Source organism: Crocodylus siamensis, chromosome 6, assembly GCF_052110815.1.
Source record: "Crocodylus siamensis isolate JL-2025a chromosome 6, ASM5211081v1, whole genome shotgun sequence".
In the NCBI taxonomy this organism is placed as follows: domain Eukaryota; kingdom Metazoa; phylum Chordata; order Crocodylia; family Crocodylidae; genus Crocodylus; species Crocodylus siamensis.
This window is the reverse complement of record NC_143400.1, coordinates 67849583-67993761: the sequence shown is the minus strand read 5'-3', so window position 1 is coordinate 67993761 and position 144179 is coordinate 67849583. Positions and strand designations below refer to the sequence as shown.

General features: G+C 41.7%; 1 protein-coding gene across 2 annotated transcripts; it reads left to right on the top strand.

The window, feature by feature from the left end:
* The first annotated feature begins 27038 nt into the window (after positions 1 to 27038).
* Positions 27039 to 124176, top strand: PLOD2 (procollagen-lysine,2-oxoglutarate 5-dioxygenase 2). 2 transcript variants are annotated; one of them, XM_090051192.1, is made up of 20 exons: positions 27042 to 27537; positions 53453 to 53544; positions 56104 to 56240; positions 65111 to 65274; positions 68638 to 68750; positions 72050 to 72113; positions 72941 to 73038; positions 76060 to 76161; positions 87301 to 87426; positions 89703 to 89824; positions 106762 to 106866; positions 108732 to 108857; positions 110222 to 110363; positions 111979 to 112041; positions 114329 to 114442; positions 114875 to 114940; positions 117353 to 117457; positions 117924 to 118070; positions 118536 to 118661; positions 122131 to 124176. In XM_090051192.1, the coding sequence occupies exons 1-20, from the start codon at positions 27069 to 27071 to the stop codon at positions 122284 to 122286; spliced, it is 2637 nt and encodes an 878-aa protein (XP_089907318.1). In that variant the 5' UTR covers positions 27042 to 27068; the 3' UTR covers positions 122287 to 124176. The 2 variants fall into 2 exon arrangements, with proteins under 2 accessions (XP_089907320.1, XP_089907318.1); XM_090051194.1 differs by lacking the exon at positions 111979 to 112041 and having other exon boundaries at positions 27039 to 27537.
* Positions 124177 to 144179: the final 20003 nt, after the last annotated feature.

Below are 144179 nucleotides of genomic sequence, written 5' to 3'. Positions count from 1 at the left end.
TGCAGCTCTAGTGGATGTTAGTAATTAGAAAAACTGAAAAAGTCTCCCAAAACCTAACATACGCTCAAGTCCAAACAAATGTGAAGAGCACAAGCCAGGGTAGTAAACTCAAAGCTAGTTTAGAGGTTGCGTTTTTTGCCCATACTCTGGTATGTGTGTAGTACTCTGCTACCTGGCATCTGCTGTACATAATGCGAAAAGCAGGAGAAAACCAAAGATGCAAATCCATTGGTAGAGGAGCACCTTGGCTTTGCCCCTCTTTCATTGGAGACATACTTTTCCTGCTACATCATCTACTAAGAAGATAAGTGTAAAGGTACGCAGCATTGCTGTGTGCCTCCTGGGTCCACGAGAGATGGGGCATACTGCAAGAAGCAGCAACAAAGACATAGACCAAAGTAAATGGGCAAATGCTTCTGAGCTGCAATTGCGTTGTGAGAGTGATGTCGGAGTGTTAAGCATGAAGTATAAGATCCATATAAATGTTTGTTACTGTACTAGGGCAAGCAAAGTCTGACAAATGCCGGATACAGCAAACCGTAGAAGCTGAACATCCAAAGCTGCACATAGCAAATCAGAGCAGCTGAGGTTCACAGTGAAAGCTGCAACTAAAAGTATTCACAGGAAGTACCGTGTGTGTGTGTGTGTGTGTGTACATACATGTTTATATCAACAGATGGATAAATAGAGGCGTGTGCACAGTTTACTGATTTAAATGACCTAATGTCGTCATACAGTGCTCTTGGCAGCCATAGCTGCTTTGGGGTTAGTGTTGCTATCAGCATGTGGCCTTACATTAATATTTAGCTGGCATCATGAGGGTCAATCTGCAGTTACATGGCAGATTGCAGTTCTATGTATGTACTGCTTCACAGAAGTGCATCTCTTGTAGAGGTTTAAACTTTTTGAATGTCACTGCCTATTTAAGGTATATTGAAGTGATGGAGTAACTGTGATGGTCCAGAAAATATGCAAAAGACAAGGCCTTTTGTGGGTGATATCTTTTATTGGACAAAACTGCATGGTCACAATAGACGTTAGACGAGCTTCTGAATTCAGCCAGGTCAATGAAAGATATCACCCACAAAAGTCACTTGCCTCAGTAATTATTTATGCTGGTTGAATGGCACACTTTCTTGTACTATGCATGCATCACTACTTACAAATCTGGTCGATTTTCTGCCCTCCTATACTCAAATATGTAATTAACACATTGTATGCATCACTGCTGCAATTATTTTTGGCCCTATATGACAAACTTTAGATCTGATATTTATTGACTTCAACAGAAAAGGTTTCAGCTGAGAATCTGTGCTGGGCTTTCACTCTATTTTAGGCCAGTTTCTAGTATTGTTTACATTAGTGTGAACCTGGTATAGCTATTGATGTTGAGATAGAGTACCCCTTATTGAAATCAATGTAACTGAAACCAACAGTTGGATTACAAAGCTCAAAGAAAGTGAATTCTATATAGTGTAAATGTCATGAAAATTCACACTAAGCCTGCAAGCTGTTACATTTTATTCCCCTATTTCTCATGTAACCAGCATCGCTTCCAAAAACTGATAGAAATGGGGTTATACAAGAAAGAAATTTTGGTTCATTGCCTTTTTCTAAGCCAAGTAAGCACATTACCTATGTACGATATGAGCTAGATGCAATATTTTTGTGCTTCAGCAAAAAAGTAATTTCATCCTCTTTAGTAACCAGAATCAGTGGATGCTTGGAAATGCAGTCTCTACAGTAGACAGAGACTCAGTCCACAGACTCTGCATTTATGTTCATATTTTGCTGGTTGCCAGACTTGGGTAATAGCAAAATTGCTGAACTCAGACAAGGGCTCACTGTGTCCTATTCCTCTTTTATTCCACGGAACAAACTTTGGAAAAACCAAGAATAGCAATGAGCTAACATAAAAATTCATGAAGGACTGGAAACTAGCTGTTGAAATATACAGAAATACACCTTTAGCTTTCTGATGATAATTTATCATGCAAAAAGTGGAACAAGTAGATGAACATTTTTGTGGGAGAAGGGAGAATGCTCTTCTGAATAAAGCCACTAATCTTGTTTGACCTATGTATGTACATCTTTAGCATGCAGTTTCCAAAGATATTCTAACCAGAAAGTTTATTAATAGGGATGCTTGCACAGAAAGCAAATGTCAGAGAAAAATAATGAAAAATAAGTTTTAATACTGTAAATCTACCTAAAATAAAATGTGGATAGTTTGTGTCCAAGTGGCTCACAAACAGTGTCATTTGCAGTAGGCTGCTATGGTAAAGATACCCTCTTCAGTTGTCTGCTGTGGCATCCCCTTCAAAAGTATCTGCACATGGTGCAAGGGGTCCCCCTAACCCTACTACACTCTGAAGCAGTTGGATAAGGAGTTTGAACAGAGTTGCTAAAGAAAAGGAAAAAAAGTCTTTCAATTCCCAGTTGAGTTATTAGCAAGGATTGTCTAGGGGCTTTTGTATACTAGTTATTTCTCCCCTACCAGCAGAGGTAGGGTGGAGGCAGCGCTCAAGCATAGCACAGACAGTTCTTTCAGATTTTCTAGAACCGTCCTGAGGTTTAGGTGCATGCTGACATCCTCCAAGATCCCTTAAAACAGGGTTTCATTCTGATTTTTTTAAAAATTGGTCCTAAATTAGTGCCAGGGAGCATCCTGCCATGTCTTCTTGGTGCTGTAGGCCATAGGCTACCTCATGAACTATAGGTAATTGTTTCATTTTCACACATTGCCTCATCTAGACCACTTAATTAACTCTGTTTCTTACCACTGTATGAATGTGACTATGTTAAATAGCTCTGATAATTAGCTCTTTTCTCTGTAATTCCATCCCTCCAGTTGGTTTTTGCAGCTATTCTCATCAGGTGTCTTTCTCTTGTAATAGTGATTTGGTACTTCCAGCTGCAGAGAGATCCGCTGAGGTTTTGTACTTCCAGTGGTGGTAGAGAATTTTTTTTCTTTTCTTTTCCCCATATCTCCCCTTGACTCTTGTCTTCTTTTGTTGGGATCTGCTGTGTTATTAGCAGGATCCAGGGAATCTTACATATTTCTAGTATTTCACAAGATGGTCACTTTTTTTCTTCATAGCCAAGAACATCTGTAGCAGTTACTAACTTGCACTTCATGCAGTAACTTCCCTTTGTAGCTAAAAAGCCAAACATTGGCCATAAAGTACAAATCACATGAGATGATGCCTTTCTCCTTCCTTGTGACTGAGGTGAAACATCACCTATAAAGAATTGCCACACTTGCACAGAAATTCCGTTTTTAGCTGCTTGCTGTTAAAATGCTGACAGTCTGACATCAGCAGTTTAGACTCCTAAGAACTGAAGTACTTTTAGTTTTACTCAAGCTGTTGGTCTTAATATAGAGCTTCGTGGGTGTAGACACATAATATATAAATGTTTAGCATATACTATCTAAAGGCCGGTCTGGCCTTAAATTCTGACATGGAGTTTTGCTAAAACAAGGGAACGAATAAAAAAAAATAGAATTGTGAAGACTAAATGGCTATCAAGCTAGTGACCTCTGCACAAAGACTTCTTGTATGTCTTTATTTATCATGCAATTTTCTAAACAAAATTCTACCTGAATTAAATATTTTATTACGTTCATATAGACATTTGATTCTTCATTGAAGAATCCTGTGCACATAAAGCTGTATAATCTGTTTATTGCCTAGAATGTGGTATTGCTTCCTACATATTTGGTATAGGAAAAAAGGGTCTTAATGCCTTACATTAGCAAAGCCAGCAGAAGAACAAAGTAATTCAAATGCTTCATTGGAATCATCAGAAGTATTTGATTCCCTTTCACCCTTGAAGAGGAAATTGTTCTGCTCTGTGGAAGTCCCGCCATCAATCATGTGTAAGGATGATGGTGCAGAAACTTGCTTTCACAATACTTCCTGAGTCCTCTTCTTCCATGACAGCATGAAAAGACCATGACCAATATGCCTAATCATTAACAATCACCTCAGTCAGCATGTATATGGACAAGCAACTAATAAAAATTAACATTAGAAATCAGTGCTGACCCTTGAAAAGGATTTTCCTGTGAGTTAGGAAGGAATGATGTTATAAAAAGTATCAAAAATAGGCCCACTGCCTCCCTGCTATCCATGATATAATTTATTTGTTTCAAAAGATGATGCTTATGCTTATCATCTGCTACCAAAGCCGTATTTATTTATTAGATGTATATTCTGCACAGTTATATTGCAGCTATGCAGAGTCCCAAATCCAGGCTGTGCATGTTGTAGAGACAAAGGGAAGGAGACTGACTTAAACTCAGTCTCCTTTCATTACCAACATACTGATGATTCTCACACATTTTCCCCATCAGAGTGGAGTGACAGACTGTTTTTATCTCTAGCTATGCCTGCATTTTCCTCTGACTTGAAGAATGCTCTGAATTCAAAATCCTGTCTAAATCTATCCCAACCATGTAGTTCATTCAATAAAAGATATCACCCACAAAAATCTTTGCTTCTTGCATATTTCTTTGACCAGCACAGCTACAGCATAGCTTGAACACTACCACATAGTCCTATCGGACATTCTCATAAGTAAATTGGAGAAATATAACCCAGATAGAATTACTATCTGGTAAATACATTGTAAGCAAGGAATAACTGTATGCAAAGAATAGCTATAAGTGGAATGATGTCAGAACGGCTAGAGGTCCCAGGAGAGAGAATTTGTGGAGGTCTGTCCTCAGCTGAGACTGTTACGTTTCTAGTAATGATTTGTATGCAGGAACGGAGAGGTTATTGAACAAATTTGTAGATGACATAAAACTAGGAGGAGCTGCAAACACTGAAGGCTACAGGATTAAAATTCAAAAGTATCATGATAAATGAGCCATAGACAACAACAGAAAGCTGGGTAGCAATATGTCTGAGAGGAGTTAGGTCCTGCATATGCCAAGGGGGTTGAAGTAGATGACCCTGGACGTCCCTTCTAACCCTCTCATTCTCAGAAGATTCTACTATTCTGGTTTTGTTGTCCAGATATATGGTATGATAAGAAGAGTTTTGCTAGTAAGATATATAAAATAGAATAGGTCTTTCCTGAAAGTGACTGGCCAACAGCAGATTTTTATGACTTATCTCTAAAGAAATTCTTGTAAGAATTTCTGAAAAGAAAGAGTAACTGATATAAAAGATGATTCTAAGACAAATCCCTACTGATCCTGTGCCTGTTATACGTCATGAGCAATCAGCCAGATAGAACCAGTCAAATTACCAGGACAACAAGTAGTTCACTATCTTCAATAGAGAAAAAGAATGCATGTTCTCATTAACAGAAGTCCTCCTTAGAAGAGAGAGCTGCAACTACTGATTCCTTTAAAAAAGAAAAGTGAATGAGCTCATCTGAGGTCATTAGAGTGCTGGCTGAAAATCATGGGCTTCTAACCAGCAGTTTTTTCCTCACTGATCAGACTGAAAAATTAAATAATCTGAAGTTGAATCAGGTTCATAATGACAACCTGAACTGGCTGCAGAGAAAAGCAGCTGAAGTGGAAAAAGTGTGTGGCTGGCCTACGTGCAGTTCAGTACACATGCGTGGCATTTGTTTATGGGAGTTTATATTCAGCTCCATAGACAAATGTCTAAATTACATCTCTACAGAACAGGAGTAACATAACGTTGAAACTGTACTCATTACATTTTTAAGTAACTTTCTCATTGCCTTTCCCCTACCTGCTCCTAACGCACACATACATATATACCAATTTGCCAAAAAATCTCTCACTCTATGCTTCCCAAGGAAGGATTGAGTTACTACATCTTTCATCCTTTGTGCCAAAGACTAGAGGAACACCTCCTCTAGTTCAGCAGAACAGAACTTGGTTTGATACATGGCAGAGCTGGTTTTCCTTTGCATGATTAAAAGACAATCTAAAGAATATGGTGGATGATAAGTGAATGGTAGTGAAAGACAAAAAACATATAATGGTTTCCTTTTGATCACTTTAATCAGGACGATCACCTACCAATATGTTGGGGTTTGCTAATTGTGTCATGACTGCAAAGTGTTAAGATTTGTGGTAGTTCCTAGTTGTTCCTATATGATATAATTTTAAAATGATTGTAGTAGCCATTGTTTCCAGAATTGTTTAGTGTTTATGGAGTGTTTGGTTTGGATGGTCACAAGAGAGGGAGGTAACACAGGTCCCTGTGATGCAGGAAAAACAAGGGGTTACAATTTGTTGTGTTCCAATTTTGTCCATCTGTGTTTTGTATGGCTTAGCCCAACTTCAGGTTTGGATTGGGAAAATAAAGAAGGTAGAGTCGAGAATCTGACATCACTAGTAGGGAGCTAATTGTAGTGGGCACAGGTGTGAAGTTGCATGTCTTCCTAGAAGAGAAGATTAGAATACTTGTAGTTCAGCATGCTCCAGTTCAGACTACAGAACTTGGAAATAGGGGTAGATATGATGTGACCCTGTTGGACAATATATTTAAAAGATTTTTTTCAATGATCTTAAACTTGGATATACCAGGAAAGCGTTATACCTCTGCATTCTGAGATGCCTGATTCTGCTAATGATATATTACACATGAAAATTTGATCATTCAGATGATCAGTTTACTCCTTTCTAGGAGGGGTTCTTTCATTTGTTACACCGCAATGATGTCTGTGATCTATCTGAGGGCCTTCTGGAGGTTAAAACAGACTAGTTAGTCTGGCTTTCATCTTTTTTTTTTCTTTTAATAAATATCCATTATTGCTATGTTACATGCTATTTTAAAAGGCAAGGTCAAAGAATTGTGCTTCACTTTTGGACCAAAAAGTTGTAAGATCTGTGGTAGTTCCTAGTCATTCCTGCATGATATCATTCTAAAATGATTTGGAATTGGAAACTACGGCTTTTATATATTATGTCAAGTCTTGGAATCTTTCAATAGACATTAATCTCTGGAACTCTGATCCAACAAGCATTTAAGCATATGTTTATCATTAAGCATGTGACTAGTCCAGTTGTGTCATATGGTAATAGTTATATTTCTCAAGTTAAATATAACTTGGCAGGATTGGACTTCATAAAGCAAACCTAACTCTAGTAGTCCTTCAAAGAAATCCTGTCAAGATTAACTTGAAGCTGAAGTAGAGGGGGGAAGAAAATAGCAAAATTAGGATCAGAAGGATGTAATGTTTTTTCTTTGTTATTTCGCTTTCTCTGATACGTCTAGGTTAGAAACACTTTAGTAGATCATTACAAGCATTTTAAGAATCAGACTTCTAAGTTTTCCAAGAACTGTGACAAAAAACCAGAAATAAAATTATATAAAATTTGCCTTGCTCCACACAAAACCTGCCAGCCACATCCACAGCTTACGCCAGCACCCACCTGGCATGGTGGAAGCAGTCCTGAGCAGGCTCTGATATCAACTGTAGACATGGCCAGCAGGTTTTGGGTGGCATCCCACCCCGAGATGCAGCATGCCCTGATCCCCACTCCATCCCATCCCACCGCACCCCACCCAGTACCTGCTGACTCCATCTGCAGCACCTGCTTAGTGTGGCAGAAGCAGCCCCAGGTGTGCACTGGCATCAGTTGTAGACACAGTCAGCAGCTTCTGGGTGGGGATCAGAGGGTGCCTCTACATGCCCTTTAATAATCATTAGTCTATTTTAAGATGCATTCAAATATCACAAGAAAACCATGCTCTTTCACTAATGCACCTTAAAATAGGCTAATGTGCATTTTTCTAGTATTTTACAATGGAGGTACTAGATTTAATGTGCATTACCTAAAGTGCATTAATGAACATGGAGACGCACCCAGGGTGTCCATCCCATTGCACAGTTGACACTACTGCATCAGTGCAGAGCAGAAGCAGTCTTGCCTGCCTGGCACCACGCAGTTGCTGGAGCTGCCGGTTCCCATGAGCTCATGGCCACCTGCCCACGGGCCAGTACAATTAAGTTGGGGGGGCAGGTCCCATCTGTGGGCCAGATTTTGTTCATCCCTGGGTTAGTTTCATCTCCAGTAGGACCACCTCTCTGTTCCAGCGTGCTGGCAAAGATAAAATATACTGCAGTTCTTTGTTATATGCTTAGGGATGGGGGAACACAAAGAAAAAAAATCAAGTCCTCTGAGGACTCTGAGAATAGCCCTTCAGAAGGCCTATTGGCAGAGAGCTATTCCTGCCTCAGCCACTACTTGCAGCAGCAGGCATGTTCAGTCACTTTTGGGGAGGAAATGTAATGCCATTTTAAGGTATGTAGTGGATATCAGAAGAACTGTAGTCTGTTCAAACCTTATATCATTTGCAGCCCCTCATAAATAAGGTGAGATCATTCCTCTTGGGCCCAAGAAAAGGAACTACATGCATACTTTCATTCACTGAGCTTAGAAGTGCAACGGAACAGAAACATTCAGAAGGTTTGGATAAACTTCATTTTCACAGTCCCTAGATGCACTGACCTACTGCCCTGACTGAAATGTAAAACTAATTCATTTGTTGAGAACTGTTCCTTCTCAGCTATATTATATGGTTGTTATCAAAGATGTAAAAGTCCTAAAACTTGATTCTGATCTTGCACCACTTTCCAGCTGATTTATCTCCACTATTTGAGTTGCTCCTGTACTGTTGGTTTACAATATCATAGATGTACTTAGAATTTGAGTCCATGGTTTGCAATGGAAACTTCCTATTGAAATGGATCAGAGTATAGCTCTTCTCAGCTATTGTCCTATACACTGATGAAAACTGATACCCTTACGTTTTCCTGTAAATGTGTTCTCTACCAATGAAACCATTTTAGTGGGATTTTCTAAGTGTATTTTTAACTGTGGCAGTGAAACTAGCAGTGCAACTCCTAACATACTTAAGAGTGGAAAATGCTTTCTTACTGATTCAGCTAGAAAATCCCTTCTGACTGTATGTATTTATCAGTCTTATTCCACTTTGATCAAAATATGGGGGCCGCGTCCAGCTTGTGCCACTGCTACTTGTCCCCGAGGAACGCCCGTGCCATGCACACACTGGTGCATAGCAGATTACCCTGGGTAGGGGAGGGGAGACTGGGGCCAGAAACTGTGCTGGCTCCAGCAGCCTTATCTGGGTTCCTGATAGCCTCCCAGGGCTACAGCCATGGCAGAAAGCCTGATTGGCTAGCCAGGCTCCAGTTTTTGCCCGTGCACACTGCCACCACGTGTACTGACACATTTTTCAGTGAGGGGTTTTTGACCCTGGCATCTCCTGGAGTCAATCCCCTTTCCCCCTCCCACCCCTCTATGCTGCAAGATAGCAGCAGGGGGAACACCTGCATGTGTGTTGTGTGGCGCTGCAGAAAGGTCTGCAGTGCCAAATACAGCACATCTGCGCTCGTCTGGATGCATCCTAGGAGTCTTTGTAAATATTGGTAAGAATCCATTTTAACAACCTTTGTCTCCTCAGTTCAGGTTTTGTTTGATTCTCATTAGATGCAACACACCTTATTCTAAAGATTTCCTTTCAAACCTAGTGAAAAATAACTAGATTCTGTATGTTTCAATGTTACTGAGAGGCATTAAAGAAAACTCTTGTAGCTATTGTCACCCTTCTCTTTTCCCATTTTCACAGAATCATAGAAAATTAGGGTTGGAAAGGACCACAGGAGGTCATCTAGTCCAACCCCCTGCTCAAAGCAGGACCATCCCCAACTAGATCATTCTAGCCAGGGCTTTGTCAAGCTGGGCCTTAAAAACCTCCAAGGATGGAGATTATACCACTTCTTTAGGTAATCAGTTCCAGTGCTTTACCACGCTCCTAGTGAGAGATTTCTCCCAATATCCAATTTAAACCTCCCTTGCTGCAACTTGAGACCTTTGTTCTTTGTTCTGTCATCTGTCGCCACTGAGAACAGTCTGGCTCCATCCTCTTTGGAACCCCCCTTCAGGTAGTTAAAGGCTGCTATCAAATCCCCCCTCGGTCTTCTCCTCTGCCGACTAAACAAACCCCAGTTCCCTCAGCCTCTTCTCATAAGTCATGTCAACACACATTTTCGTTGCCTTGGCTAGACTCTCTCCAACTTGTCCACATCATTTCTGTACTGGGGGCCCAGAACTGGACACAGTACTCCAGATGTGGCCTCACCAGTGCAGAATTTAGTGGAATTACTTCCCTCAATCTGCTTCCAACATTTCTACTAATGAGGCCCAGTATGTTGTTAGCCTTCTTGGCAACAGCAGCACACTGTTGGCTTATATTCAGATTACTGTCCACTGTAATCCCCAGGTCCTTTTCTGCAGAGCTGCTGCTTAGCCAGTCAGTCCCCAGGCTGTATTAGTGCATGGGATTCTTCCATCCTAAGTGCAGAACTTTGCATTTGTCCTTGCTGAACTTCATGAAATTTCTTTTGGCCCAATCCTCCAATTTGTCTAGGTCATACTGGGTATACCTAAATGAGATGCTACCTTGCTTGTTGCTGTGGTGACATAGCATTGGTGGGCACGAACCATGATGTCACTGCTACTATGTAGTAGCAATGAGCTACTGAGCAGTAAGTCATTTCTACTGCTCAGTAGGGTCAGAAATTACCTGGGTGGCACCGGGACTGTACACTACCGACAGTTACTATGCAGACATTTTGTATTTGTTAAAGCAGGTTCTAAATGACTGGGAACACATGTAGACACACCCTGAATCCTAGCCCTACCCTCCAGCCTATTTACTACACTCCTCAGCTTGGTATCTTCTGCAGACTTGCTGAGGGTGCAATTCATCCCATCTTCCAGATCATTAATGAAGATACTGAACAAAACAGGCCTCAGGACCGAACCCTCAGGCAGTCCACTTGATGCCATCTGCCGGCTAGACATTGAGCCATTGATTACTACTCATTGAACCTGACAGTCCAGCCAGCTTTCTGTCCACCTTACAGTGCATTCATCTAATCCACACTTCCTCAGCTTGTTTGCAAGAATGCTATTGGAGACTGTATCAAAAACATTGCTGAAGTCAAGGTAGATTACATCCACTGTTCTCCCCACATTCAGAGAGCCAGTAATCTCGTACTAGAAGGCAATCAGGTTGGTCAGGCATGTCTTGCCCTTGGTGAATTCATGCTGACTGATCCTAATCACCTTCTTCTCCTCCAAGTGCTTAGAAATGTGTTCTTTGAGGATCTGCTCCATGATTTTTCTGGGGACTGAGGTGAGGCTGATTGGTCTGTAGTTCCTTGGCTCCTCCTTTTTCTCTTTCTTAAAGATAGGCACTATATTTTCCAATTGTCCGGGACCTCCTTTGATTGCTATGAGTTTTCAGAGATAATAGCCAGCAGATCTGCAATCACATCAGCCAACTTCCTCAGCACCCTTACTGGCCCCATGGACTTGTACATATCCAGCTTTTTTAAATAGTCCCTAACCTGTTCATTCACCACTGAGGGCTGCTTACCTTCTCCTCAAACTGCTGCTGAGCAATATTCTTATACTCCACCCTAGTCATCTGGCCAGGCTTCCACTTTTTGTACACTTCCCTTTTGGATTTAAGTTCACTAAAGAGTTCTCTGCTAAGCCAAACTGGTTGCCTACCATATTTGTTATTCTTCCTGAACATCAGGATTGTTTCCTCCTGCACCCTCAGTAAGGTTTCTTTAAAACATAACCAGCTCTCCTGGACTTCTTTCCTCCCCATACTGGCCTCCCAGAGGATCCTGCCCATCAGTTCCTTGAGGGAGTCAAAGTCTGCTTTTCTGAAGTCCAGGGTCCATACTGTGCTCTCCTTCCTTCCTTTCCTCAGGATCCTGAACTTGAGCTGCCCAACTTACCACTTCTATATCCCTCACCAATTCTTCCTTGTTTGTGAGCAGCAGGTCAAGAAGAGCATGGCTCCTCGTTGGTCTCTCCAACACTTGCACAAGGAAGTTGTCCCCAACACTCTTCAAAAATTTCCTGGATTTCCTGTGCACTGCTGTATTGCCCTCCCAGCAGATGCCAGGGTGATTGAAGTCCCCCATGAGAATCAGGGCTTGTGATCTGAAAACTGCTGTTGTTGTCTGAAGAAATCCTCATCTACTTCATCCTCCTGGTCATGTGGTCTACAACACACACCCACCACAATATCACCCTTGTTCCTTTCCCCTCTAACTTTAAGTCACAGACTTTCAACAAGCCTATCTTCAGTTTCATACTGGAGCTCTGAGCAATCATACAGCTCTTCTACATAAAGTGCAACTCCTCCTCTTCTCCCCTACCTGTCTTTCCTGAACAGTTTGCAACCATCTGTAGCAACGCTCCAGTCATGCAAACCATCCCACCAAGCTATCTCTTATTCCAGTCATATCATAGTGCCTTGACTGTGTGAGGACTTCCAAATCTACCTACTTGTTTCCCAGGATCTGTGTGTTTGTGTACAGACACCTGAGGTGACTAGCCAATTGCTCTACTTTCTCAGAAACAACGAGGCCTCCCTACTGCTCCCTTCTGCTGCTTCCTCCAGGTCCCCCACTTCTCCACTTACCTCATGGTTTTGTTCTCCGTTCCTCAGCAAACCTAGTTTAAAACCCTTCTCAGTAGGTTAGCAGGCCTGTCTGCAAAGATGCTCTTCCCTGTCTTTGTCAGGTGGATCCTATCTCTTCCTAGCAATCCTTCTTGGAACAACATCCCATGGTGAAAGAAGCTGAATCCCCCTGCAGGTGACACCACCTGCACAGCCATGCACTGATCTGCAGGATGCATCCACTCCTGCCAGAGCCCTTCTCTTTGACTGGAAGGATTAAGTAGAGCATGACCTGTGCCCCCATCCCCTTCACCCTTGCACCCACAGCCCTATAGTCACTCTTTATCTGTTCAGGGTCACCCCAGTAGTATCATCGGTGCCCACATGGATGAGCAGCACAGGGTAGTAGTCAGAGGGTTCAACAAGTCTCAATAATCCTTCCGTGACATCTCAGATCAGGGTTCCAGGCAAGCAGCAGACCTCCCAGGATGACAGGTCAGGCTGGCAGATGGATCCCTCCATTCCCTGCAGAAGGGACTCTCCAACCACCACCTCCCATCCCTCTCCCTTTGTGGCAGTGGTCTCAATCCTCCCCGCCTTAGGATTGAGGCCTCTTCCACCAATGGAATGTGCTCTTCCTCCTCTCTTGCTAGTGCTCCATATCTGTTCTCCATATCTGTTCTCTAGTACACTACTGCACATGGGGACTTCTTCTTACTGCCAGAAGATACAAACGTATACCTTCTTGGGAGTCCATGCCCTTTCCATTTTCTAGCACTATCTCTGGCAGTCCTAACTCCACAGTCCTAGAGGTTTCCTCCAGCATGGAACTGATGAAGTCCTTATGGAAGAGGATGCTTTGGACCCTAGCTACCTCCTTCTGTAGCTCTCTTGCCTTCTCCCTAAGGGATACCACCAGAAGGCATTGCTCACATTGCACTAGATGACACTGGAAGAAATCTGCAAGCTGCAGTTTGCACAGCACCAAACCAGGACCTTGGTGGAGGCCTCAGTGGTGTGTGGTCCTGCCTGGACAGGCACCTCACAGGTAGAAGCAGAGGAAGATCTGGAAGGGGCAGTAGCTCTGGGATTGCAATCCAGCCATATCTCTGGGTCTTCTAATCTGCCGCCTCTCACTTGTTGCCTCTCCTTCCAAGCAGACCTTCCCTAGCAAACTACTCTGTAGTGGGCCTGTTTGCCGTTCCTTGATTTGAAAGGTTTCCTTTTCTCTGCAACTTCTTCTCAGCAAGCTTAGGACTGTGAGAGAGTTTCCAAGAAAACTTCCTAGCAAACTCCCCTCATTCTGAACTCTACTTAAGCAGGGGGCTTAAGTCCAATGGTCTAGCTGCTCAGTTTTAGCTGCTAAAATACAACTATGTAGGCTAGGCAGTCCTAATTACATATACAGTATTTTAATATAAAAGCATCACATTTAATATAAAAACATTACATATAAAAATTACATTTTTACATATAAATTTTTTTACATTACATATAAAAATTACATATAAAAAATTACATAACTTCTGAGGGCTTGGAGAAAAAATGTATTGCCTTGTTGGGCTTCATCTTGTAAAGAAGAAACCTCTATCATTCCCTCAGTTTTCTTTTTTCCTAGCTCTTTTCGCTCTGGTAATTCTAGAAGTTGGTGTTTCAGATTTAGGCTGTTAATGGAGAGAACTAGGAAATGAGACTGGCCTGATGTCTTTGAACAAGATAGAGCTCCTGGGAAGCTGTCACATTCAGTAGCTGTCAGACACCAGCCCACATGTGTCTTATATAAGCAAGGGACAGGGAGTGTGGATGACCAGTCTAGCCATAAAAGAATCAGAGTTGGGTCAGGAGAAGAAATGTAGCCCAAGACATTCCAGGAATAGAGGAGGTGAAATCTGATGCCTTGTGCCAGTGGAGGGCTTGTGGAAGGAAACTTTCCTGGTCCCAGAAATTTTCCACAATTCTGTCATCAACGGGATCTCTGTCAATTTTCTGAAATGCGTATTGTCTCTTTCTCAAGGGTAAGTAGCTGTAAAATGAATTGAGACCCACTGCCCTCCATTGATCAAACATGGATGGCATCGCTCAGTCTGCTTAGAGACTCAAGTTAATTTCAGAACATTTTTTACATTGCGGTGGTTTATTGACAGACACACAGTCCTAACACTGACTCCTGGTCTCAGACAGCTTGGTAAACAACTTTGCTCACAAACTCCCATTAATCCTACAGCAAAAGTCAAGGAGATTTGGATGCTTATTTCCCTTCAGTCAGTTTTCTCAGAATGCCAGTACATATTCTGCTATACCTAAGCTATTACAAAGAAAAGCCTTTAAATCAATAATACTTATGAATTATTTTAACATCTCTGATCTGAACATCTCAAAGCATTTTACAGTGCAGTGGGAATTCACAGGATCAGGCCCTCTAGGGTTGTTTAATTATGAGCTCTTTGGTTCTCTGTTCATCCTGTTACAATGCAAGCGGCATATGGCATAAAACAATGCAAAACAGTGGGTCTGGAAGCCTTATACTAATCCAGATTTGATTTAAGAAAAGATCAGTGGCTTCTGGTCTGGGGCCAATTCAGCACTGTAGTCAATGGGATTTTGTCTCATTAGGGCTTAATTTTTCACTCATTAAAGTGAACAGAAAAGCTCCCTTTGATTTCTCTGGTGCAGGACTAGGTCTAGAGACAGGAGAAGCTATGTGATAGATACCAAGGAAAGAAGCAGCAGAAAAACCTAATATTACCTTTCACAGCCACCCACAACTTATTATGCAGGCTCCAGAATGGTGTCAAGGAAAATACTTCCCTTTGTCATGTCAAAGCCATTCATTTACTCCTGAATAATTATAGGACTATATCTGATTATACGTTGGAACAGCTTGTTCACACTGTTAATCTTTTAGTTCCCAAAGACTGGTTATAATGACCAGTTATAAATACAAATATAAATAAAGTTGAAAAACAAAGTATGATTATAAGTTGGTTTGGACAGATACTATAAATGTGGTACACTAAGACCCAAATATTGTCAGATATGAAGCATGTTCAAATTCTTTTGGTGCCTGCATAACTTGATTTCTATGACAGATCTCCAAGATGCTTGGCACCTGGCAGGATCATGTCCATAATAACAATACTAGGACAGCAATTGAGGGAGAGTTTCTCATTGAGGTTAAAGATCAAATTAAAGGGAGGCAACTAATGGAAAACTATTTTCAAGGGGGAAGTGTACAATTAAAGGAACTGTTAAAGAGACTGCTTTAAAAAGAGATGTCTAGCAGATGTTTTAATATTAGGGCTGAAATATGAGTTATTTAAGAAGTGTTTGTTAGAAGCTCAACAATTTATACATGCCCTGTTATAGATCCTTGCTATCTTACTCTGCTTTCTAATGCCAGTTTCCTGTCAGATATGTTTTTAAAATCACATTACACTACTTTTAGTTTTATTGCACAAAATATATTTTTATCTTTTTTAGCACAGGTCATATAATACATTTCATGGGCTTGTGGAGGAACAGGTTAAAAATAACTGCTCGTATGAAATCTTTTTGAAGAATATTCACTTTTCCCTGTGACCGAAACACAATGTTTTAACTTCCTGTTATTTCAGATTATTCACTGTTTGCTTAGTCTAACAGTTAAGATAGAAATTTTAGGCCTTAATGGGTGTGTCTACACAAGACACTAAGTCGCCAAAGCAACAAGCTATAGCGCTGTAGCACTGGCGGGCATGAACTGTGATGCCAGCACTATTGCACAGTAGCTCATTGTTACTGAGCAGTACTGTTGGAAACAATCCGTGCGGCGTCAGGACTGCGGAGTAACGGCAGTTACTGCACAGTCATTTAGGACTTGCTTAAGCATCCTGTCTGCAACTGCGTAGTCCAGCGCACATGTGGATGCGCCCATTGAAATTCTCCTGCCCCACGTAAATCTTAATATACAATAATTCGATTTATAATTTTAAAATACTGTATGTTTTATTATGAACAATCACAGAAGGGAAGTGATTTGTTAACTGGAAAGAAGTAGTTTTAATCATCTATCCAACAATAAGTACATACAGGAAACCCTTGTTACTTGTGGGCTTGGCATTTGTGGTTTCAAATATTCACGAATGCTGAACCCGGTTCTTAAATACATTTAAAGGAGCTCCTCGGGAGCTCTGCGCTTGCCGCTGCTGGGCTCCCGCTGCTGCCACTGGGCTCCTGCCACTACCAGAGCAGTCATGCCCCCCACCCCAGCTGCCGGGGCACTGCGTTCATGAATGCAGCACCTTATTCGCAGATTTCACCATTTGCGGGGGATAGAAGAACGTATCCCCTGCGAATGGCAAGGGTTACCGGTATTGAATGTTAACATTTTTAGAATAAGTGAGATCAGTCAAGTAGCTACTTTCAGATTGAATTTTAAGCTTTGAATGCACTGGAGACAGCCTGTAATATCATAAACTGGTGGCCTTTACTTTTTATTATATAAAGGGAAGAAAAACATTTTGGACATAACTGGAGAAAAAATGTAAGGGGTATAAGGGGAAAGGAACAGCAGAAAAATGAGTTTATTATCTTTAAAGATGCTAATGATTGCTACTGTCTGATGATGCATGAGGAATGACTCACCCTTTCCCAGACTAAACAGACCTATTGACTTCCTTTGTACATGTCAAATTTACCATCTGCTAGACAAATCTTCATAGTGCATTGTGATATATTGGCTTTAAAGTAGCTTGCCACTGAGCTATTTTTCTGTTCTTTGAACTCTGCAGTTGGTGAAGTGTTAACCCCACTTTGTGCTTTCTGCAGATTCATCCTATTATTTTCCTCCTCTTCTGCAGTCTGCTGCTGTTTAATGGACTGCTCTAGGCCTGCAAGGTTAGCAAGGGAATCTGCTGGCGACAGTACTATCCCATTCCAAGATCTTTGGGAAAACATGAACCTGTGGGATGCAATTTATTGAAACAAGAAGTTTTGAGGTAGTCATTTAATTTGAGCAGAGAGCCCAGGCTTCTGATTCTGTTTAAGAGTCAAACAGAACTGATCAGAGTCGAAAAAGTAGGAAGAGTTCCTTCAACAAGATGGGATTGGTAATAAAAGTATCTCCCTGGCAGCCAGTTGAACTCCTAGGTTAGGCAAGACATGCTGAGAGAGAACTTTATAAAAGTTTATCTCCTCTCCCAAAGATTGAGTGGTATAGCAATGGCTGCAGGGAACAGGAAGCCTCTCCTTCAAGAGAGGGAAGCAATAAACTATCTTTTTTATAAATGATTTTTTTCAACTGCTTTGTAGGAAAGGATTGTGAGGGTGACTTCAGGGGAAGAGGTATACTAATTGCTGAGAGGAGGTGCTTTCCTCATCCCAGAAACACTGGGAAAAAGAAAAGATTGAGAGAGAATTTTTTAAAGCTTTTTAAAAGATATGTTTTTCCCTTTGGCTTGTTCTGTAGCATATGGCTCCTTTTTTTTCTTTTAAGTAAAATATGGATAACAAGAAGGATAGTAAAATGAGTTGCTGTTCCTTTATTTAAGGTCCAAAAAATCAGTACCTTTGTCATCTTACTTCTAGCCCTTCACATTTCTTCTTTGACTTTAACACTCAGATGACATTACATAAATGTATCAAAAGCAACAAATTAAACCCGGCCACTTGCAGATTTACATGGCAAAGCGGATTCTTTCTGGAACTCCCTACTGCTTCCAGCACAGGCCACTGCTTAGAAAGCATGACTGAACACTTTGTAGTTTAAGAGGCCTCCTCATGCCAAGGCCTACTCCACCCTTTGCTTGGTTGTGATGACAGGCCTGTGATATATCTCTTCCAGCTCACAGAGTCATATTTGGTTATAATCTGTTGTATCCATGTTTCCATTCCAATGTGCACTTGTTATGCATATTTTAAACTACAAAAAACACTGATAGTTTTAGGAATCTTGACGCTTCCAACTTTGTTTATTTTAAAAAACATATGCCACATAAGGGAAATGAAGATGGGATGGATAAAAGTTGCTGTGATAGTAAGCAAAAGCTGTGGAAAAATCATAACAGGAAGAATGGAGACATTCTACCAGAGCAGAGCTTCTGTCTCCTGCAGTGATTCCACATTAAAGGGACCGGAACAGTGTTTTGTTTGCATGTCTGACAAAAGTTTCAAATACTACTATTGACAATCATGCACATCATTTTGCTCCCTTTCATCTGTACATTGCCCCTTCCCATTCTGATCCCCCTATGAAGCAGTGCTGTTGTGATTCTGATGCATAAAGGACCCTCAACAGTACAGAGAAAAGAGAGAGGGTGACTGAGAAGAGGGATGCTTTCCCTATAAGCTATGAATGTCTGATAAGAGTCAACAAAGTGTCAAAGCTACAAGCATGAAGTCAGCATAGAGAAGGGCTTGGTAGATGTCTTTCTTAGAGCCTTTCTTAAAATATTCCTGGTGCTAATACTTTTGGATTATACAGTGCAGTTACAGGATTAATTAAAACTGATAGTAGGTTTCTGGGCATTTCTTCAGTGGAACGAGCGCTAGTCATGGAATCCTTATACAAGTTTCCCTCGATTTATGCGGGTTCTTTATATGCAAATTTGCTTTTCTGCGATGAGCATATTTAAACCCATAATTCATTATATGCAATGTAAATTCACTCTTATGAGATCAGCATAGATGCCCCCCTGCCCAAGCAGGTAAGTCTGCAGGGGGAAAGGGAAAGGGCCCCACTAGCACTGGGAGTGGCTGCTGCCAGCTGCATGCAGCTGCTGCATCATGCTCCGCCTGTTCCCTCATGCCTGGGTTAACCCCAGCTCCTGGGCTGTGCTGTGCCATGGTGCAGGCAGCTGGTGTAGGCTGATCTCAGGAATGCACCAGCACGAGCTGGTATGAGTTCAGACAAGTGGAGCCCTGGGTGGTGTGGAGTGCAGCACTCATCCCAGCCCTGGCTGCAGCAGCCCCAGGAGCAGCCAACACCAGCTGCTTTCATTAGGGCACAGCGCAGCCCAGGAGCAGAGGTGAGTGGGGACAGGCAGAGCAAGGTGCATCCCAGAGGCTGCAGACAGTTGGCACCAGCTGCTCCCAGAGCCACTGCAGCCAGAGCTGGGGTGAGAGCTGCTTTGTTCCCTCTGCTTTGCTGCCTTGTGCAGCCCTGGGAATGGCACCCCTTCCCCTGCCCCTTCCCTAGTCGCAGCCTCACTCCCTCCCTCCCTCCCTCACCGCCATGGGAATCAGTCCCTATTTGTTACACTGTAAAGTGGGTTCGCTTTATGTGCAGTTGGTTTATGCACTGTTCTCCATGTACAGCATAAATCAAGGGAAACCTGTACTTATATTCCTAGAACAGGTGTGGGCAAAATGGCAGATACAGCTGGCGGCTGGACTCTATTTCTCAGCAGCCCCTGCCAACGTTGTTGCGGCCAGTTTCCATGGAGACCCCAGTAGCAGCAGCACCATGACAGTGCAGGGTTTCCATGGAAATCAGCCCAAGCAGTGCTGGCAGGGTGCACAGTTAGGTGGAGAGCTGCTCTGGGGCTGGGATCTTGCGTTGGTAACAGCATGGTCTGGAAGCAGCGCAGAGCCATGATCCACAGCCTGCACGCCCCTGCGTCAATGGGTCACAACTCTTCCCCAGTTCCAGACCACGCTGTCCTTGCTGCAAGATCCCAGCCCCAGAGCAGCTCCCTACCCAGATACTGCCCTGCCAGCACGGCTGGGGCCAGTCTCCAAGGAAACCCTGGCCCTACTGCTCCTGGGGTCTCCATGGAAACTCACTGCAGTGATGTGGGCTGGGGGTGCTCAGAAATGGAGTCCACCATGGGCCTGATTTGGCCTGTGGGATAGACTTGGCCTGCCTCTGCCCTAGAACTACAGGTCAAATCCCTCTGGGCCTGACCCAGGCAGTTATTTTTAACCTGTTCCTCCCAGTCTGCTGTGGACAAAAGTAACAATTGAAATACATCACATGGCTTTGAAACTTTTCAAATAACCAGCTGTACAAAAATACATGCCCTTTGGAATGTTCCTAAAGCCATCAAAGTTCTCCAAAATAGTACCTCTTAAAATTTAAGTATTATTTTGAAGCTTTTCAATTCTTGTTATGTGTGTTTACGGGGACAGAAATCCCAGAGGGCTCTGTTCTTTTCTCTTCTTCTGTCATAGAGAAAGGAGGTGGAGCATGGTAAACAGTCTGCCGACTGAGTGAAGAACCAGCGCCCTGGTCCCAGCTGCTCCAGCACTTGGGGACACACTGCCACCAGTGCTGACTCTTCAGCCCCAGTCCTCTCTACCTCTCCCTTCTGGAAGAGAGGAAAATAGAGGAGATTGAGGTTGGATAGTTAGAACCACTTCTCAGAGGCTTCGTTCACTCTCTCTAATGCCCCTGGCTGCAAAGCTATGGCTGCATGCAGCCTTCATAATTTGGGAATGTTCCAGCTAAGGAGTGCTTCAGGGGCCAAACTGATCCCCAGATGAAACAATTCCTTTTGAAATGTTTCCAGTTGTGTTTTCACTTGGTAACATTTCAAAAGTTACTTCTGTCCACACCCTTTATATCAGGGTGGGTAATTATTTCAGCTGGGAGGCCACTGAATGAGTTTGGTGAGCCATCAAGGGCTCCCCATGCCCTCACCACGATGCACAGCTCCTGCTGCCAGGGGCAGGGGCAGTAGCAGTAGCAAACAGCATGCCCTCAGGGCGCTCGTGGACCATGCAGGCAGAGCCCCTCAGTGTCACATGGTACTGGCCACTTCCAGGGGCTTGTAACAGAGAGCCTGCCCAGCAAGGGGGTACTGTAGGGCAGGCAGCTGCACGTCACCACGGCAATTGGGCATTGAGGCAATCAGCAGCCACTTGCAGGCAGCCCAGGCAGTCTGATGATTGGAAGTGGGGAGGGCCCTGGGAGCAGGCAAACTAGTCCAACCCTGCAAGCTGCAGGGGAAGGAGCTCCTGCCCAGGAGAGCTACCTGGGGATGCTAGACTGACTGCTGTGCTGCCTTTGGGAAGTGTGGATCTGGAAGCTCCCTCCACACCAGCAGGGAGGTATGCCAACACAAGGGGTGAGGGAAGGTTTTCCCTCGTAAAGGGACAGAGGACTGCTTACTCTTTATGTTTATGTAATAGCCCAGGGGATTATGATGTTGAAGTTATACCTGTGGTTTGGGTTGGGACTGTAGGGGCAGTATATGGAGGTCCCATTAGTGCCCAAGGGACATGCAATTACCTACAGGCACCCTAGGGGCAGGCTCAAGGCCCAAGTCAGGATTGAGCCTGGAGTGGAGGTTGAGCCTGGAACAAGGAATGTGAGGCTACACAGGGGCCAAGGGCCCGGTGCCCAAAAGGGCTAGACTAGCACTGGTGCCCAACCACCAGTTGGTGGGCAACCACCTGTGGACTGAATGAAATGGCCTGGCGGGCTAGATCCCGCCATGGGCCATGTTTTGCCTGGCTCTGCTCTATATCCTCAGGATACTATATTCCTTGCTCAGCAGTCTCATTTGTAGGGCCTTTACATCCTGATTCTCAGAGGTAAATTAATGTCCATTACCCATGGATTTCAGCAAGCATTAGTCCTTGAGCAGAGGACCAATGAGTGAATATCCCTTAGTTCTTAAAAGCAGTGGTAATGGAAGCAGATGTCTGTATCCATCTCCCTGTGAATACAGGCAGTCCTTGGACTTACGACACAACTGGTTCCTGAAAACCTGTGTCTTAAGTCAAGATGTTGTAACTCGGAACCAATTTTCTCATAAGAAACAATGTTATAAATGGAGGATTGATTCCTGAACCAAAGCCCGGTACCCTGTTTTCACCAAAAATACCCCAGAATTTTGTACTCGATCAATTATAGATGAGTAATATAGCTACATGAATGTATTTATATTGTAAATAGCAATCATATTGGTTTGGAAGGACTACTTTGAAGTGACTTTGCTGGACTTTTTGAAGGGTTCTTGGCTGGAGTCTTCTCGGGAGTCTTGGCTGCAGGTTTTTCTGGAGTCTTGTCTGCTTTCTTAAAGAAAGTGTCCAAGGACGTTTCGACAGATGTTCTCCAGGGAGATGGGCGATGCATCGAACTTGTTCGCTGGTGTGGCGCCACATCAGATCAAGTTGAAACAGGGTGTCAATTTATAAACATTGTAAGTGCGAAATGCTGTAACTCAAAATGTCGTAAGTCAAGGACTGCCTGTAATGAATTTGGCAGAGAGACCTTATCTTTGAAGTAATCAGCAAAGTTTTTTGGGGTCACAGTACTTTGTAGTTGTCGGTACTAAGCCCTATCTCCCCGCATAACATATTGCTCCTGACCCTGGAGTGGTCTATGTAGAAGTCAGGAACTTTGAAATGGAGATTCAAGGTTTTCCCCTCCTACCACTCATCAGAATTTTTCCTTAACTCTTCATATGTCTTAGCCAAGCATCTCAGGATGTCAATATTTGGCTTATTTCCTTTACCAAGTGTAACAGGTAAGTTCAAGTTTTGTTTCTCTTTGTCTCGAACTAGAAGTTCACTTTTTTTGGTAAATGATGAACAGGGGCAGATCCAAGATTTCCCAGAATGGGTGGAGATGCAGCAACCATACTGCAAGGATCTCTGCTTTCCCTTGCCCCTAGTCTAGCTTCTTTCCCTCCACCTGTTTCCCACTCCCTCTCAAGGCAGGTGCTCTGGGAACCTTTGGGAACTTTTTAAAGTCCCTAAAGCAAGTGAAAATGCTCCCTCCCCTCTCCTTCATGCTCAGAGGCATGTACCCTTTCCTTCCCTCCCCTTTTCCCCACACCACCTCATCTGCCATTGCTGCTTTCCCCTCTGTACCAGGTGCAAGAAGTGCTAGAGCCACTTGTACCCACTCCAGTTGCATGGGGATGGGCCCAAACAGCATCATCAGGGATGGGCAGGGGTCTCCATCCCCATGCCTGTTCCCAGGAAACAGGCAAGCAGGGGGAAAGTACTCTACCACCATACTGTTGCTACTGTCCTGTCTCCAGTTGAGCCCAGGTCCCATGCAACCTGGCTGGGTGCAAAGCAGTTCTGGAGCTTCCCTCTCTGTGGTAGAGTAAGAAAAGCAGCAGCAAGTATGAGAGAAGCAGAATGGGAGGGAGGGGTTGTGCCTCTGAGCACCAAGGGGAAGGAAGGAGGGATTTTTCAACTGTTTGAAGGACTTAAAAATGTTCCTAGAGGCTCCTGAAGCATGCTCCAAACCAAAAGGAGGGTGCAAGCTGTGCCACTGAACTCCCTCAGGAATCCACCCTGATGGTGAATTTTCCAAGGACAGCCTATAATCAAATTAGCTTAGATACAGAACTGAGGAAAAACTGTATTAAGTAAAAATAAATAAAAATAATGTAGGATTGTATCTGGCCTGACTCTGCCTAATAATGATTTTTATTATTGATATAAGCTAGTATTTACTTACATCATGGGGCTTAGATATTTCTTTCTCAACATGTTAACCCTGTAGCATGTCAGGGGCTCATGTCCATTAGCCATCAGTAACACCTTCCTACACAAACTCTTTTTACTTCCTGTATCATTTGCTTACATTTACATTTACCTGCTTGATAGTGTGATGACAGACTGCTCTGCCTACTAGCAGTTTTTAATATTTCCCAGGAGTGCCCTCTCTTCTTCATGCTAGTTTACCACCATCCAAGGACTTCATATGAGTAGGGACCTACTGAAATTGTGGAATTTGCAGAAATTGCAAAATCAGGCAATGCCGGTAAAATTTGGAGTGCAGGGGGAATTGCTGAAAATAAAATGCTGGCTCTCTAGAGGAAGCCAGCAGCCCTTATGGTGCTGCAGCCCACAGAGTGGCAGCAGGGAGGGGAGCTACTGGCACAAACGGGAGCCCAAGATGGCTGCTGTCCCTGCCGCTTGCTGCTGATTGGTTGAGAGAGCTGCCTGTCATGCAGCCCTGCCCCTCTTCACCAATTGGCAGTGAGAGTGGGGCCATATTGTGAGGGCTATTCATCGCCAATCAGTGGTGAAGAATGGGGCCAATAGGGGCTTTTGGCCAATAAAAGGAAGGCGGGGGGGGGGGGGGGGGGGGAAGGGTCCTGCTGTGATCAGCCCCTGAAAACAGTGGCTGACCCTGTAATCTTCCCATGAAATTGGCTGGCAACCTCGAGTTGGGCAGGCCCCTACATATGAGTGTCTGTATGTTGGCAGCCAGAGTTCATGCCCCAATCAGCGTACATGCATGCAGATGCCCACAGCACATGGTTTCTTCTGATTTCAGTGGAGATGAGCAGATTTCCTTCCAGGACTTATCATCTAGGCGCTTCTTTTTGAAGGCATCTAGATTCCTGTTTCCTTTTTTGGTAGATCTCCAGCTTTCATAGTTGTATGTTAGTACTGATGGTATGTTTTAGTTCAAAATTCTGCTTCACTTGGGTGCTGCACTTCTTTTTTTGATTTTCATATGCTGATCAGTTTAGTAAATACTATGATGTCATTTCCTTCTTGAGATCTCCATTGACTAGTATGGACCTGCTCAAGTTGGTAAATTGTTCAGTTATCTTAAATGTTTTGCCCTGTAGTTTGAAGTTGCTGCCTAATGTCTTGTTTTCAAGGGTATTGGATTTTGAGCACTCCTGACTTTTGTTTTTTGCCAGGTCATTTGTAACTTTCCAAGGGTCTGTCACATACCCAGGACATGCTGGTATTTGTGTTACATGACTGCTTTTTTATTATCATGCAGTCTATGACAATGCCAAGGAACAGTGGAGAGTGCAGCCTAATTACAGTAGCATCCGTGGAGAAGTACTATCATCTGGTTGGTGAGAGCCTCTACATCTTCGTCCATATTTCTATGGGTCAAGAGGGATTTTTCCCTCCAAACTTCACTGAACAGCCCTGACTGTTTTGTTAGGATGGTGGCATGAAGTGCTTTTTTCTTTTCTGCCATGATTTGATTGTCTCGTTTTCTTCCCTCTCTTCAGCTTCCGTACATGTGACATCTCTGTTGGACCACTGTTAATGCCAGGTTGTTCTGGTTCACGTTTCAGTGAAATCTAGAGTTGAGGTTGGGTTCAGTTGGTTGAAGACTTCTTTGAAATACTCTGTTGTTTTCCCATTTCAATTCTAAGCATTTTTCCATCTTGACTTACCCTTTCTGAAAAACTGTATCTAATTCCTACCCCAAGGCATGTTTACATGTTTCATTCAATGACTGTTAAATGTAAAATGCATAAAGTCTTTGAATCAGGGAGTGGAACCCAGATCTCCTCCTCCCTCTAAGCAAGCAGCCTGCAGTCATGCTAACTCTTGCCCACTCCTGAACTCTCTTCTGGGCAATGGCACAGCATCAGGAGGAGAGGTGGAGAGGAAGCTTAGAGAACTCTCTCAAGAGGCCCATTTGAATCCCCTGAGGTCTCCCACGTCCTAGGCAAGTGCTGTTACAGCTAGCCTCCTGGAGCCAGCACCTGTTCTGGCTATATTAAAAGAAAGTGGTGGCTTCCACCAGGTTTTGGGTAGAGATCAATCCTGTTGGTGTCTGCAAAATATAGCCATAATGCAGCCTACTAGATAAAGCTCCTTAGGGGACTTGCACCAAGGAAGCCTGGCTTCCGGATCCAAATGAGGTTGTGATGAGGGCCACACTACTCAGCCCTGTCAAGACTGAGATATGTCTGGGAATGCAGATGAGCAGAACCTATGGGTGACTCGGGAACTTTAAGGCCAAAAGTGTAAAGGTTAGGTGCCTTTGCTACTAGGAGACGCCTGAATACCAGCAGAAGGTATTCAGGGTCTCAGTTTTAGACCTAGATACCTAAATTCCACACTAAGTACTTCTGGGGATCTGGCCATTAGATCTTGTTTCTAGACCATTAAGAGGCCAAAGCATAAGACGCTTTCAGTAGCATGCCATCTGGTTATTAACACCTATATGCACAGCAAATACTATCTTGGCAGTATTTTTTTAATCCCCCCACCCCAACTATCGATAAAATGTACTGTAAACATTTCTAAAGCGGTGTATAAACGTCTCTTATTTTCACCTCTACCTCTCTTCACCAATTGTGTTAAAAATGTGACTTCACTTCTCGAACATTATTTAAATGAAAGCGCATTCATCATTTAAGTGCTTTAAGGTTAATGAGAGCAAGAATTAATGTTCAGAATTTCCTAACACATTCCTAAAATTAGAAAATGTAGTCCTCCCATTCTGCGCAGGGAAGCGTCAGACTGAGCAAACCGCAGAGTTTTTCTTCCTTGAACCAAGGACAGCTGTGCACTACTTTGCCGGGGCCAAAATCAGTACCTGAGGCAAACACACACAGTGCTGACATCGCTGGTGCTTCTTGATGACATCCTTAGCTCAGTGGATGCTGCGCAAATGAAAACCATCCCAGGGGCTCCCTTTTGTCTTCCCTCAATGAAAGAAGGGGGGGAGGGATGGGTGGGCACTTACACCAGTGCTTATGTTGTGGGGAAGACAGCGGGGCCAAGGGACGCTAATGCAGCCATTTGGTGTCCTTCTGCTCTTGGACGTGTCGAAGCACTAAGCCGTGGCAGGACGCCCCTGCAGCGAGGGGAGGGAGGGAGGGAGCGAGCGGCCCCTCCCCGCCATGTCCAAGGCAGCTGCAGCGGCCGCGGCTCCCAGGTGCCCGCACGGGCACTCGCCGCCCCGCCATGCGCCGCAGCCGGGCCGCCGCCCCGCTGTTGCCCCGGGTGGTGGCGGCAAGCGCGGGGAGGCGGAGGCCGGCGCCCGCCTCCACCCCGCAGCCAATAGCCGGGGTGCGGCGGTGCGAGCGTCCCCTCCCGGGGGCTGCACCGCCCCTGCCCGAGCGCATAAAGCCCCGGCGCGGCCCGGCGCTGCCCTTTGCCTCTTGCCCTTGGCAGCGCCCGGCAGCGCCTTCGCTTCCTCCCTTCTTTGGGCAGCGCGGCGCGGGCGGACACGCGGAGCTGGCCCGGGGCCCGCAGGGGAGAGCGCGGCGCGGCGGAGCCCGGGGCCGGGGCATGGCGGGGACGGGCAGCGGGAGCGAGGCGCAGCCCCCCGCGCTGCCGCTGCCGCTGCCGCTGCTGGTGCTGGTGCTGGCGTGCGCGTCGCAGCGCTGGGGCCCGCTCCCGGCCGAGGCGGGGCCGCCGCCCATCCCCACAGGTGAGGCGCGACTCCCGGCCCCGCTCCTCCGCGCGGCGCCGGGCCTCCCGGAACGGCCCGCCGGGGGCATGCACTCGGGGCCGGGCTGCAAAGTCCCTTTGTGCCGTCTCCCCCCGGTCTGCGCGGGTCCCCAGGGCGCCGGGAAAGAAGCCGGTTGTCCTCTTCGTCCTGCCCCCGCCGGGCCAGGGAGCCTGCTCCCTGCGGCATCGCCAGCTCCTGCTTAGCGCGCTCCGGCTTGCCCTTCCTCACCCTTCTGTTCTGGGAAACTTGCCCCCCCCCATTCAGATGTCTGTCAGTCTCCCAAAGGAGGCTTCTTTAAGGTGGGGAGAAAACAGAATAGCCCACGGTGCAGCTTCTAACTTCCTCTGAGCATTCATACTTGAACATTCACAGATGAAGTTGGTGGGCTAGGGTAGATGGGGGGCCATCATGTATTTAGCAAACAGCAACGTCAGCCTTGCAGAAATCTACACATGCCCTGACTAAACTACCGCACCTTCTCCCCCCCCCCCCCCCGGGGCAGAGAGTTGCTTTTTTTTCTATTAAGTGATCAGTTCTCCTTCCTTTGAGTCATGAATATCTTACCTGGCAGGGGAAATACCATGACAAAAAGCGGTGCAGTTAAAATGGCACTGTGTAGTGGAGGGTGCACCCTTGTCTGCTTGCAGACAGGACTCCCCTAGGAGAGCCTCATAGTTAGCTTGGGCACAGCTTCCAGTGGGAGGATCTTGGCTACACCCCAACTTTATGAAAATGGGAGATTTCTCCCTAGCTTGCTCCTGTGGCCATACAGCTGAGGGCAAGCAAAACTCAGGGGCATCTGAACCCCAGGTCTCTGGGCTTGGGTCTGCACGTCCGATACCTCCAAACCTTTTGGCAGGCATCTTAAGCCCCAGGCTGAAAAGTTTGGGGCGGAGGATACTTGCCAGTTGTAGGGCCATGTAAAGTTCTTGAGTGATTCAAAGGATTTGGACCTGATTTGGCTGACCTCAGACAAGAAAATTTTTCCTTAAATAAATAAATAATAATAATAATAAAAAGAACATCTTGAGAGCCATGCAAGGTGTTGATGAGCTTATCGCTCCCTCCCCTCCCCCCACAAGTTCCTGGAAAAGCACACTCTGCTTCCCTAAACTTAATTCCAATACTTTCTTGTTAGCCGTTTTCTCATAGCACAGTGAACTGGAGACATGACTACCCCTCCTTTTCCCTCCCAGGCTTGTTCGCTTTCTGCTGCTTGTATCCTGTAATATGCTAGTCCAAGGAGCTGGACGGCAGCAAGGAATTCAATCCTTAGTGTGTTAAACAACAGTAAAAGAATGTCTGCATCAGTCCAGTTCACAGAGAGGTGCCCAAACGTGTCAAAATGTGTCGGTGTATTTCAAACTGGCCATATATTTTGAGATTTAATGTAGTGACATGCAACTTGCTTTAGCTTTTGAACTAATCTGTGAATTGTGTTTGGAAAAGTCTCCTACCCTGCTAGATTAAAGTCTTGGCTCACTCAAGCAAAGTAATACATTTATTTTTAATATGTGGTTTAGGTGTCTCTGATTCTGCCAAAGGGAACTTTTCTTTGAGGAACAGAGCTTGTAAATCTCACCTCCTTTGACAAGATTGTACCTTTGGGACCCTGGCTAACAATATAAAATCTGCCCTGATGTATAGCAGATTCTCTAGACTGGTGAAACTTGCTCATCTTTAGCTACTTTGCACATAGTTGGTTCTTGCCCTTTAAGCAGTTGACTACTGCCTGGGTTTTGAAGTGTGGCAGAGGTGTATGCTTTTGTTACCATTCTAACTGTTCTGTGTGGAAACCTGGAAAATTGCAGTAGTTATTAAATAAACTCTTGAGTTTCTATTTCTGTTGTAGCCAGTGTCAATGAGGTTTTTATAGCAAACCCTTGGATTTAATTCTGTTTGAAAGACTAATTGCGTAAAGACTCCTTTTCAAACTGTTACAAATACCTTAATTATTTTAGCGGAGTGTTTTAAGTAAGAGTTTTGGGTTGGGTTTTTTAGTAGGCTATCAAGATTAGCCACTAGTACAACAGTTTAATAAATGATCTAGTATTACATTAGACTTTTCCCCACCCTTTGTTAACTAATCCTTTATGTGAAAAAAAATTAAAAACGTACATTTAAATTTATTAAATACATTTTAAAATGCACTAAAAATGTATTGAATCATAACTGCTTCTGCCAACTTGGAAACTGCTTTCTGTTTCTTGGCACTAGACACTGCTGGCTGTGTTAGCTAGAGCCTCTAGCTTTAACCCTTTAAGTGATTTCCCTGAGTTTGATTGAGCCATTTCATTGAGCTCTTTTAAGGATGTAGTACTGCTTATGGAAGAGTAGACCTTGCTTTGCCTCCACTTTATCAGTCTTGGGTTTAATTTCTAGACTGTTGGTACTTTGTAGAGTGTGTGTTTTTACAATATATAATGAATACAATTAACATATTAAATATTCAAACCATAGGTCACTGATGTTAAATATTACTTGTTGCAGGGATGTGGAAGAGTGGCTCCCAAACTATACTGTACTTTATTTTTTAATCTGCCTACATAGTTTTACTGGAAAAAGGTAATGGCGCTTAAATATAGCGTGCTAAAAGCTTGTGATGGGTTACAAAAAGAAGGACTGTTTCCTGATGAAACTGCACAGTAATTACAACCAAAATTACAACACTCTCATTAGGGTTGACTATAGTATGTTTGACCTTCCCTAACCTAAAACTAAAATAATTGAAAATACTACTTAATTGTTCAAATTGAAGGACCTAACAATATTTCATAAGATTCAAACTTGTATCTAACTTGTCCATCTTTGTGGATGACAATTTCTTTGTTGAAGAAATTGTAATTTTTGTAGTTTCACCATATTTGGTAAACGATACGTGTTTTGCTGACTAAACTGAGAATGTAATGGGTAAAATAAAGCTAGGTTGGCTCTAATCTTTGTAAACCATTTCCTTAGGAAGGGAGATCAGTTACCTTCCCACTTAAGGCACCATGGCAGCTGTTCATACAAGTAGTTCCTGGTATCACTTAATTGCTCTCCAAAATGAGTAAAGGCTCTATTATCTGGGCCTCTGACTTAATCCCATTATATTAAAACTGATAGAGGGTAAAAGTACTATTCTGTATGATTTAAAAAGGAGTAGAATTGGACCGGAGTATCAATTTTAGTTGTTTTTCTAGAATTGTGGTTGGAATTTCTTAGGGTATGTGTAGATGTTTACTGTATCCAGTCTATCACACAGCCTTGATCTGTGATTGTAGATCAGGAGCTGTGTGTGCAGATAACTGTTGTGCTGGGAGCTGCATGGGGACCTAGTGTAAGTAAGTAAGGGTGGGCAGGCAAGTTTGTGGGATGAGGTGGAGGCAGGGAGGATTGGTGGGTCTGTGGTGGTGGTGGGGTGATGGGGAGAGTAAATGCTGAGGGTGGTTAGGGGGCTACAAATAGCCTGATCAGGGTTGTAGGGGTAGGAGGATGACAGCCCCAGGGCTGGGGCTTCCAAGGTCTGGGACTGTGCTCTGAGTGTGTGCAAACATTCACTAGATTGGGTTAACGTGTTCTCAGTCTAAGTTAGTGTACCTTCTCAGGGAAACTAACATATAAGGCCAGCCTTATTTTTTTTGTGCAAGATTTAACCTTCCCAAATGTCTGCACGGATTGGCATTTAGAGGGAGGAATGTAGTTTACGCCTTAGCCCTCCCATATGAGGTGAATGGCTGCAAGGGTTTCTCTGCTAATTATTTACATTTAGTTTTAAATGTGCTTTGCTCATATCATCATTGAACAGATTGTTCACAGAGTTTAGATTAGCTCATATCTTTTACTAAATCATATTCCACTCTTACTGTTATTTTTATACCATATGGTGTTACTTTAGAGGCAAACTAGGGGCCTAATTTAGTATTGCCTCTGGCTGCTTTTCCTACATTGTTGCAAAGATGCCATTGAGTGTCATCTCCCTTCCCTCCTTGCTGGGAGTCATTGATAGGTGGTGGGCCTCAATATAGGAGGCTAACTGTGAGTAAACCAGGAGAATAAGGTGGGTGGGATATTGCTACAGTGTTCTTCTACCCCAGTGGTTTTTGAAATGTGAAATGCCCTGTAAGAGTCATTGCAGCAGATAAAATTAGGACAGTCCTTGGCCTACGCTGTGGTCTGAACTGACACGGGGAAATCACAAGTTGCATCTGCTTTTCCTTGCACCAAAACGGGGACAAACCCACCGATGCAAGGACTAACTGACAAATTTAGCACTCATTCCTGCAGATGCTTACTTCCAGACATATTACGTGCTACCCCAAGTTCTTCTACTGACTTTAATGAGACTAGCCCTACTAGGAAACTCTGTGTCTGGTAATAAGTAAATTCAGCATTAAAGTTGTCTTAGGTGCTTATATGGACCTATTTATTACAGTATTTGAGCACTTCAATATCTTGAGTGTATTTATTCTGCCAACACCCACACAAGGTATAGAGGTGCTATCATTCACATTACACAGACAAGAAACTGAGGCAGAAAAATGCTAAATGGTATTCCCAAGGTTGTGCTGGCAATTTGGCAGAGCATGAAATTGAATTTGGGTTTCATGCATCCCATTCTGACAGCTCAAGCACAGGGCTGCCCAGCAAGTATTTATTTACATACATAGTATAAATAAAATCAATATAGACACCTCTCCTATGTTATATTTACCCAAGTGTTTGCAGGCTTTGGCCTTTAAACAAGATACACCTGCAGAGTAACTGATTATAGTGGATTTTCAGTAGTGAAGTGTGCGCAAGGGTGGTAGGGAAATTAACAGTATATAAATTAATTTTTTTAGGGCTGTGCTTCATGAGCAACTAAATTCGTTTTGCTTTCTTTGTATTTCTTGTTACTTTCTTTCCCTGTAAATACTGAATTACCACTGAAAGGCTTTACATAATGTTTTTGACACTCTTGGAAAGTGTTCACAGCATACAGTTTACATAAAAACTGAGGGTGGAGGGTGGCTTATGCAGTTAGCTGAAAATTATAAACTATATAACAGGTTAGACCCCTTGTCACTTCATTGCATCACACAATTTAGGGTGAAACTAGTTTCATTATAATCAATATAGTTATTTGCAATCTAAAGCCATGTTCAGAATGAGATGATGCCAAAAATCTGGTCTAAAGACTTTAGTGTAAAGCACGTTAACTGAACTAGTCACAAAATAATGTTCTACTCTGTGAATGTGAAAGTGCCAGAATTGTGATATTTAGCACCCAGGTCTTGATCCAGTAAACTGCTATGTACATGTGCTTTGGTTTACATGCTGCTAATATGAAGCTGATGGAACTTCTCTGAGAAGGTTCAGGATCAGGGTTTAAACTGATTATACCTTATATCTGGTATGTTTTTGCATTAAGACAATCCATTTCCAAATATATTAATTAGTTTTTTCCCCTCCTAAATTTAATTACTTGCTTAAAAACAAAAAGTAACCGGATCCCTGAAACTGAGAAACAAATCTGTGCAGTGACTAGTGCTATAAAATGTATGTAATCATAGGTGGTACTACATTAGATTATATATCATATAAACCCCTTCTAGTAATTTTTTTTAAGTCTACCTTACCTGTGCTCAAATTGATTACTTTACATGAAGGATGAGTAATGACATTTCAAAGACAATTTACACTTTATTTGAATTTTTTTACATGTATATAAAAAATGAACTAGAATTGTTTCAAAGAGGTAAGGAATTTAACAGATTAAAAAGGAGCAGTTTTCTGTTTAACCCGTGACTTTAATTCTCTCCAGCACTAAATTGTCTTGTTTGATCAAGTTTCTGTAGCAGGAATGTCTTGAAACTATCTGCATAGGAGTATTTTTAGATATTCGCATAGTTTTATTCAGTGTTGGAATGTAATTTTAAAAGTACAGCTCTGATAGTCACAGATAGTGATTTTCAGGGATTGTCTGAAGTTTCGATATTATATGAAACCTGTATTCACTCTATAATTTGGTGAACTGATATGACAGATGCCCCTAAAATGGATTATTTATCCCAAAATGTGATTTTTTTTGTTTTTTTGTTTTTTGGTTTTTTTTTCACCTTTGACTTCTATGGTCTCTAGTACTTGAACACCCAAACCATGTTAGTGATAACCATATTATAGAAAGAACAAGTCTTGTACATTTGAATTGTCACAAAATAATCTGTCTTGTTTATACTCCAATAAGGATAGTGTGCTATGAATATCTATGCATTCCCTTCATATCATGGCTGTGTTGGTTCTAATTCAGTAATGTTTTGCATTACCATAACTACTCCCAAGGGCGGATCCAGAGGGGGTGAAGTGCTGTACCCCCCTTTCTGACCACATGGCAGGAGCAGCAGCTGGGGACTTTGTCCCTGAAGAAGTTAAGTATCTCGCTGCTTTCTCTGGGCTCTGAGAAACTACCTCCCTTTCCTCTCCTTCCTCTCTCCCCTACCTGTTCCTCTCTCCACTGTCCTGGGGGCAAGGGGAGCGCTTGCCCTTTTCCAGCTGGGCTGTACCAGGGCTGGGATCAGCCCAATGTGGTGGCAGGTAGGCAGGTTTCCTCTCCTTGTTCCCTGCCAACCCAAGAGCAGGCACATCTGAGGGGACTGGTAGGGAGGGGGAACCCTAATCTTGCTTGTCCCAGGCTGAACCAAGCCCCTGTGCAGCCCAGCTAGAGCAGGACAAGAGCTTCTCCTTAGGACATTGGCAGCAGCAGGTAGGAAAGGGGAAGAGTGGGAATGTGCTTCTGAGCAGGGAGGGGAAGGGTGGCGGGGAATCCTTACCTTAAAATCCCTGATGGCTGCTCCTGTATTGCCAGTTGCCCTCCTCAGTAAGAGGGGAGAAGAATTTGGGAGTGACCAATACAGCCACCTCTGCAGTGTTGGAGGCTGCTGCCTCCTGCAGCTTTCTTTGTAGAATCCTGGATCCACTTTTGGCTGCATCTACTCGTTGTTTAAATCTAACAAATGTTGGAAAAAAAGATGCATTGAAAATAATTGGTCATTCTGTCCCTTGTCCACCTAAACCATAAGGCATTTCTGTGCAATGTATCGTATACCTCTGGACATTTTTATGCTGAAGTACTAAGCAGTTGTTGACCGATTTCCTAAACTAAGACAATAAAATGCAACCCTGCTTTCGTTAGGACTCTTATATTGGAATTCATATAGTAACCATGAGCAAAACTGATTTAGTTCACTTCTTGGTTCACCAGCTGCTAGTGAATATCCCTTGCAGTAATTCAGATTTAAAACTTTGTTGTTATAAGAGCTCTAAATTAACACAAAGGCTAGTCACGTTTTTCTTTACCTAATGAAACAAAATATATCTGGGCGTATGTCACCTCCCACTGAAGTCAATGCTTTGAGCCTGCCCAAGAGAACCATTTTAAGCAGAATATTCCAGAAGTTTTGAGGGATAAGTTCCTCCCATTGATTTGAGATCTAGTGAGGGAATGAGTGGTATGGTAGAAGGGAAGGCTTATTATGGCAGCAGGCTTCCCAGGCTGTAAAAGAGATGGTTTGGGAATTTTAATGAAAGTTATGTCAAACACCAAGAATGTACTTTTTATTGAAAACAACAATTAAATTGAGGCTTCCTGACCGGTGATTTAAATTGTGATTTAGATCATGATTAGCTTGATTTGATTTAGATCCAATCCACCCTGCTGTGGGATGAATGAGGGTGAGCATTGGCAGGGCACTGCACAGCACCAAGGGCTGCCTGGGTGTCAGCTGCAGCAGCCCCGAGCTGCCTGGCAGGATGTGGCGCTGCATAGCGCCCTGCCAAGCAGGGCTGCACCTGTGCAATGCAGCAGTGCCAGCAGGGATGCCAGGCGGCCGGGGCCGATCTCCACTTTCTTGGAGGGCCGTGCCATGAGGCTCCAGCAGCCCCGATGGCTGCTGCTACAGCCAGTGAATGTAGGGATGCTGGGGCCAGGTGGGGCAATAATCGAAGGCTGGGACCAGGTGAGGGAATGATCAGGGGAGTGAGTGGGGGCTGGGGCTAGGCAGAGAGCACGTGGGCCCTGCCGGGGGGGGTGCAGTCTGTGAGCTGTGCGGGGGGGCAGGGGACCCACCCCTCCTGACCAACCCCTCCCCACAATCCACCCACAAATCCCACACCCCCAAGCCACCACCACAAACCCCTCACCCATGTACCTTGCCCTGTGGGTTGGGAGTGAGGGGACTGGGGTAGGGAGATGGCTGTGGGTTGAGAGTGAGGGGCAGGGCACTGGCATATCAGTGCTGCTCAGTGCTGCACATCCTGGTGAGCAAAGGGTGTAGGGGGAAGCTCCAGAGATGTAGGCTTTCTGGAAAATTTTGAATTTTCCAGAAAATTTTCCAGTGCCCTAAATACAGCACAATCTGATTTTGCTGTGTATTTGACTTCTGTTTAGTAAACAAAACTAAAAAAAGTACTCCCAGGTTAATTTTATGTCCCAATAGCCAGAAGGTATTTGAACTGAAATACTTGATTAGGAAAAAAATAAATACAGTACACTTAATGTAGTTTAAATGTTATAGTCGAACAAATTCAAAGCTTTATGTTGAAAGAAAATTTTATTGGACTACTTGTAAAAATATAAAGACAGTACACAATAGCATATACTTCCCTTACATTGTTTAAATTTAAGAAAAAAAATGAAGGCACTGAAAATGGTTGACACTAATTTTAGCACCCCCCAAAGAACAGTGCACGATATGCCATGATTGTCCACTCATCTATTTCAACAGAGTTTAACTCTCTTCCACTGAGGTCATTGCGGTTCCTCCAGTTTCGCTGTCACTATCTGTAGAATCATGTGCAATAATTATTAGCTCCATTTCAGAATCAGATTGAGGCAAATCTGATTCAGAATTACATGAACCAGAACAGTCTCTTTTGCTAAGGGTTGTTTTTACCAATGAGCCTATGGGCAAGGGCAACTTATCGTCACACTGCATCTTCTTCGCTAATTGTGCTTCTGACTGATTCTCCAAAATCAAGATATTATGAGAAATAGAAACAAGCTTAAGAGTGCGTTCATTTGTTGGTCTATTCTTCATTTTTGTCTTGATTGAGCTGAAAGCCTTCCAGTTCTGTTTACAAGAAGCTGCTGTTGGTGGACTGCTTAGGATCCTTAGACCAGTCGGGTGTTACGGTATCCCTGCCACCATGTGAGTGGAGACGCATTCTCTTGTGCCCGCCAAATGACGTCTTTGCTCCAACGTTTTTCTTTTGCGTGCTACTCAATAATGTCTGTCACCGTGGTTATTTCATCAGCATTTTTAGCTACTTTCATAATTGTATCAAGAGCAGTAGATAATTCATCTTCTGATAAATGTTGCTCTGTGTGTTGAGGATCCAAAAGGTTTGCTGCCAGATGAACTGGATGAGAGCAAAACTTGGATCTCTTAGTAAACATGTGTTTTACTACTTCTTTTCTGGGTAGAGGTAAAGAAGACAAAAGCTCAGTTAGATTTTCAATTAGTTGTCTGAATATCTCTGGAATATTTGAAAGGCTTGGTGTATCTCCTGCAAATTTCTTGATAGTCACTGAAACTGGTAGTAGCAAATTGAATGTTCCTTGAACTCGAATCCAGAACGCATCATTGTTGAGAATCTGCTTCCGAATGTTCACGAGAATAATCTGGGATACTGTGTCATCTATTGAAGGACACTGCAAACAGTTCTTTGTGCACAGCAAACTATGTAAACACTTTGTAGCCGAGTTCCATGTAGTTTCTCCTGGCAATAAAAGTGCACTTTCCTTCCCCTGCTTCTCTTTCTGTAATTTCTTCAAAATCTGATTAGCAGTATAATGATTGTTGAATACTTTTGCAATCACTTTGCAGTTTGCCAATATTGTCTTCATTGTGTTCACACTTACTATGTCCTTTGCCAGAATATTGAACCCATGAGCAAGACAGCCAAATACTATTAAATGAGGATACTTTTCCTTTAATATTTGCCATGCAGCTTTCATGTTACTTGCACTATCAGTTACAGGGGCTTGCGCCCTGGAGAGACCTGCACATTCAATCTCTTCACTCAGTAACCTGGCTACATATTCACCTGTATGATGAGAAGATTTGGTAGCAATTGCTTTCAGGAATATTGTTCAGGTGTTCCTAACATAATGTTCAATAAAGGATTTCCCTGTACAGTAAAAGTTGTGTTAACTGGCACCTTACAAGCCGGCATGTTCTATTAACTGGCGTGCTGGCTTGTAAGATAAAGTGAAATTGGAAGTGCCCACAGTGGCACTTCCGGTTTCTCTGAGCCCCCACGGCCTGGGGCAAAGCAGCCTGTGCTGCCAAGCCCCCATGGCTCGGGGGCGTAACAGGCTGTGTGGGGCCTGCCTCCCTGTCCCGTGGGGCTCGTGGGAGGGGTGGCAATGCCCCAGACACAGCGGGAGAAGCGGCGGCCTGAACAGGCAAGGATGCCTGTTTGGGCCACTCAGTTAACCGGCATATTTTGTTATATGGCATCCCCCATTCCTGGGATATGCCACATAACAGTTTTTACTGTGTATCAGTCCATCCACATGACATCAGAGTCAGTGATTCTGCTTGACCAACGCTTTGAATAACCATTGTTTGAACTGTCATACTCTCTATTTAAGAGAGAATGTAATAAGCGATAATGTGAAGGTAACTTATATGATGATGAATTAGCTTGTAATAGTCCTTCCAGTTTTGATTTTCACTTATGGAAAGAGGTGTACCACTTGCAAATATAGCTCTAGCTAATGTCTCATCTGCTTTTTCTTGATCTTTTTTTCGCATTTTGTCTACAAAGCTTGATAAAAAGCTTGACCGTCTTCAACAACTACTCAGTGGATTGCAGATCTTGAAAGCAAGGATCCTGCTGCTTCTTTCCCCCAGACCTGGCAAAAACTAACAGATCTTATGCAAACACTTCCAACTTCCCCAACTCAAGAAAAGGAAATGAGAGGCCATTCTGTGTGTTTGCTGAACTGAAAGGGAGACAAAAATTAATCACAGTTTTAGTTCTGGTTTTACTTTTGCTTGCAGTCTGAGATGAAATAAGCATTTTAAATTTGGTTGTGATTTAGCCTGCACAGCCAATTAGGTGAATTCATAACTTGATTTTTGGTTTGGATTATAATTTACCCTCCTGTTTACAAATCAGTAAAACATATATGTATTCTCCATGGAAAATTTTCTGCCCCATATCTCTGATCAGATCTGAACTTTTTTTTTAAATGTAATATTTTTAGACTTATAAATGACACTCCTTAAGGCAAAACACTGAAATAAACACCTGTATTAATGCAGCATATTTTAATTTATTTTCTTCCCTTTAGGCAGCTTTTGACTGTTTTGCAGTGAGGCATACTTTTATTTGTATATACAGGAGCGATTAATATGAAGATAGTTCCATAGATTAAAAACAAAGACATATGGGCCAGACTTTCAGAAGAAGTCAACACATGGTGGTATGCTCTTTTGAAAATGTAACCCTTAAGCTAAACTGAGCATTGACTGTGGCTGTATTTCTGGTAGAGAGGTACATATTTGCTTACGAAATACCTTTCAAAATATGTTCTAGTATTAACACAACCTGGGATTTTAGAATTGCCTATTAACAATTTAAGAATATAATTTAATCTATAACTTAAAAATTTAGATCTTCTATTATTTTAATGATTCTGCTTGAAGTCTTTTTGTTCTTCTGCTACTTCATTCTCAGTGTTTGTTTGTTATTTATTTTTACTTATTTTTAAAATATCCCACTCAGTTCTGATTAAATAGCTTAGGGCCCAATTTTGTAAGAGACTGTTTGCTGAAATTAGTGTGATTTACAAACTATCTGTGTCTCCTGGATACACTTGGGACATAATGGGGCTAGGGAAGGCTTCGGAACAACAAGGTCTTGAAAGTATAACAGAGAAAGCTTTAATGCTTTAAACATATTCCAGTTTGTATAAACAGTGATAGTCTGTGTTCGTACAAACATGTGCCTTTCAGGTTAAACATTTTGAAGACTATAATGTATGGCTCTTCATTGGGGCAAAAGAATATAAATATATATATAAACATAAATATATAAATGCATACTGTTTCGGCAAGTTAGGTTAATCAAGAGTCCTGGGAAAAATTTGAAGATGCTTCTGCTCTTCTACTTGAAATACGAGCTATGCCAAGCTCTTTGTTTAAGTAGAAATTTTCGTTGCCATTATTTTTTATTTTATAAAATTGGTTCATAGAATACCTCACTAACTGAGAGGGGTAGAAATATATATTCAGGATTTGGTTTATTATAGAGTGTACTTGTGATCTGTGTCTGTCACTGGATAACACTGAATAAATTGATCTGCACCGATCTAATGTATAGCTATGTTTATAAATGTGGTAAGCTGTCCCGTTTTCCAGATGCTTGACATCTTTTTAGAGAATCTGGTTTTTGTTTTAAACTTGTTTGAATTAAGTTTTGAGATTCAGATTAACAACTGTTACAAGTTACTCACTTGTCATTATATTGGCAATATTAAAATGAAAGCATTCCAGCTCTTGCATTAACAGATTTGGTTTTCCTTTCAAAAGGCCAAGGCTAAGTGCATGATTGATAAGCAATGTAAGATGATGTTATGCTAGAAAACTGGCTTTCAGATTGTTCTTAGGAGTTTTAAGTTCCCGGACAGATAACAATATAATGTGGATAAGGGTGGAAAGAAAGCAAGCAGAAGAGCCACTCTGACCTCCCCTTATGACATTGCAGTGGTCTGGTGGTGCAATATAAGGAGAAGGAATAGAATTGTCATTAGCACAGCCAAAATACGCCAATTCAGGCATGCTCCCTTTCTTATGCTGAGCTTTCTTTTCTTGAAACCATGGCAACTTATACAATATTGTTATGGGCCTTGGGGGATATTGGTTTTCTTAAATGTCTTTATATTATGATGGAAATATTGCTTGTTAGGTACTCCTTAAAATTTCTTCTGTAAATGTTTTAATTAATTGGGAGCTATACCCAAATGAGTAAGTAGTACTCTTCTGTGTGTAGTTTTATGCGGAGGAAACCCCTTCTCCCTCCAAAAGGTACTATTCAATAGGTTTTAATTACTTTGCCTGGTACAGAAAATGCTGTAGAGCATCTTATCCTGGAAAATGTATGTTCCAGAAAGATTGTTAATCTGTTATCCACATTACATAGGGTTAGTCATATGTACATAAAGGATCACCAAAGGCTATTAACTGTTCTTCTCCTCAAATCTTTATTATTCCTATCATAAAGCTTTGGGAAATCTGAGTTTTGAATTCCATTGAGTTGTTTCAAAATCTAAAAATCACTCCTCTCTGTGCCAAATGAATTGGATTTAAGGGTATGAATAGAACTTGCTATTATCATTTATACTTATTGCAATATGCCTGAGTCAGCATACTTACAAAAGCAACAACAATAAAACTGCATATTTTGTACATGTAAAGCTGGTGTTATTCTGGAAGGCATCTGTCAATAGAAGATGCTGGATGTGTGGATATCCGAGTTGAGAGCACTGCTTAGGTCTTATAAGCTAATTTTCTATGTACAAAAAGCATTGCCTCTTTTCAGTGGAAGAAATTTTGGAAAACTGCCTACTATTTTTTCCCCTCCTTTTCAGGTTCACAGTAGATCAGTTTCTGTGAGTGCAGGCTCTTAATTCTGGAAGTTACTTTATTGCCACTCGATACTGATGATCAACATTAAGAATTGCTTGGGAGATTCTTTTTTTCTTCTTCTTTTCATTGCTGGCTACTTGTTTATTCTGTTCCATCCTTTATGGATTTAGGAGACTGGACGTAGAAAGAATAATAGAGGAGTGAAGATTCGTATGAATTCAAATAATAGCTGATTTCTATCCATAGAAGTGCACATCCATTTGGGAAGTGAACAAGAGGAACAATTATCTGTTTTGAGAAACAACTGTTAACAGCTGTCTTCATTTTTATGCAGTTTGGTTTGGAAAAGTTTGTCAGGAATAGTAAAGGTCATTATGGGATGCTGGTGTCAGTGACATTTATTCAATCCAGATTTTCAAAACCACAGTAATTAAGAACTAAAGAAAGGGAAACTCACATTGAAAACATTTTTATGTCTGCACATTCCTCCAATGCAGGAGAAGCACAAGCAGTTACTGTGCCTGATATACAATGCTGATAGCTGGATAAACCTTGCTTCCCCATTGCGAGAATTTAAATTTTCACTTGGATGCTCTTTGACAGAATCACTGATTTAGGATGTGAGAATATTGTGTGCCTCCTGAGGCTGGGGGGACACGGCAACCACTTGCAGGCAGTGGCGGCAATGAGCAGGGAGCTTCTGCAGGCAGGCTGCAGTGGTGTCAATGATGGAGGCAGGCCGAGCAGGGAGCTCCCACGAGCGGCCATGCCAGTGAAGTGGGGAGGGTGGCAAGCACCGACTGGCAATCATTGATCTCCTGCAGATGCTGTCGGCAGTGTCGGTGGCAAGGCTGGGGGGGGCATTGCGAGCACCAATTGGCAACCATTTGCAGATGCCACCAGTGGCGAAGGGAGAGGGGGGTGGTGAGCGGCTACTCCCAGCAGCAGTGGCCAATCTCAGAGGCTGCACTGCCCATCTTAGGGGGTGCACCCTTTACACATCACCAATGAGTGATTCTTACCTTTGGTGCCATGAGATCCTTTTAAAAGTGCCTCAGGGTGCCACACAATACAATGGTAGGTGTGCAAACACTTTCACGTAATTCACAAGATAGGCCAGGAAATTTCAAGTAGGAATCCATCATATCAAAAACATTTCTGGTCTGTTGTGTTCTTTCTGAGTTATTTGCAATAAACTAATTCCTGTATTATTTTTCCATAGTCCAAAAACGCCACAACAGATGGCTAAAAACTGGTAGTTTCAGAGGGGTGCCTTGTGTCTAACAAGTAGTGCCCTGAGTCTAAGAAGTTTGAGCCATTTACTCTCCTCCACTGTACTATTTTACATGTTTACTGGATGTTCTTAAGAAATACTTTCCTACATACTTTTGTTCCCTCTGGCTGGTGATACAGACCAATAGTATTGTAATTCCTTTGAGAGGTTCTGGTAATGATGTAATCTACAAACAGAAACCTAAAATTGTTTTATGCAGTCACCAGAACTTTTTGGAAGGTATGTATTCCCATAATTGAACTTGTTTTTTGTTTCTTACCGTCTGAAGGGTATATGGATCATATATTTTTCTTTTCGTGCGGAGTATGCTATCACACTACCATGTCTCTGCCAATGTCTGCAAGGTCTGGATTTAAGAACTGATCCTTGGCTCCCACATGGACGTGAATAATATTTTGACCACTATAAAACTATTGTATAAATTCCCAGTAGCATCAATTGACTAGTAGTCTGTGTGTTTTCATTCAGGATAAATTTAAAAAAAAATGCGAGTTTGAGAGAGTACATAGCTCAAGACATTTGTTGTCACATTTGTTTGCCAAGACACTAAGGTGGAGGACATTGTTGCTGAAACATGAAGGAATTGTTTTATTTCCTGGCTTAGAACTTGTTGGTCATATTATTGAAAACAAAGGGTCTGAATTATAGTTTTTACCCTTGAAAGTAAATATTCTGTTATGGTGTTAGATCCTTAACTATAACAGCATGAAGGGCAATGATGGAGGGGAATTTATTTATTTACTAAACACTCATTTATAATCTTGTATATATTACAGATATCTAAGACAGAGCCATGGCTTTCACAGCCAAATATTTTCAAAGTGTTTACTTTTTTACAAATATGGAAGATAATTTTTATTTAAAAGTAACTATTTTTATCACTGGAGAGGTTGTCAGCCAAATGCTGACACTCTCTCAGCTGTTTCCTTAGTAAATTATTTTATTTTCTCAGGCAGGAGTAAATTATTTTATTGAAAGTAGGTCTACTTTGTGAGTGTAACTGTCAGAATGACCTTTTATAAGTTACATCCAAGTTTGGGTTGAAGTTTTATTTTTCACAGGCTCCATATTGCATGGGAATATAAAATTGGATATTTCCTGTTCACATAAATTCAGATGGTACTTAAGTCTGAGTAAATACTGGGCCTGATCCTTGTCAGTCTGACAAGTAAAGGTAGTGTCAGTGCACTATGTGTTGACAAAGGCATGTTCTCAAAGTACAGGATTGCCCAGTGGTAGTTTGCCCCCTGCGGCTAAGTACAGACATTGAAAAAGCCCAAGGCTAAATCAGTTAAATCTTTACAGGTTAGTCTTAACTGTGGAAACTGAACTGAGAAGCAAGTGCATAGATTTTTCTCTTTTGATTCCAGAAATACAGCTACATGGCTGCAGTGGCTCAGGCTAGAAGCGGGGGGGGGGGGGGGGGGCTAGAGCAAGGCCTCTTTTTCCCTTTGGTAGTGGCTGGAAGGTTGGAGGGAAGCTGGAAGAGAAGCCCTCCAGGCTTTCCCCCCTGCCTGCATGAGCTGGGGGGAGGGGGGTGGCCAGGCCGTGGCAGGCGGCTGAGTATGTTTGGGGAGGGGTTTAAACCCCCAGTCCTGTCCTGCATGGTCCCCAGCTGAGGTGTCCCTGGAGGGGGAGAGGGGAAAGCAGCCTCTGCCAGGCTTTTCCCCACTTGCTGCTCAAGTGGTGGGGGAGGGGGCCATGGCCAGACCCTGGCCCCTGGGTGGTGCACTGTGGTGAAGGCTGGGGAGGGAGGGGAGTTTCAACCCCCTCCTTCCCTTCTCCCACAGGTATGGGACCCCAGCTGATTGACAGCCTGAAGTGAAGTGGGGGAGGGAGAGGGTTTAATCCCTCCCTTCCCCCCACATTGCCTCAGGTTGCTAACCTGGGCCCAGCATCTGGCCACACCCCTGCCACTCAAGGGGGTGGGGGGGGAGGGGGAGGCCTGGCAGGGGCTGCTGCAGCCCTGCCAGGCAGACCCTGGATGCAGTCTCAAGCAGGTTTCCCCTTCTTCCCTTTTTCTCAGCCAGCCAGAGCACTGATAGTGATCCCGCTAGGGAGCAGAGTGCCAGGGCCAACCCTGTTCCTCTGGAGCAGACTGCACAGCTCACCTTCTTTGCAACTGCTCAGCTCCAAAAGGAGGATGAGTATTGGGCCCAAAGAGGTTTACGTTGGTATGTTGGCTGCAGAAGCATTATTTGCATGGTTTTGCTAGTCTATTCTACCCCTGAATTTGCATGGATTCTCACTAGGTATCAGATGCTAAACAGAGCACTTAGCCTTTGATTTGTTGGCTCAGAATAGTGAGATGTGGCTGATCTGAAGTGGTCTGCTAGGAATTAGGCAGAGATTGTTGTCTTGTGGCCCTTTCACTGTGCTTTTTGCTCTCCCGCCCCAATCCTTACATCCTGGAATTGAAAGGCAACTTTATTAAACTTACTGGACCTTGATCTGGTCTTACTTTATCCTCTCTCAACTTCAGCAAAATTGCTCCTAACATATATCTACATAACAAAAATTGGAACCAATCCTTTTAAGGACTTGCTGCCTCCTAAATTCTTTGGTTACAGTTAATTCAAGTTTCTTTTAAATGGTAAATTTCTCTTATCTATATCTTTATAAAATGTTTTGATCCAAGATATAGATAAGATGCTGGAAGCTAGCTGTGTGGCAGGGTGAATATATTTTTTTAAACCTGGTATGATATTTTAAACCCAAAGAAGTAAAGTATTTTTAAAATTGCCCAGAAATGTCCTTAACATTTTTCACTTTGAAACTTAGTTACAAGTCGGTAGGGAATGTAATGCTGCATGTATATAGTAATCTTTTTGGACCGAATGCTTGTTACTTGCATAAAAATAAATAATCACTTTACTGACATCAAGGAAAATAGGCTAATGTAATACTAATGTAAGTGAGATCAGAACAAAGCATATGATCTAGATGCAATACATTAGTATTTTTGTCTTATAGTTTTTTGATTTGGATGAAAAGGGAGCTGCTTTAGGTTCTTAATGTCCTGTGAGTATCTGCTAATGTAACTGCATAATTTTTGCAATGCCTCTCCAGATGCCTTGTAGACAGTATGATGTCATAGTCTGTCTGCTCTCTTAAAACAGATTCCTAAGTAACACAAAACAAATGAAATGAGGGATAACTATTCTATAAAGAGATTTAAATTCTAAGTATGGTAGCTATAATTGCTATTGCTCTGGTAAAGCATTGATTTATACTCATGTACATTTATAACCTACGACTGGTTACATGCAGTATTTAACAATTGCTTGACTATAATATTTTAAAAAGTGTTCAACAAGGGCAAATGTACTAAAATATAAAATATCTTTATTGTAAATAGTACCTTTTTCAATATAGCCCCTGCTTGGTGTGAAACTAAGTATGTTATAAATGCATTTTATAGGTCCATTTGTAGACCAGGGTCAGCATCAACTGTGTTGTATAGCTACTTGCATGTCTCCATTTTACATAGCCCTCGTTAAAATTATTCTTTTTTTGGCACATTTGCTTTCTTCCATTCTTCATGAGGTAAGAAAAGTGTGGGGTGGGGGAATGGGAAGGGAGTGTAGAATAGTATACATATTGGAATATTATGTAACTGTATAAAAATCTTGGATGAGGTAAATGGTGCAGACTGCTTGTGCCCCAAAATACTTACGGATTATCTTTAAGAGTTCCTAAACAAGAAGTAATAACCCTAACCAGCACTTCTAGCAACTTTTGCTTGTCAAAACATACATTTGTTCGAACTTTTTTTCCTGAGCCACTAGGTCAAATATAAATATAAATAGGAGGAGGAAGAGTAAAAGTTAATTTGATCCACCCAGGGTTTGGCACTTGCGTCAACTTGTCTAGTGCTGATTAGAAAATACTTGTGGCTGATGTTTCACAGGAACGGGTAGGTATAAAATATGTCTACCCCGAACCAAATTCTGCAATTTTAGCCAATTCTTTACAGTTCACATCGGAAACTTTCAATAAGGGATTATGTTGGCTTCGTAATACAGTCTCGTATGATCACACTTTCCAGTGTGCTCTAACTTAAAAATACAGCAGTTAAAAACAAGTAGTGCATAATTTATTCTTGTTCCACAAAGAAAATATTTCCTTTTTGTCTTCCATTCTGTTTAGCCATTATCCAGGATAAATTGAGTGTGTGTTCTTCCTACCTTGGTGAATCCTTTAGAAATATTCTAGACTGGATGGCCTTTAAGGCAATCTATTTTTAGTCACCCTGAACACTTACTACACAGTTAGCATCTGATTCTAAGTCTTTGCTTCTGGGAATGCATCCTACAGGAATCCTGCTGTGGGATTAACCAATACATTTGATAGCCATGTGTATTATTCTAATACTGTAAAAGTCTGTCTGTCTGGCCCATCCCATGAGCCAGGGGAAAAGCCGTCCTGCCACAGCGGGGGGCGGGGAGCAGGCCCGGCCCCACACAGCAGCTATAGGGGGAAGGGAGGAGCAAGTCTTCTCTCCCCATCGGGCTCGGGCCCACTCCTCCACCCCCAGCTCCACTCCCCCATGTTGGCCCTGAGCCTGTCCTTCTATTGCCCTACCCCCACTGGGTCAGCCTGGGACCACTGCTCCCCCCTGCCTCCCACTGCCACTGCAGCCTGGCTTCTCCCCACCTTTGAGTCTGGTCCTCCCTTGCATTGGGCCTGGGTCTGCTCCCTCGTTCTGGGCGGGAGCGGGCCCGGACCCCAAGCAGCAGGAAGGAAGGGGGGAGGGGAGAAAGGGGCCTCGGGTCTCTGTCCCCGCCAGCTGTCTTCCCTGCTGCCCCCCCCCCATTGTTCTTGGGCAATTGCTTAGTTTTATTAGATGCCTGGAAGTTCCACCTAAGGCTGCTCAAAGATGCTAGGGACAAAACTATGAGAGAATTCCATTCTAAAGCTTGGATATATATTTTTACATACCTTATGGGTATGAACAATTGGGATAAAAACGTTGAAATTCTTTCTTGTTACTTCAAGTGCTTCCCATTTGGCTGGGAATGTATCAGCTACCTTTCTTGTACTATTTTGATATTGTTATGGATCAGAACCAGAAAATACTGATGCACAAGGCCCATGGGAGGGAGGAATAAATGTCTTTTCTAACCTCCAGAAGTTTTGGTTTAGTCGGTTATTGTTTGTTTACGAATCTCAATGAAATGTTACCATTTGGAGTATAGTATATTTCTATAAATTCTTTTAGCCAAAACAAGTCCCAAATGTTTGAGTTTTAAGCCATTGATTTATTCCCATTGCTGACGTGTACCTGTGTGTGGGGTAGAAGGGAGTAGCTAGGTAAGCAACCAGAGCAAATACATTGTGCAGTAGCAGTAGCAGAAATTTTGACTAATGTTGGACCTAACACCCATTCCTGATTTAAAAAAAAAAAAATTGTAATTAGACCTTGAGCTGAATCTCTATAGTTTAAAACAGATTTAAATAAGCCTAAAGGAACAAGAATAAGTGGAACAAGAATATGTTCCATTTCTTGAGAAAGTGAAGCAACATGTGCAACAGTTTAGAGTGCCTATTAAAAGTAATTAATTTTAATTTCATTTCTCTCAAGAGCTTTGTTTTAGAAAGAGACTGTGCTTAAATACAGCCCAGGTTGGAGAACTGAGACATGCCCTGGAAGACATATTAGTGTGGATAGAAGGTTAATGTGCAGTGAGAATCCTGCATGATTAGCCAGGATCTGGAGTCTTCTATTTACTGCAGAAAAATGCGGATTTTTTCTTTTAAAAGAGAAAAACATGGGAAACGGTGGGTTTTCCTTTGCAGACTGGAACATTAATTCAGATAACTTGTTATGCAGAGAACAGAGTTCCAGCCTGCAAGGGACTGCTTGGGGCTGGGGGGAGCAGGATGTGGGGGGGCGTCACATACATGTGTGTGCACACATGGCTAGCAATACAGCCAGCCAGCATGGGGAGTAGGTCCTCCAGCTGCCTACAGGTAAGTCGGGGGTGTGGGGGGGGGGCATATATGATGTTGGAGGCAGGCTGAGGGCTGGGGGCACTGCTCGGCTGGGGTGGGAATGCACAGCCATGGGACCTCACTGGGGAGCAGGAGGTAGCCATGGGCAGCTTGCCTGGGGGTGGGGCGGAGGGCGGGGCTGGCTCCCTGCCACTGTGTGCATTTTCAGGGAGACGGATATGGGGAGCATGTGACCCCCTCAGTTTATGGGGTGGGAGTCAATGCAGGCTGGCTGTTTTGGGTTCAGGTTTCTCTGTCCTGCCACCCTCATCCCAGGGCCTCTGGCCCAGTGTGTGGGACCCGGCACCTATTAAATGGGTACTTTGTGTCGGTCTCTTATCAGTCCCATGGGACGCCCTTGCCCACCACGGGACAGGGAGGTCTGGATGAGGGAGATCCCCTGCCCTTCATTTATGCTGACCTCGTGAAGGAACACCTTGAGAGGCTAGATACCTTCAAGTCAGCTTGCCCTGACAATCTACACCCCAGGGTACTCAAGGAGCTGGATAGCATTATAGCCCAGCCTCTGGCACGGATCTTTGAAAACCCCTGGCGCTCTGGTGTAGTGCCTGAAGACTGGAAGTGGTGCCTATCTTCAAGAAAGGGAGGAAAGTGGATCCAGCTAACTATAGGTCCGTCAGCCTGACTTCTATCCCGGGGAAGGTCTTAGAAAAGTTTATTAAAGAGGTCATCCTTAATGGACTGGCAAAGCGCTGCTCGACCTGGTACTGGTTACAGGGGATGACTTAATCGGCGACCTGGTGATCGATGGGAAGTTCGGTGACAGCGACCATGAGCTGATCACCTTCACCATCGGCCGTAAAGCTGGCAAGTCAGTCAGCAACACGGAAGTTCTTGACTTCAGAAAAGCCAACTATGACAAGCTCAGGAGGCTTGTCAGTGAGGCCCTAAGGGACCATGACCTCAGGGAGAGGGGAGTTCAAGAAGAGTGGTTGCTTCTCAAGGGAGTGATCCTCAGTGTACAAGCTAAGTCTATTCGATCTCAGAGGAAAGGCAGCAAGAGGGCACAGCAGCCCCTCTGGCTCTCCGGGGACCTAGCAGACCTCCTAAGGCTACAAAGAAAAGCCTACAAAGGATGGGGGACAGGATTCACTTCCAACAAGGATTATTCTCCACTGGTCCAGTCCTGCAGGGAGCAAACCAGGAAAGCCAAGACTGAACTCCAACTAGCTTTGAACATGAAAGACAATAAAAAGTCCTTTTTTCAGATATGTGGGGAGCCAGAGAGAAAGCAAGGGCAACATTGGACCCCTGCTGAACCAGATGGGGCAACTGACAGCTGACACCCAGGAAAAAGCCAACCTATTAAGTGGGTACTTTGCGTTGGTCTTTCATCAGTCCCATGGGACGCCCGTGCCTGCTATGGGACAGGGAGGTCCGGGTGAGGGAGATCCCCTGGCCTCCATAAATGCTGACCTCATGAAGGAACACTTGAGAAGGTGGATACCTTCAAGTCAGCCGGCCCTGACAATCTACACCCCAGGGTCCTCAAGGAGCTGGTGAGCATCATAGCCCAGCCCCTGGCACGGATCTTTGAAAACTCCTGGCGCTCTGGTGTAGTGCCCGAAGACTGGAAGAAGGCCAGTGTGGTGCCTATCTTGAAGAAAGGAAGGAAAGTGGATCCGGCTAACTATAGGCTTATCAGCCTGACTTCTATCCTAGGGAAGACCTTAGAAAATTTTATTAAAGAGGCCATCCTTACTGGACTGGCCGAAGCCAACATCCTAAGGGATAGCCAGCACGGGTTTGTTGTGGGTAGGCCTTGCCTGACCAATCTCGTTACCTTCTATAACCAGATGACCTATCACCTGGACAAGGGAGAAGAGATTGATGTCATATATCTTGACTTCAAAAAAGCTTTCCATCTGGTATCTCATGATCACCTCTTGGCAAAACTGGTCAGTTGTGGCCTTGGGTTCACCATGATCTGCTGGCTGGAGAACTGGCTCCGTGGTCAGACCCAGAGGATGGTAATTGATGGAAGTCACTCATCATGGTGCCCTGTGACCAGTGGGGTCCTCCAGGGCTCTGTTGTTGAACCCATATTGTTCAACATCTTCATTAATGATGTGGATTGGAGTCAGAAGCAGACTGGCCAAGTTTGCTGATGACACCAAACTTTGGGGCAAAACATCCACGCCAGAAGACAGGCGGGTGATCCAGGCTGACCTGGACAGGCTCAGCAAATGGGCGGATGAGAACCTGATGGTGTTTAACACTGAAAAATGCAAGGTTCTCCACCTGGGGAGGAAGAACCTGCAGCATCCTTATAGGCTTAGCAGTGCTACGCTGGCTAGCACTACAGGAGAAAGAAACTTGGGGGTCATCATTGACCACAAGATGAACGTGAGCCTGCAATGCGATGCTGTGGTTACTAAAGTGACCAAAATGCTGGCTTGCATCCATAGATGCTTCTCAAGCAAATCCCGGGACGTCATTCTCCCCTTGTACTCGGCCTTGGTGAGGCTGCAGCTGGAGTACTGCGTCCAGTTTTGGGCTCCACAATTCAAAAAGGATGTGGAGAAGCTTGAGGGAGACCAGAGAAGAGCCACGTGCATGATCAGAGGTCAGGAAAACAGACCTTACGATGACAGGCTGAGGGGGAAACAGACCTTATGATGGGGCTCTGTAGCCTGGAAAAGTGCAGGCTCAGGGGTGATCTGATGGCCACCGATAAGTTTATCAGGGGTGACCACCAGGATCTGGGGAAACGTTTGTTCATCAGAGTGCCCCAAGGGATGATGAAGTCGAATAGTTATAAACTACTGCAAGACTGTTTCAGGCTGGACTTAAGGAAGAATTTCTTTACTGTCCGAGCCTCCAAGGTCTGGAACAGTCTGCCAGCGGAGGTGGTTCAAGCACCTACATTGAACACCTTCAAGCGCAAATTGGGTTCTTATCTTGCTGGGATCCTATGACCCCAGCTGACTTCCTGCCCTTTGGGCAGGGGGCTGGACTCGATCTTCCGAGGTCCCTTCCAGCCCTAATGTCTAGGAAATCTATGATAGGAAGGAGAGACTTGGTGCTGCAACCACTGCTGCCAAGAGCCCTGTGCTAGCTGCAGTGGTGAGGTGGAAGGCAGAACTCCATGCCTCTTGCTGCTGCTGGGTAGACAGGGGATGGCTCGCCATGGCGGTGCAGCTGGTATGGGGCTCCTGGCACCAGTGGTAGCACTAAGCCTCTCTATCCTCCTATGGGGGTCCTGCCTGCTGGGTCACAGAGGCTCCTGAGAGGAGGACAGCAGGGTAGGGAGCCCCACAGTGAGCAGCTTAAATTCTTCCCTAACCCTGGGGACTGTGCTCTGGCTCTGGGGAGGGCTTGGCTCTGTTTCAGCTTCAGAAGCTGATGTCTGATATGTGCAGCTGCCAGGGCTCTGGTGCTGCTAGGGTAGGCAGGGGCCTATGGGCCCTGGCCCTGGTCAGATAGCCCTGGCACCTGGGGTTCCCCTCCAGCGGGGTGAGGGTTGGGTGAGCTATGGGTTGGTGGTGACTGGCACTAGCAGGGCTAGGGGCCTGCAGGTTGGGAGTGAGGGGTGGGGATGGGGGGCTGTGGTTTGGGAGTGACGGGCACCAATAGGACATGGGATGCTGTGGCTTGGGAGTGAGGGGCATGGGCAGGGGTAGGGCACTGATATATCAGGGTTGCTCAGTACCATAAAGCAGCGGGGGGAGGGAATGATAACCACAGCCTGACCTTCATTCTGGTGAATCAAGGGAACAGGGGGAGCTCTTGTTTTCTATTATTTAAAAAAAACCCAAAAAACCCAAAATCAAACACCAAAATAGATAGGTATTTAGATTTTATTTTATTATAATGATCAAGGCACTGGTTGGCTTCCAAATTGCTTTAAAATTATAACTATATCCATAAAAGATTTTGTTCAGCTTATATATAATGGTGTTTCATTTTAATTGTGGAATGTGGATTTTGGGGGTTTTGAGGTAAATTTGAATTTTTATCAGAGAATATGTGAGTTTTAGACAGAAAACCAGGATCCCTGATGATTAGCTACTCTTAAAGCATCAGAATATAGATCTTATTTAACAGAAGGTAGAAAATACTAGTGGTTAAGAGCTGTCAGGTCAATTTTAAGCTGTTTTGCTTGTTTCTCAGGGTTCACAACCAAAGTAATGACTTCTCAGCCAAAAGGAAGTGTATGACAAAAGAACTGGTATGCTACAAACATGCAAACTATGCATTTCTTGTCTTACAATATCCAGTCACTGAGTGGACAGTTTTGCCGATTTGCTTTTTACCAAAGATAATAAAGCACAACAGCAAACAACTGGGCTTTAGTTCCTGCAGTTTATTTCTAGACCTGAAAGTATGTTAACTTAAAAGCTCTAAAGTGCCAGATCCTGTTCCATATTAAGTGTGATTTATATTTCACCCTGTTTATGTCCCTGGAAAACCATTAATGGATCAATTTTTTGTAAAATGCTATCTTAAACTTAAAATTAACTCTCAAAGGAAGGGTGAGAGAAGGAGGATGGCAACACACCCACATTTTCCACTAAGTTTTTTTAGGAACAGGAACAACACTTAAGGGACTGTTAAAATAGGGACAAAATTCTATGATGCCATGCTGTCATATGGTAACGGGTATAGGATTAGTTCAGACCAAAAATGTAATGTATTATTCTATTTAAGGATCCTTACCTGTCTCAGGATTCTCTTAGGTTGTTTCTTTTATCAGAGACTATTTGCTTTACATCAGATGTTTTTGGTTTTCATATTATTTGGTTGGGATTTTTGGAGGAATGCAGAATCTGTTTTCTGTCATTGGATTCCCTTAGTTCTTCATTTGAAGCCATAATCCTGAAATATGACATTACTATTTTTCTTTCTAAATCAGGCACATGCAGCACCCAAGACCTGTTAATGACTCCATTCATTGTGATTTATGACGTTATGAAGTCTATGTTTTTTGTCAAGCTATGGATTAAAAAAATTCTCTTTCTTCCCTCAGATAAACTGTTAGTTTTTACTGTAGCAACTAAAGAAACCGATGGATTTCACCGGTTCATGCAGACTGCACAGCACTTCAACTATACTGTGAAGGTAAGGGTATCTTCTATTCTTAATACCGACTATTGGAAATAGTTGTACTATATAAGCTTTAACATTGAAACCATGTGTGTTGACTGTCTTGCAATAAGGTAAAACAGTTATAGCTCTCAACCGTGGAAAAGACCCATTCAGTCATCTGGTGCATAACCTTGTCAGTGTGGAATTGTTTCCATTGTGTATTTACTAGCATTATGTTTAGTCTGCTTCTGGGTGTGCCAGATGATGACACTTCTTCCACTGCCCTTAGAAATTATTCTACAGGTTTACAGATTTCACTGTTGGGAAGACCTTTTTTTCCCCTTGATACTTGTAAATTTTTTTCTAGCTCAATTTCACTTCTGTTAGTTCTAGATTTATTATTTATCTTGGATCTTTGTTTCACTCTTTTATTGTAAACATTGTAGCTTCTCTCTTGGCATTTATACTCTTCAGACAGGTTATGTTATACCTTACTTGCTGCTTAGTAAAGTGGTGTTTGAGCCTCTTATCCCTCCCTCAACATTACCTAACATTACCTGGCAGGTCTCTTGTAGCTTAAGATGCTGGGAGGGGTGAAGATAAGGAGGGGGGAAGAAGATTCTTAATGTGGAGTCATAAAGCACAATAAAGCATCTAGCTACACCGGGAATTGTTGCAGGACTGGTGAGTGGACGATAAATGCCTTCTGCCCCATCCTTTTCATGTTTCTAGTGTTCTCTCTGATCCACTTTATTTTTATTCTTTTCACAAATCAGAGGTTGTCCTCTTCATGCAAACCTCAGGCAAAATAAGATTCTGCCACTTTTGATAATTTTTCTTACAAATCAGTCTTTTCAGGGCAAAACCAAGGGATTCAAAGCTTATAAGCTGCTGTAAAGCTTTGCATATGCTTAACTTATCACACGGTTGAAACTAAAGAAAAAAACCCTAACCAGTTATTGTTGGCCTGAAGGTTTCTTTTTTATATGGAAGTTTAAACAGCACAGCTTGTTTCCTTATACCAGCTCATTTTGAAATAGCAGGTGGAGAGGGAATCATCTTTCATAGCTTTCATAGATATTAGGGCTGGAAGGGACCTTGCGAGATCAATGGGTCCAGCCCCCTGCCCAAGGAGCAGGAAGTTAGCTGGGGTCAGATCACCCCAGCAAGATAAGCATCCAAGCATTTCTTAACAGTATCCAGAGTAGGTGCTTGCACCATTTCTGGGGGAAGTCTAATTCAGAGTCTGGAGACTCAGATGGTAAAGAAGTTTTTCCTTATGTTCAGTCTAAAACAGTCTTCTAGCAGTTTGTGACAGTTAGACGTCGTCTTCCCTTGTACTGCCCTGGTGAACAGATGTTCTCCAGATCCTGATGCGTACCCCTTATATACTTATAGGCTGCCAGCAAGTCACTCCTGAGCCTTTGCTTCTCCAGGCTGAAGAGTCCTGTGCCTCTCAGCGTCTCCTCATAAGGCCTGTTCTCTTGACCTCTAATCATGCGTGTACCTCTTTTCTGTACTCTGAAGCTTCTCCACATCTTTTCTAAAGCGTGGGGCCCAGAATTGGATGCAGTACTCCCGCTGCAGCCTCACCAAGGCTGAGTAAAGCAGGAAGATGACCTCTTAGGTCTTGCTTCAGACGCATTGGTAGATGCAAGCCAGAGTTTTATTTGCTTTGCCGGCTGCAGCATTGTATTGGTTGCTCATGTTCATCTTGTGGTCAATCATGACCCCCAAGTCTCTTTCGGTTGTGGTGCTAGTGAGTGTAGCGTTGCCAAGCCTATAAGTATGATGTCTGTTTTTTCTCCTGAGGTGGAGTACCCTGCATTTGTCCATGTTGAATGTCATCAGGTTTTGATACACTCACCTTGTGAGCCTGTCCCAACAGAAAAATAATATCCTTGGAAACTGACCTCTGCTGACAATACATTTTAGTTGATGGTGGTATTGTCATTATATAATTTATTATCCGTCTGGAACTGAGAAGTTAATGGAAAATAATGGCTTTGTAATAAACTTTATGCATTACAAAGATTTGGATGTTTTGTGGTTGTGATTTTCCACAGTACTTGACAATGGTGGGGTTTTATTTAACCAATTTAATAGCTAGTCACAGATCTCTGAGTCTATTCTCTCTAACTTGAGGAAGTAGTTTGAGACATCAAAAAAAATTCAACATTAGCTTCCCCGTGCACTTTTGTCCCTCTTTCCAAATTGCTGTACTGTTTAAAAGTTGCATTGTTATTTTTTTAATTAGAAGAATTTGATAAACAACATTTTTTCTTCCTTGTCTTTTTTCTTTTAAGGGTGAGAGGGGTGAATAACTAGCTATGGTAAAAAGTAATTGCTGGGTTCCTTTGAGCTTACAAAATGTTTTTTCTCATATTTATGAAATGATGTCATTGAGCTTAATATTGTTTAAGACATGGTAGATTTGGTGCTTGAAATGTTGGCTTTTACTTTGTTTCTTGCTTTGGTACCTTGCCTTGTACTTGTGTTTCTTGCCTTTGCTTTGACACATGTTTCTAATCTATTAAAAATACCCGTTAACTTTTATGTTCAGGTAAAAATGTTCTCTCTTCCTGTTTCTAGGTACTTGGTAAAGGTGAAGAGTGGAAAGGGGGAGGGTTAGCTTACTCAATTGGAGGAGGCCAGAAAGTAAGATTGCTGAAAGAAGGAATAGAAAGCTATGCTGATCAAGAAGACATGGTTATAATGTTTATTGAAAGGTAAGCAAGTTCTGCTTGTTGCTTTCATGCTTTACTCTGTAGAGGTAGCTAATAAAACATAGTTACTGTAACATGTTGATAGTTGCATGCTGATATTTTCCCCTTCTGTGTTTTCATTTGAGAAAGTTTGCTTGCTTGTTTTTCCATTCATAAAAATACTAGCCTGTCTCTGGAGCAGACATAAGTTTTTAATAGATTTACAGATGTAAAAATGGTCTCTGGGCCATAGATCTACTATGCTATAAAAACAATGTTATTGAGCACTGCCAGACTTCTAAACTTCTTTACTAACCTCAAGCCTTGTGTACTAGGAGTTGCCCTTGTAAGAGATTAGTATGATGCAAAGGGCACACGTAGCCAGAAATATGTGTGCAGAAGTGCATAAGCCATGCTCTTTTACTCCCCCTCATCCCCCCCCCAATCATTGCCAAGAACTCAAGTGAGTTTTCAAAATAAATGATTTAAGATTGGCATAAATGCTTCGGGGGAATGATCCAGTTTCCTTAAATAGATTTGACTATACCAATCTCTCAAGTTTGCAAATACCTTGATGTTTTTTTTAACATTGACGAGTGTTGCATTGGGTTGGAAATGCCAGATAATAATTGGTATAATTTTTCAAATATATGTTTTTTATAATCTCAATAAAAATAATTCTTAACTTTTCTGACAATTAGCTTGAAAAAAAGTGAGATCTAGTTTATATCCAGGGGGTCAAAAAAATCCGCGGAAAAAGAAAGCAGAGCAGCACACGCACAGATTATGCACACCACTCTAAAGCAGAGCCAGGCCACCTGGAGCCATGCTGCAGCTGCTGGCCAGGCTTCCAGCAACAGAACTGCTGCTGCTGCAGTCCCCAGGAGGCCCCTCTTGTTGTGTGCCCAGGGCGTACAGTGTGAATTAAAAACGAGCTAGAATCTTATCAGGAGATAAGGCACAACACTGCATTTATTGGAACATAAAACACGCAACATTAAAAGAATAAAGAACAGTAAGGTTATTTGCATCACTCAGTCCCCTGTATATTGATTAATTCATTGATTGATTAATGCATTCAAAAGAGACAAGCACACACACAGAGATAGCTAGACAGTCCTGCAAAGTTAAGGTGTTACCAAGTTCTAAAGTTGCTCAGTTCAGTCTGGTGGCCAGCCAAACTGTCCAGAGTTTTGGAGTCAGGTCTTGTTGGATGTACCCAAAACTCCTTCTTGCAGGTGGAAAAGACCCAAAGCCTTCTCTTTGTGTTCATTCTTTATAGTGATAGCTGTCCATACAGGCCTATGGATTCAGCTAAGTCAGACACGAAAGTCATCCTCTTGTCCTGTTCGCAGGTTGGGATCGGTAGGACACGATCTTCTGGCTTTGTGTTGTGTAATCTTCAGGGGGTTGTTGCTTGCAGTCTTCAGCCATTAGGATAAAGCATGATTTAGTATTTGGTAATCCTTAACTGCTGACTCTGTCGCTGCAGCCATTAAAACCATTAAACCACAGAAAGCTATTTTCACCTGCTGCAAGAGGACTATCTTCCTTCACGTTGTCACATACATACATCATTCATTCTTTCGTTACCTCTTTCCACATATGGCAGACATGCCACAAACCTTTCATGAGCATTTTCCGTATACTAAATTTAAGTTCTAAAATCACGAGACCAATAGGTCAAATGCATCTAAAATCATGAGACCAATATGTCCAATATATTTATGCTAAGCAATAAGAAATTTAAAATAGAGGGTTAATTCCAAAACACTAATAATGACTGATCAAATTATTATAATAAGTAAATCATAACAACATTAACTTTCTCTTAATGGTTAAATATTTTATTATATAAAAAGAAAAATAACAATATAAGCAATCAAAGCAATTATAGTTGCTGCAAATGCTTCAGGCTTCCCTTGGTTCTAGCCCAGAACTGGCAGAGAACACAGGGCAGGTCCCAGTGGGCATGGGGCCAGGAGAGCTGAGCAGAAGCAGCTGTCTCCTGGCCCTGTACACATTGGGAGAGGACCTGATGTTCAGGGGCAAGGATAGAGGTACTTCTGCAGCAGGCGGGGCTCTCCTGGCCCTGTGTCCATTAGGACACACAGCTGCCAGCAAGCTCCCTGCCAACGGGGTTGCTGAAAACTGTCCCAGGTGTAGGATAGCTGCTGGCAAGCCGCCTCCTGGGCCAGGCAGGCACAGGGCTCACTGGCAGCTGCCCTGTTTGGATGGAGCTAGCTGCTCTAGGGAGTGAGTGGTAGCTGGATTCTTAGCCCCTGCCTGCTCCATGGAGTAGCCAGCTTTGCACTGGGTGAAGTTGCTCTGGGGGACAGGCAATGGCTAAATTCCTAGCCCCTTGCCTGCTCCCTGGAGCTGGCCCAGGGGACAGGCAGGGGCTGGCAGCTCCATGCTGGGGCCCAGGGCAGAGAGCTCTCCAGTCTCAACAGTAATTGGCTCCCAGGTTCTGTGGGGAGCTGAGCAGCGCCAGGATTGGGGACAGAAAGCTCTCTGTCCCTTGTAGCCCCCTGCTGCCTAGGTTGACCAGGAGCAAATTTGCTCTTGGTCAGCATTTACACGAGTGTTACTGCACAGTAGACTAATTTAGTGTGTAGTAAATGTGCGCACGTGTACATTGTGACACTTTACTGTGCAGTGGGTAGTCTACTGCACTGTAAAGCATGTTGTGTAGACATACCCACTGTCTAGGTAGGACAGATGTAGGTGTCCAGAAAACTGGTGTAGTCGAAACTTATGCCAAAGACAGGGGTTCTCTTCTACCAGTTAAAAAAAAATATCTGTGGTATTATCTCTAAAAAAAAACAGGTCAGGAAGCTGGAGCAATGTGTGTTGCAGTCTTTGCTGGAGAACTACACTATCAAGCTTCCTAGTCAGGGGGCACTAGAGGGCTGCTCCCTGGGCCACCCTCTAGGGGAGGCTATTATTTGACACCTTGTCCTTTCTTCTTCTTTACCTGTGCTATCAATTGGCAGTTGGTAGCTGCTGAAAAGCAATGGCTGCCACAGACAACCCAGGGAGGGGGAGCTTTGTCTCTTAGCAGGATGAGGGGCCATGCCATCAGCTGTCTGGCAGGAGGAAGGGCCATATTCCCCTAGTGGAACCTCCTGGTTCCCTCTGCAGGACAAGCTTCCAGGTGGAACTTGAGTGTGAGGTGGTGGTGGACCATTCTCCCATGGTATCATGGCTCCTTGAGCCCAGGAAGCCTTGCTATCAAAGCCCAGCTGTCTTCCTCCTCTCTGCACTCATCTAGGTAGACCCAGAGGAGCATGATTGGAGTGCTTTCATCCACATTTGGCAGATCTTCTGAAGCCTTGAGAGGGTGGCTGCCTATGGTGCAGCTGCCCAATACCCGCTCCAGTTCCTCTGGGACAACTGATGAGTGGTTGAGCATTATTCTTCCTGGTCACAACTTTCCCCAGGCTCTGGGAAGGTTCCCCTGTAGGAGAATATTTCTCCCCCGCCACCCACCAACTGAGCCAATCCTAATTGGCAGGAGAGGGAGGCCATTCTCCGGCGGTAGGCACCCATTCTGGGATGGTTCCTGTCGGAGGAGAATGCTGCCCATCTCCCTCCTCAGCAAGCAGCTGATTGGCAGGAAGGGGGAAGGAACTTTCCTTTCCTTGCGGGGTCCCCACAGAGTTCCCTGACAACATTTCTTCTGGCACAAATGTAATGTCTGTTTCTGGTCTTACTTATGCCCTTTCTACATGTTGTACTTAAAGCATGATTGTTTAATCGTGCCTTAAGTTGTGACCCACCTACACATTCAACCAATAACAGGCATGACAAAACAAGCAATAAATTACAAAGTTATTTGACAAAAAGTATGTAATAACTTTGTAGCTTGTTCTAATCATGGCATTAATTCATCATGTGGCCAAGTGCTTCCCTGTGGCTGGGAGCCCCAGCAGCTGAGGGCCTCAAAGTCACAGGGCTGCACTACTTGCTGCCCACCCAGTGGCTGACAAGTCTTGCAGGGGTGGCAGTGTTCCTGGCACAGCCCCACACTGTGAGCCTTGTCAGCTGCAGGGGTTACATTGGGGTAAATGCTCCCCTTGCTCCACGAGGCTCATCATCAGTTTCAGGGCTCACAGCAGGTACAGTGCCAGGAATGCTGTGCTGCTGTGAACCTCATCAGCTGCAGGGCTTGCAATGGGAACAGCCATTGTGAGGTTTGAGAATACTGTCACTGCTGTGAGCCCCGTGTCTCCCAATGCTCACAGTGGTGACACTGTTCTCCCCATTGCCCCCACTGCAAGCCCCACAGCTGCTCAGGCTTGCAGAGGCAGCAGCATTCCCTGTACTCCCCCTGCTATGAGTCCTGCAGGCCCTGTCTGTTGCAAGGCTTGCAGCTGTGGGAGCTGGGTCAGAGGGTGCCCCAGGTCATGATTCTGGGCTCCCCCTGTATGGCATGGCAGGAGGCATGATTAGGTGGATAATACTTTGGATCCCACTGCTCATTAGATCCCTTTATCTGCATGTGTAGAAGGGCCCTTAGAAATTATGCAGTTGACTCAGGAGAGCTGAACCCACGGTTGTTGCTGGTTTACAAGTGCAAAGGGAAGGAAGCTTTTCTGTTTAGGAGCCCTAGGGAAGCAGAGCCTGTTAGGTAGTCTGTATAAGTTTATGATCACTCCCACTGTTTTGCCTTTGTTTGGTAGAAGGGATTATGAAAAGAAATAAGTGTAGATCTTGGAGCATCCCCAGCTTTGCAAAAGAGTCTTGTCTTTGGCTTTATTCATCTTTCTTTCCTCTGGCCATTCCAACTGGAAGTCTGATTCGGAGCCAGGATTCAGCAAAAGCCATGGTATACCCTGTAGGAAAGTTTCAGCCCTGTAGGATTGTCCTGGCTCCTGAGTTGTGCTGACCTGAACTATGGCTAAGTACCTACATGGAATCAGGAAGGAATTTTCCCTTAATGTGGAATTACTGGGCCGTTTTGCCTTCTCCAGAGTAGGAGGGAAGCATGGCCTGTGGTGAAAATAAACTTGAGATTGTCTGCTATATTGATTAATGCCCAGATGTTTGAACTGAAAAGTTTGGAGTTCAATAGAAAGGCAGATTTTGCAAGCTCCTTTGTTTATTTCAGCATGGAGCAGTGGTCCAGAAGCAAGTAAGTAAGACTGGCATTGGCAGTGAGGATATGGATATTGGGATATGGTATAAACAGTTTGAAGCATGAGCTGTGGTACCTAATTAGGGCGGTGCGAAGCTTTTGTAGCCGCTTCAATTCAGACGAGATTTGGCTTGATTCAGTGGCCAAATTTCTAAATCTGAATTGAATCAGGAGACCCATTAAAAGGTCCAAATCAATTTGGAGATTTGGCCATAGACTATACAGGCAGCAGTCCTCAATGACACTGGACACAGCTACCTCCAGCTGGTAACTGTTGTGGCAGGTGGAGGAGGGACAGTCAGTCCAGGAGCTGCTTTTCTGGTGGCTTCTCCAGTGGCACTTGCCACTAGTCCAGGAGGGCATGGAACAGGCATATGCCACTGGATCTGTGGAGGGCAGGCTGGGCTGGGCTGCACTCCAGGAGGCTAGCCCCAGCTGCCCGCCAGTGGACTGTGCTCATGGGGTGGGTCGAGCCAGGGCTGCGCTCTGGGTGGCTAGCCTCAGCTGCAGCTCAGAACGCAGCCCTGGCTCCACCTGCTCTGCAGAGGGCAGTGGAGCGGAAGCTGCGAGGGGGCAGCTGCCACCATAAAATTCCTCATAGCCCCTGCCGCCAGCCCCACCCTGATCTGGGTGCATGCATCTACCCCTATGCCCTGCGACTGCTCACCCAGCCGGGGTGGGGCATGGCCAAGCCGCAGCTTGTCCAGGAGGCATGGGGAGGCTGAAGCAGCTTCTGCTGCTGTGCAGCACTTGCCTGAGGCAGCGCAGCACCATCCCGTGCTTCCCTGCCCTGGCTGAGCAAGTGGCGGGAGGGCATAGCCCTCACTCCCAGTGCCTTCCGCTGCCCACCTGGAGCGCCGCCTGGCCCAGCCCACTCTGTGCAGATCCAGGGGCACATTCCCACTCCCATGCCCACCTGGAGAAGCCACCAGAAGAGCAGTTACTGGAATGGTGGCGTGTGGTGGGAGCCAGTGATGGCAGGGCATGGTGCATGGTTGTTTAGGGCAGGGGAGAGGTGGTTGTGAGCATGCAGTGCACTGGGGCAGAGTCACCAGTACATGATGGGGGGGACCATGGACATGCATTGCACCAGTTGGGGTGGGTATCTGTGGAGTGTGCAGTTTGTGGTATGGGTGTTGCTTGATCTCATGTGGTCTGTGGGATGTGTGACCCCTGGCCACTTGAAAGCTGGATAGTCCAAGCTTAGGTCAACAGTGTGAAGCTGCTGGTGAAATCCTTCATAAAATGAAAAGGTTGCATCAGTCCCTGGAGCTCCTGGATGGGATGGTGGTAGTGTTAGGTATGTTGTTTAAAGTGAACAGTTTATACCGTTTGTTACATGTAATAGACGTTGGCCTGCACCATTGTAAGCCATAAAGACTTGTGCAGTGTCTTCTTTTAACCGCTGTATTCTGGTGAATATATTTGCTCCACAAGGAGAGTCTATGGCTGGTGCAATACTGCCGTTCTGACCAAAGGTGCTGTTTGATCAAGTTGCTGCTGTGGCAGTAAATTTGTTTTGGGAAGTAGTGCTATAGGGAGCAGGTGTTTCAGCCCTTGAGCAAAGTGGAAAAGTACCGATGGCCCAACTTTAAAGCATTTTGAGCAGTCTCAGTTTTTCTCATTACCCCTCAGACTCTGTCTTGTTGCTGGCTGTGATTCAAGCTATCTGGCCAAAGGCAGGGCATAGGGGTAGATGTTTTTGCAGGGCAGGCTCCAAGACTGATTTATTTCCTTTTCATAAAGCCTTTGCCAAATTTACAGAGAGCAAAACAGTAAGAGTTTTCACAAACCCATTTGCTTTGAAATGGATTGCATGAGTCCCTTTCCTTGATGGTCCTGAAACCAGTTCTTCCTCTCCCTGCTCCAAGCCTCAAGCCCCACCCCCATACTTGGTTCCCCTCTGGGCTCTAGGAAATAAGAGAATAAATGTAAGTACATCTTTCTCTGTCATGCCTCACTTCTTCTCTTCTGTGCCCTAATGTGCATTCTTATTCCAGTTAGAATTAAGTGCAGTAAGGAACTATACCTATGTCAAGAGAAAGTTGTGTATCCAGGATATTACTTTCAGAGGAAATGAGTATTCCTTTAGTGATAGTAATTCGTCCTTAGAATAATTTATGATGCAACAATCAAATTTTTTTCTGACTGGGATTGCCCCAGTGCTGTGGCTTCTACCAGAGGGTGCTCTGCCCACAGGTGAATGCTTCAGGCACGATCCTGTGCAGCATGTCCATCTGCCACACTCCCCTGGGCTGGGAGAGCTGCCCTGGGTCCTTGCTGAGTAACAGCTGCCAAAGTTTGGGGGACAGGTGGGCAGGAGGGAGGTGCTGCCTGGGGCTCTGGGCACCCATGGGCTGAAGGCACTGCCTGACCATGGTGTGGCTGTCCCGGTGGGTGGGAGCCCCTGTAAGCGCTATGGGGAAGGAAGGGGGGGGCACTTGGCTCCATACAGCCTGCCCCTGCAGCACCTGATAGTAGCCCTGCTGCTGTGCTCAGTCCTATTTAAGCCTTGCCAGCTCTGCTGTGCAACTTTGCCTGGCTTTGCTCCCCAGGTAACCACTAGTTACCGCCTTGCTGCAGCAGCAATATGATGCTGCAGCTCAGATCCATACCACATCCTGGGCAGCCCCTGCTGGAGTTGCTTCCCTGACGGTAGGCAGCACTAAGACAAGGGGTAAATGGTAAACGTTAAATGTAATAAATATAATTGCCATTTAACCTTTTACATCCCTTAACTGAAACATAATCTTAAAAAATAGAAGTTTAATATATTTTTCTAACCAAAAATCCTGTGAAATTCACTGTTAAACATAGCAAGTTACAGTTTAGTATGGTTCTGACCAGCATTTGACATTTGCTTGGGCAATGAGAACATCCGCAGTCACAAGAAAGCCGTTTTCCATAGCTGTATACCAAATGACAGGGCTTCAGAAGATCAGGCTTACCACAGGTCATAACACTGTACTATTTAATGTTATTCATAGTGAATTCTATATGCAATTACTTCAAACCCAAACCTCTGTAATTTTCACTAAGGAACTCAAGCTCACCAACTTATTAGAGGGGAACTTTATGTGCACACCAAGGATGATGGTCATTAGCTATAGACAACACATCGTGTTAGTGTTAAAATACGTGAAATATAGTAGGGCATACAAGCACTCTTATATTCTTGATAAGAAACGCATTCGTTGTGTGACTTTTCAAATGCAGTTTGTATCATCAATCCAATCCAATTACTCTTTGAAGTGAAATGAATCTACTACTCTGGTTATTTCAAGCCAAAAGTCAACTTTCAACCGCAGTCTGTTTCAACTATTGTTAGCCTTTTTTAAAAGTAGATTGAGATTTGTTTTCTTTTCATAATGGGAAAAGTGGGAGTTTGTTGGTTTGTTTAATTTTGCTTGTGTTTAAAACATTTGGAATTACAAAAAACATTTTTAGATGGGGCGAAGTCTGAAAAATTATAGCAGGTAAAGAATGAAAAATTCAGAAAATTATGTGTAAACAAATAGGGTAAGTATGTGTTTATATGAAGTGCTGATTACGTAATATTGATAATAAATATTATATAGGCTTTATAAATGGCTTTAAATTGTGGAGTAATGTGCTTTCTTAATAAAAAGATTTGTGGCAGAACTAAGAATACTCTGGTTTCTTTGACTGTGCAGGACTTTAAATCTAGAATAAGTGAAAGGTTTAATCGTTTAAAAATAATCTACCTAATGGGTACTTTTCCATTATTTTTTAGCTATAATGTTATTTTTGCGGGTGGCCCCGATGAATTGCTCAAGAAATTCCAGCAAGCTAACCATAAAGTAGTATTTGCTGCAGATGGACTAATTTGGCCAGATAAAATGTTAGCAGACAAATATCCCTTTGTCCGGAGTGGAAAACGTTTCCTTAATTCAGGAGGTAAGTGGTGGCTGGTGGATAATACTGCTGGTTAACCAAAGTGACTGTTGTTCATAATATTCGGGGATATATGTGGTAGCCATGTTGGTCTGAGACTAAAAGAAATGTAAAAAAAAAAATCTTTTTCTGCAACTCTAGGGCTCATCTGTCGTTCTTCAGGCTCAAGGAAAGTTCAGGATGGTAAAAAGTAGGCCTGTGCCAAGTGGCTAGGATTCGCTTCAGATTTGGCCAATTCAGGAGACAGTGATTTGATTTGGTGATTTTTGAATCACTGTCCTAAATCGATTCGGCCAGATCTGATTTGGAGATTCAGCTGCTGCTGAATCTTCAAATGACTTAGGCCCATCTCCTGCCCGCTCTCCCAGCCCAGAAATGGCTGCCCTGCCTGACCCCAGGTCCCAGCACTTAGAGTGGGGGGGGAAAAAAAAAGCCTCAATTCACTAAGTGCTGCTGTGTGTGTGTGTGGGGGGGGGGGGATGATCCCTGCTGTCCCCCACTGCTGCGTGCTGACCACTCCTGCTCCCCCAGTTCCTCCCCCCCTCCCCCCCACAGCTGCCCCATCCAGCCCTTTAAGAAACCCCTCCTCAAACCCCTGGACCCATTGTCTTGCTGGGTAGGGGGTGATCCCCACTGCCCCATGCTGCATGGGAGGCTCTACACAAGCTCCCTGAAGCCCCAAGGCTGCTGCAGGAGTGGTGAGTTCTGGGGCTTTTCTCGTTTCTTTTTTCCTTAAGAGGCTGGGGCTGGGGGAGCAAGGCGGGGGTTGGACGGCTCATAGCAGAGCCCCTTATGTGGGGCAGTGGGGATCTCCCCTCTGCCTGGCAGCACCTGGTGAGTGGGGCTTTTTTTTTAAAGCACCAGAAGCTGAGACAGGCAGGGCAGCCATGAGGGCTGGGGGAGCAGATGGGGGATGGGGACTGGCAGGGGTCCCCCCATGGTCCCCTTCCTCTCCTTCCTCCAGTCCCCCCTTTCCCTGCCTTCTACTTACCAGCTCTGAGTCCAGCTGCAGCTCCCTGCTGCAGCCACTGGGGACTGCCCGGATCATTGAAGGTTTGGAGAGCTTCGAATTGGCTCAGACCTTTGAATCGGTCTCCTAATTCAATTCGGATTTGGAGATTTGGCCGCTGAATCTTCTCTGGATCGAACTGGCACCCAAAGCATCGCACAGCCCTAAAACAAAGTCCTCATGTGTAGAAAATAAACTTCATTTTTGCACAGAGCAAGCAGAAGCTGGAATACTGGCCCTCTGGGTCCATGAGAGTCTCTTTGTTGTGTAGATCAAGCAGGATTTCTTCCCTGTTGGTGTCAGATGGCAGGCAGGGAGGTGTAGAAATCTTTCTTTTTGTTCAGCAATGACATTTATAATCCAAAATTAGCTAAAATTCAGCATCTTCCATGTTTCAGGGATGTATGTGGTAGCTGTGTTGGTCTGAGACAAAAAAAATGCAAAATCTAGAACTCATATACCTCATGACAAAGAGACTCTCATGGACCAGAGGGACAGTTTTCCAGCTTGTTTCTTCTGTGCAAAAATGAAGTTTATTTTCTACATATATGGGGACTTTTTACTGTCTTGGACTTTTCTCTGAACCTGATAAAGGCCGTATGAGCCCGAAAGAGAGAGAGAGTTTTTTTTTTTTTGCAATTTCTCAGTTGGTCTAACAATAGGTATAATTTTTGGAAGCAAGAGTTCCATTTCTTGTTGTTCATATATATGCAGCCCAGCATCTCATGTACACATGATATAATTATTAATTGGGCAACTAACTTGATGTATTACTAGCCTAAATTCATGTTTTAGGGCCCTAATCTTCATTAGGGGAAACTTGTTCACAACCCTTTTTTGTAATAACACTCCTTGTATGCTCTCTTTTTAATGAATACATATGAAGAAATAGTGTGTTAAATTGGTTTAGGAAAGGAGTGTTTGTGAACTAAAATGTTTGTCTAGCTAAAGCTTTGCTTTCAGAAACGTGCAGACTGGATCTGATCCTTTCCTGCTATCTTTTCCATAACGGCTACCATTTTATGTTCCAGCATCTGATTTAAACACAGTGACAAAGTCTCTAGATCTTATGTTTGTGAAGATGATCTAATGCAAGTAAACTAGGATAACTTAAGGAGATAGGCCAGGTACAGACATTACACTTTTACCAGTACAAGTGATTGGAAACTGGTGAAGTTTGTCACACAAGACCGGTCTGTACCCCTAACAGAACAGAAGTTTGGTGTGCACAGACTGGTTTAAAAACGGTGGAACCCAGTCAAAGATTTCCACCTCTTCTCCCTCTATCACCACCAAAGGGTGAATTTGTGTTTTGTTCACTATCTATCTTAACTATGCCACTTACAGAAAACCTCATAACTTGCTTTTTTGATGTCTGTACCTAGCCATAATGTCCACTGGGTCTACAAACAGCCTGAGGAAATAGCTCTAGAAAAAAAGTGAGTTAAGCTTCAGTGAAGTCAATGACATGATCGTCATTCTAATTTCACTGCTGATTTAAAGCACTTGAGAGAAAATATGGCTTGTTATAGAAAACTACAGAATGAATTGTTTGGTATCTCGTACTTGGCTTGTTTTACATTCCAAATATTTGTTGGCTGGGACTGTGAAAAGCTTTTCCTGCCTAACCTATGTAGTTTCGCTGGCAAAGCTCCTTCATACTACAATTGTAACAGTAGAAGGGAGATAGCATAAGTGATAGTAGCAGGAAAAAAACCCTTTGGTGCCATATGCTGCATCTCAGTAAGGGCGAAGCCTCTTCCACAATATTTTTGCCAGAAAATCTATAGTGGCAGCAACCCTGCAATATAGTTAAGTTTCCTCCTGGAGATGTCAGTGGGTGGAGCTTCGTTGTGTGCAGAGCCAGGACTGCTGCTAATTTCCTTTCCCACGGCCTTTCTTTTTGTCTTTGGAGTAAACATACTATATACAAGGTTTCAGCTGAATTCCTTGTACTGTTATGCAGTGTTCGAATTCAGCAATTTAGCTTGTAAGGAGAATCTGCCGAAAGTTTTTTCCTTGAAGTTGGTTGTCTTTCTTAGATTCTGTAACAGCTGCAATCTCCCACCTTGGAACTATCTGGATGCTTCTAGCCATCTCGCACCAATTCCACAGTCCTTTATTTTCCTTAATGTCATTCTAAAGAAAATTAACTTTCAGGTAATAGCTATTTTGAATATATGTAGTATTTTATTTTCATCAAAAATTCTGGCTAGATGATGATGACTTTCTTGTGTTTTCCCTGGCTGGCAGAGAATTGTCATGTTGCAGTTCCAAATTAATGTGTTGGAATTGGCAGTTTTTTTATCAGTTTAACAAATTATAAACTTAACAAATTCTCTTGTGTGATATTGCAGGATTTATTGGTTATGCCTCGTATGTGAACCGCATTGTACAGAAATGGAATCTGCAGGATAATGATGATGACCAGCTTTTTTATACCAAAATCTATATTGACCCACAGCAAAGGGTATGTAGAGATTTGATTTTTCTTTATAACAGACTTAAAATAGGGTTACCATACATCTGGGTTTTCCCGTACATGTCTTCTTTTTGAGTCCTCCAATCTCAGTCTGGGCAGTTTTTTTGAAATTCGAACAACATTCTGGTTTTTTGCTCTGCTCCACTGCTGGGAGCTGTGGCTTGGGAGTGAAGGGCAACAGAATGGACAGGGGCATGGCACCGCCCTATCACTGTCCCCCCCACAGTCATATCATTCCCCCCGTTTCCCTGTGTGACAGGTGTCTGGTTTTTTGAAACTGGAAATATGGTAACTCTATTTAAACTAATATTTTGAAACTTAAATTCTTAGAGCAAGATACCTAAATCCATAATTAAATGCAAGTAGAGCTGGGTGAGGCAAGAATTTTTGTGGGTGATACCTTTTTATTGGACCAACTGCATTGTAGGGATGGATGTAGGCAAGTGTTCAGGTATCACAGTACCCTTCCTCAAGCCTGTCATAGTTGAAAGTTGGCCATGTCTATCTCAACCATGCAGCTGCTCCAATAAAAGATGTCACCCACAAGAATTCTTGCCTCTTGCATATTTCCTGGACCATTATGACAACAACATCAGTTTGCTGAAGAAAAGTTTTGGCCTCTAAAGCATTTTACCTAAAAGTGAATTGTTGGTAATGCCAAATATTTAACAAATTTGTCTGTTTCACCAGATTAAAAAAAAAGTTTGTAAAGAGAAGGTTGATATATTTCAGTTAAAATGAATCCATTCATTTAGAAGTTTTTCTTTAAATTATGTTTTCCTTCAGTATTAATAGAAAAAAGACTTGTACCTGAAATATTTTATTTAAGGGTGATAGAAATTATTTGTTTCATTTGAAGGCTCTCTTTCAACATTTAGGACCGAAAAATGTTACAAAAATAGGTGTTGTAGCCCAATATGGTTTTTTTAATTAATTAATGGGGGGCAGGGGGAAGTTGGGTTTTGTTTTCTTTCTGTTTTCACCCCAAATGTTAAGCCATTTTTCAAGTTTCAGAAGTAAATTGAAATTGTAGTTTATAAATATAATTTGATACCCCAGTAAGTGATTATTGCACTACAATGACATAAATTAAAGGTCATTTAATTTAGAGGTCATCTTATTAGTCTAGTATTGGTTCCCCCCTGCCCCCCGATCTGAAACTCCAGTGAAGTTTAAGAAGAATTTGGACTGGTTACTGAATATGTCAGCTTTAATTAGGTGCTCAGCCTCTACTCAGCCTCCAGCCTGCAATCTGGATCCAGCCCACAGAGATGTCATCCAGCCTGTAGGGCTCCCTACGTAGTCTGAAATTTGTCAGCTGGGGAATGAGTGTTAAATCATCATAGTAACTAACACTACCACCACTCCTCTGCCACCAAATTTTCAACCCTATGAGGAGTTTTGTGGTCTGGATGATATAGCTGTGCATACCAGGTATGTTGGCACAGGGTTGTGCCATGACCAGATCTGGTGCAAAAGGTGCTGGTATGCTGTATCTGGTATGCTATGTCTCTGGACCAACCCGATATGCTATCACTATGCTGGATCTAGCCTGTGAACCATTGTTGTACCAGTTATTCAGCCTACAGAACCATAGAGATTGAGCACTACTTTTTAAGGTTTAAAAAAAATAGACTACACTTATAATATAAAACAGTGACTTTAATGCATGCCATGTCATGATACTTAGTTTTAGCTTGTACATTTTAGACGCATTGAAATAATATTTTATTGTGCATGTGTGTAGCACATTGGGGTCCCAGGGGTAGCCATGATGCCCCTGGTGGTTCTGCGACCATACCCTGCTCGTCCCCCCACTCTGCTCTGTGCCCCCTTGCATTCCTTCCCTTCTCACCTGCCACATCTTGATGGAATACTAGTAATAATAATAATAATAGGGAGGCTGCTCACAAGCCTTTGCGTGGGCCCCGGTCTAACTGGCCCCTTGCTGGGCCTGCTCTTGTCCTGGGCAGCTCAGGCCAACTGTGCCTTAGCAGGGCACTCAAAGCTTTAGGAGCTAATTGTGTAGCTCTAAACCTCTCCTACAGCACACCCCAAGCATTGCAGGTGTTACCATAATGTTGTTCCCTCTGTTGGGGCTTTGGCCTCTTCTGCCTCCACCCGTTTAATGTAGCTAGGCTTTCTAGCCTGGGCCCACTATATCAGACCTGGCTTTGAGACACTAGCTCTGCTTCATCCCTTCCAGTCACTGGGGCCCTGGTCCCTGTCTGCCAGGCCCCTGGCCCCTGCCTGGCTGCGCCCTTCCTTAGGTGCCAGGCCCTTGGCCTGTGCCTGGCTCTGTGGCCTTGCGCTGTCTTCCTGTTCCGGGCTCAACAGTTGCTCGAGTCTTGAGTCTGCCTCTGGCAGGGCTCAAAGTGATTGTGTGCTGTATAGGCACCAGTGGGACCTCTATATACCACCCCTTACTATTCCAACCCCAATCACTGGTGTAAATGTAATATAATATAAGCCCTGGGCTGTAACATAAACAGCAACAGTGGAAGCAGCCCTCTGCCCCTTTAAGAGGGCAAACCTTCCCTCAGCCCTTGTGCTGGAATATCTTCCAGCCTGGGCTTCTTGTGAGTGCCCTGAGCCTCAGTGTTCCTGCAGGCAGCAAAGCAGACATCCCTGGGTAGCTCTCCTGGGCAGGAGCTCTTAACTGTGCAGCCAGCCCAAGCCCCAGGCTTATATCCTTCCAGGGCCCTGCCTACTTCCAGTCAACAGGCTGCTGTCAGGTGCCTGCTAATTTCCTCATTTGCCCTGTTGTCCCAGCAAGCGGCAGCTGTTGCTCCCTGCCTACTCTGCAGTGCTATTTGCTGGGCTGCTTCTGTGCCTTAAAGCAACAGGAAGCCCCAGGCTCTCTGTTAGTGTGCATATGTTCTTAAACTAACATGTTGTCTGACTAAGACTTTCTATTTTTTCTATCGAGAGAATACTGCCCGACATTTCTTTGATTTATACTGCCATTGCAATTCCTTTGGACAGTCATGACCTCCATTTGCTGAGTTTACATAATACAAGACAAGCCCATTGGTGTTATGCTAGATTAATCTGAACAATTTTTTGATGAATCGCATACTTGGGAGAGAAAATATATCCAAGAAGATGTCAACTTATAGCTGAAAGGAGTCACTGAGGGGAAAAAAGCTAAAATTTATATTTACATCTAAAAGTAGATTAAATATAAAAACATGTAGCCTCTAATCAGTTAATGTTGGACAGTACAGTGAAACACATACTGCACTAACTTTTAATATTACAGTGTCTTTTGGTATTTTTAATTTTAGGAACACATGAATATTACTTTGGATCACAAGTGCACAATTTTTCAGACCTTAAATGGAGCTGTTGGTATGTATGTTATAGTGTATGTTGATTGGAATGTGCTATGCATGGATCTTTCATAAGTTTCTTTTTGTCTGCTTTCTAGTGAATGTTGTAGTCCCCCCCCCATTACTTTAAAGAACTAATTAATGTATGTGTTCAGGGGGCTGCTCCATGAATAATAGGTTAAGTAAGATTACTGTACTACTTAGGTCTGACAGGTATCATGTCAGTGGATTTTTCTTTCATTGGCAGAATAAATTATTTAATTTCAGATGTAATGATGAATGTGAAGTTGTATCCTTCTTTCACATGTACCAATAAACTTAGTTATAGAAGTGTATAAGTAACTTGAATCATATGTTCATTTGAAATCATGCTAACAGCAAGGTGTAATGAAGTGGGCTACCTGTACTTTTTAATTAATTTTCATTTTCAAGTCATAATTTTAATTGAAAGTCTTCCTTGTTGTCTGTACATGTGAACTTCCTTACAACCTCCACCTTTGACCTTCAACTGTGGAACAACTGAGTTGCATTCCTCTGTAAATGGAAAATTAAAGTTAAGAAATAGCATATGTTCTAGGCTAAGCATTCTTTAACCTGTGAAGAAAGAAGAGCATAAACTCTGAAGTCAAGGGCCTTATTTTACTCATCTACTTGACCTACTGGCATGGAAGCCAAGATTATTTAAAAAAAAAAAAAAGTTAGGAAGTTAAAATATCATTAACAGTAGGACCAAGGTACTGGAAGGAATTAAAATATCTAATTGTGACATTGCTTTATAACTTGAGCATGATACAAATAACGGTTTTCATTCTGACTGCTAAAATACTACTGGATTTCTTTTTTTAGATGAGGTTCTTCTGAAATTTGACGAAGGAAGAGTAAGAGCCAGAAATTCCATGTATGAAACACTGCCAGTCACTATTCATGGAAATGGCCAATCTAAAGTAAGTGATAGTCACTTCTTCTGCTACGACCAATTTAAATAAGGTCAGAAGGCAAATGTGGATGCGGAGGCAGAAAGCCTGAAGCACGTCTTTGAGGAAATGGTGTTCTCGTCTCTGTTATAAGGCATAAGTCACATGGCAAACTCCTCATGTATTGTTGAGTCTTCAACATACTATTCTGATGTCACTGTGGGTGTTTATACATGTGCTCTGGGAGGGGGGAGCATGCTTTAATTAGTCTGGAACATCACATGTATCAGCATCCCCATGCTGAAAAATGGCAGTGGGACGCTTTGAACTAAAGCTTGTTGAACGAGCTGTAATTTAAAGTGCCCTGCCATCATTTTTCAGACCTGGATTGCTGATTGATGCATGTGATGCTGGAGTCTGCTGGAGTACGGTAATTTCCATGCTCCAGCAGACTCAATCAGTCGAGCAGCCTAGAGTCAGAGCAGCCTCCCTGCACATGTATAAGAACCCTGTATTGATAACAAGTTAGAGCAACTACTCACTTTACTTACTACAAACTCATTGCAGCTCAGGATTTTGAAAACTAACACTTTTATTGGACATTAGTGTCATTCTTGAACATTAAGTAGAAATATCCATTTTATTATTTCATCATAATCATGGTAAATGGAGACTTTGAGCAGGAAAAATTAATCCCCCAGTTCCATACAAGGGCACAGGACATGTGTGCTTCATCAAAATCACTCTGCAAAATAGTTTTTGCAGGGATACTTAGTGCTACTGCACCCTCATAATCACTGATGCTTGGGCCTTTCTCCAGAGCATTCCAGTGTTCCGTTTTTACCAGCCAATCTGTGGCTTCCTTTGTCCTTCAGGGAGTGCAGGATTTGCTCTGTAGGATGGTTCTTTTGACATCCTCATAAAGCAAAATGGAGTGAAATGTCTTCAGGTCCTTTGCATGTGGTTGAATTTCACTCACTTTAAATGACTGGACATTTCTTACACATTTTAAGTATGTGTAAACAACTTATCCCAATTCTTCTTGCTCTCACTTGCCATCCTAAAGCAAGCATATATCTCTTTGCTTAAAGGAAATGGCTAGAATTTTTATATGATGCAAGCTTAAAGAGTAGTTCCCAACACAAACTGAAACCCCTTTGAAAATCCCAGCCACTATTGATTTTGTTTTCCCCTATATTTCATATTTTTAAATTGCAAGAATCTAGAACTCTTGGTTCCAAATTGATACCTTTTATTAGACCAACTGAAAAATTGCAAAAAATCCATCTTTTAATATTTTAAATTGGCACTGGTTTTTTATTAATGCTTTAAGTTATGTTTAACATGTCAGTCTTTGGTAAGACAAACACAATTAATGATGATATTGCTTTCAATGCAAGATTTAATGCTATGTATCCTCTCCACCATCAAAATGGTGTTTATTGTAGTGTTCCATTTAGTGAATTTTAGTGTACAGTACCAAGAAATCAGTTGTAGGTGCTGTGTACTGCATTGCCCTCATTTGCTAATATTTTTTTGGTGTTAGGGAATCATTTCAGTGAATACTAGTGTACCTTAAATTAGCTATCAGTACTGTATTTTCCCTTGCCAAAGGAAAAGTAATATATTATATGATATGGTTGGGATTTTTTTGGGATATCTTGGGTTAATCTACATAGTTTTTTATATTAAACAAAACTTGATTCCTATTTATAGTCATAGATCAGCTTACCCTGTTTCTGTGACGGAACAAAAGCATCTGGGTTTTGTCTAAAAGCCAACTGAAGAAAATAAAATACAAAAAATCATAGAGATCATTTGTTATAAGCTATAGCGGTACCTTTTCTGTTGTAATGGAGTATACACAGACATGCATTGTTGTGAGGAGGTTAGAACTTTTAAATATTCACCAGTTGGACAACATTCTAGCACCAAAGATGTCCAATTGGAAAGAAACTTCTATTATGTGTGTACTTCTCTGCATTCAAATAGTTTAAGCGCTGGTAGATTATTTTTATTGAAAAGCTGCTGGCAAAATAATAGCGATACTGTAAACCATGTACTTTTTTCCTCATAGTAATTACCTTCTTTTTGCTCAAGTTTCGTTTGTTTATGCATTTCTGTAGATTTTTTTTTATGCATCTGAAAGTCAATTAAGGCATTTTATTTTAGCATATCTACAATAAATATTTTTACCATGTAAGGTGAAGAGAGACGGTGATCATACTAGGACAAATTGACAGCAAGCTAGTGTATTGCAATTGCACTGGAATGATTTTTTTACCTGAGAAATTACATGCTGTATTTCCTGACTTTGATTAGAGTGGCACCAAGATAATTTGGATGAGATCCTATGCAGTATTGTAGAAGTACAGATTTGGCATCCAGCAGGACATGGCAGCCCAGGCAGACCTTCGGCAGAATAACTCCATAATTAGTTCAGGGCCAGTTCCAAAGCTGCCTCAAGAATCTGTCAAGGAGCCAGATACTGCTGTGGAGTATATTCCACTGTTTCTCTTATGGGCCCTAGGACAGCTGTCCAAAATGTGAAAGCTTCAGTCCAGTCCATTTTTCAAATTGCACATCTGCATCTTCTCAGCTTTGTCCCTCTCATCCTTTCTTTCATATGTAGTTTAGCTGTATCTCTATATTTGTTTCCCCCCGAATGCCATGGTTTTCAGATTCAGGAGGGATATTCATTTGGTTCTGATTTTTTTTTGGGGGGGGGGGGAAGGGAAGTGGGGGATGGGAGGGAGAGATCAATCATAGCAGTTTCTCAGTGCAATTATAACTTCTATCTGTATTATTTAGTGTCCTGAATGAGAGATGCTAAAGGGATTTTCTCTGTATCATGTGTATGAGAGCATAACACTTTTACTAGTTGTCTCTGTGTTTTAAGTTAACAAAAGAAAAAGACAATAAATAAAAATATATACAATTCATTAAGATTATATGGGGATGAACTCTAAAGCTGTTAAAGGATACAGACACAGATTTTATATTCATATGGAATTAATCTAAATTACTTTGAATTGTTCATTTGTTTACTAGATTTACCTAAATTACTTGGGAAATTATATCCCTAATGTTTGGACACGTGAAACTGGATGCAGTGTTTGTGACTTAGATTTACTAGACCTATCAACCTTAAAAGTAAGTATCTTGCAAGTATATCCAAACACTTTACAATACGTGATTTTTTTTTTTGATGTCCATGTAATGTTATGTATTGACCAACCAGTGTGTTGGTTGATGTTTTCATGAAATAATGAAAACAGATTTGTGATTTCCTCCCTGTATCAGTAATCTAAAATCTAAATATTAATATTTTACTATTAGTTGAAATTTGTCATATACTTCCCAGTGCTATGAGTACCATACATCTGAGTTAAAAAACCCAAGAAAAATATTAATCAGTTAATAGAATTTAGACCTACATGGTCTGCATCTGTAGATGCATGTTTGGAAGAAAAAGGTATATATCCAATGAATGCAACTGCAGTTGAGCAGTTACGTGTGCAAGATATAGCTATAGCTATAGATTTCTTTGCTGGAAAAATGAAATGTAATTTGTTACCTGGGGAGTTCCACTATGGGAGAAATCTTGAGTTCTGGTAGCACTAGCAAATGTTTGCTGTGCCATCCTAAATTGGCCCCCTATATAGAAAATGTAATGTAGAAACTGATAGGTCTTTATTTTGGGGTACTTTCTGCAGCTGTCTTGGTCCTGAAAAGAACCATTATTGGTCTGTACTATTTAGAGTACCCCTGAGGCTCAAACAAAAACAGTCTGCTGAAATGGGTAGAAAATAGGGGTGTGTGAAGCGGGCCCTATTTGATTTGGATTCAGATTCTGCCTGAATCAGGTACAGTGATTTGATTTGTTGATTTGGATCACTGTCTCAGATTTGATTCGGCTGAATCCAAATCTGAAGATTCAATGCTGATTCAGAGAATCGGCGATTCGGACAGACACAGTTTTAAAATGTTTTTCCTACATACCTTGAGGTACCAGTGCCGCTTCTAAACGCTATGATGCTCGGGCTCATGGAGTGTCCCACAGGAGTGTGAGGGGCCCTCCACATCCTCAGCAGTGAACATGGAAGTGGATCGGAAGTACTTCCAGTCCACTTATGGGTCTGATGAGGAACACGCTGGAGGGCTCCCCCATGCCCCCTGGCTCAGCAATTGGCTGCGGGCAGACCCCAGGTGGAACCAGTCCCAGATCCCTGGCACCAGTCACCAAACCAAGGGGTGTGCAGGAGGGCCCAAGTGAACCAGAAGGTCTGCTGCCAAGTGTGCTGGGGAGCCCCCTGTGCTTTTGTGGGACACTCCATGTGCCCCAGCATCACAGCATTCATGAGCCACCTGCTACCTAGAGGAATGTAGAAAAAACATTTAAAGTTGTGTCTATGTCCGAATCTTTCTGAATTGATTCGAAGGGTTCTGATTTAATTCAGAAAGATCAAAGGGTCCTCTGATTCAATTCGGATTCAGAGATTTGGCCACTGAATCGTGTTGAATCTCTGCAAAATCCAATCGGGTACTGAAGCTTCACACAATCCTAATAGATAGATAACTTGAATTATTCAAGTTTTATATTCTTAACTTCTTTAAGTTATGTGAAGAAGTTTATACACCTTCCATGAGAGGGCTTGTAGAGTAAAAGGAGGTACCATCTGATTAGCATTAGATTCCATGTGACAAATAGTGATTAGGATTGAAAGCATTTCTATCTTGTAATTCCTCAGAGAGATGGGAAGAGAAGTATTCACAATACTTAAAATCTGTTATAGTTCATTTTGATACAAATGTCTACTAACAGCTAGTTCACAGATAACCAGGTATTGTTCACAGCAGGACATACAGATGTAATAGTTTACAAATTTAATTTATTTGAACATAAATTGACGCACATGTACAGTGAGTACTCAGGATATGTCCACACATGCAAGGACATGCGCTTGCAGAAGCTCAAATAGCAGTGGCCTAAATTAGTGCTGGAGATTTGTGCCTCGGTACACATGCCTGAACATGCACTTCGGTGTGGGGCAAATTGCCACCTCATCCACCCTCCAGCTGGATACCTGGTGCCAGGCCTTCTCTGCCCATGACCCCCACTCTCCTCACCAGCAGGGATCCTGGCTTTCTCTGTTTAAAAGGTCCAAATTCTCTGATTTTAAAAGAATCCCAAATACTCTGATTTAAAAAAAACCCAAATCCACATTCTTTCACAATTAGAATGAAACATCTGTATATGTATATGTATGTATCAGTTAAGCACAATGTTTTATTGCTATATTTCCAATTTTAATGCAATTTGGACTCTACCTCTGCGTCAATCATTATAATAAAATACATTCCAAGTACTTATATATTTTGGCATTTGCTTTTGGTTTTTTTTATTCTAGGAAATCAGAAGCCCCCTGCCCCTTTGTGCACCAGGATGTGGGTTGAGCTGTAGCCATCCCCACAACTGCTTTATGTCACTGAGCATCATTGACATGCTGGTGCCCCACCCATGCTCTTGCCCCTCCAACCTGCAGTACCCCTGAGCCCTGCCAGTGGACCTCACTCCTTACCTTCAGCCTTTGTCTGCCCCCACCTGCTTCCTTCTGGCAGTAGCTTCCTCCCTGCATTAGGACATGGGTCCAGCTGCAGCTGTCCCACATGCAGTTTTGTGGCTCTGAGCAGTGCCAGACCTTGCTGTTCTGTTTCCTGAACCTGTGCCCGGGCCTCAGCGATTCCCATGCTTTTCCTGGGAAGCCCACAACTGGGGCTGAGGGACTGGGCTGGGCAAGTAACTTCCCTTCCAGGGTGGTCTCTTCCTGCTCTCGGGGGCAGAGGTGCTCTAAGCCTCACTGGAGGCTGCATCTACCCATGACTCCCTGTCCACGTGCCATTGGCCCAGGTGGGCTCATGGAGTGGAGTGCTGAAAGCCCCACATGGAGGCATGGAGTTGACCTGGCCTGATGGCATGCAGCTCCTGCCTGCAGCATCAGGAGCCCCATGTGCCTCCTGGCCAGACTGAGCTGGCTCCATGCCAGCATGTGCCAGTGGGCCAGGCCAGTTCTGTGCTGCCACATGAAGCCCCTGGGGACTTGGCCAGAGCCATGTATCATTAGGGGGGTGCTCTGCCTGCCGTGGGCTACAAGTGCCCTGAGGACCTGCTGCTGCTGCTGCTGCTGGCAGCGGGTGCTACGCATCGTGGGGTAGAGGGGTGTGTGGCAGCAAGCCACACACCCGTTCCTGCAAACCGCCCCCCCACACCCAAACCCTCGCACAAATCCCACACGTGTGAAACTCCTGGGACTCAGCTGGAGCTCCATGTTGCTGTGGGGGCTTTTCCTGCTGAGGGCCATGAGTGCCCTGAAGGCCCTCTTGGTGCTGCAGCTGCAGGCTTAAGCCCCACTTCTTTTTTCTGTAGCACACTGAGGCAGCATTCTGGAGCAGCGGGGGGATGCAACTGCTATAAAGAAGCTCTGGCCAGCTTCTAGAGTGTCATCTTGGAAGACCTGGACTCTAGCTGTTTTTGGTCATGCTCCGAAAGCATGCCCCATGTCACGTTTTTCTGGCATGGGTTTTTTTTTGGGGGGGGGGGGGGGGGGTTGATACTGGGATTTCCTGGTATCAAATTTAGAGTCCACACTGCAAATATGTGGTGCAGAGAACACTCCCATGTGCATGTGCCTTCTGTGACGTGTCTCGAGGCAACTCTTTTGAGACGCTGCAACACACATGTGCACGCTCATGTAGATGCAGCCTTAATGTGCATGATGGATCCTTTTACGAGGATCCGCATTGTGAACTAATATGAAAATAGTCGCTTCTGATATGTTACAGTCTGGAAACATTTATTTTACTTAAATCCAAAGAAAGTAATCTGATGCCAACCTGCATCTCTACACAAGCCAAATATTACCAAACTGTGAATCTTTCAGTACTATATGTCAGCAATGGGTCAGCAAGACATATGTTTCTAAATTTCAAATATTTCATGTCTTTTCTACAGTGGAGGTTCTGCTGGCAGTGTGATGAGAACAGAACATTTGTGAGATAACTGTGACTCTCCCATAAGTAATATCTTTTCAGGAGTTTTTTGGTCGCAGGATGACGTAACCCACATGCAGCTTTCCAACCTATACTGAATACATTTTAGACAGAGAATAATAGCACAGAGATGCAGCCTGTCACTTTAAGCATCTGATTTCTTGTCATCTAGTTATCATCATTAGTTGCTATAGTTTTAATTCTTAGTTTGTAATGGTGGAGTGGGGGTGAACTTGAATTTCTGACCTGTGTATGGTAGGTGACTTATTCAGTGGGTCAGGGGAGGAAGGAGGTATAATCATAGTCTGTCCCATAATGTAGATGCACAGGTGTAGAGCAGCAGGGTTATGTGGACCAGTTAGTGTAGCATGAACATGAATACAGAGTAAAAGCTATTTTTGTGGGGAATTTTAAATCTTCTATATGTTGTGTGGCTTTTGTTTAAAGTGTAACACTTTTAGTTAATATCCTTGCAAGTTACATATATATTTCTCATCAACATGTTGGTGACTAGTGAGGTGTTTAACCAAATACAGTCAGTAATTAGAAATAACCTGTTCTGATTCTGCTACTGGGTAGCTGCCTACCACTGAAGTGAGTGTGTTCTGAGCATGCCATACTTAATGAATATTTTGGACTTTACACCTTTTTTTTGCAGCTGGCAGGAATAGCAAGAAAGCTTGGAGCTTTATAGAAGTGTTTTACTTGTGCCTTCTCTTGAGAATGAAGTCGTATTTCATTCTTTTGAATAAACTTTTTATTTTCACCTGAACGGTTCCAAACTCAGCATGCAATCTTTAGAGCAAGACCTTTAAAAATTTTCGGCCTCGGTCAGGATTCTTTTTTCACTGTTTGGACACCCTGTCATTGTGCGAATGATTATGAATGCAGGGGACCAAACTCAGTGGCTCGTGAGGTCACTTTCAGTCACGTGTTTTTATTAGCTTTTCCTCTGGATTTTGATCTTGCATATTTCTCTTCAGCAAGTGAAGGTTGATGATAGGGTTTTAATTGCTTTTGATTCCAACCCAAGTGGTTTACTTCGACATAGATTTGGACAAGTAGGCATGTTTTGTTTAAAAAAACATGCCATGGGCTGGATGAAACTGTTGAACTTCAGTGAAGATGGTTAGCTTATGGAATAGGCATATCCAGGCAGAGGGGTTTTGATAGATATCTTTGTGAAGATGTGAGCTTGTTGAAGAGGTAAAAAGCACCAGAGGAGCAAGGCCAGAATAGCCAAGGATGCAGTGTAAGTGAATCTTGGGAATATGACAGTGAGGAAACCTAAGAGGCAAGGCTTTTGGGCTGAGTGGAAAGTGGCTTGGAACTGTGAACTAAGACCCATCTCTATTTGATTCTTGCTGTATTCAAGGAAACGGGACCCTTGGTATTTTTTGAGGGTATGTACAACTGTTACATTTAGATTGACCTAAGCAGAGTTAGGTCGATCTAAATGCCCACTTGGGTAGGCATTTGCAAGGTTTAATTCAACCAAAAAACGATGCACTTCAGGAGGTGCACTAACATAGATCAAAAAAGGGTTAACTTAAACTAGGAAGGGGTTAGCTTTATCTCCTGAAGCTGAGCTGCATGCCATTTGTCTCAGCCCCAGGACTCTTCTATTTCCATCCACCCTGATCTTGATTGGGCTATTTTATTCCCCCAGCCTTTTCCCCCCACCACCTCACGTTACTTGCCTTGTGCTCTCCATGCTGCTCCTAGCAGCAGTGTATGGCTACATATGCTGCTCTGAGCAGTGGAAAACAGTTCCACATGCTGTTCCTTGTCTAGGTTTAGGTGGCTTAATGTAAGCTGCCTAAACTTAGAATGGGTATGCTGAATGCTTGTTTGCACCCTGAATAAAGAGATGTAGCTATCCATGTCAGTCTGAAGTTGGGCAGCAGAAAGGGTAAATACATTATTTAGTTAGTTTATAAGGTGCATATGTAAAGGGAGAGAGTTCACAGAAACTTATGCTGTATCTGCATCATAGCCTGTAAGGTGCATTCTACCCTACATAATTTAAATAACCAAGACTAAATCAAAGAAATGTGCAACTCCACCATCAAATCTTCCCCCTAATAGAAACGGCCTGTATTACATGGAATTTAACGCTACACTCTTGTCAAAAATGGTAACAATAAAATAAGAAACCTTTGTGTTGTGGTTGACTTATGCCCATGTATTTTACTGTGAGTTTTGGCACTCTTGTCTTTTAAACTCTGAATTAAATAAGGCAACCAAGTTTAAGTAGTTCTAGTGCATGACCATAGTTTAGTCCTGACATTTCCATTAGAGTGGAAAGAAATCATCAGCTTCATCATGTTATTTTATTGGCAAATCCAATGGAGACATTGCCTGGTATTTTCCTCTACAATAAGTTTTTAACATACTTACTTCTAATGGAAAGGCAAACAAATGAGGTCAGTAGAAGAGACTTAAGTGTTTCTACCAACTAGAATTTATCACCCTAAGTTTGCCTTAATGTTTTTGTAAGGTTTTAGCTAATGGATTTACAGAAAAGAATCAACATTTCAGATCTGAAAAACCCAGAGTATCAAGGTGTTAAAGATATATCAAAGATGAATCAGCCCCACTCACCCACCTTGAAATTTAGGCTTGGAAACTTCTGTTTAAAGTGTAACTGAGGGCTAGATCCAAATTAGTCCTGTAGGTACTTAAATATGATTTTAAACTCCACTTCTGTGTTCCCCTATGGACCGGCTGATATGTATTGATGCATCCATTTTGGCCTGAAGACTGTTACCTGGGTGCCTATGCTGCTGCTTATGCTTCTGGTTAGTCAGATTTGATCACTCGGATATTTCACTTCTGTTTATGCTCTGTTGTGATACAGGTTGATGCTGGGTCAGTACCTGGTGCCACTTGAGGGTACATAGAAGTATTCAGGGCCGCTGGTCTAGGTTTAAACCAGCATCAGCCTGTATCACAGACAGGTGTTTGCCACTGCAAGGAGTTTCATAGGGAGCCCAAGGTAAGTAACTCAGGATGGGGGGAGGGGCTAGTGGGATTGGGGGAGGGTCAGTCATTCTGGGGAGGGGGGTCAATGGATCCATGGGTGAGGAGCCTGCCCATCTCGGAATGGTTGGAGGGCAAAAAAAACCCCAAAAAACCTGGTCAGATTTGACACGTGGTGGTGGAGGGGTAAGAACAGCACATTGCTGTGGTGAGGCAAGCGGCAGTGCTTCCCTAGCCCTGGGACCGCTATGAACAGATGCAGTGATTTGCAAAATTCATAGAATCATAGAAGTAGGGTTGGAAGGGACCTTATAGATCTTCAAGTCCGACCCCCTGCCAGGGCAGGAGAAAAAACTGGGCTCAAATGATCCCAGCTAGGTAGGCATGAAGCCTCCTCTTAAAGACCCCCAGGGTAGGAGCCAGCACCATTTCCCTTGGAAGTTGGTTCCAGATCCTAGCCACCCTAACTGTGAAGTAGTTTTTATGGATGTCTGATCTAAACCTACTCTCCAACAACTTGTGGCCATTATTCCTTGTTATGCCAGGTGGCGCTAGGGGAAACGAGGTCTCTCCCAAACCCTTCTGGTCCCCCCTAGTGAGTTTATAGACTGTCACCAGGTCCCCCCCCTCAGCCTTCTCTTGTGAAGGCTGAACAGGTTCAGGTCCCGCAGTCTGTCATTGTAGGGTCTGCCCTGTTGTCCTTGGATCATGGGTCCCCCTCCTCTGGACCGTCTCAATGTTGTCCAAATCCCTCCTGAAGCGCGGTGCCCAGAACTGAACACAGTACTCCGGCTGCAGCCTGAGCAGTGTTGCATAGAGGGGGAGGATCACCTCCTTGTCCCTGCTAGAGATGCACCTGTGGATGCACAACAAGGTCTGGTTAGCCCTGCCAACTGTGGCCTCACATTGTCGGCCCATGTTCATCTTGGAGTCATTAATGACTCCAAGATCCCTTTCTGCCTCCATGCTCTCAAGCAGGGAGTTTCCCATCTTATAAGTGTGCTGCTGGTTACTACTGCCCAAGTGCAGCACCCTGCACTTGTCAGTGTTGAAGCACATCCTGTTTTTGCTAGCCCACCCCTGTAACTTATCCAAGTCTTGCTGCAGTTTTTCCCCCCCTACTAGTGTGTTCACCTCATCCCAAATTTTGGTATCATCAGCGAATTTAAATATTTAAATTTTCACCCCATTGTCCAAATAGCTGATAAAGAGATTGAACAGTGCAGGTCCAAGGAGTGAGGCCTGGGGGGCTCCGCTGCCCACTTCTCTCCAGGTCGAATATGACCCGTCCACTACCCTCTGATTACAACCCTTCAGCCAATCTGCAATCCGTCTGACTGTGTAGCCCCCAGTCACCCAATTTCTTAATGAGGATGGGGTGGGAGACGGTGTCAAAGGCCTTGCTGAAGTCCAGAAAGACTACATCCACAGCAACACCTGCATCCAAGGCTTTTGTGACGTGATCATGAAAGGCAGTCGGGTTGGTCTGACATGACCTGCCCCTAATGAAACTGTGCTGGTTGCGCTTGAGCATCATCTCTGAGGCTGGCCCATCGCAGATGTGCTCCATGATGATCTTCTCAAAGAGTTTCCGTAGGATTGAGGTAAGACTGATGGGCCTGTAGTTGTCTGGGTCCTCCCTCCTCCCTTTTTTAAAGATGGGGACCTTGTTGGCTGCCTTCCAATCATCTGGCACCTGGCCCAAGCACCATGAGCACTCATAAAGCCGTGCCAAAGGCCCTGCAATAACCCCTGCCAGCTCCCTGCCAGTTAGTTCTTAGTAGATTGGGTTAACCCTTTATCACTTCAAAGTTGATTTAACTGAGGTGAACTAACTTAGATTTGGTGCACCATTTTTTGAGTGGATTTAAGTCTTTCAAACTCCTGCACAAATGAGCTTTTTGATTGATCCAGTCCTGGTTGGGTTGATCTAAATGTAATGCTTTTATGTACCCTGAGTCTCTGGAGGGACTTGGTCTGTTTGGAGTCTTCAGCATATTCCAAGCTCATACTAGTTCAGCATGGTACTCATGTTCACTGTCACTCAAGAACATGACAGTAGTGATAAGTGGTGTCATCCACCTTTTTCATGACAGCTTGTTAGAGCATTTGTTTGGAGATCTGAGTTTGAGACGCTCTTCAGACTGTAGACCAGTGGTCTCCTACCTTTTTATGGTGAATATCACTTCTTGTAAGTAAACGGCACCCCAGGATCTACTGCCCCTGCCTACCCCCCTCCCCGGACAAGCTGCCTGGACTTTGACCCCAGTCACCCAGACTGTCCTGGGTGGCAGGGGGCATGGCTCAGCCCAGCCACTTGTGTCCTGCCATTCCCTATCATGGAGCCTGTGATAGACTAGGATAGCTTGTCAGAGGCTCCCCAATTGACCAGTCAGTTGAGATTGACTGTTTGGTGACCACTGCTCTAGGCATTCAAACCAGGATAAAAACAGGGAAAGGGAAAGGGAAAATAAACAAAGAGAAAATAAAAGCTAACAATTTAGGCCCAAAACAGTTGTACTGTACCAGTATGTATATGTCTGCTGTTCTGTTGGTGTGATAACATATTTTGATGAATGTTTATTTTTGCCTGTGACTTGCACGAAACACTTGATTGTTTGTTGGGTAAATATTACCTGCAATGAAGGTTTGTTTTGAATTTGTTGCTTACTTCTTGGAGCACATTGGAAGCTGTTTTAAAGTTCAGTCCCCCTGGGAGAATTCATTGGAATTTGAAAAATATACAGAGTTCATATGCTTGCCTGTGCTTTTTATAAGTGCTTGGATTAATGATGCCTTTTTTTGCAGCATACACTATTTCCCCAGGAAATCTTCATTACTTGTAACCAACACTATGTGTTGCCACAACACACTTCTCAATAGAACATTTCCTGTTCGGAGATCCTATTTTTTAAAAATGTTATGACTATCATTCTTTGACTGTTTATATTTAGGATCCATGTTTGAATGCAAACTGAAATGAAACTGAATAGATTTGTAAATAAAGCCATGAATGGTAGGCAGGCCGTGTAAACACGGGCATGAAGAACATACTTAATGTTTCCTATCTGGAAAACATGCCAGTATGTTTCTGGAGTTCCTGTACAAAGAGTGACATTGTGAAATTTCAGCTTGTCCTGATCTCTTATCCAGACATGCTACAAGTGGGTGTAACCTGCTTGAAGAGAACTAAGTCAGAGCCTTTTATGTTCATATTTGGTTTCTGTCTAAAGTCTATTACAGTGAGTTTTAAAACTCTGTTTATTTTTACTGTCTGGTTTAGAGGTAAAAGAAATGGCTTGATAATCATTTTTTTGATATTGGTAAATTTCTTTGCATTTCTATATCTCAGCTGAAAACCTGTTATGGACAAAACAGTGATTTAGTTTTATTTTAGTGATGGTGATCTGTTTACATAAGTATACAAAGACCTGAAATGATATTATTTTTATAAAACATATGACTTCAAAAGAAGAAAAATTTAAAAATCTACTTGCTATGTGACTAGAATAAACCAGTTTTTAATGCTTCTCTTTACTTCTGTTTTTATTAATAAATTAGTATTTTTACACTAATAAAGGATTGTTAAACTGTGTATAAATACTTTGCTTAGTTTTGTTTGTGCACATTTCAGATCAAAAATAGCTCTGGCATGCTGGTTGCTAGTGAGAAGTCCAAGTATACATTTCTTTTATCAAAGAAATGCGAACACTTTTTGCCAACTTCACCTGAATTATCAATGGTTTTCCGTGTATGTGCCTGTTAATAGGAAAGTAGAGTAGAGTAGTGATTCTTTGTTACCCTGCAGTCCTTGGCTGCTTTCTATCCACTAACAAATACTTGCGTTATAGATGGACAAAATCAATATTTTTCTGCAGTCACTTAAATATGTTCTGTACATGTTTGCACAACTACCTAATGCAATTAATTTTCAATACTATAAATATTTTCTAGATATTACTGTTTCTCTGGTGCTTCTTTAATACCAATAATTTAAAGCTTACTGTGAAACTTAAATGTGAGCAAGTAGGAGAGAAAATACGTAGATTTTAAAGCTGTTTTTGGTTAATAAGGAGCCTATCATAGTATGTATAGTAATATCAGATAATGAGTAGACTGTTTGGGATTACTTTTCTTTTTCTTTTTAATACATAGCCTAATTCAGGTGTATTTAAAACATGTCTGAGCTTGTACTGTAATAATCTCAGAGAAGGCTAATATTACTAGAATTATTTAGTGTCAACATGTTGTTCCTTTTAGGAATATCCAAAGGTAACAATTGGCATTTTCATTGAACAACCAACTCCTTTCCTACCTAAATTTTTAGACAGACTGTTGACTCTGGATTATCCAATGGAGCCACTTAGCATCTTCATTCATAATAACGTAAGTAGTGTCTATGTTTTGTGAGACGTTCTTAATTTTAAGAAATTGCAGGTGAATAAAAGATATATTCATGTCTTTATATAAATATACTTCAGAGGAAAAACAATCAAGACACTTTATTACATGGTAAAGAGCAATGGGAAAATATAAAGTAGTCCAATTTAATTGAAGGGGCAACAGTTTTAATTAAATTCTTTAATTTAATTTTTAAATTCTAAAATAGGTTGTGAAATTCAAAAGGTACTTTCTGGAACCTTAATTCAAGTGCCTAGAAATTCTCTCTCACTCTGCAAAACAAATTGCACGTTAAAGTGAATGCCTTTTGGAAAGGCACACGGTGACATAAAATAATAGTTGATCCTTAGTTGCTTGCCAAGCTTTAATGGTATTTTATTAGTGTTGGAGCTCATGCTGTATACCATAACAAGTCTATTGCATGAGGTGCCTGGGCTCAAAGTGAAAGAGTCTTGAACTTGCATCTATATTTCAGAAAGAAAGAGAGAAATACAGTTAAGTAGTTTTTTTTACTTTTAGAGTGCTGTCTGCTAAACATCAGAGACCTTGATTCTGAAAATACTTCTGCACTATTGACTTCAGGAGCGTTAAACATGAATGCAATGTATTGATGTACACACAGCTTTAAAATATTGGGAGTTTAAAGAGCTTGCTGGAAAAACATAAAAGTTCTGTTGCTTTTAATTGGGTGCTAGGGTCCTGTTGATCTCAGAGGGACTAAGAAAGCAGAATTTGGCCCTCAAAGTTAAAGCATACTTTTGGGAGGGAATTATAAAAAAAAATATATATATATATAGGTTATAAAGCAGTCAAGCTTTTAAAATGGTCACAGGAAACTTGTCATCCATTCTTTTTATGAAAAAAAAGCAAAAAGTACATTCTGAAGAGAGCTAAGGCATAGCTAAGGAAACTAGACATCAAGATAAATTAATGTAATTTCATTTTTGTGGGAGCAAATGTTGAATTTACAAATATTTGGCACATTTCTGGATATCTGAAATCCGTTTTACCAATGTGTGATGGTCACATGTCGTTGTGTACATGTGACCATCTGCATATCTGTCCTGTGCTTTCCATAATCACCCATTCTTGTCAGCCAGGGTACACAGGAGATGTCTCTGCCTCTGAGGCTTGGGTCAGCTCAGACTTCCTAACTACTATGTAAGCTGGGCAAGATTTCAGCTGTAGTCAGTCAGTTATGTCCTCCAGCTGGGACACAAGCATTGCTAAAGACCAAAGTGAGAGAGTTCTGGGCCAAGAATGAGTGTCTGAGCGCAAGATCAAAATACTGATCCTTCTGTGCAATTGATATAGTTCTAAGTTCTCACCCGGCAATCAGAAATGTCTGGGAAAAACCCCTGCTTCCACGTGAAGCCCCCTGCTCTCATCGAGACTATGGGTATAAGGGTTCATCTGTGCTAATCAAATTACAGGACTGTGGAATTGTGGAAAAGTTTATGAATCCTAAAATGCCAGAACTGTGGGAATAATATGGATTCTATTTTTGCCCCACATTGATTTGTTTTGCTAAATACTTCAGTAGAAGAGCTTACTTTGATAATTAAACATTTCCTGAAAATACTTGCCAGCATTCTAATTACTCCTTGTCAGAATACAGTTTGCATTTGGACATTAAGTTGCAGCTCTCCTTGTTCTCTTTCTGGCCCATGCGCCTTTCAGTCTTGATAGGTCAGTGGCCTGGCATCAATAGGCAGGATGTGCTCAGCCTCGTCAGCCTAGCCACATGGACATAGATGATGTGGTTTCATCAGACTCATAGTGAAGTGGGTCTAGAAACTAGGTCTTCTTCTTGAGCAAATATCTTTTGACTGCTAAGCTAATGGGCAAAAGGGGTCAAACAACCACATACAACCCAATTTACTTTGTATTGAGATCAGTACTGCTGTCATATAATTAAATGGTCCCAATAGACCCTTTGAGCAGCTGGATCACAATAGTATCTCTTTCCTCTTAGCTGTCAGGACTGAGATGAATCCTTACATAATGGAGCTGGGGAAGGCTACATTAATGCAACCTTTTGAGAAAATGGGGTATGATGCACATCCCCAAGTAAATAGGAGCTGCCTCTGGAGGCTCATAAAGCTGTTGATTGCAAGAGCGGGCAAGCTATATGCCTGGGTGGAATGGGCTAAGCAGAATGGGCAGAATGAGGTCTGAGACTTTGTTTGTTTTTATACTACATGTGGGTTAGTACAATTTCTATTTTACATTAATTTTCAGTTATGTTAACATGATTATAGGAGGTATATCATGAAAAGCACATCAAGAAATTTTGGGAGAAAGCCAAGAAACTTATCAGAAATATAAAAATTGTTGGACCTGAAGAAAATCTGAGTGAAGCAGAAGCCAGGAACATGGGGATGTAAGTTTTAATGTCCATATATCTTTTTAAAAGTGGGACAACATTAGTATTTAAATCTGAATATTATCTTCATTAGAATACAGCTAGACACTGAGAGGGTAGAGTTCATGAGCTAACCAGTTAGGCACAAAACAAAATCTTGAACTTTTTAATGACAGATATTCAATACATGTAGTAACTTGTTTTTGTAACATAAGCTGTTGTGCATTTGTGAAAGCATTTGGTTTTGGGTTCTGTTCAACTTAAATGGTGTGTCATTTAGACTTCAGAGGAAGGATTTTAAAAAGTACAGAGAGTAATGGATAATAACGTAGAAGTAGAACAGATGTTGTAAATTATTTATATGGTATATCTGGCAGGAACATGAAGATATTGCTAAAGCATCTGTGATGAATAAAATCTATCCAAAATATAACTTTAAGTGGGTTTTTAAAAAGACACTAGTACAACATAAAATTCATGTTAAACTTTCTTCTACAGTATATGATTTAGACATACATAAAGTAGACATACAAATGGATCAGAAATGTAGAAATTTGAATCTTTATCTGAGTAATATGTCCCTGTTGCCACACATGAGCTCAAAATATATAAAAATATAATATGTATACAAGTATACATAAATTCAGAATAGAACTTGAGATGGACATGCATGACAGAACTCTACAAATCAGCTCAATGTTATTGTGAACATCCACGTTTTATATGTGGCTGTAATTTAGATCCTGAGTTCTGATCCATCTCTTATACATTTAGTCTGTTCTATAATTACCGTATTTACCGAAATCCGAAATGACTGCCCTAAATAATTAGATTCTGAACTTGAAAAAAAACTACATTTCTTACACATTTCCGTGCATAGAATCTAATTACTGGGGGGTCATCTTAAATTTGTGTCTCACCACCACCACCACCACTACTTCATTTACTCTTTCTTCAGCATCACAGACTCTATCTTTACTCCAGCCTGGGGTATGGAGCATGTGCTTGCTCCAGTCCCAACCCCAGCCTGGCCCAGTAGCAATGGGGAACAAAGCCTGTGGCACAGGAGCAAGAGTAAGCAGAGTGTGAAGCAGGGGAAGTAGGTAGGCAGGAAGGGTGGCAGAGGCTGCAGGGTGGGGGCGGGGTCAAGACAGGGGAAGGAGATGAGGCCCCGAAGCTGTTGGGGTGAGAGGTCACAGGGCAGAGGCAGTGTAGGGGGCAGGCAGCATCTGACAGCCCTGGCCCCAATCCTGGGTCAGGGCCAGAGCTGCACCAGTTGTTTGCCCCTCTTCTGTCTCATGTGTGATCCCAAGATAAGGGGCTTTTTTCTGCCATGTTCAGCGGGGGGTGGGGTGGAACGACACTTATTTTAGAATCAAATAGATATAGTAGTCATAAAGGTACAGAGTTTGTCTGAGAGGTAGTTTTGGTATGAATTGTGCACACTGATTTTATTTTCAGAGCTTCCAACTGACATTGTAGAATTATGCTTGTAGAAACCCAGGGAATCGCTTGCAGAAAAGTCTGTGTTATCTTTCACCTTGGACACCTAGGCAAAGTCTGGTCTTTCAGTACTTTACTCAAAGGCCTTTGTTCACCTCAGGCAGGAAAAAGACTACTCTGAGAAGAGTTATCTTTCTTTTTCACTTCTGAGTCTTTTTGACTCTTAACTTTCAGGTCCACAAAGTTATCCTTTGGCATCTAGCTGTCACCATTTGCCTGAAAAAATTCTTAACATTTCAGCAGTGAAATGAGTGTAGACCTCCAGCTGACAGTCCCTTGTACCTTCTGAACTTATCAAACCTTCCCAATAGCATCCGTTTCATTTGGCACACTCCACCCTCTCTCACTGACACCACTGGGAGTGGCATCAATTGGATTGGCTGAAATTGCCTTTGTTAATATGTTAATCCTCTTAAGAAATTGTGGTGCAACAACCACCTCAATGCCATTGTTGGTGGTAACACATACATTGTGTATAGGAGCCTTGGATCTTCTGTGCATTTTAGAATCAGACTCTTCACTTCACTTCACCAGAAGGAATCTTAATTCTCATTCACAGGTTGCTCAGTTTTCTTGTATTCTTTGGCTGAAAAGTTATTTTGAAAGGGGTCACCAGCCATTTCTCTCCTAATCCAAATTCATCTTCTTCATAGGACAAAAGTACTTATGATGTTTATGGAACCTGCTTTTGAACCAATAGTTACCTGTTCTTTGCAACACTGATTTGCCAAGCAGCTTTCCTCATTACTGTAGCCTCTACCAGAATTAATAGCAGAGTGCTTCAAGCTCCCATGATATATTTCACCAGGAAAGGTGAAGAGAAATTAGATATGTTGGCTATATATAGAGCCCCTGCCTTTTACATGTACAAAGCAAAAGTCTTCAGAGGATTTTTTAGGTGGTTCATGGCCTATGCTAGCAGAATGAAAGATTAGATAGTCTCTTTGCACTGGATTTTTATACAGATTACCTTTTACATAAAGTCCTGTTGTGATACAGATGCTTCCAGACAAATTGACTGTCAAGTCCATTAATGACCAACTCTCTATAACTGTTTGTTGGAAACATTTAAGCTACAGATATTTTCCAGTTAGTAACAAAATTATCCATGCATGTTTTTACCTATTGTTTGTATTATGACAATGGCCTCTAGATTTGTTGTGAACTCGGAAAATATGTGCTGTAGTCACTGTTCAAGTAAACTTTGAAATTCCATTGTCAAGAGCAGTGCTGTGCACAGATCACTTGCAAGTGGAATATGTGTATGTGTATAATCTTGCAAATAAGATAAAATAGTTATTTTTATCTAGTTACGTAGTTCTCCTGTGACTTGGTAAGATTTGTTGTGCACACATGAATTCCATAACCTATCCTCCTCCTCTTTCTCTTTCTCTGCCAGAAACCAATGCTGCAAGCATTCTGGAGTGAAGGGACAGGGGAGTGAAGGGAATATTAGAGGCATGAAGACAGGCAGGGCACGTGCCTACCCCTACAGGGACTGTTTCTAGAAGTGCACTGCTCAGGTGCATTTGGGTGCACACACAGCTACAAGTGGGATATATGTGTGTATAATACATCTTGAAGAACAACAATTACAGAAGAGGTAAATGATTTATTTTAAAGTAAAAGTTGATACAGTACCACACTTTGTGAGGATACGAGATTTGATAGTGTATTTTGAAATGTTGTTTTAAGATTTCCAGTAGATACTATCATCCTACTCCTCATTTTAAGTCTTTTGATTTAGTCTAAAATTCGTTTGGAAATATCTGTAATCCTCAGAAGCTGAGACTTGATTCCCAGTTCATGTATTCCTTCTTCCAACAAAAGGCATTAATTTTTCCCTCATTATGTAAACAGAATGCCATGCAGTTGAGTGTGGCTTTTCTGGTGTTTGCATGTGTTAAAATGTTCACATACACATGCATATAGGTACTTTTCTCCTCCATAGTTGAATACCATAATTGAAAAATTTTGTACTGCTTTACTTTATGTGAAAACCTAAAAGATCTTTTGCTGCTTGTTCTTTCTAGTCCTGTTTTTTATTATACAAATGGAAAAAGGAAGTCCTGTTTTCAGGAGTAAGCTATTATTGTATTATAGCTTACTTGAATTGTAATAATCTACTTGAATTCTAAGTAGAAGATCTCATTTGAAAAGCTTAGAACTATCTGCCCTGTCTCATGAAGCTTACAGTAGCATAACATAACAGCAAACAGAGCATCACACAAAAGCCTCTAGGACTATCTTTCCAGGCCAGTGATTGTAAAGAATTTCAGTGGGTGGTTAGGCAGCTAGCTATATCTGACTATAAATCAGGCATTCACCAGCTAATTAAAAATAGCAGAAACAAAACATGCAGTAGGCATGTTTATGTCAGTGTTGTGCAGCATTCTTTCAATCTTTGGAACTACAAGCCAATTTAGAAATTCTGCCAGTCTTTGTTTAAAAAATGCTGACCATTTAATGTACATTTGTAGTTCCCAGTGTCTTAGTTTTGAACATATTTTAGTTAATCTGCTTTCTATTAAAATCCATTTCATTTTTAGGTATGTAAATATTAGTTAGGTAAATGTCAGGATTCCATATCAATGGCTCATACTAACTTCTATATCAAAATACTTTTTTTTCAGAAATAAACCCTTTTAAAAAAAATACCATCTAAAATCTACACCAAAACATTATGTAGTAAATTTACCTTCTGCCTGTCTTGAAAGTGCATGAAGAATATTGTGGTAAAAGGTGCTTGGGACTCAAAGATAGAGACAGGGTGAGGTGGGGGATGAATTAATAAAAAACAAAACAAAACAAAAACAAGGAAAGGAAAGATTGTATAGCATTAATATCAGAGTATTTTTTCTATGCATGAACATCTCTGAACTTAATTATGTTTTTCATTTTAAATCAAAATACAGCAATACAAAAATACCCCCCAAAAACTGAAACCAGTAAGCAAACAATCCCCCCTCCAACCTCCCCACCCCCCCATCTGCAAAGGAACATGATATTTCTTAGTTGTATTTTTCTTTTCCATAACTTAAGTAGGAACTGGACTGAATTCCCTCTTGTATGTTAGTGATAATAAATTTACCAACTATTATGGATTTGTTAGAATTAAAAACTCTAGAGACAAAATTAAAAATTCAGGAGATAATCTTAGATGTTTCACTTAATTGTAGGATTATTTCCTCTTACAGCTTGTCTTCTGATATTTTCCTTCTTTTTCTAATTATTTGCATATGCATTAATAATGGAGCTTGTTGCAATTCTTTTTAACAATGAGTGTTCATTAAATATTGAATTCTCAAAACCTTTAGAAGTAATATGCATGTTTTAATGAACATGATATGGGAAGTATTTCAATCTCTCCTTTTGAAATTGTTTTACAATGAGATGTTTATTGGGCCAGTGTCAGAGAGACTGACACTGTTATCCAGTGGTTAGGGCGCTCACTCTGGAGGTGGCATGAGTAGTAGAGCTAAGACTTGAACCTCTGACTTCTGCATCCCATATGAGTACCATGACTCGGGCTTAGTTTTATCTCAGTGTGGACCTGGAACAGTTAGGACATTTCCTCAATTTTGCAGTTTTGCAATGAGAAATATTTCCTAACTCAGCTATAATTAGAAGCTTTGGGACGTAGTAGTAAAGTAGCTACAATAGCTTTGTATCTCAGGCTTCATTGTATAAATAAGTATTAGCCCTTTATCCTGTCATGTGGTTAGATATATCTCACTCTGCAGGGAAGAGGGTGGGAGGATAAATGCTTGGATGGCCATTCTGAGTGACTCAAATATATTTCTAGTGATATTCAGAAAATGTAAAATACAGTTCTAGAAAACAACCATCCATGGTTGGAAATGTAGGTTAGTAATTTAAGAAGGAGCTTCTTTCAGCTCCAACTAAGTGGGAGTTTTATTAAACTGTGTGATGTAATGTTTAACTGGCATTAACTAGCCATTAGTACTGATTCTTCATCTTTGTGTTAAGCAGGAGAAAGGTAAATACTATGGTATGCCTGTAGATACCCTTTCTTTGAGGTATTTGTTGAACCACAGTATTTATTCCGAGAAGACTGGGTGTTATGCTCTGGGTATAATGTCATATATTCCAGGCTTGATTTCTGTTTCCAAAATATGAAAAAGAGAAAATGAAAGATTGGATCAATTTAAAATAGGAATCATGCCTACTGCCATAAGAACATAAAACTTGAAGTGACCACCTAGGCAATAAGTCGTCCCCCAAGACTGGAGGCAATCATGTAATTTAAAATGACATGACATTTAAAATGGTTTATTGTTAGATGAAACTGACTAGATTATATGTCTCTTTCTAACAAGGTAGGCTACTTCTCACTGACGGTGTATTTCAAGCTTCAGCTTTCTCATCAGAAGGTTTCAAACACAAAAAGTAGTGACATTTTCCCTATTTTTTTTTCCTTTCTTAGTTATGCCAGTATTTTCACAAGTAGAGTTAAATAATAATTTAACCCTAAATTTATTGTAAAGCGGTATTTAAGAACATAAAAATGCCATATTGAGTTAGACCAATGGTCCATTCAGCCCAGTATCTTGTCTCCAATAGTGGCAAAAGTGGATGCTATGCAGGAAGAGCATTGAACTGGGTATCTCTCAAGTGATCTAACTCCAATCCCACCAGGAGATTATATTTCACACTTTTCACTGACAATTTAGTCTTTTCATACTGAGTACTCTTTCCATTATGGCTTTAAAACATTTTTTTGAATTTATGTACTAAAAATAGAATTTTCTTTACAATTTCTGTGCTACTAAAATACATCTTTGTGAATGTGCCAAAGCAGGGGAAATTGTAAGCTAAAATGCATAGGCACTTATTGTTAGAAGTGCCTCACACCTCTGTTAAGCAGTGCACTTGTCACTTTTTATTCTTTGTTTGTACTTGAATAGCTATAAGAATGTGATCTGGTCATGTCATCCTAGAATATTCATGTTCCTGTAAACTAGGATATTATGTCTTGGTACAATATTCCAAAGCAGGAGCCTATTAAGGATTATTTATATTTCCTAGGGAAAGCAACTTGGCTACATTGAAAGCCTCAAGGAAGGAAACATTAATTTCTGTCTTAGAACCAGGTTCACTTTATTACTATTGAGAATTTTTATAACTCTGTTATATATAATCCAAAACTAGGGTATTTTCTGGAGAATTCTGTATAATGGTATTTGTGTATGCATAGACAAAATCAATACTGCATATAAAATCACATCCAAAAGGCATGACTTGTTCACAGAAACTGAAAAAAATCACAATTAAAAGTGAAGCTCTAACCCAGTGATCCAGTCTTTGATTCTATCATGTGAGGAAAAAGAAAGAACAGGGAAAAAATGATCCTGAATTTGCTGCCCATATATTGATGTGTTTCTTTTGTTGGTTCATGTTGAAGCATTTAATATATTTATAACAATTTATTACAATTTAATTCCTAAGTTTAAAGTAATAATATTCTTAAACAGATCATTAAACACTGAGTGTCTGTTAAGTTGGAAACTTTTTTCTTTGTGGCTAGATTAACGTGCATAAAAAAAATAGAATGGCTTAATACTTAAACACATTCAGCTAATCTTAAAGAATGCTCTTTATTTTCTAACAATGGAAAAAGTTGAAGTGCAACATTTAATTTTAAATGAGTTAAGTAATATTCCAGTTTCGCCTCTCCAAAAATAAATCTAAAGCTATTTGTTTTAGATTTTTTTCCAAAAGTATATCATTAAAAGCAGTCTATATTTGATTATTTTAAAGATATTGTGCTATTTTGCAGAGCTTTTTAGAATAGGTAGAACTGCTTGTGTAGTGGATAGGACTCATTGTAGGTGCTTAGAAGCCCTAGATTCCATGTTCAGCTCTGCCACAGCCCTGCATGGTGACTAGGGTCAAGTCCTTCCTACTTCAGTTTTGCTATCTGTAAAATGTGTGTGTGGGGGGGAATTATATCAGTCCCCTTTTTAAAAAAGTTCTTTGGGATTTGCTGATGATCAGCACTATATAATATCTTGTGGTGGTGTTATCATAATGATAAAATCAAGGATGAATTTTTATTGTGAGTTATGAAGCTTTGGACAGATCAGTTTAATAGAAAAGGAATCCTAAAAAGAATTATTTTGTTGACTGTATTGCAACAAAGGACCAAGATAAAGTCTGTTAGGATCAGCTAAGGGACTTGTATGGAAGGAATTATTGGAAGTACAGGATCATCATTCACGTATTGATATAAACACGTAGGACAATCATATGAAGGAAAATTGGCAGCAAAAGAGGTGTTAGTTGAGTAATAGCCTGTGTTTTGATCTGGGGATGTCAAGCATGGTTTTGTTTTCAAATATGTTCTTTAATTTATTCCTCATTGCAGTGGTATTATCTTTCATATTAAGTCAGGACTTTAACAGTCCAGTTCAAATTACAATTGAATGAAATTGAAGGACTAGGATACTCTTAAGTCGGTACCAAAGGATTTTGAGATACCAATTTGAACACAAGAAGATAAGATAATTTATCAAGGTTTTTGTACCTTTTTGTTTATGAGATATATCATGGGCTGACTTGAGTGTTAAATTGAGTAGACTAAACGCAAATTGATGGGTCCCCTTGTGACTCTGTATTGGAAGAAATATCAGTAGTCATCTCCACTTTTGACCTGTATAGTCTGTTATATTCATATTTCATTCTCTTTTGATATGACAGAGATGTGTTGCCTTTTTTGAAAAATCTATTGCTAATTTCCTCAGATATCAATCGAAAGCAATTCAGTGTTGATAAATGTAGCGTTTAAAGGCCTTTTATAGAAAGAAAGGATTGAGTAACTTTAAATCTATTAATTTAAAATGGAATCTATTCCCGGAACAAAAAAGTTGGCGTGATAAATATAAGCTATGCTGGCAAGTATACAAAATAAAAAATTATGGACTTAATATTGACATGGGATTTATGACTCATTACATTCTGCCTGACATCTGATACACCAGATTACCTGCCTCAAGCTGACTACTTGCATTCCTTCACACGCTTCCCTCCCTCCCCTCACCCCCCAACACCCTTCTATCTCTACCCATTGTCTTCCAAACTGCAATTCATTTGCATTTTCACAGACTACTTGTTATACTTTAACTTCTTTTCTACCTTGGAGAGCACATAACAGTAGCAGAGTCTACTAATGCCTGAAGAACAGTGTTTGTGCCCAAAAGCTTGCAAAAAACTTTTTTCCAACTATTTAGTTGGTATAATAAAAGATATTGCATCTATCCGAAGAACCTTGCCTGTGTATGTCTGCAGAACAACATGGCTGCAACTAACAATTACTTTTCAGCTTAGGATCATAGGACAGTAGGGCTGGAAGGGACCTCTACAAGTTACATTGTCTAGCCCCTTGCTCAGGCCAGAATCATTGCTGATTGACTGATCCCAGCCAAGTGTCTTCTCTTGAAAATTTCCAAGGATGGAGATTCCATAATTTCTCTAGCTCCTTTTCCATAAGCTGAACATACCTAACTCCTTCAACTTTTTCTTGTGCGACTTACCTTCCAGGCCCCTTTATCATTTTTGTTGCCGGCTTCTGGAACCTCTCTTAATTCTCCAAATCCTTTTTAAAATATGAAGCCCAAGACTGCAGGGTATATGGTAGAAGAGGCCTGACCAGTGCTGAGTAAAGAGGCACTATCGCCTCCTGTGACTTGTATCTAATGCTTCTGTTGATCAGTCCCAAAATCACATTCACCTTTTATGCAGCTGTATCACACTGCAGACTTGAATAGAATCTGTGATTTATCAAGACTCTCAGATCCTTCCCTTTAGTGCTGCCACCCACCCATCTGTCACCCATTGTGTAGCTCTTTTCCTGATTATTCTTCCTAAGGTGTAGCACTTTGTCAATATTGAACTTCATGCTGCTAGTTCCAAACTAGTTTTCTAATCTGTCAAGATCTGTCTGAATTTCACTCCAGTCCCACAGTGTTTGTGGTCCTTCTCAGTTTCATGTTGCTTGTGAATTTGCTCAGGAAGCTTTATGTGCTAGCATCCAGTTCATTAATATACATGTTGAATAGCACTGGGCCGAAGACAGACCCCTGTGGGACTTCACTTGAAGCTTTCTGCCATTCTGACCTGGATATTATTTTTGCCCTTTCCTCGTCGTGCCTATTGAGTCAGTTGCCTATCTGCCTTATAGTAGTTTTGTTCAGCCCAAGTTTTTCTAATATGTTTGTAGAATCATAGAAAGGGTTGGGAGGGACTTCAAGAGTTCATGTAGTCCAGCCCTCTGCTCAAAGCAGGACCTACTTTAACTATATCATTCCAGCCAAGACTTTGTCTAGCTAGGTTTTAAAAACCTCCAAGGATGGAGATTCCACAAACCGCGGGTAACCTTTTATAGTGTTTTACTACTTTCCTATGAGAGTTTTTTCCTAATATCTAAGCTAAACTTCCCTTGCTGTAACTTGAGATCACTGCTTCTTGCTGTTATCTGCCACCACTGAGAACAGTATAGCTCCAATGTCTTTGAAAATACCCTTCAGATAGTTAAAGGCTATTGCAAAATCTCCTCTCACTCATCTCTTTTCCAGATTAAATAAGCTCAGTTCCCTCAGCTTCTCATAAGTCATGTGCCCTAGCCCGCTAACCATTTTTGTTGCCCTCTGCTGGACTCTCCATTTTGTCCATATCCTTCCTGTAGTGAGGGGCCCGAAATTGGACACAATACTCCAGATGTGGCCTCTACAGTGCTGAACAGAGGCAAAGAATCATTTCCCTCACTCTGCTGGCAGTACTACTACTAACGTAGCTCAGTATGCTGTTCGCCGCCTTGGCAACAAGGGGACGCTGTTGACTCATATTCAGTGTATTGGACTCTCCATTTTGTCCACATCCTTCGTGTAAAAAGGTGCCCAAAATTGGACACAGTACTCCAGGTCCACTGTTCCTCCAGGTCCTTTTCTGCAGAGCTGCTGCTTAGCCAATACATCCCCAGCCTGTACTGGTACATGGGATTGTTGTGTCTTAAGTGCAAGACTTTTTGCACTTGTCTTTCTTGAACCTCCCTAGGCTTTCTTTCCATCCAGTCCTCCAGTTTGTTTAGTTCTCTCTGAATCCTAGCCCTACTCTTAAACATATCTATTACTCCCCTCAGCTTAGCATCATACACAGACTTGCTGAGAGTGCACTCTATTGCATCTTTGAGCTCACTAATGAAGATATTGAACAAAATTAGCCCCAGGACTCCACTTGATACCAGCTGCCAGCTAGACATCAAGCCATTGATTACTACCCTTTGAGCCTGACAGTTCAGCCAGGTTTCTGTCCACCTTAAAGTCCACTGATCTAACCTAAGCTACCTTAGCACGCTTGCAAGAATGTTGTGGGTGACCTTACCAAAAGCCTTGCTAAAATCATGGTATATCACATTCACTGTTCTCCCTGCATCCACAAAGCCAGTCATCTTGTCATAGAAGGCAATCAGGTTGGTCACCTGTGACTTGCCCTTGGTGAATCCATGTTGACTATTCCTAATCACCTTTTTCTCCTTCAAGTGCTTAGAAATAGATTCCTTGAGAACCTGCTCCATGATTTTTCTGGGGACTGAGGTGAGGCTGATCGGTCTGACCAGATCCTGTTTCTTCTCTTTCTTGAAGATGGAACTATATTTGCTCTTTTCCAATTGTCTAGGATCTCTCCCGAGTGCCATGAGTTTTCAGAGATAATTGCCAGTGGCTCTGCAATCACATCAGCCAACTTCTTTAGCACCCTAGGATGCATCACATCTGGCCCTATGGACTTCTTCACATCCAGCTTTTCTAAATGGTCCCTAACCTGTTCTTTCACTACTCTTGGCTGCTCGCCTTTTCCCCAAACTGTGTGTTGCCAGGTGCAGTAGTCTGGGAGCTGACATTGCCTGTCAAGACTGAGATAAAAAAGACATTATTTCAGCCTTCCCCTGTCAGTAGGTTGCCCCACCTATTTAGTAAGGTACCCATGCTTTCCCTGATCTTTCTCTTGTTGCTGGCATACTTGTAGAAACTGTTCTTGTTACCCTTCATGTACCTTGCTTGCTGCAACTCCAATTGCACTTTGGCCTTCCTGATTTCATCCTTCCATACTCAGGCAATACTCTTATGCTTCTCTCTAGTCATTTGTGCAAGTTTCCACTTCTTTTAAGCTTCCTTTTTGTGTTTTAGCTCACTTGGTTTGCTAAACCAAGAGCTAGTCGTCTGCCATACTTGCTAGTCTTATGCATTGGGATGGTTCATTTCTGCACCTGCCATAAGGCTTTTTTAAAGTACAACTAGCTCTCCTGGACTCCTTTCCCCTTCAGACTAGCCTCCCAGGGGATCCTGCCCATCAGTTTCTTGAGGGAGTCAAAGTCTGCTTTTTTGAAGTCTAGGGTCTGTACTCAGCTGTTCTCCTTACTTACTTTTGCCAGGATCCTTAACTCTATTATATTGTGGTCACTGCTGTCCAAGTTACCACCCACTGTTACATTGCCCACTATTTCTTTCCTATTTGTGAACAGCGGCATGGCTTGTACTCTCTCATGCTTGGGTCAAGAAGTTATCCCCAACACTCTCCAAAAACTTCCTGGATTGCCTGCATACTGCTGTATTGCCCTCCCAGCAGATGTCACTGAAGTACCCCATGAGAACCAAGGCCTGTGATCAAGAAGCTTCTGCTAGCTGTTTGGAGAAAGCCTCATTCACCTCATCTTCCTGGTCTAGTGATCTATATCAAATACCCACCATTATATCACTGTTGTTGCTCTCCCCTCTGACCCTAACCCGTAGACTCTCAACAGGCCTGTCTCCAGTTTCAGGCTGGAACTCTGAGCAATCGTACATAAAAAGCAACTCCTTTTCTCCCTTGCCTGTCCTTCCTGTACAGTTTGAGAAAGTTATGCTGGGACCTTTCTCAAGCATTACTGAAGTCCAGATGCACTATATTCACAGCATTCCCTTCATCTAACCGAGTAGTTATTTTGTCAAAGAAGAAGATCAACTTTTTGGATGTTATTTTGTTCTTAGTAAATCCATGTTAGTTACTTTACAATCAGCCTTTCCTCTTCCACATGATTGCAAATGGATTGCTGGATAGCTTCCTAGGTATTGAGGTGAGGCTAAGTGGTCTGTAGTTTCCAGGATCCCCTTTTTTTGGCTTTTTTAAAGAGGGGCATCATGTTGGGCCTTTTCTCTTTCTTTGATACCTTGCTTGTCTCCCATGACTTCTCCCACAACTTAACAGTGGACCCACAGCATCCTTGGTCTTTCTTTTCTGGCCAACATACTAATATACCCTCATAGGTTGGATCCAGACATGCAGGCACATGTGGCTTTGGCACTGCAAACCTCTTTGATTGCCATGAACCACATGAGTTGCACATTGAATGCACAGTGCTGCTGATTTGCAACATCAGGACAAAATTTACTACCAGAATTTCCTGATAGCAAAGAAAAAACCTGGAAAAAAGCAGTGAAAACTATGTGAAAGTGGTGGGCACCAAGACAGACTCAGAGACAGGGGAGTAGGCAACCCTCTGTGTGCTGCAGAGCCCCTGCACTGAGGCATGCTGCACCCCAGCCAGCCTAGCTAGGGTGCAGTGCATCTCAGTGCGGGGGTCCACAGTGGAGCTCCTATGCTGAGGCACATGGAGACAGGGAAGCAATTCAGCCCAGGGCTTCCTGCTACCCTGTCTTGAGGCACCCTGTGCCTCAGCCAGCCAAGGAGTGGCTAGCTGGGGTGCAAGGTGCCTCAGCTAGCCACTCCTTGGCTGCCTCAGTGCACCCTGGGGCACAGGGTGCCTCAGTATGAGGGCTCAACAGTGCATGGAGATTGGGGGGAGGCAGCCCCGGGTTGCCTGCCCCCCACTCCCCTCATCTCCATGTGCTGTTCCCTGGCTGGCCAGGGTGCAGGGTGTCTCAATTCAGGGGGTGGCTAGCCCCTCCTGTGGCACCTTGTACTGCAGCCAGCATCTCTCTTTCCCTCCCCTTCCCCGCCCCCCCCCCCATGCAACACATAGAGCAGTGGGACAAAGTGTCCTGCTGCAAAGCGCGCAGGCAGGGGCATGCAGCGTGGCACAAATTTGTGCCGCTATTTGTGCGGCTGCAAAAGCATGCCCCTGGTCATGTAGACCTGGCCTTATTGTCTTTAACCTCCTGTGCCAAGTACAGCTCTTTCTTTTTCCTTGCCTTTCTGATTTTGTCCCTGCAGGTTCTTGCTATTTTTTGTTAAGCTTCCTTAGTGGCCTGGCCATTTTCTCACTGCCTGTGTGTTTCTTTTTTTGCATTTAAGGCATCCTAGATGCTTCTTGTGCAGCTACATTGGTCTCTTGCTTTTCTTATACTTTCATCATTTCAGTAGTTTCTTGTTTGGCTTCCAATACTGTACCTTTTAGAAGCTCACAGCCATCCTGGGTGTCAACTTCCTTTAATCTGTCTTCCCATGGCAATATGCCTATTAATTCCTTGTCTGAAGTGAAATCCACCTTCTGGAAATTTAGCTCTATTGTCTTAGTGTGTTGTGGGCCTCATGTTCTTTCTGTCTCAGGATCTGGAATTGTCATATTGTGATTGCTTCCTTTCAAGTTGGCCATCACCTCCGCATCCTCCACCAGTTTTTCCCTATTGGTCAGGACAGGATCCAGTATAATTGATCGCTTAGTTGTTTCCTCAGCCTTCTGGAACAGAGAGTTGTCTTCCACACAAGTTGGGAATTGGCTCGACATTTTGTTTGGCTATATTATTCTTCCAGCTGATGTCCGGAAAACTGAAGTGTCCCATCAGGTGCACAACCCATGACTTTTGGATATATTTATCACCTTGAAGAATGCCTTGTCCACTTGCTCTTCCTGACTTAGTAGCCTATAATAAATCCCCACCATTAGATCAGTACTGTATCTTTCACCTTTCATCTTCACCCAAATGCATTCTGCTCTACTCTTTTCCTCCTGAACCGAACCCCAAATGTATGCATTTTTGATATACCAGGTGACACCACCACTTTTTCTCCCAAGTTTAACCCTTGATCTTGACATTCCAGTCACAAGAGCTGTCCCATGAAGTCTCTGTAATGCCAGTCGGGTCATAGTTATTTTCACAGGCTGTGGCTTCTAGCTCATCTTGTTATCTTTGTATACATACACTGGAAACATTTTGTGTTTTGATTTGCATGCTTCCTCTTTGCACCACTTGCTGTCCTGTGACTCCCTGGTCATTTCCCAGAGTTGAGCAGCTGCTGCTTCTGTTCTTGTCCCTTCAAGATTGTTGTTCTGGATTTGAAAATGGTTACAAATCCCCTTCAGTCTTCTCTTGTCTTCTCCAGACTAAAGAACCCTGGCTCTTTTTAGCTTGTCTGAGGCACCTAATCATTTTTGCTGGTCTGTGCTGGACTATTTTGAAAACATCCATATCCTTCTGGAAGTGCAGGGCCCGAAAGTGGCCACATTACAACAGGTAAGACTGCACCAGTGATGAATAGAGTGGAAGAATTACTTCCCTTGATTTGTAAGTGACACTCCTGTTACTACAACCCAGTATGCTGCTGGGTTTTTTGCAATAAGAGCACACTGTTCAGCTTACGTAACCCCTCAGGTCCTTTTCTTCAGTACTTCAGCCTAGCCAGTTATTGCCTCAGTATAGCAATCCATCCTTGGTGAATGACATATCCTACTTTCTCTAAGAGAAGCAAATTTCTGTTTGTATAATTCGCCACTGTTCTGCTGCTTTTTTTATTGAACTGTGTTCATGTATGCTTGTATTTAGCCCTGTGAGTTCTAAGTAAAAAAAAAAAAAAAGTTACATTTATCATCTTATACATATATTGTACTATAATGTGTAATGTGTTGTTTAAATTCAAGTTTCCTTTTCCACAATGCACAAAGTACAATTCCCTTCTTTCTTGGAATCAGAAGCATAACTGATGGGATGGATGTTGTCCAAACTCACAAATTACATTTGTAGCATCTGTAAAAGGGAAGGGGGAACTGCTGCTAGGAAGCATACAGGTCAGCACCCCTCCCCCCACCGCCCTGCAACAACTCACCAAAACTCCCTAAGTGGATGGGATGGGACTGAGCTGTCGGTGGGTGGGGAGCAGAATCTGAGAGCAGGGCAGCTGGGGCCAGGGCTGAGATCTCAGGGTTGGATTGTGGGGCCATGAAAGCACAGGGCAGACCTGTGATCCACTCCCCATGCCCCTGCAATGGAGACTGGTTCCATAGGCAGGAGTGTGCGGGGAGCAGATCACAGCTCAGCCCCAGGCCCTGGCCCCATGCTGTCATGGTCCAATGATCCCGGGGTGTCCATGGAGACCACCCAGGACCCGTATAGGCAGGGTGTGCAGTCAGGTGGATGGGATGGGGCCATGGGTGGGTGCAGAGCAGCATCCAACTCCCAGCCGCTGCTGCCTGCCCACCTGTGGCCCCATCCCATCCTCCTGGCCGTGTGCCCTGCCCGTGTTGGTCTGGGGCGGGTCTCCATGGAGACTCTGCCTACCTACTCCCTTATGTGTGTGTCCCGGTCCCCCCACCCCCCATTCAGTGCCTGCTTTAGATGGTCACATGTAGTACCCGTCTCAGACCAGTCAAAGCAAGTACCACTTGTGCCTTCCATCCCAGGCTGACCAGAGCAAACACCACAGGTGCTGGGTTTGGGGGTGGGATCCAAGGGCCCAATCCAGCCAGCTGGACTGACCCCACACTATTCATCCCATGGCGTTCATCTGCCTGCGGGACCAGATGAGTTTGACACCCCTGCTTTAAATGATTAGCTGGTTTAAATGGATCTGTATTTAAAGTTCCATTTTTTTTTTTCCTCTTTTTTCCTATTCATTATTTCAAATAACATCTTTCTGTAAGGGTATTTACCATTCCAATTCTGTATGGCCAGAGTTCATGGGTGAAATGTATTCTCATGTACATGCAGGTTCACCCACAGTAACTTATGTTCATTAGCAGAGAAGCCAATATTTTGAAGAGTGACTGCCTAAACTTAAGAACCCAAATGAAAGTAGCCTGAATTTTTCACAGATGTTGGGCACTTTCAATTTATAGTGAACTTAGAGTTGGCAGTTGCTTGACATTTTAACCAAAAGTAATGATTTCAGGAACTCAAATTGGCAAATTATGTCTACTTGAATTGGGTATTATTAACTTTTGTATTTCCTAGTGGAGGGAATATTTGTTTTTATAACTGGCCACATTAAGAAATTTGATTTATAACAAAAGATTAAAAAGTTACTTATTTTCTAGTACTTCAAACTTCTTTAAACTAAACAGGTCTAGTATTTTTATTGTGCTCATTTTAGAAGCTTTTGGAAATATGATATATTAAGCAAATATATATACGAGTAGATTGGTTTTCTCTCCCTTCCCATCCCCAAATAAACTCTTCTTGTGATGAATTTACAATAGATTAACAGCTACTCTTTCTCTTTTTTAGGGACCTCTGTCGCCAGGATAAAATGTGTGACTACTATTTCAGCATAGATGCTGATGTTGTACTAATGAACCCGAAGACTTTAAAAATACTGATAGAGCAAAACAGGTACGGTTTATCTCCTTATGTTCCAGATTAAAGCGTTTCATTGTTTTCCTAAGTAGAAAGGACCCTCCAGGATTCTATTTATACTTTTCCCCCTTTTTTTGGCATTACGTTATTGGTTAAAAACAAAACAAAACGAAAAGGTCAACAGAAAAGCATCAACAGGGTCTCAGCATTTTCCTCTGCTTGGCAGGGTGGGCAGGGAAGGGAGGGTGTGGATAATATGGTTGTGAACTGTCTACTGCCTTTACCTTCCAAACTGAGTAGATGTTCACATAGGATGGAGCTCTTGTACGCACTTCAGCCTGTGTGAAAGTATGTTATCAGGAGACTGCTAAGCCAACAATAACTTTTAACTGTGAAACTAATCTTGACTTCTGCTTTTAGAATAATAGAATCATAGAAAATGAGGGTTGGAAGGGACCTCAGGAGGACATCTAGTCCAACCCCCTTCTCAAGGCAGGACCACTCCCAACTAGATCATCCCAGCCAAAGCTTTGTCTAGCCAGGTCTTAAAAACCTCCAAAGATGGAGCTTCCACCACTGCTCTGGGTAACCTGTTCCAGTGTTTTACTACCCTCCTAGTGAGAAAATTCTTCTTAATATCCAACCTAAACTTCCTTTGCTGCAACTTGAGACCATTGCTCCTTGTTCTGTCATCTGCCACCACTAAGAACAGTCTAGCTCCATCCTCTTTCAAACCCCCCTTCACGTAGTTGAAGGCTGCTATTAAATCTCTTCTCAGTCTCTATTTCTCTAGACTAAATAAGCCCAGTTCCCTTGGTCTTTCCTCATAAGTCATGTCCCCCCAGCCCCCTCACCCTTTTTGTTGCCCTCTGCTGGACCCTCTTTACAGAAATCCCTTTTCCCATTGAGATCTGTAGGAAAGAAAATCCAGTCTAAATATTGGTTACTAGAGCCTTTTGTAGGAGCCCCCTTGAGTGTGTGAAATCAAAAAATAAAACAATAATAATTTCAAAATTTTTCTGCAGCTCTTTGTTGATATAAAATGGCAGAGAATAATAAATTTTATATACCATCTGGCATAACTATATCTGCTTGGTAACACTCTAAAAAACATCATCTATAAGAAGCTCGAGAGCTAAGATTTTATAGTACATCGTGAATAGAAGAACTTATGCAGTTTTCTTTGTACAGTTGACAAATTTCAAACATTCTAAAGACAGCTAAGTGGCAAAATTGCTTTCTTTTAATTGAACTAAGGTTTGAAATAAGAAACAAATTGTTAAAAGTTGTAAATGTGCAAAAATGTTCTTGTATGAAAGGAGTGATAGATTGTGCAATGCAAAAAACCCAGCCTTTGTAAAACAGAGTTACTAGCTGACAGAATTTAAATAGAAAATTGATTTGTTCTCTTCTATAGCCTTAGTCCCCTTCTTGACTTTCTTCTAAACTTCCATTCTGTTGTTTTTTCCATCTAAAACTATTCCCATAATTCATCATTTTTCTAGCCTCTCTTACAAAAATCTTTGGTAAGCATACTTAATGAACAACCTGTATTGTCATAATGTACTTTCTATAGACATTATTTTCCCTGTGTCTAAAAACTGAAAACGTGATGATTTATAGGGAACATTGACTAAGTGGTTTAATTCTTCTGTTTTGGTTTTTGGTCTTGGGTGACGAAGGTTTAAAAATGACAGCTAAGGGGATTTTTCTCCTCTATCTCAACTGTAAAACTGCTGTTTCAAAGTTTGATGGTCCTTAGAGTGTTATCATCTCACAAAGGAAAAGTAACAACGGCCAACAATATGGATGCAGCAAACTTAATTCGGATGTTATCTTCCAGCTGTTTTAATGCCAAATTGTCAAGCTCATTTTTATGACCCTTTTTTCCTTTTTTGCAGGAAGATAATTGCTCCACTTGTAACTCGTCATGGGAAGTTATGGTCCAACTTTTGGGGTGCACTAAGCCCTGATGGTTATTATGCGCGATCAGAAGATTATGTGGATATTGTCCATGGAAATAGAGTGTAAGTTATCTTAAGTCAATCACAAAAGTCAGATATATCTAATATACTTTCCTTGCTTCATAAATGTAAATATTTTCCCTCTGAATACATAATTACTGAACTGTTACCATTGGCTATATTGAGTTTCTCCAATAACACGGAATAACTTTTTTCCACTTTTTTAATGGTGGACTCTGTATAAGAGTTTTAGAAAATAGACAGTATTTATACAGCTAAAACCCATGTTTTTAATACAGTGGACTCTATATAAGGGACTTAATACAGTTTGTTTATATGATTATTTCTGGTCAGAGTAGGAAAATATACTGTTAGCAGAAACTGAAGGATTTGTAGTTTTTGTTTGTCATTGTCAGTTTCTACAAAGAGCAATTTCAGTGTCATTTTCATTTGGATCTCTTCTGAGGATTATTTTGTTTCATGGGTGATTTTGAACAATATCCTTTTTTGTTACAATATTATTCAGTATATATTGTGCCTTTTACATGTGTATCTTGGCTTAAAGCCAGAGCAGTTGTAAAATATTTTTATTTCACACAAAGTAAATTTACCACAAAAGTTTTATATATTTCAAAATATTTTGAACCCAATCTCCATATGTCCCAATACCCTTTTACATTGACCTGACAGTGCAAGAAGGCTTTTCTGATAAAAGTGGTCTATTCTGTTGGTTCTATTTATTTTTATCCAGATCAGTTGTATAGTGGTGTTATTTCTTCTGTAATATTTGCTACGAAGTATAGATTGAAGAATTGATATATGGATAGGAGAACAGAGTGAACTTTTTTCTCTTAGAGAACTGGATCTGGGAAACAGGAAATCTGCAAAGCAGTATATTGTACTAGTACGATAGAGATACCTATTTCTGTTGCCCTGGTTTACATAAATGCCAGCTGCAGTCAATGGGTATTAGTGTAAAGAGGTTAATTCAGCTGTAGGAAACTAGAATAGACTATTTTAACTAATATGAAATGTTTCACCTTTTTATGCTTCTGGCAGCATAACCTAATATTACAAACAATATAAAGGAATTTGATTGATAGCCTTGACCTGCTCTGAAAATAGACAGTATTTATACAGCTAAAATCCATGTTAGAGAATTTGGCCTTGTTTTCTTCATGATGATACCTCATCACAATTGAATTACTGACTTTATATAGGGTGTGGTTCCTTCAAGTCCAGCTGTAGTTCTTCAGATATCTTGGGAACTTTTTCACCATGGTTGCCTTGAATTTTGTTTGGATTAGCCAATAAAAAACAAAATACTGATTTTGATTTTTATTTTTATTTTATCCTTTAAAAAATAAAATAAAAATTGTTGCTTTCCTTGTCTTTAAATGATCTTCTTTGATTTTTTTATTTTACAGAGGGATATGGAATATTCCATATGTGGCTAATATATACTTAATTAAAGGACAAACTCTCAGGTCAGAGATGAGAGAGAGAAATTATTTTGTTCGTGATAAGCTGGATCCTGATATGGCGCTCTGCAGGAATGTCAGGGAAATGGTAAGGTCTGTGTGTAATGGCTTGCTTTTAAAAGGATTTCTTGAAGGCTTTTTTGTGCATCATGCAATACTTGATTTACTAAAGCTTTAATTGTTATATTTCCTATTAAAAGTACTAGCCAATTTTTGTGGGAAGTTAACAGATTTATCGTGTATTTCTGCATATTATTGAATAGTTCACTGGGCCACATGATGATACTTATTTAAGTATACTTAACAGTTATATATACATTAAATCATCATGTTTGTTGCGACAGTTGTATATTCTAAAAGATACCTCATCAGCCCTCCTGTTATATTTATAATTTATATATTTATATATAACACTATTGTATATAATCTAAATATATGATTAATAACTACATAAGAACCATTTATACACACAATTTAGAACCTCTGACAAAGTTAAGGGAAACACCGTGTTTGCATATTTAAACAACAGCACTTTATATTTGATGACTGAAGATGTAAATACAAAAATTGTAAGTCATTTTCAGAATGTGAATAGTTTTATTGAAGTACAGAAATGATGTGTGTATTCTCCCTAGACCAGGGTGGTCAACCTTCAGCCTGCAGGCGAGATCTGGGTCCTGGTGTTGTGTCATCTGGCCTGTGAGCTCTTCTCAGGTCTGGAAATCTGGCGGCAACAGTGCCACCACTCGCCTTCTTTGGCCAAAATTTCTGGACCTGTGGAGGGCCCTGGGTACCCAATCCCAGTGTGCACAGCTGGGTGGGGGCAGCACCAGGGCCCAATCCTAGCATACAGGAGTAGGGGGAGGGGGTGGCACTGGGTTCTAGGGCCCAACTTGGGCATGCAGGGATGGAAGGGGATCAGGCCCTGTGAGGCTTTATCCTGGCTTGCAGGACTTGAACAGGACCCTCCAGCCCACGAGGCCAAAACCTTGAGCATCGCTGCTCTAGACAAATTCAAATTTTACTAAGATTTACTCTATGTGCTGTTTTCCATGCTAAGTTTTCAGTGATATAAGAAGATTTATATGCATTACAAGGGTATAAATATGTAAAATCCATATTTGTACTGATATTTACACTAGTTTCAGAGCAGAAACAAGTAAGAGCTAAACCAGAGTTATTTCCAGACACTATAGCATTGAAAAATAATTTGCTGAATTGAACAAGAAAAGTTGGCAAGTATTCATTTTTTATTCCCTCTGCAGTAAGGCATGATTTTGTTTGTCTGTCTTGGTTCTGCAGAATGGCCCAATCAACATTCTTTTGTTTTCAGCCCTTTCAGTGCCCATTATTGTAAACTATGCTTCTGACATGCTTGTGTTTTGAACTAATTTGACTCTGGCTTGTTGCAGAATTGCCTTCTCTCATTCTCTTTCTCAGCCTGTGCTATAGGATGGTGTGGTATGTGCTTGTTTTTGTATTGCAGAAGCTAAATGAAGAGGCTGGTGAATACAGCTTTAACATGTACATGATGAGCTTTGCTTGGTGTTGCATGCTGTCCATAAAGGCTTTTTCAGAATATCAGCTTTAGACCAAAAGGGCTGCTATTTATTTAATTTAAATAGGAAACCTAATACATAATCTGACCAAGAGAAAGAGACCATGCAATGGTCAACTGATGTGATACTTCTCCTTCATTTTAGACTTTACAAAGGGAAAAAGACTCCCCTTCTTCGGAAACATTCCATATGCTCAGACCCCCAAAGGTGTTGCTTTATTTATTTTATTAATTATTCTTACATACAGTACTATTCTACCAGAGGAACATCTTTCTCCTCTGTCCATTTATCTTACTATCACATTGCTTTATCATTCTCTTCAATATTCAAATTCAAATTTTCAAAAATGGCTTATGACTTTGGGTGTCTAACTCAAGATAGCTTTCCAGAGTGAGTTCTCTTAGGGCTAGGAAGCAGATGAGCTGTGCAGTGTGTATGTCACAACATGCCTGATCCACCTGATCCACTTCACTGATTGAAACACCCAGAATACACAATTTGTCCTGTCCTTGATGGTGCAGAACAAGGAGTGATGTGATCTACCTACTTTCCCTGTTCAACAAGACTTGTCCCATGAGGTGGCAGGGGGGTTGGTCTGGCAGAGAGGAGAACCCCATGGTTGCCACTTAAAGAGGCATGCTGAGATTCCCTGGGAGATTTGCCTTTCTGTAATTGAGGAAAGTGGGAAGGTGCTCTGGGGGTCAGAGAACAACCAGAGCAGCCACCCAGGGTGGCTGGAGAGTAGGAGCAGCTCAGGGAGAGCTGATAGCTGCCACAGAGCTAATAGATGTCTGATTCAGTAAGGAGGCAGAGTCTATTGCACCATTTTCACCACTAATATTCCTTGGGTGTGGCGCAACAAAAGGAAGTGATGTGTATTCGCCTGCTGTTTGTACTAAAACCTTTTATGGCAGCACAAGAGACATGTCAGGTGACATCTGTTTCTGTTAGTGCTTCTTAAAATCAGGTTGCTTTATAAATGGCTCATATTTTGCACCCAAAATTGACTCAACCAAAATCAGCAATCACTTTTGAAGAGTTTAAGCTAGTGTATTTCAAATAATGGCTGTCTCAATGAAATGGGAAAAAAAAAGGTTTCAGGAAGTGAGAAACCATGGTGTGGTATGACACTGTGACCAGTGGACATCCTTTAAAAATTCTTTATTGTCCTCCATGCACGCTACCCGTTTTAAATGCATTTTCCCATTGTAAGTAAGAGGGAAAGCTCTGAAATCTGAAAATACTTTCAAGTGTCCCTCCCCTTCATACAGGTTGATTTTTGTGTTTCTCTAGACTATGCTGGTGTAGTACAAAAATAAAAATGGTGCAAGATGATAGTGACTTGGGCCTGGTGCATTTTTATTATATAGGGAATTATTGAAACAAGTTGTTTTAGAACCCCCCATCTTCCCCCCACTCCTTTGCAGCTACTTGATAAGGGTCAAGAAATGAGCACATGTTGAACTCATTTGTTAGCTTGCTGGCAATTTAACAGTTTTTTCAGACCTTAATATAAGATACTAAATATGAGAAAACGAGTGAGAAGGACTTGCTGTATAATAATGCAGACCTAATATATAGAAAAGCTTATAAAATGGATGCTTTAGCAGGAAAAAAAACAAAAAACAAAAAGTCCAATTTCTTGATAGTATATGTATTTTCTGCTAATTTTCCTCCAGGAAGCTCCATTAATATTTTTAGCTTTTATTTATGAAGCAATTTGGCAGCACATTTAATTTTTCTTCCTTATCCTATTGAAGTGCTCAGATGTTGCCTGTCCTTATCGCAATCCATAATGCACATTGTATGTTCAGATGCATGTATTGTATTTCAGGTCAGTTCACCAACGAGTTAATTAATACTTTGAAACAATGCAGAACTTTAATATTAGGTGTCCTAGGAGGTGCTGCCTCATCTGTTCTTTCAAAGTTCACTTATATCACAATTTAAATCAGAATCCCAGATTTTGTCATCACTATTTTCCTGAGAAAGAGCCTTTCATTTTATTTGTGTACAAACAGGTATTTCCAGTGTTCTGAGCACTTAACATTGTCTTTTTAGGTTACTGAAGGAAAAAAACTATTACCTTTTGTTTTCCTTTTCTAATGGCATGTTTTTGCACTATTATAAATGTATTGGTCTAATTGGTTAGAAAATAAATGTCATTAAAAATTTTTTTAGAACATTTAGAAAATTCTATTAGAATATTTGTGGAAAATTTAAAAATTTTCTAAACATGTCATTGTGGATTACAATAAAGCATGTCTAGGAACTAATAATACTGGCTGTGATCAACATCAGTCCTTTGAGGGTTAAAAGTATTAAAATCACAAACGGTCAAAATGTGTATGTATAAACAGGTGTGTACAATATATCAATATATTGTGAACCTATACATTGTGTTTTTTAATAGGAAAAATGAAAAGCTAAATGTTATTCTTACTTTAAGTAGTACCATAGACATTTCTAACATTACTTTCTTTGTTTGATATAGGGCATCTTTATGTACATTACCAATAGACATGAATTTGGAAGACTTATTTCAACAGCCAATTACAATACCTCCCACTACAACAATGATCTCTGGCAAATTTTTGAAAATCCTGTGGTATGCATTTCATTGTATATGAAGCTATTATTGGTTTTTACAAACCACTATGTACCAATATACTATGTATATATAGATATAAAATTTTTAACGCCTAATTGAATATCAAAGTGCTACAAATCTGTTGGTGTCCACCCTTAACAACAGGTCAGTGATGCCATATTATGCAAAGCATATAACTGAAAATCTGATAGAAGAAATGTATGTGTGTAAGAAATGTGGCTGTGAAAAGCCATGCTTCTTAAAAAGGAGGGTCTAGAGTTAATTTGTAGATATACATGAAAACCTGTAATTTTATTTAATGGTCTGAATACAAAAATAAATGTAAAGGAATTAAAGTATTAGTGTACTTTTCAGCTTCTATGCAGCTGTGTTTAAATTTTTAAAAATGTTCAAAATGAGCTTCTAATTTATTCAAATAATTCTTTTCAGGACTGGAAGGAAACATATATAAACCCAAATTACTCAAAGATCTTCACTGACCAAATAGTGGAACAGGTTGGTTGCTAATAATACTAGCATGAGTTGCACAAAAAAACAGATGTTTTATTTAACATCTTTGATGTTACAGTAAATTGGCATAGAATAATTGTTTTAACAGCCGTACCACAGAGCTATGATCATAGAGCTGTGGAGATTTAGAGGTCTGGATACAAAACTGGATATTGCATTGTGAAATTCCTTACAGTTGAGCTTAGCAAGACTTGTGGTTTTTAGTAGTTAGATGGGAAATGTCAAAGGAAAACCCAGATACAAGAGAACACGGTGCTTATGACTCATTGGGAACGAGGCTCTCCTCCTTCCTGAATTGTTGCTGAGCCAATACCCCAGAATATTGCTATGGGACAGTATGGATGGAAGTACTGTTTTCCAAATAAATATTAAAACTGATGTGGACTGCACTTGAGATCAAAATAACCACACATTACAGCAACTTAAATAGTCTATTGCCTGAGAAGTTGATAATAATCACTTAGTTCATTCCAGGACTGAAGTCCTGTTCCTGTTGATGTCACAGCAAAGCTTCCATTAATATCAACAAGGCCCCTTTCATCCCACAAGTTAACGTGGTCATTATAGGGATTCTCTTCCTTCCACCTATAGAGCATCTAAATTGACTTAAGTGCCTCAGTACAATTTTATTCCACCTTATTCAAGTTGCTGAAAATCCATAAATTCACCTACTTTTGTCGATGATCATCTGACACTTGAGTGAGATGCAAGAAAAAAGTGGGGAGAAGACCAGCCCACCTTTTGTTGTGTGGAATAGAATCACACATGGGTGATAAGTCTGCTTGCATACCTAATAAATGGAGTAGAACCTGGCCTTATTAGACTACTGCATATTCCTGATAGCTGGAGTTCTATTTAGTGACTTTTTTCAGAGTTTAGCTTTATATGCCAGTACCACTTTGGTGAAGAAGGTTTTTCAAAATTGGTAATCATGGACATAAATATATTCCTACTAAAATCATTACCTGCCAACTGCAGGAGAACTTATAAAGAGGTCAATTTATAAGAAGAAATGAGATGTTTAAATAGGTTGGCAGGAGAAGTCTAGGGCTGTGATTGCTAGACCATATTGGAATATATTTGGTCCAGTTGGAAGACTTCAGAGTTGATTTAATTATAACATGTATGAGACCCTAATAAAATCAATCCTAATGATATGGGAAGTCTAAATATGCATAGGAAGATAAGGTTTATTGACCCTTGAATATTATTGTACAAACTTTCACGTGTTCAAGTGATGTTGACAGTAGTTTCAAATTGATAAGAACTCTGTAGGAGCTGCTGAGAATATGATAGTGTTGAAATGCTTATTTGTAGAACTAATACATCATTGTATAGAATGGAGATACATTTTAAAAGGTATTTTTGAAAGATGGCACAACACATATTTGTCAGATTTAGTGCTGTCTTCCTGATGACATTAAATTGAGGGATGGTGAGCATAAAATGTAAGATTTTATTCTTGCACATATTGTGGTGGGGTGTTTCCTGCTGTTAGGGATTTATTGTATGTCTGTTTTCTTTCTTTCTTTTTTTTTTTAAAGAGGGAGTGATGGCTGCTGTTCTGGAAGCTCTTGGGTTCTCACCTCAGTCGTTGCCCCCACTGGGACAAACTTTCCCCAGTGCACTCTATCCACATTATCCAATAACTATTAAATATAAAGGGAAGTTTCTCAGCTTCAAATGGAGCACTGAAGAAGGGATTTGTAGGATGTGTAACGTGTGGTGTGGTGGTTGGAGTACTGTGCTGGGAAGTTAGAAAGGCTCAAATCTCCTCTGGATAGTTCCCTGGCCAGTGAATTGCTTAATAAGCATGTAATAAGATAGGTACACTTACACACCTACACTGCACAGTTAATATAAGCACGAGCTGTGCAAAAGTGCCAAAACATATTTATGTGCAGGGCAAGTACTATTTAGGAGCTCAAAGGATAATAGAATTTTGTCCCATCTCTGATCTGTCAGCATTTATTTAAACTTTGACTTTCACTTTCAGTATTTCTTTTCTCGTCTCAAATTTTAGTTTAAAGGGAACCTAGGGGAGAAGCCAAATGTAATGGTAACAAAATCTACAAATATTTTACAAGGGGATATGTTGGGATCAGTTATCTGTTAAAAAATTGTGAATGTTACACAACCTAAAATAATTAACGTTTTGTAAGTTGAAGAGGTACTGTGTTTTTCCATAGTAGTTAGTTTTTACTTCCAATGAAAATGCAGTTATGGGTCAAAAAATTATTTCATTACTTCAGTAGGCCTCAATTCTGACCTGGTATGCAAATTCTGACCTGTTAGTGACCTGTATAGCACATTATTGTGTTTAACTGTTAAAAATAATAAAAATGATCACAGTAACAAATGATTTCTCACTGATGAGGAGGCGGATGTTTTTTATAGCCATGCCCAGATGTCTTTTGGTTTCCCATATTTTCTGAAACTGCCTGTGATGAACTGGTAGAAGAAATGGAACATTATGGACAGTGGTCAGGAGGAAAACATAAGGTAAGCCTCACTTTTTGTGAGCAAACCTGGCAAATAGCAAGCAGTTCCTTGTGAATTTTAGTATTCTCAGTAAAACTCCTTGATTGGAATGTACAGTATACCTGCTCTGCCACTACTGAGCACTGAGCATGTTTTGACTTTGCTATTATTTATTTATTTATTTATCGATGTAGCCAAGCTCGTTTTAAACTTAGAGGAACTCAGTGTGGGTTACCTGCTTGGGTATGTGCTAAACTTCTCAGGTGGGTCTTGCAGTCTGCTCCAAGGTCTATACTGCTAATACTACACTGATAGCAGTATTTGAGCTAGCTAGTTTAAAGTGATCTCAGCTATGCCTTCAGGAACAGTGGTCCCATATCTTTATGTCCATACTTCTGCAGTTTTTTCAAACAGATTGTAACTTGAATTATATATGTACCAGAAAACTGCTTCTCCTGTTTCAAAGCCTGTGTTGGTTTTACATCAGGATAGCCGTATATCTGGAGGTTATGAAAATGTCCCAACTGATGATATTCACATGAAGCAAATAGGATTGGATAATGAATGGCTGCATTTCATTAGAGAGTTCATTGCACCAGTAACTCTAAAAGTCTTTGCTGGCTATTATACCAAGGTAAACATGTCATTATTATGTTAATTAATAGTTCCAAGTAGATAATTTACAGTGAATATATTTTTAAAATTAATCCTAACCTTTCCTCTCTTGGACAAAGAGAAAGTTGTACTTAAATAATATAAGATGACTGTCAAATCTGTACCTTGACTGAAAATTATAAAAACTTGAGCTATGTTGCCTCATTTTTATTAGTCAGAGAAATGCAATATTGTTGTAATAGCTTCTGTTGCTCTTTGAGAATATTAATGACTGGTAGTGTCCAAGTGATGCTGTACCCATGATCATCCAGGGAATTATGTAAGAGGCAAAGATTTTTTTTGTGGGTGATGCCTTTATTAGACTAATTGGTTGGGGTAGACTTAATAGACTTAATGAAAGGTTTTGAATGTCAAGCTTTAGAATGCAAAATACAAATTCTCCCACTGATTAGTATTCCTTTGGATTACCATGCATTTGTTTCAGGGACGTGCATTGCTGAATTTTGTTGTAAAATACACTACTGACAGACAGCGTTCCCTTAGACCTCATCATGACTCCTCTACATTTACGATCAACATTGCTCTAAACAAAGTGGGAAAAGATTTTCAAGTAAGTCTGGCACTTATTCATTCAACTAAAAATTGCTAATTTTGATTTATCTTTCCCCTAATCATTTCTGTGGTTGGATCCAAATAAATGTAGTTTGGATCATGTGGATGAAGAAAAGACAGCATAGATTGAAGGATGAATTTTTTGGACTTTGCGGGGGGGATAACTAGTAAATTTGCTGAAAAATAATGTATTGGAAGGTCTGAAACTATTTGAAATTGGGTTGACGTTGCCAAATTAGGTTGAAAAATGCAGGAGAAAATTAAATACTGAGATGTTTTATTTCAGTGCATTTTAAGTAAGATAATTGATTTCAGAAATAACAATTTGGACCTTTCCAAAACAGATCTTTTTAGATCTTTATTTCAAAATGACATTTTGAATTTAGTATAGTGGGAATGTTGTAGCTATGATTCTCAATGAAATGTCTGAGGGGCAAGGACTTTTTGAGTTTTCTTATTAGTCCAATTGTATAATTGGGAGAGCTCTGGGAATCTGATCAGAAGTACACTGAAGGAGCACTTGTCAGGACTTTGTGGCTCACAGGAGTCTCTGTAGCTCCCTCCCCACCTCCAACTACGTGCTGTTACTGTTGCACCCCGCCACTCTAACACTGCTCACCTCGCAGGTAGGCAGTAGGGCTGTGTGAAATTTCACTGTGTTTTGTTTCAAAGCTGTTTTGATATGTTTTGAGCTTGAAACAGTGAAATCAAAATAAAACAAATGCCTTCGAAACAGCTTCAAAATGAAACGAGGGCACTCGAAACATTAAAAACATTTCAAAAGGTTTTGAGTTTCAAAGCCAGGCTTACTTGGTTTCAGCGCTGGTCCCAGGCAGCAGGAGCAGCCTCCTGTGAACCTGGCAGGGCTCGCACCCTGTGGACGGCTGCAGGGCTGTGCTAGATTCCTCTCGGGAGTGCGGGGGGCCCTCGATCTGCCTGCTGGATCACAGGAGGCTGCTCCTGCTGCCTGGGACCGGTGTTGGGTGCAACCAACACCCAGCACTGGAAAGCTTGGTGATGTTGCTGGCTGCAGCCAGGAGCAGCAGTCTCCTGTGATCCAGCAGGCAGATCGGGGGCCTGTCCGCACCCCCAGAAAGGAGTCCAGCAGCCCAGGGAGGGGCTGTGCCAGATTCCTCTTGGGAGTGCGGGCCCCCAGTCTGCCTGCCAAATCACAGGAGGCTGCTTCTGGGACCTGCGGTAGCACCAATGTTCCTGGTACTGGGTGCAGGCTGCGCCCAGCACTGGTCCTAGGCGGCAGCAACAGCCTCCAGTCATACGGCAGGCACATCAAGGGCCCCCTGCACCTCCAGGAGTCCCGCAGCCCTTCTGGGGGTGTGGCCCCCGGATCTGTCTGCCAGATCACAGGAGGCTGCCGCCACTGGCAAGTGACAGTTTTGCTTGTCAGCACTTTGAAGGTACAGTTTCCCAGAACCCTCTGCACCTATCTCTTTGAAACTTGGCAGGCTTCAGGCCCTCAGAAGGGGTTACCATTCCTGCACGTTTCATCTGAATCAGGCTAGAAATGACAGTTATAGGCAGTTTTGTGCTTTCCCACTGTAGCCTATGGGCGAAATGTTGAAACAGTGTTGAAGCAGTTTTGACGAAATGAAACGGAACAATGCTTTTGAAGCCAAAGGAAATGCTGTTCTGTTGAAACAGAAGTTGAAGCAAAACAGCGCTGTTCTGCACAACCCTAGTAGGCAGACGGTACTCCTTACTTGGGGGTCTGTGCTAGGGTAGAGGGATGTTGGGAAGATAGTTTAAAAAGGGATAATAAATAACTTGAAAATGAAACTCAACACTTTGTTTTGGGCAGAATGAAATATTTGTATCCATCCAAAATCAAATTTTTTATTTTATCTCTGCATTTAGATAAACTTTTTCAAATATTCAAAACTGATATTAAAAGCTAGCAGCTACGCATCCCTGCATGCTGTAGCACATGGAGCTTTACTTTCATTTTTCCCTTCAGAAGCTGGTAACAGCAACTGCTGTTACTGTATTTCTTCTATTATAACACTCCCCTCCTCCTCCCAATTTTGAAGAAAAGTGCATATTGTAAGCAAGAGAATATGGTAATTAGGACTAAAATCTGGCCTTGATTACTTACTCTAAGCAGCTTGTTTAATTTTTACCCACTAACGCAGTGATTCATAGGAACAGCTGCTTCATACATACTCGTGTGCTATGATACTCTGGGGTGCTTTGAGATCCTTTCAAAGGGCCCGGGATTTCCTGGGGTCAAAACATGCCCCCATGCTACAAAGTAGCAGCGTGGGGAATTTCTTCTTGTGCCATGTGTCATGCCAAAGACAGGTCTGCGGCGCCACACACTGCACATCCACAATTGTCTGGACATGCCCAGGGATCATTCTGACCTGTTGTGGTCTTTCTGAGTTGTTTGCAAGAGAAAAAGCTCTCTTTTTTTCACTACAGAAAAAATGAGAGAGAACTTGCGACCCAGTGTTTTCTGAAGGGGGCTCAGGTCTATAGAGGTTGAGAACCGCTGCACTAAGGCATGTAATACCTTCTGTAGGCTTATGCTTGAATGGTTATGAAACCTGCTTCCCTTAGAAACTGTTATTCCTGTTCAAGAGCTCTGATTCAGGAAAGCAATTAAAATGTGATTCAGTACTACCTGAGCTAAATTGCTTCAGCTCTAACCTTGGGTGAGGCAAAGTTAAAAGTTGGTATAGGTTTCCTACAAGCCTGCATTCATGGAGCAGCTGAAGTGTAGCAGCTGCTCTGTGCTCCTGAGCAAGTTTGCCCACCCTTTCCCCTCTCCCTTCACATATGCCCGCTTTTGAAACTGCTCTCAATGAATGTTTGTTCATTTCCTTAGGGCAGGGGTGCTCAAGCCCGTCTGTGGGGCAGATTTTGCCCATGGAGTTGTCATCTGGCCTGCAAGGCTCCCTGCAGGTCCAAAAATTTGACAGCGGTTGTGATGGCCGCTCCCCAGCTGCCAAATTTCTACACCCATGGGAGCCCCATGGGCCAGATAGCATTGCCCTGCATGTGGGGCTCAGTACAGATGCACAAGGCCAGGAAGAGGTAGTCCAGAGCCAATTCAGGCACATGTAGGCTGGATAGAGGCAGCATCCCAGAAGCATGGGGACGAGAGGAGTTAACACGGGGCCTAAAGACTGAGCACCACTGCCCTAGTCTAATGTGATAACACTTTTAATAGTGTTACTAAAAGGTGGTGTAGGTACAAATACACCATTGCATCTAGTTAAAGGAGCTGTTGGTTGGTTGTCAAAGCAAAATAGACTAGACTTCACCATTGCTGCCACAGGTACAGCACCAAAGACAACATCACTAAGCAGCCTTAGCAGTAATAGCTAATGAACTTCTGTCGTTTAATAATCTATTAATAAAACACTTTCTATTTCAATAACAAAATCCCTGTTTGTAAATGCAGTTTTAAACCAAACTAAGCTCTTTTTTTTCTCTTTCTTTTGTGACAGGGAGGTGGGTGCAAATTCATTAGGTACAACTGTTCCATTGAGTCGCCCAGAAAAGGATGGAGTTTCATGCATCCAGGAAGACTTACTCATTTACATGAAGGACTTCCCATTTTAAATGGAACAAGATACATTGCAGTATCGTTTATTGATCCTTAACTTTTTAATTTTTTTCTGCCATTTCGAAGCCAGTGTTTGGTTCTTTGGCGCACATACTTATTTATAGTTTTCCTCCAAGAAGATAGCAATGGTGATGAACGAAAATGTAAATTGCTTTCTATAGACAGCATCTTTACTTTGGACTAGAAGATTGAACAATAAAAACAGCTTTACAATTGTTGGGAGATTTTCCAAAAGTCTTTTCTGAGCCTTAAGTCACAAAGTAAGACTATCCTGCTTATTTCTCCATTTTTGCTGTCTTGTGGAGCATGGTAGGAAGGGAAAATGGAACTACTTTTTTAATGAATCAGTTTTTCTGTTACAGCAAAAATTACTGGATGATTTTATATCTAAATTTTTTCTGGTTTTCCTTCAGTAAAGTGAAACAGCTGAATTTGTTTGGCATTCATATTTTAAAGATACCAGTAGAAAAGCATGTAGCACTAGTATCAAGTGAATCCCAGTCCCCAGCAAAAGTGAATAAAATTTTTCATTTAAGTAAAAATTATTCATGTTGGTGGCTACTCAATGAAACCCCTCAGTTAAATCTTTTTGAAAGTTTTGTTCATATAATGTACTAAAATGCATCTCCTCTGAAAAGAAATATGTGCATTGCTGAAAAGGAAAGTGTGCACTTCTATGTAATATTGCAAAAAAATTTTAAAGAACTCATCCAGTTAAAATGTTACTTCTCTTCGCCAAGTGTCCTTCAATTGAAATGAGGTATTTTTGTAGATGTACCAGATCAACACTAGAAAGCAGAATCCTGTTTTCAAAGCATTGGTAAGGAAATATCAGGATGTTTTGTAAACACAATTTTCTATTCTTATTTAAAGTTACTTGAATTTTATATCAGGAAAATGAAGTTGCAAAAGACTCTTTTTATGAACCTAAGTGGTTTGACTTGCCATATATAAAGGAATCAATTTTAAATATTACTACTGTATCTACTGTTTGTAATTTAAAAAAACCAAACTTGAAACAACCATTAAACCATGAAGTCTAAGGTGCCAAAATAGTATTTTTAAAAACCATGTGAGCTTGTGAAAAATAAATGGTAATTTTAAATTGATATTAGTTTTCCTGTGTATTTTAGTAAATTTAGCACATTGCTATTTTTGGTACGTACTTCTAGAAAATGTGTTGTATTTAGTGACTTATACATTTAAAGGAATTTATTGTGCGTTGTGATGTGCATGATCACAAAGTTTTCTTTTAATACCCTGTATGTTCGCCTCTGTTTCTATTTAAATTATTTCTCTCATTGGTTAACGCTTAAGTCTTGATCAAGATAGGCAATATTTGAGAGCTTAAGCAGTAATATACTTGGATGCCATGTACTACAGTAACACTTCTAAGCAGGTTACTTAGTGATGTAAGTAACAATTCTTTCTTCTTTGCACCTGACTGATTGGGTGCTAATATAAATTAAGTAAAATATAAGAACTCTAGGACTGTGGAGCAGTGAGTTAATTATTTTTAACACCAGGTTCTTTTGTTCCAAATTTTCATTTCCCTTCTTAACATTGTACCTTTATTTTTTTTCCACTGCAAGCAGATGTTTACAGATTGCAGAAATACATGTTTGCATTGCATTTCTTGACCTGTATGATATCCATGCCTACATGTATCTTTAGCTGACTGATATTCTTTGGACTAAATTTGGACTGAACTTCTAAAAGCTATGAAATTCAGAAAATCTCCAGGGTATGAAAGCAGTCTTTGTTAACCATCTTTTTTTCCAAGTATTTGCTTGTGGTCTGTTTAGGCTACCATAGAACAGAATACTCCTTTACTGTGTGGTCAGTTTAATATAGGTCAAAGTACTGAAGCATTCTTTATTAAGAAATACTTGAAAACAGGACAAAATAAAGTTGTTTGTAAACTATCTTTTTTCATAATAATCTGTGGATCATTTTTATATAATTTGTACTACTTCTATCCTATATTGTTTCCCCTTAATTAGATTATTTGGATTCTAATTATTTGAAGACACTTTTTGTTTCTTTGTTTAAATTTTTATATTTTCATTCATTAATTCAGTCTCTCAGTTATAATGAGCTGTTTCAGTGACTTCATCTTGCTCAGACTTGCATTGCTAAACTCCTCTCCCTTGTTATTTCTTTTGATGAATCATTTATAAAGATTACTGAGTCCCTTTCAGGCATTTAGAAATATGTATAATTATGAGGGGGAGAGTGATATTTTTTTCTTTTTTTACTTTTTTTTTTTTCTATTTTTTGGAATTAACTAAATAGTGAAGAATAGGTTAATCCCTATGTGCATTAAAGTCCCAATATGGATATGTTTGGTCTTGATAATGGATTTAGATATTTTTACTAATAAGAAATTAAGACTGTAAAGTATACCTTGAAAGATGTTCTGAGGCTCTTAACATCAGATTAAAGAACTGAGAGGCAAATGAAGAAAATAGCAGCTGCCTAAACTCAGGCAGTATAAATGAGACTCTGGGAGTACAAGGACATGAAGGTGCAGTGCAGCAGATGAGACATTTACAAATTATCTAATTGGTTTTGCTTCTGCCTGGACCTAGATTTTCACTGATAAACCAAACTCAATTCTAGACTCAGTGGTGAGCATAATGAGCAGGAGGGCCTTTCTCAATTAACAAAATAACCCAGTTATGTTTAATCTTTTAATGTACTCTAGGGGGAATAATTCTGTGACCAATCTGACCCCCTAGTATGATTTATGGGCAGAGTCCTAGAGATGCTCAGAACATCCAGTGAGGTATAAGCATGCAGAGATGTCATTTGGAATAGCTCTGCTTCATGTGGAGCAGTTATGACTGCTGACATAAACCAATAGTTTTATTTTAGGGAATGAGATTTTCATGGGAAACAATGGGAGAGTGGGTGAGACAATTCTTCCCACCCCCTTTCCCCCAGCTCCTTCAGCAAATCCCAAACTACAGTCTCTGCATGTTGCTCCAGGCTTTGCTTTCTTAAACTAAATTATTTGCAGGAAGGAAAAGTTGTTGAAATATTTCCAGTATTAGAGTTAAACTCTCAGTGTTAGGCTATGTCATCATTCCAATTGCCTGGGCAACCTCAGTTCAACTCTTGTGCAAATGCTACAGTTTTTATTAATTGCTAACGGTTCCTCCTACCCCTGACCCAGGGCCTGGGTGAATCGGGGTAACGTTCCGAAAGCAGCTGTTGTTTGTGTAGGATTCCTGCCTCGTATTATCAAGGGTAAAAGATACGGACAGAATGTGGAAGGGGAGTAAGAGTGAAGGCAGTTGAATGCAAGGCTGAAAAATAAGAATTTATCCCTGCCTCTGCCACAAAGTTCCTTTGGTTTAAATGACTTTCCTAGCATGATAGACTTTTCACCTGCGGTTGCTAAGTGTCTGCTCATTTCTCAGGCCTGACTTGTGATCCCAGGGTCTGACTTTGAGAAATTCACAGCTGCAGTGATGGCTGGAGTGAATCAGAGCTGTGCTTTTAACTTAACATTACATAGTGCTTCATGTATGTCATACATGTTGTTAGGTCCTCAATCCAAAATTGACTACATTTTATTTTCTCTCTCTGCCTCTGTTTCCTACTTGTACAAAGGGAATAAGACTCAACCCACATGAGTGTTATGAAAGTAAATCATTAAAGCTTATGAATCACATAGATAATATTCAGTGTTTACAGATATGCTCTGGGGAGAAGGGGGAAGGAGCCACTTTAATTTACAGTGCCCGAAGCATTCCATGTATTAGTGTCCCCATGCTGGAAAATAGCAACAGGGGTGGTTTAACTAAAGCTGATCAAATGAGCTTTAGTTAAAGCACCACTGCTACCCTGACACTGATGCATATGATCTGGAGTCTGCTGGAGTGCAGTTATCACACTCCAGCAGATTCAAATAATCGAGTGTGCTCTGACATGCTGTAATATAGCATGTTGGAGCAGCCTCCCTGCACATGTCTAGGAGCCCATTGTTGCCATAAATTACAGAGAAGCCCATGAAGAAATTCAGTTTTGTATATTTAAATAGTGGAGTATCAATATTATGCAGTAAATAAGGCTTGGGATCACATTTTGAATAACAATGAAAATGAAGTATTAAATAGCAGCTTATTTAGTGAGTACTGTCCCTTCTATGCACTAAATCAGGCAAAAAGTTTCTATTGGGAAAATAGTTTTTAAATATATGATCACACTCTGTCTTAATGCACATGCCCAGATTAAGTTTTTGTAGCAAATATTAATATTATTTAACTTGGGAATGTACACCTCTGCAGCCTTGGTGCTCTTCTTGTTCATGTAGTTTTCTGCATGTAGAAAAGCAGACAAAAAACACCCCCCAAGCAATTCCACTGTGGCCTCATATTGGTACCTACATGTGAATAATCAGCAGATTGGAAGTTTTAGACCAGCAGCATGGATATCTTCCACTTAAGATAATAGAGCAACAAAACAAAGGACTGTTTTCTTTGTGTAAAAGCACTAGAGACAGAGATAGGACTCTTTCATAGGTATTTCCTGTCAACAGAAGAAGCAACAACCCAGAGGGTTGTAATTGATGGCAGTCACTCATCGTGGTGCCCTGTGACCAGTGGGGTCCCTCAAGGCTCTGTCCTTGGACCCATACTGTTCAACATCTTCATTAATGATGTGGACATTGGAGTCAGGAGTGGACTGGCCAAGTTTGCCTATGACACCAAACTTTGGGGCAAAGCATCCACGCCAGAAGATAGGCGGGTGATCCAGGCTGACCTGGACAAGCTCAGCAAATGGGCAGACAAGAACCTGATGGTGTTTAACACCGAAAAATGCAAGGTTCTCCACCTTGGGAGGAAAAACCTGCAGCACCCGTATAGGCTCGGCAGTGCTACGTTGGTTAGCACTACAGAAGAAAGAGACTTGGGGGTCATCATTGACCACAAGATGAACATGAGCCTGCAATGCGATGCTGCAGCTAGTAAAGCGACCAAAATGCTGGCTTGCATCCATAGATGCTTCTCGAGCAAATCCTGGGATGTCATTCTCCCCTTGTACTCAGCCTTGGTGAGGCCGCAGCTGGAGTACTGTGTCCAGTTTTGGGCTCCACAATTCAAAAAGGATGTGGAGAACTTGAGAGAGTCCAGAGGAGAGCCACGCACATGATCAGAGGTCAGGAAAACAGATGTTACGATGACAGGCTGAGAGCCATGGGACTCTTTAGCCTGGAAAAGCATAGGCTCAGGGGTGATCTGACGGCCACCTATAAGTTTATCAGGGGTGACCACCAGGATCTGGGGGAACGTTTGTTCACCAGAGCGCCCCAAGGGATGACTAGGTCGAACGGTCACAAACTCCTGCAAGACTGTTTCAGGCTGGACATAAGGAAGAATTTCTTTACTGTCCAAGCCCCCAAGGTCTGGAACAGTCTGCCAGCGGAGGTGGTTCAAGCACCTACATTGAACACCTTCAAGAGTAAATTGGATGCTTATCTTGCTGGGATCCTATGACCCCAGCTGACTTCCTGCCCTTTGGGCAGGGGGCTGGACTCGATGATCTCCCAAGGTCCCTTCCAGCCCTAATGTCTATGAAATCTATGAAATTGAAACTCAGAGATCTCAGGGCAATTTTACCACTGTTTCATTCAGAGGTTTGTGCAGGTTGTGGTTCAGATAGAACTGAGCTGTTCCAGGTGACATTCTGGTGGAAGTGGAATTAAGTTTCCTTGTGATTGAAAGTATGCACAAATTAAAAGGAAGCAAGAAACACTGGTTAAAACATCCACAGTCTTGGCCTAGTGAAAATGGCACATTTATCCCAAGAATTCTAGACCTGTTTCTTCCTTAGTGGTGATATTTTGCTAGAAAATGCACACAATCCCATTGCACACAAATCACCAAGTAAAGGGTTTAAACAGCAGTGAGGGGGGAGGACACTTTTCCCAAGACATTTGGTGCTTTGACATGCTTGCTGTGCTTTTAGCAGTGTTTTAAATGATTAACATTCATGCATGAATCTGAGTTATATGGGATATACCAGTATATGGTAAATGAGTAGGTTGTGCTTAACAAATAGTTCCAGCTGTGCCTCCTCAGATGCAAGTTTGGTGCCGGACTTGTGCAGGAGGCTGCCCTGAACTGAGTCGGTTCTAAATGTGTACCTGGTCATTTGGACTGCAGAAACAAAGGCAGCCAGGTGTAATGTTGTGGTTCTTTCTTCCTCATGTGCCATTGGTTACACAAAGTGTCATATCTTTATCTCACTACTCTGATAAACCACTAAGTGCAAGTTGACCTTGTCTGTGAGTTGATGACAAAAGTATGGATGTATTTTAGACATACATAAAATAATCCATATATTGCTTCAATTGCATATTTAAGTAATTTGCAATATATGTTGAGAATACAAATTTGAACAGTATTAAGAAACAGCTTATTCCCTTGCCTGTATCCTCAGTATCCCTACATGGATATATACACTTTATCCAAAATATATTGCCTTCACTGGCAATGTGTTATTAGATGTCACCTTTCCAATGGTGATGAGAATAATGTGTTATCTAAGCTTATATTTTTCACAGGCTATTATTGAATTAGGCATGCACTCTCAGGAGAAAGGAAGGCTAACAGAAAGCATATTATATATGAAATGCAAAATCTAGCTCCCTCCTCCACGGCTATGAAAGACCCCTTGAAAATGCAACCAGTAAATTTCCAGTGAAAATGGGGATTAGTTTCTCACAAGTTCCATGTGATGCAACCTATAGCATGGCATAAAATGGACAGAGAAGGGTAGGGTAGAACTGGAATATTCAGTTACGTCCTGTAAAGTACCACATCCCTGGTAGAAGTTCTATGAACCATTGGATTAGCACACCATCCGAGTAGTTTCAGTGACATTCTGTAGTTTTCAGTAAGAATTTCTGCCTCCATCATTTTTTTTTTCCACATCTGTTTAATACAAATGCCTTCTTGGCCTCAACTCTGGGCTCTTCACAGTTGTTTTTTTTTTGCTTATTAACAAGCAAATACCCCATTTTGTAGGGACTTTTATCTTGCCATTTTGTGTTGAAAAGTGATTTCCTTCTTTATTTTTTTTTAAACTGAGACAGTACATAAGCAAAATATACTGTCAAGACTTTTTTTTTCTTTAAAAAGGGTCTGTGGGGCATGGGACACTGGAGTTTTCCAGAGACTAATTTATTAGTTGTATTACTACTACTACAGCCACAACAAATTAAGACATTCCAAATGGATACGATTCTACTTGGTTTAACAGGGAAGTAATGTGATATTTATGAAGTTTGAACAACTTTCCTTCTTATAACACAGATAAAAATAGATAACGCAATACGTAGCTAAAGAAGGACTAACACATTTAATGTTCTACATGAAAAGCAACAGTAAAGACAGAGACAAACAGGTTTCAAAAATAGGTATGCAGAAGTTCTTGAAATGTTGTCTCAGCAAATATATTGAGCTGCTTTTGGCAACTTAGTTCTATCTTGTTTATTTTCAGTCTAAGAGGAACAGAAATACATTGTGGAAATATCCCTTACCGTCTGATTATTAATACTTTTGAAATGTTGGTGTAAGAATGAAAGCATTTCATTGCAGAGAAGAGGAAACATTTGGTGCCACTAAAGCATCTAGATTGTTTCTGAATTGGACTATTGTACCACTAGAAGTCTAAAGGAGGTATGGTAGTAATGCTGTGAAATTCTGCAACCTAAGTGCCTGTTTTTCTGTTTGGACAAATTTAACTATCTTGAAAAATAATCCTAAAAATGGAATAGGAGCGACTCCTGGCAGCAAATAGAATACCGGAAGTGTTTTTTATATACACACAATTATAACTAAAGACGTGATGTCATAACAAATCCTTCTTTACTGGATATTCATAAACAAGAAGACTAAATTCCCAACCTTTTTAGATTTCTCATACAATATAACCCACCAGTACATAAACTGCATGTGCATGCCTAAGATTGATTGGTAAACAATTTGATATACTTGTACAAAGAAATAAAAAGACAAATGCTGAGACAACTGTTTGAACAGTATTGCATTTGTTCAAGGGTCTGCTCTGCTCCTACTGAAGGAAAGTCAATGGGAATGTTTAAATTCATCAGGCAAGTTTTAAACCTGTTCATTATGTATATAGTCTCTTAGAAAGGTTTCATCTTGCAGCTCTGAAGTCTTCTCTCCAAAGTGATTATACTTTCTGTATTGCTGGTAATGCCAAATTTATACAACTCTAATTTTTTCCTTTTAGAAGAAAGTTTAGAATACAAAGGAAAGCCTAAAAGACTTCATTTGTTTTTCTTGCTTTATGGCTTAGGGAAACTTGGAACTGTTTGTTTGTATTAGTGATAAATCTGGAGGTCAAAACATTAACCACCCTTTATCTATCCAGACATGATTGATCATGATGTCAGGATGTTGGTGAAAGTTCCAATTGCACCATTTAGTTACCAGCACTTTTGTCCTTCCAAAGAAGGTCTAGGTCCAAAGAAAACAGTATAGCTGTCAGCTAATACAGAAGTTTTTTCCTACTGAATAGTCCCCTTCTCTCATGCCACCTTTCACTTAATTACTCTTGTAAACCTGCCTAATTGCCTTTTTTGCTATCTAGCAAACCCCAATCTCACCAACACCGCAGGACTGATTTCTGTATATCAGCTAAAGACTTGTTTTAAGAACTATATAAACTAAAAAAAAAAAAAAAAAAGTTAAAATCCTGGAAACTTGAGCAGATTTTCCAGGCAGTATTAAATAAATTCTCCCTTAATTTCATATGCTGTGTCTAAGCTCAAAAAATGTATTTATTTTGCCAAAAATTACAGAAAAAATTGAGATTTGGTAGGACTGCTTAGGCTTCAATTTAACAAATGAAAAAAAATGGAATAGTTTGCAAAGAATATGAGAGAGGAAAAGATTTACTAGAACTTTCATTTTGTATTGCATCTAAAGATAATATACTAGTAGAATCAGGGTCAGCATACTCTAGATTCAGGGTCAGCGACATATAGCCCGTAGTCCAGATGTGGATCTGGTCCATGCAGCCAGAAGGCTTTGACTCTGCCCATACCCATGCTGGGACTGGGCAGTTGAAAGCTGTACCCATATTGCCACCACTTTTCCTTACCCCCTACTCCCTAGCTGTAATGCAGGCTCAGCTTCCAGATGGTGGGGAACTGGGCTGGGTAGCTTCCAGCTGTGCCCATACAACAGCCACGAGGAGAACAGGTGGCAGCGTGGATGGAGCTTCTAGTTGCGAAACTCTGATGCAGCTCCCTACCAGCTGTTGTGCTGGTTTCTACTCTATCGGGGCAGAAGCCCAGACTGGAGTTGTGGCCCAGTTATGACAACTGCCTTTCCAGGGTCTCTGGCAGGGTGGAATAGAACATACTTAGGCACCTAAGTGGACTAGAACAACATCCATAGAGTGCAGTCCTGACCTATTGAAGTCAATGGGTATTTTGCTGCCAAGTATGTTCAGCCTAAAATTCCATCCTCTAGCTTTCAATGCAGGCAGCCTTGTCTGCAAAGAATGAATTAGCAATTTGTATGTACATCTTTATAAATGCAGATTGGATTTTATCTTCACCATATGTTAATGTTATTTTTTTGCTTCTGTTTTAAAGTGTTGCCCTTCTCTAGCCCTTCTCTTGAAGCTGAGGCACTGTGCCTTGTCTTTGATAGCTGTTGGATAAAATAGATGCAAAGTAGTAGGGAAGTTTCTGCTCTATTGGGGGCAAAGGCCCAGGTTAGAGTCCAGCAGCATGCATCTCGGTGAGCCACACACTCTCTAGCTCATCCTTTTCTTGGGTCCCACATTATCTCTCTGTTTTGGCTGCCATGGGGGCCAATTTCAAGAGGAGGGCTGACAAAGGCATTTGATCATGCCTAACCTGTAGTGTGGTGGTCAAAATACTGCACTAGAAATTTAGAGAGGCAGGTTCAATCTCTCTCTGCTTGACATGGGCCTACAATCCAAGTCTGTTGTTTGCTAGGTGAGTGATACAGGTACTATCCTGCTGCAGAATTTTTTACTCAGCAGCAACACACATGTAGACCCTGCTCTGGCTGGCTGGGGCACATGTGTTCTTCAGTGCGGGCGCTGCCTGCCAGCTAGCCCTGCGCTGGAGCACAGTGCCACAGTCAGCCCCTGACCCTCAGTCCACAATTAGCCGGGGCTGCTCCAACCTGGCTCAAAGTTCTGCAGTCCTGGCTGCACATGTAAATGCAGTGCCTGACAGCAATAAACTCCAGTGTGATAAGTGCTGGAGTTTATTTTGTGGTATTAATATACACCTGTAGATGCACCTGTTAATATATGGGAGTTGTATCTATTCTTTCTCTGTGAGAAGAGCATTTTGCTGTTAATAATAGTAGTCTATTTCCTCAAGTCCCACAGCTTACAAAGATTCAAAAGTCTGTCTGACGCCTTTTTTTTTTCTTTTTTCTTCTTTTGTTTGACGAAGTAATTTTTTCTGCTTTTGTTATTGATTTTTGTGGCTGTACTGTTTATTTGTTTATATTCCCATCCATATAAACACAAAAGAAATTCAGTTTATAAAATGTTAAAGCATCTGACCCTGACACTTCTACCGAGATATTGCAGATACATTTTAAGAGGTTGTAAAGAATCATATGAGACTGTGAGTAACTTATATAAATTGATCAAGGAGCAGTAGAGAGCAATAATAAAGTACTGTGTGAGTCTAAACTCCAGTTGCTAAACTTTTCTGAGCAATAACATATTGATGTCTTCCAAGATTACCAAACCCCCTTCTTTCATATCTTCCTTTGGCATAAGAATCCTGAAATATGATAAAAAATTCTCCCTTCATCTGTTTCAACCTGTTTAAAACTACCAAGGAATTTGTTTTTTTCCAAACTTAGACCTACTTTTCCTTTAGCAGTGCAATTTCCTTGCTGTCAGTGTTTGAAATAACTTTAACCTATTAGCAACTAATTGCAACAGGATTAGTTGCTACTAGGTTAAATGATACAAGTTGCATGGAAACTACAACTGGAATATGAATCTGCCCTCCTTAATATGGCTCTATTGTATAAATGGCACTTTTCTATGTCTTGTATAGTTCTTTCCTTTTAATCCATTTTGTTCCAAAATGCCTATGGTCCACTGGCAAAGATATAGAAATGCCTGCAGTCCTCCTTTGCCTCTTAAACATTTTCCTCCTTTAAATTTTCCAGAAGTGGCTTGTAGATAAAGAGTTTTTATTTTTTGTATTGATACCTCTGATTCTTGTATAGCAAATTTTGTTGCCTACTGTATTTGAAGTATACATCTTGATAGAGTGAATATTCTCCCTATTCCTCTAGCTTTGTAACCTTCCAGATTTTAAATTATGATTCTTTTATCTTTATAGTAAAGCCTTGTACCACAGTAAAAAACACAAAGGCCCAGTCTATACAGTTGACTGTGCAACTCAAAAGGTACATAAAATAAGTAAACTATCTTTATTCATGAATAAGAAAAGATTTTTTTTCTCCTGTCTAGTTTTTCCTCACTTTCTTCACTGACGTTTCTGGTGGGGAAAATAGAATATGTTCAAAACTAAAATAACTATGCTTGTCAAAACAGAAACGGAGTCAGTACTCCTGAAGAGAACATACTGATTACTGGCTTGTACAATGTTAAGTTTGCACTTAAGGAAAGTATTTTAAAGGATACTTATGCTGGTTTGAACTACCTTGCTTTCTGTTGCAAATTTTGCAAAATTACATTTTGCTGCATTAAATTCAGAGGAATACAGAAATCCAGAGTTCTCCAATGTTTTAGTACTACGTCTTTTTAAAAAATCAGGGCTGGAGGTGATTCAAAGAGTCATACATTTGCTGAAGTTGAGCCAAGAATTTAAAACATCACTTATAATTTGGGAATAAGATGTGGGTATCCCTATGGCATCATTTTGGGTTAATGAGACATCCCGTTATTTATCCTGCTAGTTCAAATGCAAGCTGCATAAATGTATCCAACAAATATGCCACGAGGACGGTCTTAATTTAATTTGTTTGATGATTACTTAAGATTACTGTTGCAAGCAGTCTTAAAAGCTCTGTTAAATGTAAAATAAACAAGGACAATTCTAGCTCAGCCACAATGAAAACAATGTTTTGTATGGAAAATAAAATAGCAAGATCAGTTTTTGAGTTGTGCCTGAAAACTTTTGAGCTTCTGTACAACATCTGACTTCTATTAACTCTTGGAAATGACCTTTTCTCAACTTAATTCTAGAGTAAGGTTCAAGAACTGCAGTGCACTTTTAATTTGCTCTAGAGATCAAAGTAGCTTACCTTATGGAGTACAAGCAACCTTAAGTAATATAAGTAAAAAGGTATTGTAGTATACGCCTCTGATCTGGTTGGTAACAAACTGAAGAAAGAAGAATGTCTGGATACTATACTTCTGCCATCCTGTGGTCAAACACAGATTTGACAAAGGTTTATTATAGACTGAAATGCTCAGGTGGAGGAGCTTGTAACAAATATGTCAAATTCCTGCTAAAAAAAAAAAACCTTGCATAATACCTGATGTATATTTTTTAAACTGGTGTGTGTGTGTGTGTGTGTGTGTGTACATATGTATATAGGTGCACATTGTTAGGTAGCAGTGATACAACACTGATAAAGAGGGTTGCAATGCCAGTAAACATAGTTTTCGAAGCGTTGCTATCTCAACAAACTGGAAAATGGCATAGAGTGCGTTCATGAAAGATGTGGAAGATGGCATAGAGTGCACCCTCAGCAAGTTTACAGATGACACCAAGCTGTGGGGAGTAGTAGATATGCTGGAGCGTAGAGCTAGGATTCAGAGTGACTTAGACAAGTTGGAGGATTGGGCCAAAAAGAATCTCATGAGGTTCAGCAAGGACAAGTGCAAAGTCCTGCACTTAGGACAGAATAATCCCATGCACCAGTACAGGCTGGGGGCTGACTGACTGGGCAGCAGCTCTGCAAAAAAGGACCTGGGGTTACAGTGGCATTCTGGGCTGCGTTAGTAGGCGTGTTGCCAGTAGGTCAAGAAAAGTGATTATTCCCCTTTATTCAGCTCTGGTGAGGCCGCATCTGGAGTACTGTGTTCAGTTTAGAGCACCCCACTACAGAAAGAGTTGGAGACAGTCCTGCCGATGGTAACAGAAATGGTTCAGGGGCTGGGGACATGACTTATGAGAAAAAACTGAGGGAACTGGGCTTTAGTCTAGAGAAGAGAGGACCAGAGAGGGGCAGGGATGTAATAGCAGCCTTCAACTGCCTGAAGGGAGGTTCAAAAGAGGATGGAGCTAAACTGTTCTCAGTCGTGGCAGATGACAGAACAAGGAACAACTGTCTCAATTTGCAGCAAGGGAAGTTTAGGTGAGATTAGGAAATTTTCTCACCAGGAGGGTAACAAAACACTGGACCAAGTTATCCAGACAGGTGGTGGAAGCTCCATGTTTGGAGGTTTTCAAAAATCAGCTAGACAAAACTTTAGCTGGGATGATTTAGTTAGGGATGGGTCCCGCTTTAAATAAAGGGTTGGACTAGCTGACCTCCTAAAATGCCCTCCAACCCTAACTTTCTATGATTCTATCTCTTAATATCTTAAATCACTTTGCAAGTATTAATCCCTTAAATCACTTCGCAAGGTAGATATCCTTGTTAGCTTTGAAACTAGGAAACTGCAGCACAGACATGTGTCTTGGCCAACATAACTTGGCAACAAAGCTGGGAAGAGGAATCCAGGAGTCATGATTTCCAATCTTCTGCTTCAGCTGCTAGACGAGTCTCTCTCCAACTGTGGCCATCATCAGAGCAGCAATTCATTGGTCTTTTTCTGGCAGTCTGCAGAATTTAAACACTGACCACGGCAGTGGCCTTAAATGGCCAGGAGCAGGATAACAGATGTGCTGTTACAGTGAATAAAACAGACAACTACCTAAAAAGAATTAGCAGGCAAAGAAATTTGTAGAATTAAAATGTATACTAAATGGTGAGGGGCTGGGGGAGGGAGGTGGCAAGGCACCCACACAAGAACTCCTACCAATAGCTGAGTTTATTCCATGTTGGTTTCTCCTGTTGATGCCTGCTGTTGTGCTTGAAGAGGATTCAGTTAAGACTGTGTTTGTTCAACAAGGAAGCTCCTGTTGCTCCCTGTTTGATCTCGCTAGAACAAACAAACCCCTGCAGTACACGGTGTACTACAGGCTGGTTCCTACTAGTATGAGTCTCTTTCAATCCTGCATCTCACTTCAAGCCCTTTTAAAGACCCCTTCTTCCTAAAACCAGCCTTTACCGTGCTTTAGTCTTTTTTTTCTGTCCTTGTATCCCTTCACAGTATCTGATGAATTAAACAATATTTATATATATAAATATAGTACAAGCTTGTGTGGACTGAGCTCACCTCATCAGATGCTGTGAAAGGGTGTGTATGTGAGTAAAGTATATGAGACCATGTGTACGTATATGTCGATTAGTCTATAAAATGCAAATCTATTCTGCCTTTTACTCTCATCTTAGTCAAGACAACAATTAGTTGCAGAAGTTAACTCTGGGGCACGGTAACACCACCTTCCCCACCTCTTCATCTTTGACTGTCAGTGGATGACATGTCCAGCTCCCAACTTGGCCGGGAATAGAACGTATACATTCTATACAATTTTTTTGGCACTAGAACAAAATGTTTGGAGTTCAGATATTAACAACAAATTAGTAATTCTCAAAGTGCATTGTGAGTGCATATTCCTTTTTCTGGTGTTTGTGTGTCTTTGGTAATTGGTCTTCCCTTACAATACAACTGTATATTGGTATGTATGAGTGGGTTATTTAGATATGTGTAAAAATCTCTTTGATAGCATTTTCCCTTGCACTTGCCCCCTGGCAAGGAGATCTGTCCTGTGATGACATTGCCTTTTGTCAGCCATTTTCTCAAGGTTAGGGGATTCTCTTCCATCCGGTGTCTGAGGGTTATTGTAAGCCTTTACCATAAACATAACTCCCACCACCATTGTTCTCCACAGAACATTGGGACTGAATGCAAACATCAGGAATTCTCTAAATTACTCATGAGAGGATTTGATGTGTGGGTCCCCTTGGTTATTTGGTTTGACATGATTATTTATTTAATTTTTTTAAGTATTTCTTATGTCTGCTGAGTTCTCTTATGAGGTATGGATGGTCTTTGGGTCTGCAAGTTTTACTTGATGCTGACCTCATGGATAGTCATTGGGCAGGGGAGGAACATCATGGGCCTTAACCTGGACAATCAAATTAGTCATCAAACTTCTTAACAGCCAACTAGGAACCGCCGCTGGCAGTAGCAGATTCAGGAACATGGCAAGAGGGGGTGGTTCCCCTTCTTTGTCTGGGCTGTGCATTGCACAGAGCTCTGAGCTCTCTATCTGGTCAGTGCAAGCTCCTATGGGGCTTCTGTGTGAACAGTGAACTCTGAGCTCACAAGCTGATCAGGGCAGGGTCTGGTTGGAGCCACTACTGTTCTGCAGCTCCAGATCCCAGGTGCTCAATGCTGCTGTTGTTTGCCCTTCCTCTTCCTAGCCCTCCCAGCTGAATTCAGCAACAGGGAAAGTAGGAAACAAGTGGCAGTGGCATTGCTTACCTCATGGGCTCTGGAGCTGCATGAAAATAGGAAATCCAGAAAGCCCATATGCCATAGGTAAGATGGAAGTACTAACAGTGAGGGGGGACACCTCTGAGCTGGCACTGTCCCTGCTGCTGCTGGGCATTGGGTCCAGCCAGACTGAAGCCCCATGCCTTGCCATTGGTGCAGAAATAATGCTGCTGTCACTTGCACTGCTGCTGTAGCCAGGCTAACGCCCCATGCCTCATTGTCAGTGCAGAAGCCTAGGGGATCACATGCTTCCCGATATATCACCTATGCCACACCCCTCTGCTAGAGCAGTCAGCCCAGCCTAAGGATGGAAAGCATGCTGGGAAGTTGGGGGACTCTGATTTAACTTGAACCAGGAAGAGGTGTAGGACAGAAGGTTCATAAGCTGGTTTGACTCGTATCAGTTAAGTCTGATACTACATTCAACCAGGATTATCTTGAACCAGTTTCATCCATTTTGAAATTGATTTATGTGCACTGAATTTCTGTTCTGTTACAAGTTTAAGCTGGTTTCTGATGACTTAAACCAGTTTGGGTAACTTCTATCCCTAGTCAAGGTGGGCAGGGTGTACATAATTCAGTCTGCCCATCTCTTCTTCAGTGTGCTTCACCAACAGCTTTCCACAGACTTCTGATGAACCATGAAGTGAGGTGTTTTCTTGTGTAAAATAGCTTTTTTAACAGTTGCTAAATATGCTGTAGTTCTAATGTATACAAAACCCACCTTACAGCACTCTGAGGCTGCAAGTAGCCTTACCTTGAAGTAAACTCCCATTCAAAGCAGGGTGAAAAACATTCAGGCAAAAAATGCAAATTATAGTATAGAAAGAAAATGTGGAGAAAGAAGTGTGTGTATGTGTGTGCTTTTTTTTTCTTATGTGTTATTGAGGTTTTCTTCTGTGGCAGGTGGCCTGAATTTCAGTGGATTTTTGTCAGCACTTGCAGTCTAATAACCACAATCTGTGTTGTACAACAATTACATATAGTTTGGTGTTTCTTTAAAGGACTTTACAGTCTTGAGGGTCAGATCCTAAAGGTAGCTCATATAAGGAAAGTTTGTGCCAAGGAAACATTGCTCTAAAAACTGCAGGCATCACAAACAGGAGATAATTGTTCCAGTGCACTGTAGGAACTTGAGACAGGAAGCAAAGCACAGTAATATGGTTTCTACAGAGAAATCTGTCAAGATCATTTTACAGAAGAAATTTTCTTTAGTGTTGGTGAAGTGTCTGCATTTAGAAATTGTCAAAAAATGAAGGCATCTTCCTTTTGTTTCATGACAGTTTTGTCTTGATACATACAGACTTGTTTTTTTACTGAATAGCTCTCTGAAAGACTTAGAAGTATGTAAAAAATAAATAAATAAATAAAATCTCTAAATAAGAGACTTTTGGCACTATTTGTTTTGATCATCTGTTTTCTGTAAATTTCTACTAAATACCTCAAGGTATCTCAGGCCTCGTGGACAGAGGTGATATTTTTTATTAGACCAACAAGATGTTTGCACAAAAAAAATTATAATTGCAAGCTTTTGGGCACAAGCACCCTTCATCAGGCATCAGAGAAAAGATTGTAAAAGTTCTCCTGGGTAGAAATGAAAGGTCACAGAAATCCTATGAAATATGAACTTTCATTTCTACCCAGGAGAACTTTTACAGTCTTTTCTCTGATGCTTGATGAAGGGTGCTTATGCCCGAAAGCTTGCTATTAATTTATTTAAAAAAAAAAAAAAATTTGTTGGTCTAATAAAAAATATCTCTGTCTATGAGCTATGATTGCTTTTTCTTCTAGACCAGGATGGCTACAACTGGGATACCTGATTCAAGGTATCTCCCAACCTCACTTTTCTTTTTTCTACTGAAGTGCTCTTTCAGTAGAAATCCACTTTTTAAAGCATGTCACTTGATTTACAGATATTAAACTCTTAGTAGCATGAACCCAGTTGTTAAAGACTTTGTGGCAGTGAATACGGTAGACAATGCTACATTCTTCTGATAGTATTTTGTTGTAAGATATGTAAATCATATTCACATGTCTTTAGTTGCAAGACATTGGGATACAACTTTAATTGTTTAAAACTTGCTCACTGTTTTACAAGGCACCACAAGTTCTGTTCTCAGAGCTCTCCCATAGTTCCATCATGCCAAGGATCACATTTACATGTTCTGTAAATCTTTTCCTTAACTCTTGATTTTTTCCAATCAAATATTCTCTGCAAGAACTCAACCTTCCTCTGGGATGGATTTTCTCATCTCTACTTTGTTCTAAAGCCTGCCTCCAGCATCTCGTTCAACCGTGGACTATTTCTGTTCTGCTAGGATAGCCATGTTTTCTCTGGGACAGTCCACTCCCCCACTTTCCCAGAAAGTAATGGGATTGCGGGGGGGGAGGGAGGTGCAGTGTTCCAGGATGAGAAGTTGTCTTGGTTTGACATTTGGGAAATATGGTTATCTTATTTCCTGCCTAGCAGCAAAACATAGCACAAGATCACCAAAAAATTGGAACTAGCTCTGCACCACAGCATTCTGAAAATGCAATTGTAAATGAAGGATCTTTGACACGAGTAATACAGATTGTAAGATGCCCAGTGGGCTGGTGGAGAAGAAATAATAATTTTTTTCAGTGTGTAGACAGTAAACTAAATCGCTAACTAATGCCAGATTTTATACATCAACATATTTTTTTCAGGATTGCGCAAGTAGAAATCAGTTCTGCCTTATTCATTGGACAATAACTTCTGGGTGATAATTGGTAGCCAGTGACCATAGCACATATGCAAGTTCTATTTTTAAGGCAGCATATTTGACGATTTGTGCATGTGCAGCTCAGTTTGTCTCATTTGGACGCTGAAAAATCATGAATATTACTAAGTTGTTAAAAATATAAACAACAAGTCTCAGGCTAAGCCTAAGGAAGACCATGGAAAGACTTCTATTGAGTTGAGTGACTTGAAAATTAGAGTATAATCCAAAAGTACAGAAGTTCTGTATAACGCTTGTAGCAGTAGAGCACAGAACTTTTACAAAGGAAGTAAGCAGTGGTGCCAGCACAAGGTGCCCGAGGGAGGCAACAATTGGGTTCGTTGCCCGGTGTGCGTCGCGCCAAATAAACACACTGGGGGAGAAGCAGGCAGAGTTTATTTGAGCTCAAGTAAAAGGCACAGGGAAACTGTATTGTCTCAAATCCTGCACACCTAACCCTGCAACAGCGAGATCTTTATACCCCGGTCAGTTTCACTGTCAGTGATTTTCCACCAGCTGGCCCCCCTCTCCCTCCTCCCTCCTCCTTTCTCTCTCCGAGCGGTGCCCTTGCATTCCACAGATAACAGTTTTAGCTCGCCTGCTTTCCAGAAGGACAGGAGATTGCAGGCGCCAAAGAAAGGATTGCAAAGGTTGGGCAAGGGGGGGCTTCGGCTCATCTGAGCCTGGAGCAGAAGGACTTCCTCGACACTCGTGGTCTTCCATCCCTCTGAGTTACCCAGGGTTATGCCCAGTGACACCAACAGCAGTTCTGCTAATCTTTTACTGAGGGAGGAACCAGACTTCCCAAGTTCACTCAGAAAGCCAATATTGGAGCTGGCAATAGACCCCAGGTTTCTGTGCGTTACTCTAACCCATAGGTGTAAGAAGTCACCTGGGCACCCAGGGCAGCTGCAATGCACAGAAGAAGGCTGCGATCACTGATGACTTTCAGCTGCTGGCACAATTATCTGGCTGCAGCAGCTGCTGCTGTTCCCCACCCCACCCCACCCCCGCAATATGGCACCTGGGGTTGCTGCCCCAATCTCAACCTAACCTGCTCCTTAATTATTGGACCCCCAAAGAATATGTTAATTGCTTAGTCCTCTTTCTGTAAAGGTAACTATATATGAGTTACCTAAGGCTTTTTTACAGTGAAGATATGCAAAAATCTTTCCTATATGAACAAATGTAGTAAGAGTTAGTTAAAAATAAAGAAGAAAAAGTCACATTCTTTCTTACATATTAGTGTGGAAAGTGGAGATCCTTCTCCAGTACTTCTTCTCCAGTTTGTTTTTTCTGTTGGGGTTTCCTGTCAAGCTTCCTCTTGCCAAATGCCATTCTATCTAGCTATTACATTGCCTTTCTTTGACATTCAACATTTTCCTTCTCTCTGAGGAGTAAGCCTTCCTGTAGTCTGTCATACCCCTTTTCTACTAGATGACCCGACATGTTTTTCCATTTTAAAAAATATTTACATGCACTTTTCTCTCAGGTTCAAGCTTTTATTAGAGTGGATTCAAAAAAGGATGAAAATCAACCAAGTTTTAATGTTCAGGACCTTGTCTGAGGGAAATATCTGCATTTTTGTATGGCTAATCCCACATATTTTTCTGTTAATTCACTTCAGATGTTATCGGTTAAATCTTATTAATAGAAAAGTTAGATCCCAGAACCAACAAAGTAGCATAAAAAGCTATTAATATCTAGCTCTAGTTGGTGTATATTTTACAGATATTAAGACATGGAATGAGTCTCAATGTGGAACATAAAGAAAATATAAATTTCACAAAGAAAAGGCTAGTTTTATTTACAACTGCCAAATTTCTCTCTCATAAAAGCAATTAGACATGTTAACTTGACATTTCATTATAACCAAAAGAATCCATGCAAGTCTTAAATTAAGACTAACTTTTTTTCCTGAAAATGTCCATTTGGACAAAAATCATATTTTCTGCAGGGGCATTTGACATGTGGAAAGACTTTGGCCAGCTTTACTATGGTAGATTTCTACTCATTCTAATAAAGTAGGAAACATCTTATAGATAGACTTTTTAATAAGTTTCAGAGGGTAGCTGAGCTAAATCTGTGTTTCAAAGAATTATTGAGAGGGAGAGATAAGTAGAAAAAGTTGACTTTGTATTTGAATCTTAACAGTATTGTATGTGATCATTGTTACATTTTGCAATGAAACAATTTTCTGGATGGAGCCTGGAAATTGGAAGTCTGAGATGGTGAAATGTTGAGCCATTGACTTAAATTGGGCTGTGGTTTCATCCTTTGTTTCTTAAGATTACAAATTCATTACTTAGTGACTCAGTTGGTTCAGTGGAACTTTGAATTTTCTCTTTATGATGATCTCCTTCAGCAGCTGTTTCTCAGGGTCAGCATCAGTTCTTTGGTTGAAATTTGAGTGCGGTGTTGACCCAAGACAGAGAATAGAGCTAATTTGATCTCCAGTCATCTATACTGGTGACAGGATGTTCTGTTATAGTGGGGGTGGAGGGAGAGGGATGTGGGTGTATGAGATGAAGCCTCTTTAGAATACCGGTCGCCTTCTTGGATACAACGGGGAGAAATTGCAGTCTTCTAGCTACCAACTGGAAGATGAAACAAATACACTAAAATAGGTTGAAAATGTTATTGTTTGCTTGCTGGCTAAATTTCTGTTTCTTCCAAAGGGCTAAGTCAATAGAAGCCATCCAAAAAAGAAATTAAGAGTTCTCTTCAACTCAACGGATGAGAGATACAGTAAGAATTTGATGACTAAAGACTGATTTTTTTTCCTTTGTTGGTTTTTTTTTATTTTGTTTTGTCTTGTCTTTTGTCTTTAGACTAATGCCAATAGGACCTTCTGAAGGTGGTGGGACAGTATTTCCCATAGAAAGGCAGCCCTCCACTAGAAAGACCTAACGGGGATCCAGCTGACTGTTTTTGTGCTGCACATCACCAGTCTCTTACACAAAATACCTACCTCTGGGCAGCTCTGCTGGGCAGAAACTGCAAAAAGAAAACTTCAAAGGAGAAGTCAGGCCTCACTGGTCCTGAACTGGGCAGCAAAAGCCAGCCAGGCCTATACTGCACTGAGGCCGAAACATATGCCTGAGGTTCAACCACTCAGCTAGGCTGAAACGTCATAGCTGTAGAAACAATGGAAACAAGAATTCAGTTTGTATACAGAGCTAACCATGGCTGATAAAGATAAGAAAATGAATGTAAAACTGTTTTACTATCGGGGGGGAGGGGGGGAGGAGGCAGTGAAGTAAGTGCAACACTGATGCCAGGGAATGCCGATGCACTAGAACAGTTAATAGAAGTGTTTGATGCATATTGTGACCCCAGGAAAAATGAGTCTGTAGAGAGAGATCCATTTTTTACACACAACCAAGAGGAAGGAATATATAGGTCTATATCACAGCACTGAAAACTCTGGCATCCTCATGTAACTCCAGAGACGAATCCTAATCAGGGATAGGACTGTGTGTGGTGTATGGGACTCTGCCCTGAGGGACAGACTACTAAGAGAGGTAGATCTAACCCTCGAAAAATGTCACCAAATTGC

Coding starts and splice junctions, on each gene's coding strand:
- PLOD2 (XM_090051192.1), top strand. CDS start 27,069: ATGCGCCGCAGCCGGGCCGCCGCCCCGCTGTTGCCCCGGGTGGTGGCG. Junction 73,039..76,059: donor ATGGAAATGGCCAATCTAAA/GTAAGTGATAGT, acceptor TTTGTTTACTAG/ATTTACCTAAATTACTTGGG. Junction 114,941..117,352: donor CTGACCAAATAGTGGAACAG/GTTGGTTGCTAA, acceptor TGTTTTTTATAG/CCATGCCCAGATGTCTTTTG.